This window comes from Dryas octopetala, chromosome 8 (genome assembly GCF_963921425.1).
Source record: "Dryas octopetala chromosome 8, drDryOcto1.1, whole genome shotgun sequence".
In the NCBI taxonomy this organism is placed as follows: domain Eukaryota; kingdom Viridiplantae; phylum Streptophyta; class Magnoliopsida; order Rosales; family Rosaceae; genus Dryas; species Dryas octopetala.
In genome coordinates, this window is record NC_141373.1 from 18,630,608 (window position 1) to 18,737,693 (window position 107,086).

General features: G+C 35.3%; 3 protein-coding genes, 2 long non-coding RNA genes and 1 pseudogene across 8 annotated transcripts; 1 reads left to right on the forward strand and 5 right to left on the reverse strand.

The window, feature by feature from the left end:
- Positions 1-4,468: 4,468 nt before the first annotated feature.
- Positions 4,469-27,635, forward strand: LOC147277774 (serine/threonine-protein kinase STY8-like). Of its 2 annotated transcripts, none has more exons than XM_086252977.1 (16): positions 4,469-4,915; positions 5,403-5,517; positions 6,296-6,405; positions 6,552-6,662; positions 15,389-15,461; positions 16,924-17,034; positions 17,577-17,627; positions 19,638-19,777; positions 19,859-19,966; positions 22,148-22,221; positions 22,931-23,106; positions 25,203-25,298; positions 25,959-26,039; positions 26,180-26,230; positions 27,022-27,162; positions 27,250-27,635. In XM_086252977.1, exons 1-16 carry the CDS (start codon positions 4,572-4,574, stop codon positions 27,292-27,294), a joined length of 1,827 nt encoding a protein of 608 aa, XP_086109103.1. In that variant the 5' UTR covers positions 4,469-4,571; the 3' UTR covers positions 27,295-27,635. The 2 variants fall into 2 exon arrangements, with proteins under 2 accessions (XP_086109103.1, XP_086109104.1); XM_086252978.1 differs by having other exon boundaries at positions 25,212-25,298.
- A 4,865-nt stretch (positions 27,636-32,500) lies between these two features.
- On the reverse strand, positions 32,501-33,334 carry LOC147277775 (uncharacterized). Its single transcript, XR_015124046.1, has 3 exons — positions 33,135-33,334; positions 33,002-33,047; positions 32,501-32,548 (listed from the first exon to the last, which is right to left on the reverse strand). It is a non-coding gene; the product is annotated as an uncharacterized LOC147277775 (long non-coding RNA).
- Positions 33,335-39,862: 6,528 nt separating this feature from the next.
- LOC147277776 (uncharacterized) lies at positions 39,863-40,696 on the reverse strand. The gene is made up of 3 exons (XR_015124045.1): positions 40,497-40,696; positions 40,364-40,409; positions 39,863-39,910 (listed from the first exon to the last, which is right to left on the reverse strand). It is a non-coding gene; the product is annotated as an uncharacterized LOC147277776 (long non-coding RNA).
- Positions 40,697-54,908: 14,212 nt separating this feature from the next.
- EXT3 (extensin 3) lies at positions 54,909-57,114 on the reverse strand. 2 transcript variants are annotated; one of them, XM_086253331.1, is made up of 2 exons: positions 55,563-57,114; positions 54,909-55,244 (listed from the first exon to the last, which is right to left on the reverse strand). In XM_086253331.1, exon 1 carries the CDS (start codon positions 57,081-57,083, stop codon positions 55,593-55,595), a length of 1,491 nt encoding a protein of 496 aa, XP_086109457.1. In that variant the 5' UTR covers positions 57,084-57,114; the 3' UTR covers positions 54,909-55,244; positions 55,563-55,592. The 2 variants fall into 2 exon arrangements, with proteins under 2 accessions (XP_086109457.1, XP_086109458.1); XM_086253332.1 differs by lacking the exon at positions 54,909-55,244 and having other exon boundaries at positions 55,559-55,680; positions 55,780-57,114.
- A 16,186-nt stretch (positions 57,115-73,300) lies between these two features.
- LOC147277778 (RNA-binding protein 2-like) lies at positions 73,301-93,768 on the reverse strand. Its single transcript, XM_086253010.1, has 6 exons — positions 93,634-93,768; positions 75,232-75,317; positions 74,125-74,261; positions 73,724-74,017; positions 73,558-73,619; positions 73,301-73,446 (listed from the first exon to the last, which is right to left on the reverse strand). The coding sequence occupies exons 4-6, from the start codon at positions 73,914-73,916 to the stop codon at positions 73,309-73,311; spliced, it is 393 nt and encodes a 130-aa protein (XP_086109136.1). The 5' UTR covers positions 73,917-74,017; positions 74,125-74,261; positions 75,232-75,317; positions 93,634-93,768; the 3' UTR covers positions 73,301-73,308.
- On the reverse strand, positions 76,456-93,768 carry LOC147277779 (uncharacterized; annotated as a pseudogene). Its single transcript, XR_015124099.1, has 2 exons — positions 93,634-93,768; positions 76,456-77,874 (listed from the first exon to the last, which is right to left on the reverse strand). The product of XR_015124099.1 is annotated as an uncharacterized LOC147277779 (transcript).
- Positions 93,769-107,086: the final 13,318 nt, after the last annotated feature.

Below are 107,086 nucleotides of genomic sequence, written 5' to 3' on the forward strand. Positions count from 1 at the left end.
TAAAAAAAAAAAGTGATGGAATAAGCAAAGGGTAACATTTGCTATAATAGGAAAACAAATTTGTGCTATAATAAGCTACTTGCTAATAATAAGAAACTTGGGTTGCTACATTGATTTATTTATTGTATCTAGCTTTAAGAAAAACTATATATGTTCAATATAAGTTATCTTTAGGGCATAATGAATCATGTATTTTTTTTTTCCCTAAGAATAAAAGCACTCAGTAAGCATCTATGGAGCACTCGGTGAGAATTGCAGAGCGCTCGGCGATTGCAGATGCAACCTGCATCTGCAACCTAAAACCTGCATTTACAATCTAAAATATGTTATTTGCAACCTAAAAAGATATATCTGCAACCTAAAAAAGGCATCTGCAACCTAAAAAGATGCATATGCAACCTAAAAATGTGCAAGTGCAAATGCAGATACACCGAGCACTAGGCCTGTCAAGCCCTCAATAGTGTATTTTTCCAGCCCACGCGCGCGTACATAGACAGATTGGGCTGAAACTTAATTTTTTATTTGGCTGAGTTTCCAATTAAAAATCTTTCAAAAACTAGGTTTATAAGTAATTCATTAATATAAATTCTGCATTTTATTACTTTTATAAAAGCATCTTAGCCATTTATTAGTAATATTAATTATCAAATCTTAGCCATTACATATTATAGTACAACCCAATCCAATCTTTTATTTATATATATATTTTTTATTGAAACCAATCCAATCTGTAATGATGCACCAACTCTGCCCTAAATTTTTCTCAAAAATTGAGTTGCACATAAATTTTGTGTCGTAATCCTATGTGGCAAAGTCAAATAATACACATCATTCTTTTGTTTTTTTGGTGATTATACACATCACCATCTATTTTTAATATGAAATTAATATTATAATTATTGAAATACCATCTTGTGAGTCATTTTGTTTTATTGAAAGACCATCTTGTGAGTCATTTTGTTTTAATAATATTATATTTATATTAATGATATTTTTTTGAAAGATCCTATATTTAAATTCCCCTCTTTTAAGATTACAAAATAAAAATTGCCTTTACTTTAGATATCACAAACTAATTGCTACTATGTGCGCAGTGACACATTGGGAGCAATGGGATCGTACGACCCTAATAACCTGATTTTTATTCTAAACTCTTGACCCTAATTCACTTAAGAAAGGAAAAGACGATCCTATATTATGATGTTCTTCGTTTTTTTTTAAGCGAATTAGCTCAAAACGAGGTCGTTTTGAGCAATTTCAATTAAAAACAAAAAACAAAACTTCAGTCTTCAACCTAATTTCCCAACATGAAGTGAACGCAACACTTGATCATGAAAGCTTCGCTTTCATTCTTCCTCTTCGTAATAGAAGGTATATCAATGGATAAATGAAAATTTGGTTATAACGCATTGAGAAACATATATCTAATCTATTGGTAATGATATTGTAATACAGTGTTTTTAAAATTTGAGACTTCATCATGGATAATATAAATGAAAATATTATAATGAATACTTTGTAGTTTTTTTCTTTTATCATGTTTCCATTATAATCAAATTTTCACCCCACCATCAGCTATGACATTTACGTTGAAAATAAAAGTGAACTGTGTTGTCCAGCTTTTGAATAACTAAAGATATTTCTTATTTGGACATATCATTTTATGCCAATAATAATCCAATCCGTATTTATACAGTTTGTCCAATTTCTTAAGACTGAATAGTACTAAATTCAATTCAGTTCAACTTGAAAAAAATATAGTAATATTTGGTCGGTCTAGTTGGCTCTAAAATTAGTAAAATTAGATCGCTTTTTTACATTTTACCCAAGTGATCTTTAGGCTCAATTTCACTTCATTGCCTAAAAAAAAAATTGTCTCAATTTACCACTTGAATTAAAAATTTGTTGCAATGTACCACCTCTGGCTAATTTTGTCTAAATTTTTGTTAAAAATAAGAGTGTTTTGGTCTTTTTCAAGTTCCTATTGTTAGAAAAAATGATTTTTTTACATTTTACCTACTTTGACACAATAAAAAACTGACTTGAAAAGACCGAAACACCATTATTTTTAACAAAAGTTTAGACAAAATGAGCCAGCCAAATTAGAATTAGGGGTGACAAATTTTGACACAACACGATAACACGATTTGAACTTGACACGAAGTTAGTGGTTTTGGTTGATCATTTCTTGACACGAATACGAATATGACACGACCCATTAAACATGAATAATAAACGAGCAGGTTAGTGTCAAGCAGTGTAACATGATTGTGACATGCTAAACACGTTTCTCTAGTATTATATTACGAAAATGAATAATATTTCTCCTTTTTTAATATGTATTATATAACCTTTAATATGTATTATATAACCTATTGTATAATTATGACTTATTTGTATATAGTCAAGAAATAAAATTTCAGGTTTCGAGGAAATTTTGATGGAAATTTCGAAGATTTTTAAATTTCGACAAAAATTAGACGGAAATGACGGAAATTGCTATCAAAATACGAAAATTTTGACTAAAACTTTACCATATGTTTATTTAACATATTATCTACTAAATTGATAAAAAACATTGAATAAACCAAATTATATAGTAGGTTTCATGTGATATAAGATGAATATAATGCACGCTGGAGACAAATACTGTTAAATAAAATTAGTATAATGAATAAATGAAATTAGTATATTATTTATACTCTATAATCTCTACATTAAACCCTATATATTTTATAATTTATATTCTATATTGTTTAGGATATGATATATGATATTAGGGTTTAGACCCTTTAGGGTATTTTAAATTATTTTTTATATAGAAATATATTAGAGTTTACTAGTTTAGGGTTTAAAAACAACTAAACGAAACTCCAAAACGGCCAAACGAAACCCCAAACCATTTTTTAACTTTTCAATTGCCTAAAGGCCCCAAACCCCAATCAACCCTAAACCTTTTAATTTTTTTCTTTTTTTTTTTTTCTTCTTTTTCTTTCCTTTCTTTTCCCTCGAGTCTCCAACTCTCCACTGTTCTCTCTTCTTCTTCATCCTCTCTCTCTCTCTCTCTCTCTCTCTCTCTCATCTCCCCCTGCCGCCCAAACCATTTTTTAACTTTTCAATTGCCCAAAGGCCCCAAATCCCAATCAACCCTAAACCTTTTAATTTTTTTTTTCTTTCCTTTCTTTTCCCTCGAGTCTCCAACTCTCCACTGTTCTCTCTTCTTCTTCATCCTCTCTCTCTCTCTCTCTCACTCTCATCTCCCCCTGCCGTCGCCTCTTTCTCCCTCGATCTTCCCCCTGCCGCTGCCCTGCCGCCACCCCCTCTTTCTCCCTCGATCTCCCCCCTACTGCTGCCCTGCTGCCGCTCCATTTTTCTCCAAAAACTCAGCCTTCCAAAACCCAAAACCAAATCTCACCGCTGAAAATTTCGATGAAATTTCGAGGATTTCAGCGAAATTTCGATAATTTCTACAATTTTGACGAAATTATCCCGAAAATTTAACAAATATGAGTTTCGATTTCAACACCCCAAAAAATCGAAATTTTCGGTGAAAATTTCGAAATTTAACACCTTGTATATAGTTTTGTTAATATTATGATAAAATATGTTTTTTTTAAAGGTAATGCATAAGTAACTTATTTGGTATAAAAATAAAAGAAATTATGTTTAAGTTTTAGTTTACGAGATATATGGGTCAACCCAAACACAACACGATTATAAACAAGTTGGGTTAACGTTAAATCACTTGACACAATTAATTAAACAAGTGTAGTTATGGTTAAATAGTATCTACATAAAATTAGGCTTTAGTTCTTCTTATGAATGACTTTAGACTAAAACTTTGTGGGTATTTTTTATTTTCTAAATAAAGCCCTTTGACCATTGCTACATCTTTTTTTTTTTTTTAATATCCAACACTGGCAATGTTCCCGAGCACTCAGCAGTATTTTTTTTTTATAACAATCGAGTGCTGCAACAAGCGCTCGCCGTTGATTTCTCTGCCTCTTTTTGAGGGTATAAAATACGGGTTCACTACATGACTCATATCCTTTTAATGTATAAAATGAGACTTATAAAAGCTGCTTGTTAGAATTTAATTCGGAGAGTTCAAAATTTCAGAGTTTAAACCTGACAAGACATGACGCATTGCTGGTCCTAATTGGAATGATGTACAACAGCCCGTGAGCTTATCATAACCCATCCCAAACACCTAAAGCGTGAGCCCCATCATAATTATGGTGTGATCGAGCCTTTTCGCGTCACCTTAATTGTTCCCAAAATGCAGGGCATTTTCTCAACTCTCATTAAACACCTTTTTTATATTATTGTTTTTGCCCCACAATTTTCAACCCTATCCACTCCACCAAATATTAATATTATAATAAAAACAATAAAACAAAAAATAAATAAAAAATAAAAAACAACAAAAGGCTTTTGTCTATCTGAGGACGGTAGACGGAGTCTCACTCTTTTCTATCTCTCATATAGAAAACCTGACATTCTCTCATTCTCTCTGAAGTTCACACTGTTATAGGCTCTTTCTTCTCTTCTCTGCTACAGTAGTAATTTGTATGACAAAATTGCCCTCCACTTCTTCGTCAAATTCCCAACGAGTCCTCTTCTTCTCCTCGGATTCTACCAACAGTCAAAGATCCTCTGCTGCTGGTGATCAACAACTTTCTCCTCCTCCTCCTCTATGTTTTCCATGGAAAACTTGCAGACTTGAGCTCCCTATGGATTTGACCGAAGGCGTCGGAGAGAGCTCGTCGCCGCCGAGAAGCTTCGTCAGCTTCAGCAACTACGATGTCCGTAACGATGTGTACAATCGCTTGCTGGAGAGCGGTCACGAAGAGGCTTTGAGTCAACCTGAGTTTCGTGACCACTTGGACGCTCACTTCAATCGCTTGCCTGCTAGGTATTGCAATTCGATCGCTCAACAATGTTTGATTTGCTTCTTTTTTATTTTTTTTAAATATTATTTTTGTGATGAATTCGATTACTGTTTAATTCGTGAAATTTGTTCTCTAACGTGTGATTATAATATGCATTCCGAGCAGTTTCTGAAATTTTTTTGAAATGTTTGAGCACACAAATTAGAGCATATATACGTTTCAAACTGTCCATTAGCGTCTATGCTCTAATGTTTTTTTTTTTTTTTACTGTACGCATATGATTTCATTTTTGAGCTTTAATTTTTGAGCTGGAATTGTTGTGTATGTTGTTGTTTCCTTCTCTATATTGTTTTTGTAAGAGTAGCCATTTGACTACGTGAGTAGGGTAAGAGTTTACATTTAACATATGCTTAGTATGTTTGGACGGAATTGGAAAACTTTTCTGATGCTTAATTGAACGAATTTATTTCTATTATAGTCTGATTTATTTCCAATTTGTTACTTGCACAGTTATGGGCTTGATGTTAACATGGACAGAGTGGAAGATGTTTTGTTGCATCAAAAGCTTCTTGCATTGGCAAAAGACCCAGAGAAGCAGCCTGTTTATAACATCCGTTTCTTGGAGGTATTACCTATCATTTGAGTCAATATTTTATATTTGCAATTTTGTCAACTAGAATTTTTTTGAGTTCTAGTGCAAAACCAAGTAATAGTTTGTGGCCAGTTAGGGAAAATCAAGTGTTAGATTGCGTGCGTTGAATGGCCAAAAAAATAGGATGATTGAGAGATGTTTAATCTGAAGTGAACTAATGTTAAAAAGAATTCTCTGCCGGTGTTGGATCATTTATACAGTATCAATTGAAAGCACAGTCAAAAAGAATATGAGACTATTACTGTCTATTTGAACTTCAAAATTCCAATTTATTTTGGTTTGTCAGTCTCCTTTGAAAAAAATTGCATTTGCGGGCTTCACATGATAAAGAATGAAAGATTGATCCTTAGGGATTGTGCAAAGAATGGAAAAAAAGAAGATATAGATATGGTGGGATTATGCATACGTCTGCGTGCATGGGCAGGAGAGCATGAAGATTGGCAGAGGAAATAATTTAGTGATTTTCTGCCAATCACATGAAAGAACTAGAACTTAGATTTTATATCTCAGCACTTAGTGTAGGGGATTTGTTTTTGTTTGTTTGTCTAGCTATACTTGAGTAATGCTAGAGGGACTACATTCCACATGATGTGCTAGTTGATGTGTTAATTTTGGCCATAAGTACACATCAATTGTCACATCATGTGGTCAACTAATGTGGTTAGAAAATGTTGTCTTTCCTTTATTTTTTCTCTTCTGTTTTTTCTTTTTATTTTTATTGTTTTATACTCCTGTGTGTCTTTCTGGCCAGAATATTTCTACTAGAACAGATGATAATGATGGCCAACAATGTACTAGTATTGTTTCCACCCCAAGACCATGTGATGAAGCTAATGAAGAAGCTGCACTGTCACATGATAGGTATTTTATCTGTGCTATCCTCTGAAAGCTTAAATTTCATGCCATACTTATTCCTGTTTAGGGTTTAAGTCAGTGTATTTTGGATGATGATTTGTGGCTGTCATTTCTTTGTTTCATACTTATTTCATTTATGTTAATTGATCTAGAAATTGTGCGATCGACTTTGAACCTTGCTCTAAGCTTGGGGACCTGAACTTGGATAGAAAGAATTCTAAGGACATGGATGAAAGATATTTGAAGGAGAATTTTTCCAGAAGGTACTCAACAAAATTTTGTTGGCATTTTTTCTGTTTCCCTGTTATTCTTAAAGTCTACAAGTGATGCAGGAGCATCTCCTAGGGTTCCAAGAAATGGTATTTTTTTTAGTAGCTTTCTGATTTTTGTTTCCTAGCTGGATTTAGAGCCTAGTTTCTTGATTTCATTAGGTCTTTAAGGTAATTTTACTTTAAGTTTTCTTAGTTAGTTAAGGTTTACTGTTTTCCTAGTGAGTTGAGGAATATGTTTTCCCTATATAAGCTTAAGGCTTAGGTTGTAATAGACAGTTTTTTATCAAATTTTTTTTTTTTTTTTCGGAGAATTCAGATTCTAGAGTTTCTCTTGGGTTCCTAATCCTAGAACTTATCTATCTATGTTCCAAATTCAAATTCTCTCTCTTTTCTACTGTTATTGCTGGATTTTCCTTTCTACTATGGTTTTGCCCTATTACTGAAGCAAGACAGCAGCCCTATGCTTCTTTCCCGCATTAAAAAGACTCTAATATTATTCATTAAAACAATGATTTGTTTATTTCAAGCTCCATAGTTTATCATGTGAGAGTTCAAATGTCGCCAATCTGTTGGGCTTGTGGTATTTTTTTATTGGTTTGTATATTTTTTTGTTGAGTTGGAATCAATCTTTTGTCTATGACCAATATTAACTAAAATGAAAGGGCACAATGGAAGCATATTAGGTAGTAGCAGCAACTGGTTATTTGTATAACAATGGTTGTATCAAATATACACCTGCAAAAAATTTAGTGCATCTACAGAACTCATGCAGTCCTGCATAGTTGAACAGAAGACCTCAAGTTTACCTTTGAAAGGGATCATGTGCTTACATGGTCCCCCAAGTGGTCATGTGGAGTAACTTTGTAGACCTGTTTATCTTTCCAGCAGTAGTGTGAATCAACTCTGTGTGTTAGCTGTTCTCTATGTATGGCAGGATCACCAGCAAAACTGTAGAAATTTAGAAATAATTTTCTGAATACTTTATTCTTCTCTTAGAGAGGTATATAGTATAATATTATGTTGAACAAAAAGCCCTAAAGAAAAAGGGCAGTTCCGCGTCCTTACCTTTCAATTGAGCAACTGTGTTTCTAGCGTACAATAACATCCAAGATAGGAAAGTACTAAATCCTAATTAATTTAGAGAAAGGTCAACTATACAACTAATAAGAGAAATGTCAACTATAAAATAAATAACCAGCTAATCTACAGCTAAACATTCCAATAATCCCCCTCAAGCTGGTGCGAAGATATCACAAATGCCCAACTTGTCGAGTGAGGAATAGAAAGCTCTACTTGAGACAACCTTTGTAAGAATGTCAGCCAATTGTTCCTCTGTCTTCACAAATGGAAAGCTAATAATTCTTGCTTCCAATTTCTCCTTGATGAAGTGTCTATCCACTTCAACATGTTTAGTACGATAATGTTGAACTAGATTATATGCAATGTTGATCGCAGACTTATTATCACAATACAAATTCTTGTCTTTTTTGGGTTTGAAGCCCAACTCTCCCAGTAGTTTCCTTAGCCATAATAGCTCACGCACACCATGTGACATGCCTCTGAATTCAGCTTCAGCATTGGACCTAGCAACAACATTTTGTTTCTTGCTATGCCAAGTGACTAAGTTCCCTCCAACAAAGGTGAAGTATCCGGAAGTCGATTGTCTATCAGTAGAGCCTACCCAATCAGCATCAGTGTACCTTTCAACGTCTAGGTGGCCATGCCTTGAGAACATTATACCTTTACCAAGAGTAGATTTCAATTAACTAAGGATCCGGGTGACAACATTCATATGATCCTCACTTGGTGCATGCATGTATTGGCTTACCACACTCACGACATAGGCAATATCAGGCCGTGTGTGTGACAAGTAGATTAGCTTTCCAACCAATCTTTGATACCTCTATTGGCAGGAACTTGCTTTGAATACCCCCTTAACTTATGGTTCTGTTTTGTGGGAGTGTCAGCAAGTTTGCAAGCAAGCTTCCCTGTTGCATTTAATAAGTCCATGACATACTTTCTCTGACACAGAAAAATGCCATGTTTTGATGCTAGTGACTTCAATCCCCAAAAAATATTTTAAAGAACCAAGATATGTCATTTCAAATTCAATGGCTAAGTAGCTCTGAAGTTCCCTAATTTCTTCTTCATCGTTACCTGTAACCACCATATCATCCACATAAATTATTAAGGTAGTCACTTTACCTTTTTTATGTTTTAGGAAGAGTGTGTGATCAAAATTGCTTTGTTTTTACTCAAATCTTTTCATTGACTGCTAAATCTTCCAAACCAAGCTCTTAGGGATTGTTTTAAACCATATAGAGATTTTTTCAGCTTACAAACCTTACCAACATCTGAAGCGGTTGTAAACCTTGGTGGAAGATCCATGCACACCTCCTCTGTTAAGTCGCCATGCAAAAAATCATTTTTCACATCGAATTGCTGCAAAGTCCAATCCAAGTTGGCAGCTAGGGATAGAAGAACACAAATAGTATTCATCTTTGCTACTGGTGCAAAAGTTTCCTGGTAATCAATCCCATAAGTTTGTGTATAACCCTTGGCCACCAATCTGACCATCAACCTTATGTTTCACAGTGAATTTCCAACTATAGCTAACAGTTTTCTTGCCCTTAGGTAAGTCGACCAACTCCCAGGTAGAATTCTTTTGGAGTGCTTGCATTTCCTCAACCATAGCAGTGGTCCATTTTGGATCAGCTAGAGCATCCTGCACCTTACTTGGAATATATACAAAGCATAATTGCAGTGCCAAAGATTTATGACTTAGACAACCTATGAGAAATCATAAATTTGAAATAGGGTATTTAACTTTAGTAGGAAAGCCATACCGATCTGGAGGATTATGGGTTCTACTGGGATTACCTTTTCCCTTGCACTTCACTAGGAGTTGGTTCATGCAGTTCATGTGACTCATTATTTTCAAACAAGTTATGAAGGTTAAACACTATATCATCAAGATTAGAAGTAGTAGAGACACTAGGATTATCAAAAGAAGAATTAGGAGAAGAATTCTAAGTTACCTCCGGAATATCCTCTAAGTTAGGAGTTGATTGGTCCACCAATAAGTTAGAGGGGGCCATTGCTTCTTGTTTCCCATTCTTATCATTTTCCACTTATTTTTTTCCTTGTTTCTCTTGTACACCTTCCACCCTTTCACTTGATCTGGTGGTTCTCCAGGTTGAATGGAAGAACTTTTATCTCTTTCTCCCGTATTCTCTTCATTTTTTCCCTCATTTTGTTCTTCCAATGACACTACAATAGTATTTTCCAACTTCTTACTTCCATACACTCACTTGCCCCCTTCTGAAGAGAAGGATTAGACACTCCCCTTGAAAAATAAGCGTCATCTTCCCAAAAAACAACATCCATAGACACATACATTTTCCTTGAAGGGGGATGATAGCATTTGTATCCCTTTTGAGAAGCCGAATAGCCAACAAAGACACATTTAAGAGTACAAGGATCAAGTTTACCACGCTGATTTTTATGGATGTGAACATATGCAACACACCCAAAAACCCAAGGAAAATTTTTAAGAATAGATCGTAAAGGGGGCAGACAAAACCTGGAGTGGTGTTTGGAAGTTAAGGACACGAGATGGTATTCGGTTGATAAGGTAACTAGCAGACAAAGTTGCCTCTCCCCAAAATAACTTTGGCATATGTGTAGCAAAACGTAACGATCGAGCAACTCCAAGAAGATGACGTTTTTTACGTTCCGCTACACCATTTTGTTGGGGAGAGTACAAGCATGTCGTTTTGATGAAGAATGCCATGGGTACCAAAAAAAATCCCCAACCCCTGGTTCAGATACTCGCCACCGTTATCAGACCGAACAACCTGTATTTTAGCATGAGATTGTGTTTGCACTAGGGCATGGAAAGACTGGAAAATAGATAACACATCAATTTTGTTTTTCATGAGATATATCCAAGACATACAAGTACAATCATCTATGAAGGAAACAAACCATCGTTAGCCAGAGGAAGTAGGAATCCGAGATAGACTCCACACATCAGAATGTAGATGAGAAAATGGGACATTACTTTTATTAAAATCAGAAGAAAATGTTACATGATGGTTTTTTTGCCAACACACAGGTTTCACATCTAAAATCAGAAGCACTAAATTTCGAAAACAATAATGGAAATAACTGTTTAAGATAAAGAAATGACTACTAATATTCCAAACGTTTGTGCCATAGCCAAATCTGATTCTTGATATCCAAACCAACTCGCCCTACTTGATGAACTTGGCTCACTGACTTCTCACTCACACCTGTCAATTCCAAGTAGTACAGCCCCCCTCGTTCCCTACCATGACCAATCATCTCCTTCGTAGAGATATCCTGAAATAGACAATGAGATGGAAAGAAAGTGACACAACAGTTTAAAGATTTAGTAATTTGACTACTAAAAAGAAGATTATTAGACAAAGTAGGAACACAAAGTACATAAGACAAAGATAAAGATGAAGCTAGGGACACTGACCCCGCTCTTGAAACAGAAGGAACTCCATTGGCAGACTTGGATCAAAAGTCATGTGATATGTGGCATCATAATCAATTATCCAACATGTATTATTACAAGCAGAAGAGAAAACATTGAAAGCAGAACCAAAGTTACCTCCGCTGGCCAAGGAAGTAGAAGCACCCATAGAATCATGGGTACTGGAATAATCTACCTGCTTAGAGAGAGTAAGTTGTTGTTACTACATGTGAGGCTATAACAGCGTTGCCCCCCTTTTTTGAATTATTCCTTTTTTCTAAAAACCAAGTTGGATAACCAATGAGTCAATGACCTTCCAACAATTTTCACTAACATGGTTATCATGACCGCAATTATTGCACTTCCAAGGTGCAACAACCCTAGTGCCTAAAGGAGAGGTCCGAGGAGCGATATTAGGAAGTGTTGGTGCAGGTGGGGTGCGTTTGACCACCATTGCGAGGCACAACGAATACGGGCATAAGCGTCTTCGACTCCCGAAAAAGGTTCCATCCTCAAAACTTCACTTCTAACTTTCAGAATCTAGACCAACCAAGAACACATACACCCGTTGAGTATCAGTTTGTTTCTTCCAAGTAGCAGCATCTGCTGCACATATCATTTTACTTGGACAGCGTTGATCGAGTTCTTGCCAAACACCATGAAGTTCTGAATAGTAGACATGGATAGGTCTCCTATTTTGGTGCATCTGAAAAGTCTTACAAGTTAGTTCATAAATTTGCGACATATCTAACCCATCATAATATGTCTTAGCAACAGCGTCCCAAACGGCTTGGGTAGTCGGAAGACAAATAAAGTTTGTCATCACATGCGGAGTCATTGAATTGATGAGCCAAGACTTGACCAAAGCATTCTCAGCATGCCACTTATTACAGGTAGGGTGTTTAGAGTCTGGTGGAGAAATCTCACTAGTCAAATACCCAAATTTTTCTTTCCGAGCAACAAACACCTCAGCAACTTGGGAGCAGAGTGAGTAATTGGTGTCATCCAGCTTGATCCCAATTTGAGAGGATGGATTATCACTCTGCACAGTCACAATTTTGGTAGTTGAACCAGATGGAGAATCAGAGGCAGTAACAATCGCACTTTCATCATTCATCTTGGATGACGATAGTAGTAGCAATCAAAGATAATGAAGAACAAGAAATTGTAGGGGGGTAGAGACTTGGCTGGGCAGATATGGGAACCCTAAGTAATTCTAGGGTTTGTTTGGGCAGAGGTAGCAGTGGAACACAGTAGAGAAACCCTAGGGTTTTTTCCTAAAGCTCTGATACCATGTAGAAATTTAGAGAATAATTTTCTGAATACTTTATGCTTCTCTTAGAGAGGTATACATAGCTGTACAATAATATCCAAGATAGGAAAGTACTAAATCCTAATGAATTTAGAGAAAGGTCAACTATAAAATAAATAACCAGCTAATCTACAGATAAACATTCCAATAAAAACATTTTTCTTGAGAAATATGTCTGCAAGATTTAATAAATCTATTGCAACCAGTTCAATTACCATACCCTGTTATGGATTGTAAATCAATTGACGAACTTTTCCAATTAGCTTCTCGATTCCCTATACAAATCCATATTCTATATGGCCTTAAGATGGGGCCTTCATTTGATTCCCTCAAAAGATCTATATTTCTATAATGCTTTGAAAGTAAGCCTTCCTTTGGAGCATTTTTGTTTGTGTTGGATCCCTATGTGGCTGTTTGGGAGAACACATTGAAGTGTTTCACAACCTTCACAGCTATCATAACTTGGTGACATCACTGTTTAATGCTTTGCTTTTGCATACCTACCAATATTATGTATTAGCTAGGCTTCATTAAAAGTCATGAGTAACTTTACACTTGAATTTTAGGCTTAGAAGGAAATGAGATTTTCACTTTTTTTATTATTTATAGGAATGCATTAAATTTTCCTGATAGAGAAACATGGTTTGTATTTTTAAGAACACCTGCAACATAAAATCTGCAAAAAGTATTTTGGTTAACTGAAAATAATCAGTTCATTTGACTGAATGAGAAATAAGAATAGCAATTGGTATTGCAAATGTGACATCTGGAGCACGTGAAGGGACTGCTAAGAGTCTTTCTTAGTCATATATTAAATTATAAAGTTGAAACATTTTGGATGCAGTTACTACAGAACTTTTGGTTATTACTCCTGGATCCTGGGTGTAATTATTATAAACTCAGGAAAATATGGGGGATGTATAGTTAATATACCAATGAGCAGTAGTCATGTGTTATGCAAGATGACTTTTGAGCAAATTGAACAATATATATCGTTGCATTTATTAACTAAGCTGGGAAAATATGTGGTCTGATTGGTGCTGTAAATACATCCGTCATGTATGAATATAAGCCGAACGGAAAATAAGCATGAGGAATGAACCATATGATATTTTTATTTCTTGAAACGATTAAACTTTATTTTTTAATTGAAATCATAGATGGAGAACTTGGACTATGGGCTGTTTGGGTTTGGTTAAGTTTTCTGTTTTAATTAATCAGAAATCAATTTGGCGTTTTAAAGCCTCTTGTGGGTTAAGACAAGGTATTCCTTTATCACCTTTTCTATTCACTTTTTCTGTGGATGTATAGTAAATTGCTTGAGAGTTCATAAACAATGTTGATCTAATTAGAGGGTTTCAGGTGGGTAGAGATAGAGTGAGGGTGTCTCATTTTCAATTTGCTGAAATGACTATATACGTATATTGTCGAGAGATATCACATCGTAAAGCCTTGCATAATAAAGTATAAGGTCTTGGCTTCCTCCACCTTTGGGTTGGATGCTCCATTTTCTCTATATATAAAAATGTGTTTTTCATCAGTTTTCATCAGGGGATGAAGAGCAACTGAAAATTATGGTTCTTTTGATTAGGGATTTTAAGGCTTTATCGGGCTTAAAACTTAATGTAGGGAAGAGCTAATTTTCAGGAACAAATATTTGATAGGAAATTGCAAATCTTGTCAACTAGGTTTGGTGTGTGGTGAAAGATTGGCTACAAACTTATTTGGGGTTTACCCTAAAATTGATAGATTTTAGGTTCTAGTGCTCGAGAGTCTTAGTAAAATATTGGATGGATGGGGGAGGCTAACTGTGATTGGAGTTCTGGAAAGGATTCCTATTTATCATGTGTCTTTGTTTCAATCTCAAAGAATGTGGCTGGGTGAATTGAAAAAACTATGAGAGAGTCTTTGGAAGCGGAGTGGGGAAGGGAAAGAGGAGGGATTACTTGGTGAAGTGGAAGATTGTTTCTCAACCTAAACCTAAAAGGGGTGTTGGCCTTTAGTTACACTTGATGTGAGGTGTATTTATTGGAAAGTTGATTGATTGGAGAAGGATAAATGGTCTTGATCCTTTAATTCTTTCAAGGATCTTTTGTAGTAAATCTTTATTGGAAAAGTTGATTGATTGCATAAAAGAAAGAATTTGATTGATTGGCACTCTTATCAGCTTTCCATGCTAAAGCTTTTATTTGGAATTTTCTGGTTTCCCAAGAAGGTTAAATTTTTGCTTGGACTTTGGCTTTGAAATGTGATTTGCTTCAAAGGATACAGCCAAAATTTTCTTTATCTCCTCAGTGGTGCATTCTTTGTAAAAAGAAAGGGGATTCAATGCTTCAATTGTTTTTGGATTTTGATTTGGTTGAGTTATGAAGTAGATTGTTATGTTGGGCGAAGGTGGTTTGGTTTTTCCTCATTCGACTTCTCATATTTTAGTATAGATTTTTGAAAACTTGGGAAAATGAAAAGTAAATTTTGTATGAAAATGTGCACTGAAAGCATTGCTATGGGCCATTTTGAGTGAAATAAATCGTAGAATTTTTTAAGAATGTGATGAAGGATTCAAAGTAAACTGGAGTAGAATAACGTAGTTTGCCTCATTATGGGCTTCAATATAAACTGTTCTTTAAGGAATTTCTAGAAGCTCTCTTTTTAGAGAATGGAAGAGTGTTATTCAGGACTGTTTTTCTTCTTGTTTTTATGTGTAACATTTTCTTTAATAATTTATTGTTAGCACAGGATGGTTATGACTTATGATACGAGGGTTGTGTATTGTATTATTTAATAATGCAATTAATTTTCTATAATCATTATTCAGTGAACATTTGCCTTATAATTGAGACCTTACATTTACAGTTATCCCCTATGCCAAAAATAATTTGACCATTGGGATGTATAATGCAGGCAAGATATATCACATGTGGGAATTTATGAAGTAATATTTTCAACCATTGACAAGCCTAAGCTTCTTAGCCAGGTATGATTGAGAAGGGGTCATTTATTTGTTTGTTCTAAGTTCTGTGTTACCACCTGGAGTTTTACATGCATTTCATTTCCAAAATATTCTTAGAATTTTATAAGAAGCTTTGAATCAGAATTTTAATTTTAAAACTATGCTTATTGTTTCTTTGTATATTTGCAAATTTATTTAATGTGAAAGAGTTATTTAATCATTTGAGTCTCCACTTAAGCAGTTCTCTTGGTAGTCACTAATAAGACCTAATGTTTATAACTTAAATCACTGTCTGATTGATTTTTTTTTTTTTGGAATGGAGACCCTAACGTGCTGTGAAAGAATTTTCTATCGAATTGGATGCATACGAGTCTTTTTACTTTCTTTTATATATATATATTTTTGTATTCCTTGTGCTTATGATCTTTTGAGTATACAGCTTCTGTAGAAGGGTTGTGTCGGGACCTTTCTAATGAGTTTATTACTTGCTGGGAGAAAATACGATGTCAATGGGAGGGTCTTTTACATAGTGGCATTCATGGCTCATGGTTGTCCTTCAGATATTTTTGTTTTACTCTAAACACCTGGCTACCTCAATACAAAACCCTTGGATATTGATTATAATTTGAAATGCCTTTGCATCAGAAAGTTCTTTATCAATATTAAAACCTGGCAGGAAGCTTCACATGATTACTTCTTATTAATATAAATATATAGCTTTTAGAGGAAATTAAAAATTTGGTCAACTTATTTTGTATCTAATTCAATTTTGGTCCACGATCTTTTTTAAGTTCAATTTTGGTCCACTTATTTTATATCTAGTTTAATTTTGGTCCACAATCTTTTTTAAGTTATGATTTTAAATCATTTTGGTTGTGTTTTCTTCAGTTATAATTGAAGGATGAGTTATATTTCATCATTTCTTAGTCCTAGGAACCAATTTGGAGTATTAGAATTAAAGAGAATTGAAGTTTGGTAAAGTTTGACAAATCTGAAAATTTTCTAGGAAAAATTGGTAGTTTTGGGTACCCTACTTTGGGGCCAATTATCTTGAGTTTTAGAACTCCGATTTGAATGATCTTTATATGGTTGTAAAGAGATGTATAGCTTTAAAACAAGTATGTGTTTGCTGAATTTGGTTGAGATTTTATAGGGTAAAAGCGGCATAAATTTGAAAAAACAAATTTGGACCTTTATTGATCAAGTAGAACAATTAGTGGACTAAAACAAAACTTAAAAAAGATCGTGGACTAAAATTGAACTAGGTATAAAATAAGTGGATCAAATCTGTAATTTTCTCTAGCTTTTAAAATGTTGAAAAACTTACAACTGACGTTAAGGGTTGAATACTTCCTTTTTGAGAGAATAACTCAGCACCTTTACTCAAACTATATATATATTGACTATGTTCGAAAAGCCAAGAGAACTGCAAAAGTGGAACCATATTATGACCAACATCTTTCTAACAGGTATCATTTTCCTCTAGCTTTCTGCTTTGCTTTCTGATATAGGACTTAACATCCGTGAAGCACATGTCTTCTCAACGACTGATAACTACTCCTTAGATGTATTTGTGGTGGATGGATGGCCTGCTGAGGTACTTTTTTACTGTATAATGTGTTCATCATCATTCAATATGTCCTTTCTACTCTCAGGGTTTGTATCTTGAAATTTTTGCATATTATTATTTTATTCATTTTAAATTGCTATTACAATTGAGAAAGGTCTAATGAATGAAGCATGTACTCCTATAGTTGGCATTCCTTAAGTTGTTGTTGCTGCTGCCAATTCCACTTTTTGTTGTGCTGCAGTTATTCTTTGATGTTTTATAAGCTATTGTTGTGTTGTCTTTTTATTTGCAAGCATGGGAAACACTTTTTAGTCAGTGTTTATTTCTATGCTTGAAGCTGCATTTCCAACATGATGTTGGCTTTATGATAGAGTTATTGCATCTGATGTATCCACCAATATTTGTGTTATAAATATTGAGTTTTTTCAAATCGGTTAATTTAAACAAACTGCAGTTTATCCAAGGAAAATGTCTTCCTAATATATTAAGGGGCATTGCGATTATATTTCTTTTATGACAGGGATCTGTGCTGAGTCCGAATGTTGCTGACTTTGCAATGTTGTGGTCAGGATACAGATGGTTTATATGAAGCTATGGATAAAGCAGTTGCTAGAAGTGAGGTAAACTGCGTCACATTGTAAAACTATTGAATACTGTTTGGTTTCTTGTATAGGTGTTTCAAGTATCCTTAGAAGGATTTTGCACTGAAGAAAGTGTTTCATCTTAGAGGAGTGAAAGTATTGTTTTTTACTGTTGTACATTCCCTAGCACTACAATTTTCTTTCACGATACCTATTAAATATTCCTAAAAAGCTAATATCCTCTTTAGTAACTATTTTCTCCATGCCTTTTGGTTATCGGTCCTCTTTCTTAAATGTTATCCTTGTAAATTTTTGGAGTATATCCATAGGAATGAGTGTATATTGAGTGTCAGATGTTTGTCCTAACTCCTAAGTAGTGCATTTTTCAAATTCAAATTAGCTGATGAAATTATCTCAACATAGTAATGTGTTTGATGAAGATTTTCGAGCAGGCTATAAAACACTTTGATATGTTACTTGAGATAATTTTATCAGCTAATTTTAATTTCTAAAATGCAGTACTTAGGAGTTCTGTTTTGTTTTTTTTTTTACCATGGTTTATAGTATGGAGTTTTATCCTTACAATAGTTTCTTTTGGGGCTGTTAAAGATACTTGTATCTGCCTGCTTTTGATGGAAACATGTTGTTTTAAGGCACTTAGGCCCTTGTTCAGTCTGTAATAATCTATTATGTTGAAGCAACATCTTCTCCCAATTCGTAAATTTTTGTCTTTTCAACTGCAGCTATTAAGGGATATTTATAAACAAAAGAAAGAAAGAAAAAATCCACTTTTGAGGTATAATGACTGTGTACGTTATCTTGGTCTGGGCCTGATGCATCAGATGAAAAGCTTACTGTCATTAATGATTAATGACCTAGTTATTTAGTGAGTTCTGTTAGTAGTGAGTTGTAATATGATGAATTAGGGCATATGGTCCTTGGTTTTCTGCATCTAAAATTCTCTCTTTTTCTGCATTACTTAGGGATAAGGGTTGTGTATATGTTGTCTTGGTCTGCGCTTGATGCTTCAGATGACAAACATGCTCTATGATTTTTGGCTTAGCCATGCACTGAGTTCCCTGAGTAGAGAAGTGTAATATGATGAGTTAAAAAAATGTCCTTGGTTTTCTGCATCCCATGCTGTCTTTTCTGTTGCCCTTCACACTTTAATCGTGAACCCCAATTCTGTGTTCAGAACTGTGGTTCAGTTTAATGTGATGATACCTTTTTCCACTGTCTTGTACTTGGATTTTCTAGGTGATCTTACACTAGACTATGGACTTCAAGGCTGTGAAATAAACTTTAATGTTTTGATTGAATGCTCTACAGTTGCAGCCCTTTCCCTACCTTCCTCCTTCCTGATCTCTCTCTCTCTCTCTCTCTCTCTCTCTCTCTCTCTCTCTCTCTCTCTCTCTCTCTCTCTCTCTCTCATACATTCCTTTCTTAACTTTCTCTCTTTTGAGAAGAATTTACTTCATCATCTTTCCATACTCCTCCAGAATTTTCTTCTATGCTTCATGTTCATTTCATTATTGAAGTATATCCTGTTTTTGTTGTGAAATCAATCAGTTGTTATGTTTTTTTTTTTTGTAAATTATACACAACCCTCTTCAGTTTATTTATTTCTAAGAATATAGACACAGATTATGAAAATTCTGTTGTTCATGATATTATCTTATTGGAAAATGCTTTAGAACCAACTCTTTTCCCAAGTCTCTCAAATGAGGTGGGACCCATGTAGGACCTACCCCATGTGAGAGTTGGTTTGTCTGGTGGAAAAAGTTGGGTTCCATAGCATCTTCCTATCCTAATACATTAGACCCAGTCATAGGAGCCTTGATGGAGCCATTCTGTGCTTTAACATTTCCTATCTCTATCTAAAACTAGAATCATGTCTGTTCCTGTGTTTAGCACTTCATTCGGATGGATTTTCTGACTCCATTAGAGTACATTAAATAGGTATTCTGTGTAATCTTCTTCTGTTTGTTTAAGTTGACAACAGAAGACCAATGCAACATTAATGTATATATCTTTTGTTTGATAATCTAGGGTTCATGGTCTAGATCTACAAATTCTAATTCAGCAGTGGAGAAAGCATTAGCAGCACAAGCAAAACCTGGAGACTGGGAAATAGACAGAAGATTATTGAAGAGAGGAGAAAGAATTGCATCTGGATCATGTGGAGATTTGTAAGTTAGGTTAAGCTGGCAATCAATTATTTTTTTAAGGTCCTCTATGTTGCTCAACTTTCTATTTCTGTTCATCCTAAGGTACCATGGAATTTTTCTTGGTCAAGATGTTGCTGTTAAGATTCTGAGATCTGAGCATTTGAATGATGCTCTAGAGGATGAGTTTGCTCAAGAAGTGGCAATTCTAAGGTGAATAATTTTCCAGCTTTGGTTGTTATTCTGATATACCCTGTTAGGAAATTCACATGAAATCACTCTTATAAGATTTGTTGTGATATTTTTTCACTTCTAAATTTTGAAATATTTTCCTATTATTTTCCAAAACCCTCCTGGTGAATTTATATTATAATGGAAAGAGAGTAAACATTTTTGAAAGTCGCTCTCCCAATTCTGGCAAAAAGTTTGTGGTTCAAGTGGAAAAGGGGTTGGAAGGGATTTCAGAGGGTTGTGGTTCAGTTCTTACCAATCAATAAAAAATTGAAGTCCTGGAAGTAGGTTCCTGGCTGATTTGGCTGCATTTTCAAGCCCAAAGAAATCATGTTTTTTGCAAACTCTATTTTTTAGCCTATGTATCTACGTAGTGACTGATGATATCATTCCCCATTGAATTGGCGCGTCATGTTCACACCTATTAATTAATATTGTTTGTTAAACACCAATTAGTGGATGAAGACAAACCTCCATGCATGTTCTCAAGTTACTTTGATTTACTTTCCTTTACATGAACCTACACGCCCAGCACATATTGTTTTTGTAGGGCATAAAGTTGTTCATTGCAAAGTAAATGACATGTGACGCGAAAGATGCCAAATCCTTTGACAGATACTTGTATAAGACCATATATGAGAAGAGAAACCCAATCATAATAAAAGACATGAATATATAGCACCAATTTTAATAGCCTAATTGAAGCCTTAAAAGTAGGTGATTTTTACCATCTCTAGTTTTATATTTTGCATGGTGTGCTAAACTGTGGACAAATACAATTCCCATATTCTCTGGGTGTTTTTTCCCCTTTCTACACCCCTGTAAACAATTTCACACTATAATCGATTATAGAGTTTGCAAAGGCTTTCTTGGTTTGAGGATAATATTTCCCTTACAACATAAGTAAATCTGAATAGTAAATTTCCTAAAATCACCTTACAAATGGAATGACCAAGTTGTGATAGTTCCCTACAAATATTAAATAGACATCCTTTTGTGCCCAACATTCAGTATCTTACTTTAAAATATCCTCTTTTTTTCGTTGGCACATCATGCGGAAACATCTGACAAAATGCACATGCTTTTTACTCTGCATATCATTTTTTTTTCACCTTGATCCCCAATAAGTCATGCATCTATTATGGATCTTCTGAGTACAAATGTCTTGTACTACATGCTAATGAGGATTTGTTGACAGCGGAGTCAATAACCAAAATCAGCTCAGATACAATTTGTTGGGGCAGCAGAGGTGCCTTCGCACCAAGATCCATGGGACAAAACCCTATTACCCTCTTTGTGTTTGCAACTCCTTACACTTCATCTATATCTCTTAGTCTAATGTAGGGAGACCACATAAATTTCCGGAGTTATTAAAATCATTTGCCTGTTGGACAATGAAATAAGTTCCTTTGGGTCCTTGTAAGATCTGATCTGAAAGCACAGTGACCAGGCCAAAGTAAAAAATTTGAGACAGATACGACCTGATTTATGTGGAAGTTTTCCGTCTTTGGACAGTAATTTTTTGCCTATCCAGTGAATTAAGATATATCATATAGGTAAGGTACTTTGGAAGCCCAGCTGAGAGTGTAAATATATATAAATATACCTGGACTTTAGAAGCAACAGGTTGGGAAACCAAGGGAATTTTGGGTTTTCTGCAGTTAAGAGGGTAGTAAATATACCTGGCCGAATAACAAAGAGGGTGGGGTCTTTGTTTTGGTGAGGTTTTGGAAGAATATCCCAAGTGTACTAACAGCATTATACCAAAAAGCTTGTTTTATTGAGTCATCCAGCAAATCACTTGTAATGCTACTAGTCTTGCATTTTTTACAAATTGGAGCTATTACTATTTTCCAAACCTATAGTGCCAATTAATAATCCAGAGAGTTAATTATAATGCTTCCAGTCCATGACTGCATTTCACACGTCTTGTCAGTTATAATCTTGAAATCAATAATAATGTATTATTCATAAAGTAATTATAGTGTTGTGGTCCCTGTAAATCTATATTTTATGCCCAGAATTGTTTTAAAATGCTTCTAGTTTGTCATAGTCTGTTATTCTATTTTAGGTTTAGCTATGAAGTCAGTTTAATGTAAATGTCAAAATAATGTTTATTATTCATTCTTAATATACTGATATATATTCCTCTTCTGATTGCAGAGAGGTACATCATAAAAATGTTGTGCGTTTTATCGGTGCATGTACAAAATCTCCACATTTGTGCATAGTGACAGGTATGGAATCCTCCAATTGGTTTCCCCCACCTTTTACATCATATTTTTAAGTTAACTCACAGTTAGCTCCTTTCACTTGTTTTTTTTTTTTTTTTTAAATCATGTAGAACAAAAAGCCACTTCAGTAAGAATGTAACGAGCTTAGCAGTCCATTTAAGGGAGTATAAACTAATAAATTCTAAATCTGAAGAGAGGTTGGGGAATTTCACACCCCCTTGCTCTCCCCCCCCCCCCCCCCCCCCCCCTCTCTTCTCCCTTCTCCAATTGCGAATGCAAAAAGGTTCAGTGGGTGACTTTAGGTCTGCAATATTGTTATCTTCTTTTGAGAAAGTTGGTCCAATTATCAAGTTGAAAATTGGTCGTTCATTACCAGATTAAGTTAGAATGGTACCAAGGCTGGGGATTCTGTTGGGTTATTTGGAGTAGAAGATTTTCCAACTTCGTTAACTCTGCTTGTTTGAAGTGATTCCCGCTGTACGCCTAATCACACTGAAACTTATATTTCTTATGTGAATAAACCTATGTTTTAGGAGTTGTCTGATATTTCCAGACTACGTGTTCTAAGTTATTGACTCTTTGCTTCAAACTATTGAAACTTTTTAAAACTCCACACATTCTTACTTTCCATTTTCCAATCTTCTGTTCGTTCTTTTTTTCTTTTTTATGAAATTATGGAAATTCATTTATTGTTACTGGTTTTTTCTTGCAGAGTATATGCCCGGTGGAAGCCTCTATGATTATTTGCACAAGAATCGTAATGTCTTGAAGCTCTCAGAACTGCTAAAGTTTGCAATTGATGTCTGTAAAGGAATGGAGTATTTGCATCATAGTGACATAATTCATAGGGATCTGAAGACAGCAAATCTGCTAATGGACATGAACAATGTAAGAATTAAAGGTTATTGTTTTGCTTGATTTGTAGCTTCTCTTTACACATAAATGCACAATGGTTAAAGTTTTTCTGATAAGCAAATAGTTTTGATTGTCTTGGTGTTTGGCAAGGTGTTAAATTTCGATTTCGATTTTTTGGGGTGTTGAAATCGAAACCCATATTTGTTAAATTTTCGGGATAATTTCATCAAAATTGTTGTAATTATCGAAATTTCGCCGAAATCCTCGAAATTTCGGCGAAATTTTCAGCGGTGAGATCTGGTTTTGGGTTTTGGAAGGCTGGGTTTTTGGAGAAAAATGGAGCGGTGGCAGGGGGCGGCAGGGGGGAGATCGAGGGAGAAAGAGGGGGTGGTGGCAGGGCGGCGGCAGGGAGAAAGAGGTGACAGCAGGGGGGCGACGGGACGAGGGCAGGGGGGCGACGGCAGGGGGAGATGGAGAGAGAGAGAGAGAGAGAGAGAGAGAGAGAGAGAGAGAGAGGATGAAGAAGAACTGAAGAAGAAAAAACAATGGATCTGCTAGAGCCTCGGGGGAAAAGAAAGAAAAGGAAAGGAAGGAAAGAAAAAGAAGAAAAAAAAAAAGAAAAAAAAAAAAGAAAAGGAAGGAAAGAGAAAGAAGAAAAGAAAAAAAAGGAAAAAAAAATTAAAAAGTTTAGGATTGATTGGGGTTTAGGGTCTTTGAGCAATTGTAAAGAAAAAAAATCGTATGGGGTTTCGTTTGGCCGTTTTGGAGTTTCGTTTAGTTGTTTTTAAACTCTAATATATTTTTATATAAAAAATAATTTAAAATACACTAAAGGGTCTAAACCCTAATATCATATATTATATCCTAAACAATATAGAATATAGATTATAAAATATATAGGGTTTAGTGTACATATTATAGAGTATAGATAATATACTAATTTCATTTATTCATTATACTAATTTCATTTAACAGTATTTGTCTCCAACGTGCATTATATTTATCTTATATTACATGAAACCTACTATATAATTTGGTTTCTTTAATATTTTTTATCAATTGAGTAGATAATATGATAAATAAACATATGGTAAAGTTTCATTTAAAATTTTCGTATTTTGATTGCAATTTCTGTCATTTCCGTTTAAATTTTTATCGAAATTTAAAAATCTTCGAAATTTCTGTCGAAATTTTCTCAAAACCCGAAATTTTATTCCTTGGTTTTTGGCAAATGGTAGCAGCTTAACTTGTAAACCAGAACCATAGTGTTTTGAAGAATTGGTTTTCCCATGTACGAATTCTTAGCAATGCTATAATGCTCCTAGTACTTACACTGATTTAAAAGTCACTTATATAATAATCTAGTGCTCTGAATACAGTGGGTGGTCCTTTGATTTCCCTCTCCCCATGTTACTCTTAGCAAATTAAAGAAGAAAAAAAAAAGAGAAAAGAAAGAAATATCCAAATAGTTTGGGACATACAATATCAGATAGGAGCAGGTGTTAGAGAGTATTTAGGTAGGGTTTTACACTTTTAGATGTTGTGCTGTGGATATTGGCATGTTTTTTAGTCTTCTGTATTGCTTCATTACCTCTTATTCAGTCATATCAATGTATGGCCTTCTGACTTTCTCCTCCCATCCTTAGAGAGGGAAAAAAACTCTAGGGCTTTGAATTAGTAAAGGGGCTAAGTAATCATTATATTTTCACCTTTTCATTTTTGCATTACCATATCAGATAGGACTTTGGAGTTGGTGTTAGAAGTGGTATTTAAGTAGGGTTTTACACCTTTAAAAGTCCCCTTGGCTCTCGGGAGTGCGGTGACTGTGTTAGTCTTCTGTTTCCTTCATAAGATCTTCTGTTTCCTTCTGACTTCCTCCTCCCCATCCTTAGGAAGGACAAAAAACATACTCTAGGGTTTGAATTACTTAAGGGGCTAAGAAATCATTGTATTTTTGTCTTTTCAGTTTTGCATTTCAGCTTTTGGTACTTAGAAGGAATAAGAAATCATTCTAAGCATAAATAGTTGAAATCTCTGCTCTAATATCCTAGCAGTTTTGTCATTCAGTATAGAAAGAGAAAAACTGTGCTTTAACAGTTGAAATCATTTTCTAAATTTCTTGCCTTTAGGTTGTAAAGGTGGCAGATTTTGGCGTTGCTCGGTTCCAAAATCAAGGGGGAGTAATGACAGCAGAGACCGGAACGTACAGATGGATGGCACCGGAGGTCTGTTTCTGCCGGTTTATTTTCTCTTCTTTCTGTTTTTTTTTTTTTTTCCAGATTTTAATCCATAGGACATCAGGGCTTTTATGTAAGCTCCTGACAGTATCTTCTTGAAAATTCTGATTGTCAACTCCTAAATCATTGACTTGGTTGAAAACAACTCCATCCCCATTTTTTAATTTATTTCCTAAATGAATTCTGTGTTGTGATTTGCAGATAATTAGTTCATCATTAATGATTACCAGCTACCAGCCATTCTTTACCTCCTTTGGTTTTTTAAGCAAGTTACTTGTGGTTATAATTTTTCCATTTTTTCATCTCATGTGCGTATTTTGGTCTTCTCATATTCTACAAGCATCCTGTTCTATTATCATGCCTCCGGATACAATGAAATTTTATGATTAAACCTTTTAGGTCTTGGGATGGTAACATGCTGTTTTTTTTTTTTTTTTCTCATTACATTGTACTCTTAGTGCTTCATTAATTTAGCTAATGCAACATAGTTCCACAACTTGATTTACTTTTTCCTTGACATAATTTTGTGCCAAAATAAATAGAAACTCTAATATTTATGATTCAAGATTTTATAAATCCATTATATACAACAAAATCTGGATAATTTACATTCTTATTTCAACTTATTGCTTTGTTACATTTTGCAAGGTTATCAACCATCAACCATATGATCAGAAAGCAGATGTGTTCAGTTTTTCTATTGTACTTTGGGAGCTAGTGACAGCCAAAGTATGACCTAAAGTTACACAAAAGCTCTACATATTTTTCTCTGTGTGTGTGTGTGTGTGCGTGTGTGAGAGAGAGAGAGAGAGGGAGGATATGGGAGTTATGGGAAAAAATTTCTTACTCGTGTGTGTTTTGTATTGCAGGTTCCATATGATACCATGACTCCGTTGCAAGCTGCCTTAGGAGTTAGACAGGTTTATGGTTTTTTCATATATGTATATATATTTGTTTGTTCGTGTGTGTGTGTGCGCATGCACACATATTTTGAGACATGGCATGAATGTTGACTCTGCATTCTTTCAGTTTTGAATATCTGACTATGAACTTATGAACCTTGAATTGAATAAGGTTATGTAGAAACGTAGTACATGGTTATCCTTTCCTTTTTGTTTTTCCTCCATCTTAATTTTTTGATATGCTATGCTATGCTTAGTGGACTCATGAATTGAATAAGTTGCAATTAAGTGTCTCAATTCTCACTGTCTGGGGCTTAAATCCTGCATGGGCTCTATAAAGAAATGCCCATATCGTGTTTGCTGCTTCAGAAATCTTTTTAATCCTTTGCTTACGGCTCTGGAAATTCAATTTTAATTCTGAATATTGTTCTGCAGTGTTTTTGTCCTGTTGTTGGCCATGCATGCATATTACAGATATCATAGGTTCTGAACCCTAGGGTCTGAATTTCCTCCTTTACAAACTTTACAAAATGTTATAAAACTTGTAACAGATTTTAGAAACATAAGAAAATTAGAAGAAAAACAAAAAAAAACAAGGAACTAAGAAACAGGGTAAGAATCAGAGTATGAAATTTCTGTTAATATTAGTTGTAAGTTTGTAACTTTTTGTAACTTATTTAGAGTAGGCATATGATAGTTTCTTTGAAAATCTTTGCAACGGTACATTACCAGGGTTGGGCTGTTGGCTCTACAAAATAGTTTATCTGAATTTATTTGTACCTAATATTGTTTGACATTCTATTTCCCAGGGACTGCGTCCGGAACTTCCTAATGATGCACACCCAAAACTGTTAGAATTAATGCAGAGATGTTGGGATGCAGTTCCTTCCAACCGGCCTTCCTTCTCTGAGATAATAGCTGAACTTGAAAATCTACTCGAAGAAGTCCAGGTAGTTCCTCCCTCTCTTCTTCCTCTCTCAGGTCTCATTGTCCTACATTCTAGTCCCACACTGAACTAAAATTAAATGAAACCTCAGGGAGTTTCGGAAGCTGCAAATGGCGCACTTGAGACACCGCTTTAAGATTATGTGCATCTTAGGAAATTTCTGAAATCGCCAACTTCTCTTTTTGTGACATTCCAACTGGCTCATTTTTAGGCGTTTGGGATTTGGATTAGGATTTTTCAGATAAATATAGAGGTATATTGTACAACCGAGGGAAAGAAAGAGAAAAATACAGAGACTGCCTAACACAATATCAAGTAGTGCATGATATAATCTATATCGCGGTCTGTTGTAAAACTCATCTTTGAGCAAACACCCTGTTGTATGTCATTGTAAAATATTATTTGCTCGAGTAATGAGATGTATACTTTCCACTTGATATATCTATACCTATACATGAAAAAATAGTTGACAGTTGATTTGGGGTTATTAGACTTATTTTTGTATGGTACATGTAGGCAACAAATTACATTTCGGATTTCGAGAAAATTTCAATAGAAATTTTGAAGATTTTTTAATTTTGACAAAAATTAGACAGAAATTGTTATTAAAATACGGACATTTTTAATAAAACTTTATCATATATTTATTTAATATATTATTTATTAAATTGATAAAAAACATTAAAGAAATCAAATTATATAGTAAGTTTCATATGATATAAGGTGAATATAATGCACGTTGGAGCAAATACTGTTAAATAAAATTAGTATAAAGAATAAATAAAATTAGTATATTTTTTATACTGTATAATTTAATTATACGTTAAAATTTAAACCTTAATATTCTATATATTTTATATATCGTAATACTTTTTATACTCTATAATCTATACATTAAATTTTATATATTTTATATTTTTTAGGATATTAGGATATTAGGTTTTAGGTCTTTTAAGATATTTTTAATTATTTTTTTATATAAAAATGTATTAGAGTTTATAATTTAAAATAACTAAACAAAATCCCAAATTTTTTTTTTCTTTCCAATTGCCCAAAGGCCCCAAACCCCCTCTCATTTTTTTTTTTTTTTCTTTCCTTACTTTTTTTCCCTGTGCCTTTCTTTTCAGTCCTTTCTCTTTTTTTTTTTTTTTAATCTTTCCTTCCTTTTTTTCCGTGTCTCTCATCCACCCAAGCTTTGTCTTCATTGAGCGTAACAATCCAAATTTTGGCTTATGGTAATTTTGTTACTTAAATTTTTCAAACTTGTTTTAAGGTTTGTTTAAAGGAATTAGAAATTTTCTTAAATTTATTTTAACTAACTTAGACCTTTAGTTATGGTTCTAAAACTTAGTTGTGTGTAAATGAATTTTAAAAAATGAAAATTCAAGAATTTGGCGATTATTATTTTTTTCATGATTAAATTATGAGAATAGGATTTTTCATAATTTTTTTGAAAGCAATTTGACTATTTTGAGGTCATAGAAAATTAGTGCTCATCAATACGAGTTCGTAGAATTTTTCGGTGAATTATTTGGAGTCTCGAGCTATATTTTGGTGAATTTATGAAATTGGAGAAAATAGAAAAATTTCGATAAATTTTGATAAATACTTGTAAATTTCGCCGAAATTTTTGAAATTTCGGCGAAATCTTCACAAAAAATTGTTAAATATATGTTTCGATTTCCTAAAAAAGTAAAATATAATACCTTTCATCATGTGGGTAATATTAGACTTATTAGTGTGTGTGTGGGCCAAATATGGGGTTATTCTATTAATTTTAAATTTTCATAAACTACAAAAAATATATATATATATTCTTGGATATTTGACTTTAGTTTTTTCTATGATTAGCCTAGTCCAGTTTTTTTTTTTTATAAATACATGATCTAGTTGATGGAATGATCAATTTGACCTTCATATTTTAGATGGTTGTGCTTGTGGCATTTTGATCTTTTACTTCTCTCTTTTTTTTCTGACACGTTTTAGTTTGTCTTGGTCGAAAACAATTGTAACAAATTTTAGTTTGGAAGAAAAACCAAAATCACAATTGGAATTTCCGTTTTACATTTCCAAATTCCAAGAAGCTCTGAACTTGGCAAGAGCTTAACTGATCATTGCAGATGTGATGTCGCTTAATACAATATGAGAGTAATCTAGAACGTGATGGGCATATGGTGGTGACAGAGGGACAATTTGTCTTGTGGTGGTGAGCTTCGCTGTGATATGACAATTTGAGTGATGAATCTGCATCAACCTGCAAACAAGTTGTTGAGTTAATAAAAAACCAACCATCATTTGAAGATCCTTAAGTGGGACAACAAAGAAATTAAGAATATGAATGGAAACTGTTTCGCGGATTATGTTTGTTGTAACAGTTTTTCATAAACCATCCTCTGCTTTGATCATATTTTTTGTGCTAATATCATGTTTATAGTATGTTTGTGCCATATTGGGTCTATTTGACATTTGCTCCTCAAATTAAAAATTTTGACACTTTATATATCCTCTAAACTCAATTACGTTAAACAATTTATCCCAAAATCGTTAAAAAATCAATTTCTTCTTTAATTTTGTAAATGTGGCACCATGTATGAAAATTACATATTTGTATGTATCTTTATTTGAGAAAATATTCGTATCTACTTGAAAATTCCTCTATAAAAATATCTAGACCATACAACAGCATTATGACAATAAAGGACAATGCTGTGGAAAAAACAGAAAGAAGATAAAAACTTCTTTTTCATTTGAAAAAATAGTTCACCTTAAGATTAGGACAAATATTCGACTTTAAAAATGTGTTAATAAATTAATAAGTGAAGAATTAACTGGTTAGTAGTCTGGTAGTATTTATTTTTCCAATATTAAAAAATGTTAGAAATTCCAAATCTCTACTCCTTTAGATATAAAAATTAGGCTTAATTGTAGTAATGGTCCATAAACTTTTTTTCTTATTTTTTTTCTGAATCTCAATTTGATTTAGAAACTAAATTTTGTACCAAAATGGTCTACGGTTGTAAAATCTGCTTGATTTTATATTTATGCATAGACACAAACACTTATAGCTAAAATAGATGGAAACCAAACGAAGTTGACATTTTGGACCAAACTAGGATCCAACTGATACTTCATAGATTATTTTGCTACAAAATTTAGTTGGCAAACCAAATTGAAATTCAATAAAGAATTTATTGACCGTTATTGCATTTAAGCCAAAAATAAAATATTAACAAGTGGAGGAAAACACCCAATTTAAGTTAGGGAATATATATTTTTCCCCATTTTCCGATGAGTAGCAAACATGCATTAATGGATTTGCTTGTTGGTTCACTATCTCCTCGGAGCCCTGGGTTTCCGATTTCTTGTTTGCTTCCTTGTTGTCCGGGAATCCACCCACTTTGTACTTTTATCATTAATCAATTACTCCACATATTGCGTTTGTTTCTAGTGCAATTTCGACCATTGACTTATTAGCATCACAATTTTACATTAAAAAAAAAAAAAAAGAACAAAAGAAAATTTGAATTTGAATTTGTCCCTCCATGCATGTGGAGGGTAAGATTATCAAATGGCTGGTTGCCGACAAGTTTTACTCAAATCATTCACAATTTACATGCAGGCTAGCTATGCAGCACATCAAAAATTTCAAAAGAAAACAAAGAAAAATGGAGGACAAAGTTACATGGCACGAGGTAGGACAAATTAAAATGATGAAAAAAAAGTACAACGTTTACTTTGTGGTTCACACTTAAAATACTCAATTATGCTGTCCCTTCTTTAGGGTTAAATGTCAAATTAATCTCCTTTTTTAAAGAAAAATATTTTTTTTTTCTGTCTTTTTCTTGTGGCACGTCCTAGTGTACAGTGCAAAAGAGCCTATAGGCTATACTAATATTAGGGATCATATCATAATCTTAGTCTAACTATTCATATTTGAAAAGTCACATGTGAGTAGATAAAAGGGCATGTATAATATTGTAGACTTTTCTTTTATTATTTACTCTTAAATTATAGGGCAACAAAAAAAGAAGTGTTAGAATTTTCAACATGAGCTTGAGTTTGATCTTGACTCGAGTGTATCCTTACCAATAGGCAATCCAGATTCGTTTCAATTATTTCATATGAATAGTCAAATTTTTGGCATGAAAAAGAAATAAAAAACAGTTAGTTTGTGTGACGCCCCGAAACTGGGAACACCACAGCGGCACCCGTCTTAAAGATCCTGAGACTATAATACCCCTTACCCCGAGTATTATATTCCCAAGCTCTCTAAAACGAGTTAAGCCCTTTTTATTGGAGAACCCGGGTTGGATCAGAGTAGTAAAAATACAGCGAAAGAAATTACTGAAAATACCTCATATTATAAATAATAGTAAAGAGTACCAACCCGTGAGGGTTATATGTTTCAAATACACTAACCCTAATGCTACATAGTAAACAGTAGATAAACAGATATGTCAGGATAGTCCAACCCACGCCAGAGTGATTCAGTCTTCAACAAAGTGGTGCAACAAATTGGACTCATGGATAGCCATTGGGATATGCCACCTACGAGGATGAAAGAGAAACACCACCACGGATCCAAAGAAAGGATCTAAACCAGATAGCAAGACTGAAAACTGACAAGCTGCAAGTGCCACACCCACGACCTCAATCTTGGTCTCCAACAACTGGATTATCTGCACTCACAAGAGTACAGTAGGGGGTAAGCGTCACATACGTTCATCGCTTCCCCTCGAGGGAAAATCCTGGTTAGGTTTGAAGCAATACTCGAAAATATAGGATTTCAAGGAAAACAGTTTAAAAGCAATGCACACCCAAAAACAGGGTATCAATATCAATAATACTGTAACCAAAACTAGTAATGATAAAGATAGTTATGCCATTAATCAGTGAGTAAAGCCTTTGCATGCTCATACATCTTTTTCAGTGAAAATCCTTCCTGTCACGTGACATAGTTCAGAAACATACCTGCGACCGATCACATACAGGCCAACCGCCAGTATCGGAAATTCAACCACCACCTCGATACTGTGGTGAGAGTATCCATTTACCTGGTAATACCACATTGGTTAGCCTCCCCAGAAGGACATTCGACTAACCAGTCCGTACTTACCCCTCCGGAGGTTTAGGGGATCGAAACCCAAGGTCACAACACGTGCCCGTTACTCTCAGGTCGTTCAAGGTATCACACAGAAAATCACACAAATATGCCATACAAAAATCATGCACATTCTCTGTGAAAGACATTTTCATATACATATAGTACGAAAATAGGCAGGAAATCCAATAACCGGGATATGGTACTTTCCCCCTACCTGCTTTACCAAAGTGTGTCCTTTGCCTGATCCCTTTCCTGTGTCTGGGTCCCACTTGTACCTGTTGGGAAACTGGAGATCCGAATCCGACGACAGCTATTAGGAACGTACTAAACGTACTCTCGACCTTGTCTGTTAAGACCAGGTAAAATTTAGAGGTTTGGCACTAGCGTAACTTGCTAGGCTTCTCTAAATTCTTGATCCGGCATGACCCTGCTCCCCGAGGCAGACAGTCATGTCAGACCGTGTGGTTTCTAAGTTTATTTTAATTTATTGTCGAGGAGGTTGATTAGATATGAACCTTACAACGTGACCAGGTCAGTGCATGGGGAAACTGAGGGAGCTCTGGCTCAGTACCCAACGCATGTATGCTCATGGACTGACCTTAGTCATCACGTTATTTGGTTACCACTGATATGGCCTCAATATTTATTAAGTTCATTTAATAACAACAGTTAAACGGCGTTTCGTCTATAACTACCACTTAAACAACAGCAGATTAAATAAGCTGGGTTAAGGGTATACCTGTTGAAGACTTCCCACGAGCAGAGTCTCGGTACTACTAGACTTGCTAAATAATAAGATTAAAATAGCCTAATTAACAAGAGATTTATTTAACAAAATTTTAGCAGAAATTCGACAGGGATCAAGAAATTACCTATGGAGCTCAGAAATGATTTTTTTTAAAACTTCACCAAAACATAGCCTTCACACTACTAGAATTGAAGAGCTCGTCGCCACGATCGCGTAGGCGAAATCGGATCGTCGATCGGAGCTCCAGAACTCAAGATAAACTCAAAACAAGATTGAAGAAGAGAGAGAAAGGAGGAGAGAGGAGAGAGAAGCTCTCTCTTGGGAAGCGTGCGGCTGAATTGGTGAGGGATCAGCTGGGGTTCACGCCACTATTTATAGGAAGAGTGAGTGAGTCAACTCGGTTGACTCATCCGAGTTGACTGGGTTGACTCAAGTCAACCGTCATAACTTTGACCAATGAGAAATTGACACGTGGCGAAGGCTTTGACACTTGGCTGCACATGCAGCCATCAGATCTTGCTGCCATGCAGCGATGGACGCTCCAGATCGTGCCACGTGGCGCGATCTGGTGTTTTTCCTATTTTATTTTCTTTTTCCTATATTCCCCAACTTCAAAAATTGATTAAAAATAGCTCGGGACTCAGAAAAATACCCCGAAAAATACTACGGACTCGTATCGACTAGTACTAATTAACTATGAGATCAAATTACCAATTTGCCCTTTAGAAAAATTTTGAAAATTTCAAGCTCCACAAACTAAGATAAAATGCTTTTAAAAATGAAATTTTGGGAAATTCATAAAATAATCTCCCGGACTCGGAATAATACGAGACTTGCTCCGTTGGGTTCGTGAGTAAAAGTACCACCTTTTAAAGGTCTAACTTGGGTCAAAACCCTAGTCAAAGTTGGTCAAACAATTAAAGCTTAAGGTGAAAAATACGATTTTCCGCCCAACAATTTCTAGAACAATTCTAGAAATTAAAGAAAAATCTCAAAATAAATTTGAAAAATTTTGGGTCTCACATCCTCCCCTACTTAGAAAAAATCTCGTCCTCGAGATTACCTGAGTTCATTGAAGAGATGTGGGTATCTCTTCCTCATGTCGGATTCCAGTTCCCATGTCGCTTCCTCGACTCCATGGCGCTGCCACTGAACTTTTACAAGTGGTACCTCCCTATTCCTGAGTTGTTTCGTCTCGTAAGCTAAAATAGAAACAGGTCCTTCCACATAAGACACGTTTGGTTCGAGCGGTAAACCAATCCAAGGCATCACTTGAGGGATGTCAGGCACACTCTTTTTCAACTGGGACACATGGAATACGTTATGTATGTATGCTAACTGAGGCGGCAACTCCAACCTGTAAGCAACTTTCCCGACACGTTCCAAAACCTTGAACGGTCCAATATACCTGGGTGCCAACTTGCCTCGCATACCAAACCGAAATGTACCCTTCAAAGGGCTAACTTTCAGAAACACCAAGTTCTCAACTTGAAATTCCAAAGGCTTCCGCCTTCGATCAGCGTACGATTTCTGCCTACTCTGGGCGGTTTCTAGTCGTTTCTTGACTATCTTGACCTTTTCGGTCGTTTCTTTAATCACTTCAGGACCCAGAACAACTCGGTCCTCAACATCGGCCCAACAGAGTGGCGAACGACACGGCCTTCCGTAAAGTGCTTCGTACGGTGCCATCTTGATACTGCTTTGATAACTGTTGTTATATACGAACTCGGCGAGCGGTAAGTACTCACTCCACTTACCTCTGAAATCTAGAACACAAGCTCGCAACATATCTTCCAGTATCTGAATAACTCTTTCAGATTGCCCATCCGTCTGCGGATGATAGGCACTGCTAAGATTCAACTGAGTACCTAATTCAAGTTGTAACTTCCGCCACAATCGAGACGTAAATCGGGGATCTCGATCGGAAACAATCGTCTTCGGAATACCATGCAATCGAACAATCCATTCAACATAGAGATCAGCAAAATAATCAACGGCTGAGTTCATCTTGACCGGCAAGAAATGAGCTGACTTCGTGAGTCTGTCCACGATAACCCAAATACCATTGTGCCCTTTTGTATTTCTCGGCAGATCGGTGATGAAATCCATAGTAACACAATCCTACTTCCACTCTGGAGTAGGTAACGGTTGTAACAATCCAGACGGCTTCTGGTGTTCGGCTTTCACTTGTTGGCAGGTCACACAGTGATTAACAAAATCAGCCACGTCTCTTTTCATACCTTTCCACCAGTATCTTCGTTTCAAATCTTGATACATTTTCGTTCCTCCAGGGTGCATAGCAAAACTGGTAGAATGAGCTTCGTTCAGAATCCGTTGTCTTGTTTCTTTCCTGTTCGGCACAACTATTCGGCCTCTGTATCTCAAACTTCCATCAGGATGTACCTTCCATTCCCCAGGTGCATCTCCTGAGTATACCTCCTTCTTTTTCTGTTGTATCTCTAGATCCCCTTCTTGTTCTTGAACTAATTCTTGCTCCAATTGGGGCTCAATCTGCATACTTGCAATCCTTCCATCATGGAGTACGTTGACTTTGTACTGATCCAAAGTCTGTAGGATCTCCCGTTCAGCCATCATTAAACTGGCTAGAGTGTTTTTCTTTCTGCTCAGTGCATCAGCTACTTTGTTGGCTTTTCCTGGATGATATTGTAATTCAAAATCATAATCTTTAAGATACTCCATCCAACGTCGTTGTCGCAAATTCAGATCTCTCTGAGTGAATATATGCTTGAGGCTCTTGTGATCTGAGAAAACAGTGAATCGACCTCCATACAAGTAGCATCTCCAGATTTTTAGAGCGTGTACAACAGCGGCTAACTCCAAATCATGAGTTGGATAATTCTTTTCATATTCCTTCAACTGTCTTGAGGCATAGGCTATCACTCGCCCATTCTGCATCAGTACACATCCGACTCCTATTATGGACGCGTCGGTGTAGACTTCATAAGGATCTTCATTGTTGGGTAAGACTAACACTGGGGCAGTTGTCAGTCGTTTCTTGAGCTCTTGGAATGCTTCTTCACACTTCTCGTTCCATTCAAACTTGAATCCTTTTCTGAGTAATCGAGTCATCGGGGTAGCAATCTTGGAAAAACCTTCTACGAACCTTCTGTAATAACCCGCTAATCCAAGAAAACTACGGACTTCTGTCATGCTCTTCGGTTGTTCCCAATTCAGAACTGCTTCGATCTTCTTGGGATCAGGAGATAATCCTTTTTCTGAGATGATGTGGCCAAGGAACTGTACCTCTTTCAGCCAAAATTCACATTTTGACTTCTTGGCGTAAAGTTGCTTTTGAAGTAATGTCTGTAGAACAATTCTCAGATGCTCTTCATGCTCTTCCTTACTCTTGGAGTAAATCAAGATGTCGTCGATGAAGACAATAACAAATTTGTCCAAGTATGGACGGAATGCTCGGTTCATCAGGTCCATGAATGCGGCAGGTGCATTTGTCAATCCAAACGGCATCACAACGAACTCATAATGTCCGTATCTGGTACGAAAAGCAGTCTTTGGGATGTCTTCGTCTCGAACTCTGAGTTGATGGTAGCCGGATCTGAGATCAATCTTTGAGAAGTACTTCGCTCCACTAAGTTGATCAAACAGCTCGTCAATTCTAGGCAATGGATACTTGTTCTTGATTGTGACTTGGTTCAGCTTCCGGTAGTCTATGCAGAGTCGCAATGTTCCATCATGCTTTTTGGCAAATAGAACAGGGGCTCCCCATGGTGATATACTTTCTCTGATAAAGCCCTTCTCCTTCAAGTCGTCTAATTGCTTCTTCAGCTCCACCATCTCGGCTGGTGCCATGCGGTAGGGCGGGATTGAAATAGGTTGAGTGCCTGGTACAAGTTCAATCTTGAATTCTACTTCTCTTGTTGGTGGGATTCCGGGCAGATCTTCTGGAAAAACGTCTGGGTATTCGTCTACCACTGGTATTGGTTTATCTTCCTTCTGCTTGGCTTGTGTGGAAATGATGAGTGAATAGCATAGCATAACTTTCTTGCTTTTGAAACAAACTCTCAGCAATGGGTTGATGGGTTGTAGCGGTTTGTGCAATCGGATGATCACCTCTTCTCTGTTACTCGTGACTACCTTCACCTTTCTTTTCTCACAATCGATATGTGCCTGATTTTCTTGTAACCAATCCATTCCTAGAATAAGGTCGTAGTAATCCATGTTCAAAGGGTATAGGTTTGCTGTCAAGACTCGGTTTTGGACTACTAGTTGGCAAGATTGGTAAATTCTATCTACTTCGGTTGTTGTTCCAATGGGTGTACTCATGTGGATGGTTTCAGCTAAAGGTTCAGCATGCAATTCTAATTTCTCAGTAAAGCTAACAGAGACAAATGAATGTGAAGCACCCGTATCAAACAAAATTCTAACTTCAGTATTAAAGAGCAGCATAGTACCGTCAAGTGGGGCTTCTTCCTGGTTAGCTCTTACAGCAAAAACTCGTCCTCCTCTAGCTGGTTGTGGTCTTCCTCCGCCACCTCTTCCTTGTCCTCCACGATTTTTGGGTTGTGGTGGTGCATGTTGCAATGGTTGAGCTCTAAATGGTTGTGGTACAGCCTGTATCTGTGGTTGTGGCCTGGGGGCATTCTGCTGTGTTCTAGTAGGACAATCATTTCTGTAGTGGCCTTCACCTCCACACTGGAAACAAATTTGAAGTCTAGTCTTCTTCCAGTTTCTTTGGTTTCGGGAGGGTCCTCCCCTCTGAAAATTTCTTCTTTTTCCTAGTCTTGTTCCCTCAGACCTCGCAATTTCCCCTTTCTGTCTAGTTGCAAGGAAATCCTGCTCCTGAGCATAAGCAGCATTGACCACATCTTTGAAAACTGTAAACCTTTGACTTGCCAAGTATTGGCGAATCCCGTTCTTCAGACCTTGCAGAAATCTGACAGTCTTTGCCTTCTCATCATTCATGGTAGATGGGACGAAACGTCCAAGTTCAGTAAACTTTCCCACGTATTCAGAAACAGTCATGTAAACTTTCCCACGTATTCAGAAACTGTCGTAGAACAATTCCCTAAATCCTTCCCAAGTCATAGTGTTAATATTTTCTCGGTGCCTAATGCATCTCCACCATCCGTCAGCTTCGCCTTCAAACACATGTGTAGCTAGCCAGATCTTGTACTCATCTGGTGCGTTAATCGACTCGAGCTTCTTCTCGATGTGCGTAACCCAACTCTCAGCTAAATCGGGTTCAGAACTTCCGTGAAACTTCATCGGCTTAGTCCTAAGGAAACGATCTAAGTACTCGCCTCGTCGCTTATATTCACGTTCAGCGGGAGTGAGACGGTTACCAGCTTGTTGAGCAAAGAAAGCCTGCATAAATTCAGCCATTTGTTGTGGGTCGAACCGATTATTGGCATTACTGTTAGTTCGATCGAAACGGGGCGGCATCTTGTCAGCAAGACTGAAAACAAATAAGGGAATGATTGACACAAATAATACAAGGAACAAAAGTGTTTCAAGGGAAAGACTTATCGAAGAATGTGTTTGGTTGGAAACTTCGAAGGAATCTGCTGAATCGGCTCTGGGTTGGCATATCCTGCATATTAGTAAAATAATCTACTAACAATCTTACAAAGTTATCTATTTATTTATTATTATTATTATTATTATTTTTTTTTTTAGGTCGTACCGCTCTGATACCACTTTTTCTGTGACGCCCCGAAACTGGGAACACCACAGCGGCACCCGTCTTAAAGATCCTGAGACTATAATACCCCTTACCCCGAGTATTATATTCCCAAGCTCTCTAAAACGAGTTAAGCCCTTTTTATTGGAGAACCCGGGTTGGATCAGAGTAGTAAAAATACAGCGAAAGAAATTACTGAAAATACCTCATATTATAAATAATAGTAAAGAGTACCAACCCGTGAGGGTTATATGTTTCAAATACACTAACCCTAATGCTACATAGTAAACAGTAGATAAACAGATATGTCAGGATAGTCCAACCCACGCCAGAGTGATTCAGTCTTCAACAAAGTGGTGCAACAAATTGGACTCATGGATAGCCATTGGGATATGCCACCTACGAGGATGAAAGAGAAACACCACCACGGATCCAAAGAAAGGATCTAAACCAGATAGCAAGACTGAAAACTGACAAGCTGCAAGTGCCACACCCACGACCTCAATCTTGGTCTCCAACAACTGGATTATCTGCACTCACAAGAGTACAGTAGGGGGTAAGCGTCACATACGTTCATCGCTTCCCCTCGAGGGAAAATCCTGGTTAGGTTTGAAGCAATACTCGAAAATATAGGATTTCAAGGAAAACAGTTTAAAAGCAATGCACACCCAAAAACAGGGTATCAATATCAATAATACTGTAACCAAAACTAGTAATGATAAAGATAGTTATGCCATTAATCAGTGAGTAAAGCCTTTGCATGCTCATACATCTTTTTCAGTGAAAATCCTTCCTGTCACGTGACATAGTTCAGAAACATACCTGCGACCGATCACATACAGGCCAACCGCCAGTATCGGAAATTCAACCACCACCTCGATACTGTGGTGAGAGTATCCATTTACCTGGTAATACCACATTGGTTAGCCTCCCCAGAAGGACATTCGACTAACCAGTCCGTACTTACCCCTCCGGAGGTTTAGGGGATCGAAACCCAAGGTCACAACACGTGCCCGTTACTCTCAGGTCGTTCAAGGTATCACACAGAAAATCACACAAATATGCCATACAAAAATCATGCACATTCTCTGTGAAAGACATTTTCATATACATATAGTACGAAAATAGGCAGGAAATCCAATAACCGGGATATGGTACTTTCCCCCTACCTGCTTTACCAAAGTGTGTCCTTTGCCTGATCCCTTTCCTGTGTCTGGGTCCCACTTGTACCTGTTGGGAAACTGGAGATCCGAATCCGACGACAGCTATTAGGAACGTACTAAACGTACTCTCGACCTTGTCTGTTAAGACCAGGTAAAATTTAGAGGTTTGGCACTAGCGTAACTTGCTAGGCTTCTCTAAATTCTTGATCCGGCATGACCCTGCTCCCCGAGGCAGACAGTCATGTCAGACCGTGTGGTTTCTAAGTTTATTTTAATTTATTGTCGAGGAGGTTGATTAGATATGAACCTTACAACGTGACCAGGTCAGTGCATGGGGAAACTGAGGGAGCTCTGGCTCAGTACCCAACGCATGTATGCTCATGGACTGACCTTAGTCATCACGTTATTTGGTTACCACTGATATGGCCTCAATATTTATTAAGTTCATTTAATAACAACAGTTAAACGGCGTTTCGTCTATAACTACCACTTAAACAACAGCAGATTAAATAAGCTGGGTTAAGGGTATACCTGTTGAAGACTTCCCACGAGCAGAGTCTCGGTACTACTAGACTTGCTAAATAATAAGATTAAAATAGCCTAATTAACAAGAGATTTATTTAACAAAATTTTAGCAGAAATTCGACAGGGATCAAGAAATTACCTATGGAGCTCAGAAATGATTTTTTTTAAAACTTCACCAAAACATAGCCTTCACACTACTAGAATTGAAGAGCTCGTCGCCACGATCGCGTAGGCGAAATCGGATCGTCGATCGGAGCTCCAGAACTCAAGATAAACTCAAAACAAGATTGAAGAAGAGAGAGAAAGGAGGAGAGAGGAGAGAGAAGCTCTCTCTTGGGAAGCGTGCGGCTGAATTGGTGAGGGATCAGCTGGGGTTCACGCCACTATTTATAGGAAGAGTGAGTGAGTCAACTCGGTTGACTCATCCGAGTTGACTGGGTTGACTCAAGTCAACCGTCATAACTTTGACCAATGAGAAATTGACACGTGGCGAAGGCTTTGACACTTGGCTGCACATGCAGCCATCAGATCTTGCTGCCATGCAGCGATGGACGCTCCAGATCGTGCCACGTGGCGCGATCTGGTGTTTTTCCTATTTTATTTTCTTTTTCCTATATTCCCCAACTTCAAAAATTGATTAAAAATAGCTCGGGACTCAGAAAAATACCCCGAAAAATACTACGGACTCGTATCGACTAGTACTAATTAACTATGAGATCAAATTACCAATTTGCCCTTTAGAAAAATTTTGAAAATTTCAAGCTCCACAAACTAAGATAAAATGCTTTTAAAAATGAAATTTTGGGAAATTCATAAAATAATCTCCCGGACTCGGAATAATACGAGACTTGCTCCGTTGGGTTCGTGAGTAAAAGTACCACCTTTTAAAGGTCTAACTTGGGTCAAAACCCTAGTCAAAGTTGGTCAAACAATTAAAGCTTAAGGTGAAAAATACGATTTTCCGCCCAACAATTTCTAGAACAATTCTAGAAATTAAAGAAAAATCTCAAAATAAATTTGAAAAATTTTGGGTCTCACAGTTTGTGGGGTTGTAATTTCATATATAAGTCCTTTTTTGGTAGGAGAGGGGGCCAAACGGCCCCATATATTAATTAAGTCTTTTCAATCTTGAGCTTTGAGATTGGCATAAAATATATGAAATTTGTACTGAATCTGGCTTGAATGTTGATAGCATACATTTTCTTTTTGTTTTTCCCTAAGCAAAATTGTACCATTAATTGCCAATATTCGAGCCAGATTCAATTCAGATTTCATATATTTTACTTGAGAAAAAACAAAAAAAACAAAAAAAAACAGAAGTACAGAACATATATACTTCTTTAACTAGTCAAACAAAATCATAAATCTGGGCACGATAGTCTCCTTTTACAGATGGATTCACATGTATTACGTGCCATATATGCATGATGTTATCAAGGTCGCATAGTTAATTAGCCGACATTAATGACAATAACTTGAAGATCTAATAAAAATCAGAAGCCACCAAATCCACATGTACATTGATTAATTAAGGTCATAATATATTTATTAGTTTATAGTTAACAATATGGTATTGGGTAAACTACATGCTGAATACGACAGATCAGAAGAGGTTTTTTGACCTTTTTTTTTTTTTTTTTTTGTTGAAATAGAGGTTGTTAGAAATTATAATAGAAAATCCAATTGCTTTTCATTAAGGACACAAGGTGATTTGTGAGTGGCCAAATTTTAATTACTTGTCTTGAGTTTTATAATTAGGATATGAGTAGGAACTTGACCATGCATATTATATATATATATATATATGTGTGCATAGTCGATCTATGAAGGCAGTACAGCACATGAATAGAACATGTCGATTCAATTATGAAGAATTTCATCATATCTAGGGATGTGGCAGTGATGACCTGGCCTGCATGCATGCATATTGGTTGTGCAAAGTAACATTTTTTAATTAAAACTAGAGACATTACACACATGCCATGCATGTCCAGTATATGGAAGTTAATGCAGTGTAAGAGAGAAAAGATGTTAGTGGTAAAAAAAAAAAAAAAAAAAAAAAAAAAAAACAGAGAGAAAAGATGTTTTGGACCTTTGGTAAAATTAAAGTATATTTACGTTAGTTTTAAATTTATTATTAAACTTGCTACAGTATATTACAAGAATATTGGGTTGGTGCATTTGCAAGAATTCTAACTCAATATCTTCTACTATGATAACGTCCATGATAAATGTTATTAATTTGCCACTATTCATTTTTTGTTTAATGAATAATTTACCAATATTTTTGAAAGTTTAAATTGTTCGAATGCAGGCTAATAATTATATTTCTATACTGTAACGTAGCATATATAATACTGTTGAGTATTCATGAGGTCATCTTCTTCTTGCCCTACATTAAAATAGGCATTTATTTTGATTAAAAAAAAACAAAAAAACAAAAAACAACATGAATTTCAGCAAATACAAAGAACTACACAGATTCAAATGCATTTTTCTTTCTTGATTTCTAATGTCTAACCAAGTAACCAGTGACATAAAGACATTGAAATAGTTAAAAACGGTAGAAGAAATTTTAAAAAAAAAATACTATGTCATGAAAACAAGATTCATTTTGGTACATATGACATCGAAAAATAATTTATTAATTAAAGAAAAATAATTTTGGTGCATACTCTCTTTCTGTAAGTGAAGAAAAAGAAAAAGAGAGTATTATTCATTTATTTGCTTCTGATCCAACTTGGAGACCCCGTTTCCCAATACAGTACGTACTGTCTTTAATTCACTGCAAGCTGGGGAAGAATTTGTCCCATGCAATATGTCTTTATTATTTATATATTTTACTGCAAGTAGATGAAAATGACAATATCCAATTAATTGAGAATCTTTCAATGCAAGGTAGATTAACAATATAATCTGACAAAGAATGAGACAATTAAAAAGAATCCAATGCCATGAAAATTAACTAATTCTATGGAAATTATTCAGCATGCAGCAGATATACATGTGGATTTCTTAATTAACTCAATAAACTCATAGTAACAAACGCACTCAAGAATTGAAGCATATGCATGCCTAATTAGGAACTTAATTTAAATTAATGAAGCATTTTGATGAGCAATTATATATATAGGGTCAATTACATTTTACACCCCTATTATTTGGGTGAAATAACACTTTCGTCCCTCACTTTCAAAATGTATCAATCTCAAACTCAAACTTTTAAATCTTTGCAATTTTGTCCCTCCGTTAAGTTGACCGTTGGGTCAACCGTTAAGTGCTTACGTGGAGAGTGTGGGTCCACCATTTTTCCTGACATGGCCTTTCACTGCAGATTTTCACTATAGGGCAATTTGGGAATTCAACAAATCAAAAATCTTATTCAATTAAAAGGAATAGAAATGTAGCTACAAGAAGAGTCAAACTCCAGACCACCCAAGTGAAGCTGAGGCACTCTCCCACCTGAACTGCCTTTGCTGGTTGTACTACCTCAAGTGGGAGAGTTCCTCAGCTTCACTTGGGTGGTCATAGGTTCGACTCTTCTTTTAGCTACATTTCTATTTTTTTTAATTGAATAAGATTTTTGTTGAATACCCAAATTGCCCTGTAGTGGAAATCTGCAGTGAAAGGTTATGTCAGCAAAAATGGTGGACCCACACCCTTCACGTAAGCAATTAATTAACGGTTGACCCAACGGTCAATTTAACGGAAGGACAAAATTGAAAGATTTTAAAGTTTGGGGTTTGAGATTGGTACGTTTTGAAGGTAAGGATGGACCAAAGTGTTATTTCACCCAAACAATAGAGATGCAAACTGTAATTGACCCATATATATATATATATATTAGGAGATAATTGCAAATTTCAACAAATTTCAACGCAATTCATTAGGAGATAATTGCTATATATATATATATTAACAAAGAGCCTAAACTAATTAAAGATATTATATAGCAATTATCTCTAATGAATTGCATTGAAATTTGTTGATGCAAAATATATTTCTCTAAGAAAGAAAAATTAGTCAACGATACCAAAAATATTTGACTTGGATTGAGTGAAACAAGATTCCGTCTTCTACGAACTTGATCTTCTCTTTAAAAAATGGGGGAGGGAGGGACCAACAATAACTCTCTGATGCTTAAGCTAGCCAAAGTTTCAAGTATATGCATGTATAATTCAAAAAAATTGCATACTTTGGCATGAAATTGATCGTAGTATTTATAACCTATGAAGTCTTGGGCTCCAAGTTTCAAATTGCCTACCTTGCCCCCATTCTGCACGTTATCCACCTTAGGTTGTGTGACTATCCTTTAGCACAACTTAGTAAAAAATGCTTAATTAAAAAGCCCCTAAATCTCAAAAACCCAAGTTGTCATATGTTTTATGTTGACAGAAAATCTCCCAATGAGCATAATGGTGCCCTTCTCATTTTTAGCCTTTGCCCACCATAATTTGCCAATAAAATGTTAATTTCCTAACAAGTCCCTTTTGGCATTCAAAAACAGCTTGAGATATAAGTAGGTATACAAGACTGCTTTAATTAAATATTTTATTGCCAGCATGGGACAAAAGTTTCTCCTTCCACCCATTTAACCACATAATTAGTTATATTTACAACATATATGTATATGTGCACCATGTATCACCATATAGGGGATATTTTGGTATAAGATGGACATCATGTATGTATAGAAACATTCTGGTATAGAATGAGCATCATGTATCGCAGTATACTATCTGGATTCGGATCAAGTCCTCACAACCCAGGTTTGCATGAGAGAATGGCTGTGGATATACAGAAATTCTCGCATCAGGAAATATATGATACCCGTCTTATACGAAAATGTCTTCATGCAGGAAAACTTTCGGGTATAGGGTCTAGGATGGGGACCATGTACCATCGTATAAGGGACATTCTAGTACATGATGGGCATCATGTATCGTCTTATAGGGACATCCAAATATAGGATGAGAATCATGTATCGCCATATAGCATCTGGGTCTGGACTAGGTCTTCATGACCTGGGTTTTCATGAAAGAATAATTGTATATATATAAATTTAGATTTTCATCTTTAGAAAATGATCTTATTTTCATTAAATTTGGTAGAATTTGATTAATCTTTTGGATAATATTCATGAGATTTATTTGAAGTCCGTTGACTTTAGATACCAAATTACAATGTTTTTTCATATTAACTATTACAACTTTATACTATTTTAGTTTAGGTAGAAACTTTCTGGTTTAGCAAAACATTTCGTTCTACTAATCAATTGACCAAAATAAATATTACTTTTATTTACAATTCAAGTGTAACTGCAGGATAGTCACTGGAAGGTAACATCAACAAAAACTAAGGTAACCACTATATATATATATATATATCAGGTTTTACAAACCTAATAAAAGGCCCTGGAAAAGCCTATATTACATTACCCAATGGAATCAACTTTTCATTAGCAATGCTCTATACTCATGCAGATTCAACTTAGTTTTAAAGATATTTGTTTGAATGAATATCACATTGAAACCACAACTAATTAAGCATAATGCTGAATATCTTTGCATTACCTCCAATATTTAGAGCCAGAAACGTATATTGGAGAAACTCCCCGCTTGCTTATCTGGGTTGTATTATACAACTATAAAATTTATTGAGGCCCATACTGTCATGAATCCAAAGTTCATTGACCCAAATATTTTCATGCTTTGACATGACTGGTTGGGTCATCCTGGATCCACCAGGATGCGTATGATTATTTCAAATTCATATGGGCATCCATTAATGGTTCAACATATGGTTGTGTCTAACAACAATCTTTGAGCAGCTTTCTCTCAAAGAAAGTTGGTTATTAGACCATCTCCATTAAATCTTGATAGATAATCTCCATCATTTTTTAAAAGAATTCAATAGGACATTTTCAACCATCATGTGGCCCATTTCGTTACTTTATGGTTCCAGTTGATGCATCCAGTAGATGGTCACTTGTTTGCCTTTTGTCAATTCGTAATGTTGTATTTGCTCGGCTATTGGCTCGGATTATTAAATTACGAGCTCATTTCCTAGATAATCCTATCAAATCGATTCAACTTGACAATGCTGGTGAATATATGTCTAAAGTTTTTAATGACTATTGCATGTCAATTGGAATTGATGTTGAACATCATGTTCCTCATGTTTATACCCATAAAGGTTTGGCAGAAGGTTTTATCAAGTGCCTTCAACTGATTGCTCGAACTATGCTTATGCAATCAAAATTTCCAGTTTTTGTATGAGGACATGCTATTTTACATGTTCGTCGTTAGTTCGATTGAGACCGATGAATATTTATCAATACTCTCCTTTACAATTGGCTTTTGGGAGCCAGCCAAATATTTCACGTTTATGGACTTTTGGGTGTGTGTATATACATCCATTGCACCTCCACAACGCACTAAAATGAGTCTTTAATAGACAGATATATTTTGGTTTTGATTCACCTTCTATCATTCGATATCTTGAACCCCTAACGGGTGATATCTTTACCGCACATTTTTCAAATTGTCACTTTGATGAGACAATTTTCCCGCTATTAAGGGGAGAAAAGACTGTTCTTGAAGTACAATTATTGGGAACTGTATTCACTATGTCTCATCTTGATCCTTGTACTACGCAATTTGATAATGAAGTACAACGAATAATTTATCGACAAAATATTGCTAATCAAATGCCAGATGCATTTACTGATATAGAAAAACTGACAAAATCACATATATCAGCTACAAATACACTTGTAGGATTGATGTCCTAGTCGGACAGGCAAATGCCAGGAAATTATTCTTCTATTGCACGCATGAAGCGTGGCAGACCCATAGGTTCGAAAGATTCTATTCCCCGAAAGAAGAAATCAAAAGTAAGTAAAAGTTTCAGCAATAATAGCAGACTCACACTTAATGATTGTTCAGTTTTAGAACAAAAAAATGTTTATGATGAGACCCAAGCCCCAGAAGAAACACAGGTACCTAACAATAAAGAAATTTCTATAAATTTTGCATGCAATGATGAATTGTGGGATCACGATGAAATGATCATTGATGATTGTACGGTCAGAAGTTCAATAAGTGGAAAAGGGCCTTAGACCTGATTTTAGGAGGGCAGTGGAGGTGCTTGAGCTGCGAACGTATGCAGAGGTGTTATGTAAAGCTCAAGTCCTGGATAAGGATGGCAAGCTAAAGGCTCGCACTGAAGCCAAGGATAAAGGCCAAAGGTCATCATAAAAGAAGTCCTGGAGTAAGAACAATAAGAAATGATTTGATAACAAGAAGGGGGCAACAAAAGGCAAAGGAATTTATGCCTTTATCCTCCACTAACCCACATGACCTCACGATACCTATTACATTTATAATTCCTTTTTCATATTAATAATAATATTATCCTTAAATAAATCCTTTACTCAAATGACATATTATCACAACAACAAAAGAAACAGCTATAGGGTTCTGATATTACAATTTCACCCATTTAAAAAAATTTCGTCCTCAAAATTTAATGTACCTTGAGTCTCAAAAAGTCAGGGTACCTCGCTCTAATTCACGTTCCCAGCTTGCTTCCTCGACATAATGATTTTTCAACAGTACCTTTATGAAAGGTATCCTCTTGTGTTGTAACACATGGAACACATTATGACCTTAGACATCAAAGGTGGAAGAACGAGTTTATAAGCCAACTCACCAATCCTTTCCAAAATTTCAAATGGACCAATGAACCTCGGCCTCAACTTCCCTTTCTTCCCAAAACACACTACACTTTTCATCGGGGCAACTTTGAGAAAAACCTTGTCCCCAACAACAAATTCTCGATCATTTCTCTTTTGGTCCGCATAACTCTTATGTTGGCTTTAGGCAACCTTCATCCTTTCTCTTATAGTCCCTATAGCTTCACTAGTTTTTTGGACAATCTCAGGATCAAGAATCTTCCTCTCACCAACCTCGTCCTAATGAACTAGAGACCTACATTTTGGCCCATACAATGCCTCATAAGGAGCATGTTAATGGTTGTATGGTAACTGTTATTATAGGAGAACTCTATTAACGACACATACTTATCCCAACTGCCTTTAAAATTCAACACACATGCGCACGACATATCCTCCAATGTTTGTATGGTTCTTTCCGACTGGCCATCGAACTGAGGGTGAAAAGCAGTTGTGAAGTTAAGCTTCGTGCCTAATGCCTTATGTATGCATAGGTAAACCTTGGATCTCTATCTGACACAATTGACATAGGACCCCCATGCAATCTTACTATCTTATCCACACACAATTGTGCATACCGAGCCATAGTATAAGAATTTTAATATATACAATCTTACTATCTACCATTGGGTGGGAATGAAGTGAATTTTTTTAATGCTTTTAATATATATTTAGCTTATAAAAGGATCATATATAAAAGCAGATACACACAGTAGTAGTGCCTATATATATCGGTCCTTGTATATATATAAGCAGGTGAATAACTTTTTATTTCCAGAGAAGAGACTGAGTCTCCCAAATGGACAAAACATGATGAGAGCAATATCAACATCGCAGAGAACAGAGAGTTCATAAGCTTGAAGGCGTGAATAGCCCACCTACTGATAGAGAGTTCATAAGCTTGGAAATCGCTTAATCTTTCAAACTTTTGTTTGAAATATGTATGAGCTATTCACGCCTTCAAGCTTACAAGATTACAGATTCTGTAGACTTAGGAAGAGTGAAAAGAAATTAGTGGGAACCAATCAACTGCCAAGTCAATAGGATATGTTGACTATGATAATTATGTAAATTTGTTGTGCATGGTAATTTTTGTGATTAATGTTATGTTTTGAGGCTTTTTGTCACTGTTAACTTCTCTGGCATACTCGGTTTTATGTATTAGAATCTTTGAACGGCTCATGTAAAGTTACTCAAACACTATGAAATTTTACTATGTTGTTCTCATATATGTTAATTTTTAACTTGGAGAATTTGGGATTGTTCTAATGTGTAAATAATTTTTAAAAATTTGAAGAAGGCCTATAGGTCGATGATAGTATCTCATTGATTTTTGGGTTATGGCTGGTTAAAGGCAAGGAGTAAAATTTCGGTTTCAAGGAATTTTCGATGAAAATTTCGACGGAAATTTTCGCGGAAATTTCGATTAAAATTTCGATTTCGATAAAATTGGACAAAAATGACGAAAATTGTTATCAAAATATGGAAATTTTGAATAAAACTTGACCATATGTTTATTTAACATATTATCTACTACATTGATAAAAAAACATTGAATAAATCAAATAATATAATAGATTTCATGTGATATGTGATGAATATAATGCGCGCTGGAGACAATACTGTTAAAAAAATATTTCACTAATTAATAATTCAGTAGTGCTAGACATCCCACATTTTTATACCACAATTTCATACCACCTTATGTGGCAATTTACATGGCATTCATACATTGGATACTAAAAAATAAAAACCAAAATCCAAAAAGAAAAAGAAAAATCTTGTCCAGTAAAATAATGACACGTAAGATGGTACAAAAATGTGGTATAAAAATATGGTATATATAGCATTATTCTTAATAATTACATAATAAAATTACATGAATAAATCACCAATGTGGCAACGGAAAGTAGCAAGCTTACTCAAAGAGACTTGGAAATTGTCTTCGATAGTTAAATTAAGCCGAATTAGGTTAAAATAGAACCAATCTGATGGCTGCAGCGACGATAACAGTTTACCTAAAATTTCAATTTTACAAATTATCGAAATTGGAAAACCAAACAGTAAGGAAATGAAACTTCATGATAAGGGGATAAATTTCTTTTTCATAATTTATGTTTACAACTAAACGAAACACCAAAATGACCAAATCAAACTCTAAATAAAATCTCAAACCTTTTTTTTTCTTTTCAATTGCCTAAAGACTCCAAATCTCAATTTACCTTAAAAAAAAAAAAATTTCTTTCCTTTTTTTTTCTCTTCTTTTTTTTTTCTTTTCTCTTCTTTTTTTTTTCCTTTTCTTTTCTTTTCTTTTTTTTTTCCTTTTCCTTTTCCTTTCTTTTCTCTTTTTTTTTTCTTTCCTTTTCTTTTCTTTTTTTTTTTTCCTTTTCCTTTATTTTCTCTTCGTTTTTTTTCTTTCCTTTTCCTCTTCTTCCCATGTGACTTCCTCCTTTTTTTCTTTCCTTTTCCTCTTCTTCCTCCGGTGGCCTTCGTCTTCGTCTTCTTCCTGTTCCAGTGGGCAATGGCCTTGCTCTTTTTTTTTCTCCAGTTTTTCTTTTCTTCTCCCTTCATAATCTCTCTTCCCTCTCCCTCCTCCCTTCCTAATCTCTTTCTTCCCTCTCCCTCCGACGACGGCGCGGCTCTGCAACACCCTCTCCGATCTCTTCTCTCCCTCCGGCGACGGTGCTCTCCTCCCCTCTCCCTCCGGTCTCTGCCTCCTCTCTCTCACTCCGGCCTCTACATCGAAAATTTCGCCGAAATTTCGGCGAAATTTTTCGAAATTTATTTGGTATGGTGTTAAAATTTTCATACCCCTTAAAAACGAAATTTTACTCCTTGATTAAAGGGCGTGTTTAAGTAATCAATTAATTTTGTAATGACTTGGAAATTTTATGATGTGTTTTTCTCGAAGACTAGTGTGTGTCCATTGAATTTCAGAATTTTTGAGAGCTTGATTTGTTTTCGGAGAATTTTGGACTAGCTGCTATCTGGGAAGTGGCTCCATGCGAAACCAATGCAATATAAAACACACAATTCAAGTTTCTGAAGTCACATCCACCCGTATTATAGTATAAAAATGACTGTCATTAATTGCTACTGTATGCAATTGACCCAATAAAAAAAAAAGTCCAACGGAGCGCTCGGCACCAAAAGTAAGGAAGATTAAGACATGGGCTTATCTGTCACAAAGTATATCTATTTGATATTGCAACATTTTAAGTAGGTTTAGTTATCATTAAAAATCTAAAAATGAACTTTAGAATCATTATTTGTAAATATTATTATATAGGCCCCATTAAATATATATATACGTGTATGTGTGTGTATATACGTGTATGTGTGTGTGTATATAATCGAACTTAGGCAATTAGAATTCCCCGATTTTCCGCTTACAAATTTCAAAAGATCATTAAATTCTTAATGTTCCCCACCATTGGATTAAAGAATCTAGACGCACTCCACTTCATGTGTCCCACTATATCAGATCATGGTCCCACTGAATTCTTGTCGATACCAAACCATTTGTTTCATAGCATTTAAAATAACCAAAAGGAAAAGAAAAAGGACAATTATTGAACTAATTTTAACTTTACACAATCATTTTTTTTTTTTTCTGCTGCCAAATTTATGCTTCTAGTACAATATGAAAGTAATGATGTAATTATTTGAAAAAAAGTTAATAATAAATTTAAATGCATGTTTAGTATGATAATTTCCAACCCTCCTACTTTTTCTAATTGTTTTCTCTATATTGTAATTGTTTTCCGCTTTTAGTGAAACAAGGATGAAAATTATAAATTCGACTTTGTCCCGTCAAATTGCCATTCCTTGTGTGAAAGCTTTAACTACATGATAACCAAAATTCTGACCAAAATTACAACCAAATTTGAAGGTAACTGTGCACTAGCTGCAGAGAATAAAAACTTAAGCCTTTTATTACGTAGTGTCCAAACTCCAAGGACCAGAAAATAACAAGACAAACTGACTCATGCCAGAGCACAGTTGTTATTTGCAGCCTTTTATTTTTGGTCAGTTTTTTGCAGCCTTTCACTACCAAAAATTTACTCCCTTCTGACCTGTAAGTAGAAATATCTAGGATTCTAATTTACTCCTTTTTGTCGTATTCATTTGAGAATTATTTGTAATAGGAATATGATTTTTTTTTTTTTTGGCCACGTAATAGGAATATGATTAACTTAATGACACATGTATTTTTATATTTTATTATATAATTTTTTTTAATTTTAAGCTTCTATCATGTTCCTATGTTAAATGGTCGTTTCTACATAACTAGACTAAATACAAGTTATTTTTGTCACGGCAAAAATTTAGCCTAAATTTTGCTATTCTCATTTGCAAAGTCAAGACAAGGTGGAGCCCAGCTGAGAAAAGCAACTGCCGCAGAGCCCACATGGCAAAAATTGAGTCGACAAGGCAGAGCCCACCTTGCTGCAGAGCCCAGATTTTATATTTTTTTATAAAAGCCCCAGCCTATGGGCTACCGACACATGGCGGCATGGGTCACAAATTTGACCACTGCTTCTTCCCGTTGCAATATTAATAGGGGCAAAAATTTCACCAGCCAATGGCTGCACACCATGTGGCCCTCCAATGGCTAAAAGAGTTAATTTTGCTTCTTTTTTTTTTCTTTAATTCGATTTTTGTTATTTTTTTTTCAATTTAAATATATTTAATATTATACTCATATTAAAAATTTTCTTAAAATAATCATTAAACTATATTAATTTGTAAATTTTAATTTACAAAAGTATATAAATAAATGAGTTTTAGGCTTTTAGCCTTTAACCTTTAGCAATGTAGCATTTGGCTAAAAGCAAAAGTTAAATATTGCCTTTAGTCTTGTCTTTTGCTTTAACAATGTACATGCACACGTAAATTTTTTCCTACATGATTAGATATATAATATATAACTCTTTTTTTATGGATTATATTTTCACTGCCAAGATTTAAATTTTCCACTAATAAATCTAGTGATATGTCCTGCAATCACTCTATTAAAAATACACTCAGATTAAAGATGGGAGAGCACTAAGAAGTGTTTTTATAATAAAAAATTTAAAATATTTTTGCCAAACACTAACTTTTGGTCAACCTAAAAGCTAGCGTTTTTAGGTGCTCTCTCAGGTCTCAACCCACATACGGAAACAAATTGCTTTCATTAACATTCGAGGTATTGATTTCCATGCTACTAATAGTACTATTGCAGACTTAAAAAATGTAGCCCTAGTGTCGAATTATATTTTTGTTTAACTTGATATCCGACACAAAACTGATGTAGCTCATTAACTTTCTATATGATAACATTAAATAATTGTGGATGCATAATTGGTACTGTATGGTTAGGTTTCATACCTATTAAACTATTAAGTATGGCTATAATTATCAAATGTGGGATCTTTCTTTTAAGATAACTTAACATGAGGAATTCATACTTTGGGTGATGTAGAAGTGCATGTGGGCATTGGGCCTAATGCGTGTATAAACTAGTTTAATATCATGAAAAAAATTGAAGTATCGAACTCAAAATCAATTGATAATAAATAAAAAGACCGAACATCATAAATCACCAATACTATATTCTTCTAATATATGTATGATCTTTTTCTCTCAAGGGCGAGAATTCATGTCATGCAAATAGATTTAAGAGTAGATTTATATAGAGAAATGAGGAATCCATCAAAATCTAAGAGTAAAAATAGGTGCATAATAGATTTCTCATTATATAAATTCCTGTAATAGTCAAGGAATTAAATTTTGAATTTCGAAAAAAAATTTTAGTTTCGTTGAAAATTTAAACTAAAACAAATGAAAATTTTAAAATTTTTTTGATAATTTCGTTTCTATAATATTTCAAAATCTCAAAAAATAGAAATTTCTTCAAAATAAAGAAATTTTTGAAATTTAACCATGATGAAGATTTTTAATTAAATAAGGAAAAGGAAAAGCAGAAAACATGCATGATACAGATTCTCCATGTTGGTTCTTTTCGTGACACGTTTTCCATTTCACATTTTCAATTGCATTTCCTGTACGTACTTCTAGTTCTGACACACATTTGATCATGACCTTTTATTTGTTTATTTATTTACATTATAGAGCAGGAATTTATTTCTTATTGTATTGGTGGGTGTAGGCATAAGTGTTTGAAGCTTTAAATTCCAACAACCTATATATAATCTAATTAAATCGATATTGAAAAAACTTTCTTTGCCATTGGGAATGGAAAAAATTAAGCGTGATGGAGAGATTAGGTACTAATCACTCTATGGTCATTGACTACGTCCAATAAATTTGATAATATATTTAAAATCAAGATCATAGAGCATTAAACTCCACTAAACAATATACGTGTTTATTTTTCTTGGTTAGCTTTATAAGATACTCATTTAATGAGCCATTTACAATAGGATTTCGTTATCCAAAGAGTTAAGAAGGTAGAGATTAACGTCGAATTGACTGAGCTGGTCGAAAACGATGGTGGAGCTGATGGTAATACTATGAAGTTTAATTTTTTACTTTATAATGTAATTCTATCACATCGTACACATGCCATACATTATTCACAAAAAGTGGCAATTTTTACTTTTTCTCTTTTACTTTTTTGATAAAAGGGATGGCCAAATAATTAGGTTGTCACACTCATGGGAAAAAGAAAAAAGGAATAGAGCCAAAAATTAATTCATGCAAAGACAGATAAAAAAACAAAAAAAGACATTGGTTAATGGGATGGAGGAGCTCTTCCATAGGAGAATAGAGGCAAGCATTTCCTTTAAAAAAAAAAATGAGAAAGGAGCATTTGGGAAATGTATTTATTCTATTATTATAATGATGATCTCACCTCTAGCTCCATTGGCAATTGAGGTTGGAATAAACACATACATATATTCTTGTTTAACAAACATAAATTAAATACATGGAACCCAAAGTGCACTACAACTGTCAAATACAAGGAAAACATTAAAACCCCTAAATAACGCGTAAAATCAACGTTGCATCCAAACGCGGAGACTCGCTACCTTTTCTTGTTCTTCTTCTCCTCCTGTCTTTCTCTATCACTCTGTCTGAGTCATCATGACAAGCCTCTTCGACTTGGATAACCCCTTCTTTATTTCGACATATTCTTCATTTTCCCTGCAAAATCCACGTAAATATTGTTTGTTAAGTCTGTGTCAATGGTCAATTTTCTACACACTACGTACGATGTATCAACAACTCATAACAACTCCTAATCACAATCAATTGGAAATAAATATAAATATATATATATATATAAGAAATCTCTTTTTTTGGGTCTATAAACAGCAGTAAATTACTATATATAGAAATTGTGCTATTGATAAGATATAAGAAAAGATTGTTAATCTAGACAATTGATTATACGGACTTTTATTTAAAGATGCAGTTCAGCCTAACTGTCAGATAATATTTAACATGAACAGAAAATCTTACCAGCTAGATGCAATTAAATAAACAGCTTATCTAGTAGTGGTGAGGAGGAGGGGGTGATGCATAGATGTAAGGGTGTGGTGGTGCGGTGTGAACTGGAGGAGTGGGTGGCTTGTAAGGTTTCTTGGGTGGTGGTGGTGGTGGGGGAGACTTGTAGTGGTAGGGCTTCTTTGGTGGATGTGGTGATGGGGGTGGTGGTGGAGACTTGTAGTGGTAGGGCTTCTTGGGTGGGGGTGGTGGTGGTGGAGGAGATTTGTAGTGGTATGGCTTCTTAGGTGGTGGTGGTGAGTGGACTGGGTGGTAGGGCTTCTTGTGTGGAGGAGGTGGTGGGGGAGACTTGTAGTGGTAAGGCTCCTTTGGTGGTGGAGGTGATGGTGGAGGAGGAGACTTGTAATGATAAGGCTTCTTGGGTGGTGGTGGAGGAGACTTGTAGTGGTAAGGCTCCTTTGGTGGTGGAGGTGATGGTGGAGGAGGAGACTTGTAGTGATAAGGCTTCTTGGGTGGTGGTGGAGGAGACTTGTAGTGGTATGGCTTCTTAGGTGGTGGTGGTGAGTGGACTGGGTGGTAGGGCTTCTTGTGTGGAGGAGGTGGTGGGGGAGACTTGTAGTGGTAAGGCTCCTTTGGTGGTGGAGGTGATGGTGGAGGAGGAGACTTGTAGTGATAAGGCTTCTTGGGTGGTGGTGGAGGAGACTTGTAGTGGTATGGCTTCTTAGGTGGTGGTGGTGAGTGGACTGGGTGGTAGGGCTTCTTGTGTGGAGGAGGTGGTGGGGGAGACTTGTAGTGGTAAGGCTCCTTTGGTGGTGGAGGTGATGGTGGAGGAGGAGACTTGTAGTGATAAGGCTTCTTGGGTGGTGGTGGAGGAGACTTGTAGTGGTATGGCTTCTTAGGTGGTGGTGGTGAGTGGACTGGGTGGTAGGGCTTCTTGTGTGGAGGAGGTGGTGGGGGAGACTTGTAGTGGTAAGGCTCCTTTGGTGGTGGAGGTGATGGTGGAGGTGGAGACTTATAATGATAAGGCTTCTTGGGTGGTGGTGGAGGACTCTTGTAGTGGTAAGGTTCCTTTGGTGGTGGAGGTGATGGTGGAGGTGGTGATGGGGGAGGAGGAGACTTGTAATGATAAGGCTTCTTGGGTGGTGGTGGAGGAGACTTGTAGTGGTAAGGCTCCTTTGGTGGTGGTGGTGATGGTGGTGGTGGTGATTTGTAGTGGTAAGGCTTCTTGGGTGGTGTGGGTGCTGGTAGTGGTGGCTTGGGATGCCAGGGGTGCTTAGGTGGTGAGTAGTGCACTGGTGGAGGAGGAGGAGGTGGTGACTTGTAGTGGTAAGGATGCTTGGGTGGTGAGTAGTGCACTGGTGGTGGTGGTGAGGGTGGTGGTGGTGATTTGTAGTGGTAAGGAGGAGAGGCTGGTGGTGGTGGAGGAGATGAGTAAGGGTAGTTTGCTGTGGATTCTGAAGGCAAAGTGAGAGAGACTATTGCCACAAGGAGAGTGATAGCAAGAGAGGCCACTGATGATGACCCCATTTTCCCCATCTTGAGTTAAGAATGGGTTTTTGGTTTTCTGCCTCTTAAGCTGAGCCCTCCCACCCTTTATATAGCTTTGGTCTTTTACCCATTAACACTAGGCCACTAGGGTAATCATGGGGCAAATTACTTGGCAATTATTAATTATCTTAGTAAGAAACAAGGTTACTGATAAAATAATACAAATGGATCATGGCTAGGTTTGAATAGTATACCAATTAATGTTTGGACTTTGGACCAATGAGTCCATTGACTAGATTTTGTTTAGGCCTTTTTATTTTTTTATTTTGGGTGATCGAATAGATACTTCAAGGTAATACTATAGAGAGAGGAATAAACTTATCACCTATATATGAAGCTCTCATTGTGTTATTGGTGTGACCCTTTTTACTTTATGCTAATTTATTGCATGACAGAACACGTAGTGACAATGCTATACAGATCAAGCTTTTCCAGTGCAATAATTTAAACAGCAAGTACTCTCCTTTTGTTATGTATTTTTCATGATAGAGATTAAAGAGCTTTGAAAGCGCGTGTTTGTTGCCTAACTTTAATTCTATGAATTTTGCTTGGCATAGGGACCAGGCGGCTGTGCTAGCTGTGACTCTCTCTCAATTTTAGTAGTCTGTCACGTTCAAACTTGCATGCCTTTATTTTAAATTATAAATTAAGAGCCCATTTGCCTTAATCATTCATTTTTTATGACTAATTAAACATTTATAAATTCCAATAAGATTTCATTATTGCAATGAATACAAACTATATTTGTCTTACTAGTTGTTCCAATTACAATTAATATAGTAGAATTTCAGTATCCATTAATAATTTAAAAAACTTAAAAAAGAAAAGTAAAAATTGCTTAATTAAGGAAGTTTAGTTAACATTATTAGATTATTCTTATCACCGCAAGAATGAGAAAGTACTTCTCCAAATGCCAACTCCCAACTAGACAACTAAGCTAGATAGCTAGTGCTTCAATCAACATGGTGAGCTGTTGAGTTCAATGTTAATTATAATTTCTGGAATAATTAATAATGGCATAATTTTCCAATTAACAAAGGGGTTGATTGCTCATGTCCCCCAGTCCAATTATTTCAACTAAGTCTGCATCTTTTGCACATTCGCGTCCCCATACAAATGTACAATCATTAAATTAAGAAGAAAAATACTAATTGTCTCAACATTTTTTCTTAATTTTTGTTTTTTAATATACGTGGTATCAATTCATTGGATATAGTTTATCATTTTCTCTTTTATTTTTTTTATATTTTTTTTATAGAGTTCAGTGTATAAATATCATATAAATTGAGAAAAACTAATTGAGAAAAAATGTCGAAAGAAGAATCAGTATTACTATGATAATGATACATAACCATTTTTAAAGACAATTAATTATTTTTGCGTGGAGAAAGACTATCAAGTCCTTTTTGCATAAGTTGACATATGGGGTGATATACAGTGGAGATGAAGTATAATAGTTCTTTCATCTTCTGAGAAAATGAATCAATTTTGCATACTGATTTTCATTTTGGGTCATTTCCACATAAAGCCCATACAACATGGCCACTATTAAAGCATTGCTTCTAAAAACAATTAGGAATCAAACTAGCGTTCAGATAGATCCGGAGTGCATGAGACAGAGAAAAACCTAAAGTTTTCTCAAATTTAGCAGAAGTTAATTAAAGATTTTGAACACGAGTTTAAATAGTAGGCTTTTTTACTCAAATACCACCTGAACTATAAAGGGTGTGCTCAAATACCACCCAAACTTTTTTTCTTGCCAATTTACCACCTGAACTTTCACATATTGGCTAATTTACCACCTACCGTCATTTTAGTTAAATTTTCTGTTTATTTCAAGGGTATTTTCGTCATTTATATAAAAAAAGCATTTTAAATATTAAAAAAAAAATCTAATTAAACCCCCTAAAAAAAAGGATATTTCCATTTTCTATTTTTTTAGTTTTTAATTTTTTTTCTAATTATATTTTAAAAAAAGTTTTTAAAATAATAATTTTTTTTTATTGTATTCAAGGGTAAAATGGGAAGTTTAAGAAATTTTTTGATGATTTAACAGAAAAATGGATGTTAGGTGGCAAATTAGCACATATTAATAATTTCAGATGGTAAATTGGCAAGAAAAAAAGTTTGGGTGGTATTTGAGCACACCCCCTGTAGTTCAGGTGCTATTTGGGTAAAACGCCTAAATAGTAAATACACAACAAATTACGAAATTGCCTAAAACAACCAAACTTCCAGCACAATTTTGGACTTTCAAACTGCCTTGTTTAGCTAGAATTTGGTTTATGTCATGGACTTTCGATGATACTTGTACATCTCTATAAAATGACTAGATTTGGTACTACACTTTACCTAAAAGTTCAACTCGATCTCGCTTCACCACTTAAAAAAAATTCTATCAATTTATCACTTGACTTAAAAAAAATTTACAATGTACCAACTCGAGTTCATTTCATCTAAACTTCTGTTAAAAATAAGGAAATTTTGACCTTTTCAAGTCAGTTTTTAATTGTGTCAAAATATATAAGGTGTAAAAAAAAAAAAAAAAACCATTTCTAACCATAATAATTTGAAAAAGATCAAAATAACCTTATTTTTAATAAAAGTTTAGAAAAAATGAGATAGAGGTGGTATATTGTAACAAATTTTTAATTTAGATAGTAAATTTGAATAATTTTTTTTTTTTAAGTGGTAAAATGAGATTGAATCCAAAATTTAAATGACTAAAATATAAAAAATATAACCGTGAGTAAAATATAAAAAATTTGGTCATAGAATCCAAACAAAACAAGAGGACCATTATTACGATGATAAGGATAGCCAAATATGTTCTCTCTTTTTCACTTTCATTTCTTTTAATTTTTTATAGAGAGTAGTACACAAAACTTTATCTTTTGTACACCAAAAGATAAATCAACATTACATGGATCGACAATAAAGTTAAAGCCGGCCACAGCCTTCTAGACAATGATAGGAAACTCTAGCTAGTGGGCCTTTGGCACGTGACCTATCACGTGCTATTAGTCAAAACTGTTGTTACGTACGAGCCACGCACTGCTAATTGGAGGAGTAGGTGACTGAAACCTACGTAATCTCTTTTAGTCCAGAAATGAAAGAATCATCATTTGCCTTTTGACTGCTTCTTCAGCTTTCTGTACGTAATTCAGTAAACTTAGCCTACTGTTAGGGTTTTTCACACCGACACCGACACCGACACCTTCCAAATTTTAGAGATCGTCTCACATTGTCTTCTAAAAAACAAATCATACTACGTACATTGTTATCTGAATTAAAAATTTACTATAATTTGCTATAATGTGAGACTCCAACTTAATTTTGTCAAGATTTTTATATTTAAAAAAGTAACATGCACAATATCCTTTAAAAAGGAATCACGTGCGCAACATGCACAATATTTTAGATAGAAATTTTAACAGAGTTAAATTTAAATCCCACATCATAACAAATATTAAATTCAAGTGACAATGTGGTTGAATTTTTTTCTTTTCTGTGTAGAAAAATGAGACGATTCTCTAAATTTAGGGGATATAGGTGTAAAAAAAAAAAGAAAAAAATCCTTCAGTTTTCTTAACGATTTTTAATCTTTTGCTTGGTTTCAAAATATAATTTCTGCTTATAATCAACCTTGAGAACTCTTGAGGGGTTTCAAGTATTACTGGACAGACTTTAAACACTACTCTGACATTCGAACAATTAATACTGGCGATAATTACTTAAAAAAAAGGGCTGACTATATCAAGTGTCCAAATTTCTCTATAATAAACAGGTAAACTATGCAGTAAGCAGTACATAATAATAATATAAAAAGATCTTTTTTTTTTTTGGGCCACTTAATATAAAAAGATCTAGCTAAGAACATGAATAGAAGATCTCAAACAGTACTTACCTATATATTATATTTTTTTTCTAAAAAACAACTATATATTATATTTTTATATCACATATGGATAACTCAGTGAACTGTGAACCCATTTGCATTAGAAAAATTGACTGTCAGCTTTCATGGTAGCTAGCTAGCTAGCTGGACTGTACAAATTAACCTTTATGCATGCAATGTGGTCAAACGACTCAAACCCATTTAAAATATTAATCATTTTTTGTCTTTTACTGAATTTTTTTCCGCATCACAAAGTCTTTCCAATCTTGACAATCTTTGGGTACACTGGTACAGATGTGTAAAGTTCCAATTATACACGATAATTGATGGGGTTAGTAATTAAGATTAATAAAAAAGCAAATTATAGTAGCAGAAATAGTACTAATGGAATTTGAAAAATCAAAATTGGGCTGGGTAAGGTAGTTGGCATGTGATCTAAGACAAATCCAAATCTAGAAGCTAGTACGAATGCTAGAGGTGGAGAGCTGAGAACCAAGCAAGTGGAGCTTTCTAATATGATAGAAAAATTCTAGTATGAATATAAGGCACACTTTGGTCAATTATGCAACACATTTTTAATTTTCTAATATTTTAATATTCCTGAACATATATATACATGTGCATCGTATTAACTCCTTGAGACTTGGTTTCAGTATTTTATTGCTTAATTTTTTCTTTTTGCCGAACTTTCTTTGTTTTTATTGTTTATTTTTGTTTTCTTGTAGTATTGCTTTGTTTGCCAAGTTGCTATAGAATACATATATTGAATCATTTATCATTAATTGGTTCTTCAAAGCCAAGCAGAAAAATCTCTACTTCTTTGGGGTTGGTTTTCGAAGAAAGAATAATACAATATTTTGCCCCCCTCTCCTTGATTTTTTTGTTTCTTTGTATTTTTTTCTCTTCATTCTTTATGAAGAAAAAAATAAAAAACCCTTCCCCTATTAATTAGGGACCTTATTTATTCTTATTGGAGAAAATATGCTGCATTAATTCAGTCAGTTCTTATATAGGCTTGATTATAAAAGAAAATACCTTGACTATAGATAGCTATTATATACTTAAATATAAGGCCAAATGACACTTTTAGTCCATGTATTTTCACGAGATTTCCAATTTGGTCCTATACTTTTATTTTTGGCGATTTTGGTTCTGTACTTTCTATACGATATCAATTAAGTCCAAGTAGTTTACATCGATTAAATTGCTGATTGAAAATTCGACGTGGTTGCACGTGCTTTGCACATAAGTGACATTTCAAATATTTTAGTCCACATAGATGCATTTTAAGCCCCTACTCTTCATTTAACATATTCAGTTTGACGTTGAAATTTTTTATTTTTTTTCATACTTATTGCATATAAGAGCGGGTATGAGATTATATTAGCTAGGTGGAGTAAAATGTCTAAAATGTCACTTACGTTCAATGCTACGTCTAATTTTCCATCATAAATCTAAACGAGACAAATGATTTAGACTTAATTACTATCGTATTGGAAAAAAATAAGAATGAAATTACCAAAATTAAAAGAACAAGACCAAAGTGGAAATTTCATAAAAGTATAGGGATTGAAAGTATCATTTGGCCTGAATATATTAGTAAACTTAAATTATATATATATTAGGGATTAATGCCAATTATAAGGAGCGTGTAGGAGTTTCAAGTAAGAATGTTCTCACTTTAAGAAAAATGAGAACATTCTCTATGGAGAACACCCGACAATAAAATTCAATGATCGAAACTATCCATTTTTTAGGTTCCTTCTTAAGGGTCGTATATGCAAAAAATCAACCAAATTGATAATTGTTTAACCAGTTATCTAAACTTTGCCGACAAACATAGTCCACCAGATAAATTGAAATGAAGTTGATGCTAATAAATAGGTTAAACAGTTTTTTATTTAGCTAATTTTTTCTGCAAAGATGATTTTTAAATTAATTCTTAAAACATGTACAATTTCAATAATTAAATTGTAAGCTCGAGATAAAATGTCCTCATTTTTCTTAACCGAGGACATTTTTACTTGAATCTTTCTCATATTACAACAACGTCCAATTTGAACCAATTAATAGTTTAAACTGTAAATATAACAACACAAAATAATAGACTGTATGACAAGATGATATTTTAATATAAAGTTTTTTTATATACCGCCGTACGATATTTTAATTGGCTGAAAAAATGCCAATATTATGCATATGTATGATCCATATATATACCAAGACCAGCCGGCTTCGTAATGAGTTTAAGTGTGAGTTTAATAACTATTAGTCTAAAGTCCAGTATATCAACAAGTCATTTTATATTATTTCATTTTGGTACAAGAAAAATATTATCTTAAGACACCACCGACATGAAAGGGAAATTAGCATGAAAATGAAACTTTCTGGTTCATAAGGTCAGAAAAATTATAAATATATTACCTTTATTAGTAGACTAGATGAGCTAGATGGCCCTTGAAGTCAAGAGAGAGCCAAGTTGTCTTGAATTCATGTGAGAAACTTTTCTAAAATAGAATATGAATAATTTGGTTTCCTAATTTAATAACACGATGACACATATATTTTATACTTTATCACATAACATTTTTTTTAATTTTAAAACATAATTTATCTCTTGTGATGTCAAGTAAGCTTATATCCTTGTTATAAGTAAGTTTTTCTCTGAACTCATAGTACAAATGAATGAGAAATTATTCTGTGTATCTAATATACCGCTACGTGTTATAACCAATTTAACGTGTCATAATATGAGTTGATGTTATTAATACTATACCATACTAATATAAATATACCGTTCAATAATACCTTTACACGTTGAATTGGTTACACCATATAGCGGTGTATTAGATACACCCTATAGCGGTGTATTAGATACACACTATAGCGGTGTATTAGATACACCCAATAATTTTTCCAATAAACAAAGGGCTACAATTCAATTAGATAATACGCAATTATATATATATATATATTAGATGTATCTTGTATGATTAATTTTTTTTTTGTCAGTCTTGTGTTTATGTCTAATTTTAGGTTGCTTTAGATTTCTACATAAATTTTAAGTACTAAATTCTTTTTCAAAATACTAATTAGCTATTAGTATAAAGTATTTTTCTTTACTTTAAAAGAAAAAGTTTCAATTCTCCTTCTCAAATAATAATGAAAAAATTTTAACCTAAAATGTTATATTATTTTGAATATAAATTTACGATCAGCATCAAAAAATTATTTTATGCAATCAATCCAACTCATATGAAGTACTTAATATGAGAAAAAAAAAACACAAAGAGTTGGATTTTAAATTATTGATTTTAATTCGTTTTATATTAAATTATTAAATGTATTATTTCTTATATTAAGTCCTCGTTGTCAATTCATGTTCATTTAGTTGAGTACGTGTCTGGTCTGCGTGTGGTTGTTTTGTGAAATATTTTTGGGTTCGGAGTTCGGACAGTTGTCAAACATTATCCACACTTTATTAAATGTGATAGAGGAATTGATTGGAACTCTGATTTTCTTATTTTCAAACGAGGGGATGCAGCCTTCTGTTGGCAGCCAAAGCCTCCCTCTGTCTCTCACTTCCTAGAATGTTATAGCTAACAATGATAAAGTAAAGTAAATATGACTGTTAATTTTAGACAATTTAATATTAAAGTAGAATTATTTGAAGACAAGATCTTATTTGATAGTTTTGACAATGTAACATAAAATAAATCTAGTATTAAGAGTACACACTTCACAATGAAAATATAAAGTATTATATTACAAAAATATAATGTTATGAATTTCTCCATTCATTATTAATTACATTATGTTTAATTGGATACTCTAATTTTTATATCTAGTAAAAGAGTATTACCCATACTAAAGTTATCAAGTAAGACTTTTCTTGGACATAAGTCAACAGATGATAGAGGAGGTGAAGGTGACAATGTGACACAACAATATCTTTTTTTTTTTTTGGCCAAGAACACAACAATATCTTTAATTGTTAGAAATTAGGATGCTTTAATTTGCAAGCCAAAACTACTCTGAATCCTTAACCTCAAAAAATACCAAGCTCAAATGTTAAGTTGTAGACCAAAATTTCAAAAGGCCCACTTCATACCCTTTTTTTTTTTTTTAACCGCCGCGGCACAGTTTACTGCATCAACTGCATCTGCAGCTGCATCTCAATAATATAGTCTTAATAGACTTACAGTTGTTCTCTCATTAAATTTTAAGTTAGCTGTATTTCCTGTTAAATTTATTAGCTTTTTAGAAATTAGAGAAAATGATGAGGTTCATAATAAACCCTTTTATAAACTAATGAAATGTGAACACATTATTTGAAATTTAGAACCATCATTATTACTAATAATAATAATAAAAAAAAGGTTTAGAGTCAGTCTAGAATACAACTTTATCATATACAACTACATTCAACAATGAGCATCAATCGATATCCTAAAGGAAAAAAATTGAATTCATATCACATCTGAAGATTAAAAAAGCAATGGTAGGACATTATATTGTAAACTTTTTGAAATCTAAAATTTTAAAATTTGTTTATGTATATGAAGCAGTACTAATAATGCAGTAGTCCAATAATGTTAGGCAATTCTTTTTCTTTTTGGCTTACAAAAATGTTAAATGCGGGGCATATTTCAAAGATGTTAGGCATATGCTAGATGTTAGGCATATGCTATGGAAGATGCCATGAAAAGATTGAAAGCTGGATGTAATAGTACTACTGTGACACGTGCCCTCCAAGACCGAGATGAGCGAGCCCATGCATGAACAAAGTATCCAAAGTTAGACATAATTAAAAGAGTATTTAAAAAGCAATACTTTTGTTGGGAATCAGTGAGCGGGACCCCCATTACATGAACTCTTCAATCTTGTTTCCGTGGTGAAGGACATCCCACATTTTAATTTTTGCACCCTAGCTAAAGAATTGGCTTTTCAAGTTCAAGTTGACATTCATAAATATATAGAAAAATCCATAAACGTTAGAAACCTAAGCCAAATTCATGTATTTGAATCTTCATGTTGTTTCTTTTTTTTCGTTTATATAACTTATCTATAACCTTTTATATTTGGTAAGGAGCGGAAAATTTTATGACATTTTATATCGTAAAACAAGAATTAAAATTTCCGATTCAAAGTTTGTAGCCTTAATATGCTATTTCATATGTTGTGAAATTTTGAATTGAATAAAGAGATGATTTATATTAGATGACATGGACTATGTGTAACCTAACAGTTAATATTAGGGCAATGCTAGAGTGGCCTAATCTTGTGCCAAATTTTTGTGCCCTAATGACATGAAATTTCATGTCATTTTAAATATTTAATTTAATTAAATACATGTCCTAATTTATTTACCACATCATTTTTTTACAAAGACCATTTTAACCTTTTATATAATTTTTATGACATTTAAATTTTAATAAATAAAAGAATTAACTCTCCCCTCCCAGTCAAAATCCACCATATCTCTTTCTTTGCAACATATATGTCTTCACCTAGCTGCCCAGCCCCACCATTAACATTTTTCTACCCTTCATCCCACCATCACCGCTCCCCCTCATCAAACAATGTCCTTCACTCTTGCAAAAGGAGTAATTGTGCAAATCTTTCCAATTTTGCACCAATAAGAAAGGCACCAATTTTGCTCATTGATGCATGAGTATGCCATAAATGAAGTGGTGCGATAAAGTATCAATGAAAACTACCTCTATGAAAATAATTGCCATACACCCATTGTATCCAAATGTTTGATGTTGATTAATTTAGTTTTTTTAATGAGAAAATTTGGTTAGAGAAAACGAAGAAAGAAAATAAATAATGACAATTCCCCCACCCCACCGTTTCTTCCTCCCTGCCTCCACCCTTCTTCTTTTCCTTCTTATTCTTCAAGTGCAGTGGTAGGTAAGATATAATGATATAATAAAAAAGTTTGTGATAAAAATATAAAGTAAACAAATTAAAAATTGAAGAAATTGAAAGATGAATAAAGAGGAGGGATTGGAAGGGTTGGGGAGAAGAAATTAAAAAAGAAATCAATGAATTAGAGCCATTGGATTTTGGAGGAGTAATTTCGTAATTTACGAAAAAATGATGTGGCAACTAAATAATTAAGTTAATGTGACAAATAATTCATGATGTGTATAAATTAAATTTGCCACATCATATTAGGGCACATAATAGCACATAGAATAGGGCACAAAATCATTTCCCTTAAAATTAAAATTAAAATATTCAATTCAAATTCAATTGACAATCGTAGAAATCTCAAAGAAAATGAATAGATTAATCAAAGCAAACACACCCACACACAAAGATCAAATAAATCCAAGAGAGAGAGGTATAGAAGAGAGAGAAAATGGAGCAGCTTGGTGGCTCGCTTTCTATTAGCTTCTCATAATAAAACCCTAATACAAACATCAGCTGTCTTAATAGGCTTTAGAAAACAAACGACACACTTTGGAAAAGTCTAGAAAATAGAAACTCAAAAGAGAGCAAAATGGCTCGAGCCAACTTTTACAGCGAGCAGTAAGCTTGAGCTGATTTTAACAGAGGCAATGCAAATAGGCTCGAGCTGCATGTTTTGGACAGAGAGCACAAAATAACAAAAGAGGTTGGTTTAAATCTCAACAACGATGATGAAAAATTTCATAACATTATACATCATAACATAAGACTTATCATTTTCAAAATGCTTGTATTAGGATATAGATTAATATTGTTGGAGAGATATGTAAAGTTCTTATTTGATCCAAGAGGAATACTCGATCTATCAATAAATTTGATTTTGTTATGGTTGCTATTGGTCGAGAATCCAAATTAAAATTTATTATCTTTTTCACCTAAAAGAGTTATTAAGAATTTTAAAGGCTTATAAATTTGGAGTAAATAAAAAATGTCCTCATCCTACTATCATAAGTTACAAGAGGCCATGATTTGGGAAAATACTTATACATCAATTATTTTTTCTCAACTCTTTTTTTTAAGGGAAACCTATGAAATTGAATTAGTAAGACGTGTCATTGTACACAGCTTTGGATAGCCACATCGGCACATCCTCAAACAAAAAATTAACACCAATATTAGATCGACAATGCAAACTTGGCAATCAAATGAACGAATCTATTGCTTTCTCTACCTCGAAATTAATAGTGCGCTTTATCAAACACGACCAAGAGCTGTTTAAAGTTCTCTACCAAGAGTTGCTTTCTCAACTTACGTGGAATCAAGTTCAATATATATTTTTTAGAGTCCAATGTATGAATCCAAAGTAATTCTCGACAGGGTTCATATTTTTCTTTCTCAATTTTTTATTATTTTTTGTAGAGTATGATGTTTGAATGCAATGTATGCTAATAAAAATATTTGAGAGAAAAAGTTGGGGCAAGTAGTAGCTCAAATGTTCATGAACATATAGAGGTATATATGCTCATGAATGAGTATAGAAAATATTTTAAAATAATAATTACATGCTTAAATGTTTCATACAATAGCAATTAACTATTAGTTTGATGATATTTATCTTCACTTTATTAGAAGAGATCACAAGTTCCAATTAATTTGTTGTATTTTTTGGCTCGCATGTTTTTTGGGTCTATATATGGGAGTTTTCGTGGAGCGGCGGGACAAAATTAGGAGGTAAACCAGGCATAGGAAGGTCACAAAAGATCTCAACAATATGAGAGGATCGATCTCAGAGTGCAAAGTTGCATTGGAAGTGAAGTTTGTCTTTGGCTAATTGGTTGACCCTTACAGGCGATTGATTACTTCGCGTTATTCTGCCAGATCAATCGTGTGAGGTAGAGATTGATCATGTGAAGAAACTTTGTCCGGTCGATCGACGATTGCCGATTGCTGAATTTGATCATGACACTAGATTTTTGTGATATGTAAGTCAATTTTAGCGTGCTTTCACATATTTTAGTGTTTATTGGAGTATTTCAACTCGAATTATAACCTAATGCTTGTAAACTATAAATATGCCCTTAATTAGTCTTGAAAAAAAATTTAAGATTGACAAAAAAAGTGTTAGTCAAAAGTGAAAGAAATGGCCAGATGCATTTTGATTAAAAAAAACAAAAAAGAGTGTTAGTCAAATGGTGAGAGAGAGAGAGAGAGAGAGAGAGAGAGAGAGAGAGAGAGATTGAGACTATACTTTCAAAGTTAGTAAAATCTCTGAGGATAATCTTTGAAGACGAGGACGTCGTAGGCACTCCCAACCTTGTCAAATTTGATGTTTTTTGTTTTGCTTTTACTTTCCATTCTTTATTCTTTTGTTTGTGATGATCATCATAGTCCATTGATAATAAAATCTTGAAGGAAAATTAAACCACACATGGTCATTTAGCAGTACACAATTCTCCTCTCTAAATAATAAAAGAAAAAAGGCTCAAGTTTAATAAACACTTAATTATGGGGTTAATTTCATCCAGATCCACAAATTAAAAAATCTTAAAAAACATCACAAATTAACATCTAAATTAGAAAATTGACTTTTGTTTGGTGAATTGTTAGTGTTGTGGTTAAATGCTAGTGTGGCCAACCATGACGCGGCCGCGACACGTTTAATTGTTAGTGGGTTGGATCATCTTCTAGGAATAGTATTGATAGTATTTTTAAGGTGGAAGTACTAGTGATTGAGTTTGAAGATGATGAAGGGAACATGTGCTCAGATGCAGATTATCGAAGTGTACATGGCTCTGATGATAAGGATAATAGAGATAATGTCATTAAATCGGTCGGGTCATGGTTGGCCACATTGACATTTTACCCAACACTAATAGTTCACCAAATGAAAGTGAATTTTTTCAATTTAGATATTAATTTGTAAATGTTTTTGAAAGATTTTTTAATTCATGTACCTGGATGAAATTCACCCCATAATTGAGTGTTTAAAAAAAAACAAAAAAAATTGAGCCAAGAAAAAAAACACAAAAAAACTTCAAGCAAGTGAAGAAATCGTGGATTTTATCGAAGAGGGAGAAGAGTACAGTGAGTATACATTAGAGGGCTAATGGATGGACCAGGGCCACGGGTGGATTTGGATACATGTACTGGAATGTATGAAAGTGATTTGAATCAAGTGGCCAAAAAAAAAAAAAGGTGGAGTTGATCAAATCTGCTTTCTTGCTTTTTGGAATGAGTTGATGAAATCTCTGTGTTTTTCTTTCCTCTTTTCTCTAAAACATGAGAGTTAGTCCTCTTTCAGCTTCATTTTTTACTAACCGGATTTTCAATTATGAATCTTGAATTTTTTATCCTTAGGAGTAGTTTATTAAAAAAAAAAAATGGTAACCACTTATTTTTGTTAGCTGTAGAACTTTTTTTTTTGTACAACTTGGTACCATTGACTGATTCACCTCCTTTTCCCTATCTCCAATCCCACGACTTAGCAGAGCATTAAATACCCTACCGTATAAGAAGAAAGACCAAAGACGACTTGGCAATTTGGCATTATTCTAAACACAGGCCATGCATATATCTATCCATCCAACATCAAGTTCCATGTAACCACTTAAATGCTGTGGGCATTGGGCAAGTTGTGGGACAAGTTACACATTGCCACAATAATTCTTTTTAGTGACCATTTTTATCTTTATCTTTTTCTTTGTCCTTTTCACCACTCTATATTTAGCTAACATACATATTGCTACCAATAAAAAAATACTAATACATTGCTTTGACATTTGTCTGCTATATAGACTTAATACTATCCTTATTGCAACAAGCCACCTTTTTCTCTCATTCCCTTAATTATATCCCAATTTGAAAAGGAAATGGGAACTGAAAAGGGATAATAGCACCAAATTAAACCCACCAGGACACATGGTACCAAACCAAGCCTATTTCCTCTCATTTAGGGTGTAAGATCAATGTTAAGGAGATGAGATGATCTATGAACCAGATTCAATTTTTTGCCAAATTGATAATAATTGACAACCCATTCATCACCCGGCCACAATCCATGGAAAATGTCCCATACACAACCGTTGTATACAACCCTTCTCTCACATTCAACCCCTAATATACGAGTTGTGTCATCATTCTATTAAAAAAAAGTATGCAATGGATGTATACACGAATTTCTCCAAAAGGGATACAGCCAAAAAAAAAAAAAAAAAGCTAATGCCAAGGGGATGGGAGGGTCTACAAGGATAGGATTATGGGTCAGAAGACTCAGAACCTTTATTGAAGTGGTTATGTTTTTTAAATAATAGAGAGAGATTAAGCCCATGTGAGCAGTAAAGTGGCACAGACTAGTTAGCCCATTGACCACTATTTAGAATTGGGAGGATATAAACATAAGATCAACCCCTACTACAAAGGAATAACTATCAACATACTGTTGGCACCACTAATACTAGTATCAAAAAGGGAAGACAAGATTAAATTTCTCACACACAAATTGATCATGCATTGTCTTTTCTCTTCCACAAAGACCTTGATCTATGAGCTCTTCTCCAGACAATTAAGTTACAGTAAAAGGCAAAAGTTCATGGTCTCTGTAACATTCAGCAGAATAAATACAAGTTCTTAGACATAATTTCTTCTTCAAGGTCACACAAAACATATACCAACACACAAATCCTTATGAAAATCTGGGGGTTTTCACAGTGGTGGTGCTCACAAGCCAGATACAATCAAGACACATTGTAACTCCTCAGCAAGACCCAGCCACTTCGATCTTGGACAGAGATTCGGAAGTGCATGCATCCCAACTTCTTAAAACCAACTTTTGGCCCATTGGGCTTTCAGCATCCAAACTGCTTCTCACAACTCTTTGTGGAAGCAGTTCCCTGTTGCACACTTGCATAGCTCAAGTCACCTAATTTCCTGTATCAGATTTCTCTCCCCCCCCCCCCCAATTTTATGTGGGCTCCACTCTTAATATGTATCTCCACCAAAAAAAAAGACAGAATCCTCTTTCAGAATATGCAAAACCATGATTGTTCAATCATGCGTCTCTGCACTGTAGTTGCAGTTAGTCATCCATGGTATATAAAGGAAAAACATATTCAGCATCATATCTGAAACTTTAAATGCATTCACTCGAATATCCAAACGAAATGTGAAATGCAATAACTCAAACATCCAAGCTTTAGGACTCAAATGCCAGTGTCATAAAACGAAAAAGAAAGAAAAAAACGTACATTCAAAATTCTTGATCTCCAATAATAATACAGTGCTTCAAGAAATTGGGTAGACATGGACATGCAAAATCAGAAATCTGTGTTTAATTGCATTACTATGAAATTTTTCTTCATTTCACTGCCTAGTTACAACAATGAGCATCTCAAGTACTTACAATTAGTGTGTGCCCAATCCTGAGCAATTGAAATTGCATATTTTGGGTAGAATTTGGTGACCACTCCATAAAGGAGCATATATGAAACGTATAAAAGCTAATGTAATCTTTGTTACTTCAATAAAGATGTCTCTCACTAACTAAAGCCTATTCACCTCTTACTAGACCTTGGGCCAGGGAACCGGGAAAACTGCAGCCGCAAGTAATTAGAATCAGGATTGTTGTTCATCCATTTTATAACCTGTGAATCCAACAATAACGTACGTCAGCAACTCCAAGAATTTCAGAAGCTAGCCACAAGCATGGGAAGATATGATGAGAAATGCATTTAGTTCTACAGGTTCTGGAGTGTAAGAGCTATATATCATAACTCATAATTGTAATCTTAAATCACAAAAATCCATCTATAACATTTTTTGTGAAGAGCCTCAACTTTACACCTATTATGCCTGGAAAAATGATGCAGGAGCATCTGCTAGGGTTTCCAAGATTTAGTAGGTTTTTAGTAACTTTCTAATTTTTGTTTCCTAGTTGGATTTAGAGCCTAGTTTCTTGATTTCATTAGGTACTTAAGGTAATTTTACTTTAAGTTTTTCTAGTTAGCTAAGGTTTATTGTTTTCCTAGTGAGATGAGGAATATGTTTTCCCTATATAAGCTTAAGGCTTAGGTTGTAATAGACAGTTTTTGATCAATATATTTTCTGAGAATTCAGATTCTAGAGTTTCTCTTGGGTTCCTAAACCCTAGAACTCATCTATCTATGTTCCAACTTTGATTCTATAGCTTTATTCTCTCTCTTTTCTACTGTTATTGCTGGATTTCCCAATCTATTGTGGTTTTTTCCCTAATATAGATAGCAGCAAGACAGCAGCCTGTGCTCCTGTCCTGCATCAAAAAGTTTTAGAATAAATTTATTATGTACATGATTGAATAAGGTACTTATACCAATTAGCACATATAAAGTCATAAAGAAAAAAGGAAAAAAAGAAACATGAGGATTAAATTTCTTTGACACGGATAACCACCAAGGTTGAAGACAAGCAAAAACAATCACCTTGCAAAGCACTCATAGCAGTTGCTGCACAGGCTGGGTTTACAAAATCCACAAAACAAAGGATAAGAGGATCCCCACCACGCTGCATTACGAATAAATCAGACAATGAGAGAGGTCAAAGCAGGTAATACAATGAGAAAGCCAAGTCCAAACAAATATAACAAGCGTTTAGAATGATCCCCCGTCCACATACAAGTTTGGACTCTTTTCTTACGAGCCTCACTTCTTTATATCCCACAAAAGGACGAAAGATATCTTAAAGAGATGTAAGATGAACAAGTCAGGGAAGAACATTAAAAAGTTAGATGACTTAAACAATAAGATGGGAATAGGTAGCATGGAAACCTAAAAAAGGATACGAGCTACTTCCCTCATTTTGCTGTCAGGAGGAAGTCCTTCAACATATAAAGTGTTGGAAGCATCTGGAGGTGAAGGAGCTGTTTCACGTCCAGGTCCAGGCCTAGCCATTGTATCCACTGGGTGATGATTAGCAAGACTAATATTTCGACCATTTGTTAGTGGATCAGAAGCAATGGCTCCAGGACGACCCATCGATCACAGAATGCATGATCAGCCATTCCACCACCAACAGCCCTCCCCAATCCAACTCTACCAAAAGTACTGGCTTCTCCAGGAGTATATGAAGACATTTGCTTCAATGGAAAATAGGATAAATGTTTTAGTAAAAAAAAAAAAAAAAACAGAGAGATGTGTCACAAAGGATAATAAGCATAATTCAAATGCTTAAGAAAGTCACTACACTCTGAAGATAGTGGTCATATGCTGATCCAATTGATTTTGTGTCCTTTACAGTCCTAGGATCACCAAGATCATCTTCTCGTGCTAAATAGCCATGCATCTCATGACCTGAAGACAGGTGAGAAGCTGGGAGGTCGGCTTGACAAAGTTGAAAATACACAGAAAATTAGTCCTTAATTTAGTGGCAAGATTTACAACTAATCATGAACAAGGAAAGAAGCATCTAAAATAGAAGATGGAAGAGATATAAATCAAGAACATATATTTTATAGATAGTTTTCATCTTGTAATACATCAATTCGTATTATATTAATATCACTATAACTGCATATATCATAAAATATCTACGTACCATCTCATCATCATCATTAATTGAAGGATAGAAACACTTGAAAGAAAACATGATCTACTTGATGCCATTACAATCGTGGAGTAAAAAAAAAAAAACCATTCTTAAGTGCCTTCTAACTTAAATAGGAACTTCAAGCGAATCGTGTACTTTATATTATCAAATAGCTCTGAATAGAATAAGTTACAAAAAGTATCAGCACAATGAACCAGTTTTTTCTTCTTGGTGAGTTGCAGATCTTTTGTGTGTTTTAATTTTTTTTTTGTTTTTTTTTTTTAAAATTTAATTATTGGGGTTTTGAATTTTTTTATAATAATTTCATTTTTTATTATTATTTTGGTCTACGTGGCATTTTTTTAAAAGCCACGTCAATGTGCCACGTAGGCGATTAACGGCCTGGCAGACTAAAAAGTTGACGGAGATACCTAAGTGTCAAAAAATGGTAATTGAGGTACATCTATATATGCAACTTTTTTTAATTAGGGTACCTAAATAAAAAATGGTGTAAACTTGAGGTGTGCGCCGGCCTTGTGTTGTGCGCTTGAGAATGTATATATATATTGAGATGTGGTTGTAATATTCAACGCGGCGAGTAGAATAGTCAGTACTCGATCAGTATATCGTCCATATAATATAATGCTCTTGCCTCTCATTCAAAAGATGCGATTAGGATATACTTTTTGGCCCCTCATTAGAACATAATCTATATGCAGCTTTGAGTATATATATGCAATTAGTGGCGGAGCCAGGTAAACATACCTGTGGGGGCACCAATGCACTATCGTTTATTTATTGAGGCATTTCCAATTCATTATTGCACACCTAATTTCAACTTGCTTCAAAACCTTTTAATCAAAACAGAAAATAGCTTTAATTTAAATAGAAGTTGTTGCCTTTGAATCAACAAGAAAGAAACTTATATAATATTACAACTAGGGGTGGGCACGGGACGAGGGGGGGGGATGGGACTGACCTCATCCCGTTCCCAATACCGGAATTTGTATTCGGGATGGGATCGGGATGGGATGACCATGGTACCGATCAAAACCAAACAATGTGGTATGGGATGGGTTCGGGATGGGTTCGGGACGGGTTCGGGATCGTGGAAGGCCAGCAGTGGGGGAGCTTCTCCAAGCTATTCTCGTGACTGTGAGGTTATGGGAGGTCCTGCGCCGGCGAGGGAAGCTCGCCAGTGGTCTGGGTCGCCGGATTCAAGGCTGAGGGAAGCTCGCCGGAATCTGGCTGTTGCTGTGATGCACACGCAGATGGGTGGCTCAGTGGCTGGCTTCTGCGCAGCGCCTGGGAAGAGAGAGGGAGAATCACTAAGAGCCTAGGAGGGGAAGAGAGTTGAGAGAAGAGAGAATTTGAGAGAATATGGGAGGGGGGAAGACAGAACAAAGAAGAAAAAAAATTGAAAGTGCACAGGGAGGGGAGAAGTCGAGAAGAGAGTTGAGAGAAGAAAATGGGGAGGGGGGGGGGGGAGAAGATGACAGAACAAAGAGAAAAAAGAAAAAGAAATAATTGAAAGTGGGCCCAGCCTGTCAAATTTTATGGGGGAAAAAAATGGAATGGTATAAAATAAAAAAAAATAATAAAATTAATTATATACGGGATGGGACGGGACGGGATGGGATTGAAATGTTGGTACCGTTCCCATCCCATTGTATTCGGGATCGGTACGGGATCATCCCGAAAATTACGGGACTTAAACGGTACGGGACATAACCGAGATGGGACGAGATGGAATTGATATGGTTTCGGTATCCCGGTATTAATGCCCACCCCTAATTACAACATAGAAACATAAGAGACAAAAACATAGAGTTTTATATATATGTCCTTGTAAATCAATACACTTTTCTTTCCATTACCATATGTCAGGAGTCAAGAGCACAAAATTATCTAGCATCACTACTATATGTCAGCGGACCCCAAAAATTTTAGTATCACAAAATATTATATTTCTGTTCATTACAATTATAGCTACCCCCTACAAGTTTTCATATTTTGGAACCATTGGCATAATAACTTCAGTATTAATACTAAGAAAAATGTCTTTCTCAATGTATGCAATCAAGCAATCGTTCATCCATTCATCTCCCATTCGATTGTGTAATCGATTCTTCACAATATTCATGCTGAAAATACTCTCTCTACACTTGCAGTGGCAACAGGTAGAATTAATGCAAGTGTCAAAAGCAAGTAAACTAAAGGGTAAACTTGATCGATCTTTCTTTGTTTCAACCATTTTTTGTGCAAGATCAATAAGCCCTTTCAAACATGAAAATCCTGTATTAGAGCGCATGTCCATGATGTAGTTCTCAAGTTGATCTTCAAGCATTACAAGCTCAACTATAGAAAAATCATTTGGATAGAATTTGGCAAGACATATCAACTTCTGATTGTCAAAATCAGCAAATGAGTCACTTGGATTTAGACATGCCAAATTAATAAGCAACTTAGTAGTCCTCTCAGTGAAACAATTATTTAACTCTTGGAGCTGCATATCTATTACATTGTAGAATAACTCAACAAGATAATGATGCAAGTTCGTGATAACTTAAGTTTTACGCCTTGGTTGCCCTTGAGTTAGAAACCTATCATCCATATTATAAATTTCAATATGATGTTTGCCACAAAAAGAAGAAACTTCACTGAGCAAAGAATCCCAACCATTCTCCCTCATCAGTTGAAGTCGTTCTTTGCATATTTGAACTAAGTTCATGGCATTCAGTACTATATCTTGATCTTTCCTTTGTAATGCCTGTGACAAATTATTTGTGATACCTAAGATATTTTTCATAAGGTGCAAGTTGAAAACAAAATCAAATGACTGGATGGAAGTCAATAGAAGCTTTGATTGAAATTTTTGCTCAAACGTTGATCCATCCTCTGTTATGGTCTCAAGGACATCTATCATAGATGAGAACATGTTGTGCAAGCTAATTGAAGTTGCCAAATGTGAGCCCCATCGAGTATCACAAGATCGTTTAATAGTAGTTTCCTAATTGAGGCCTTGTCCAGTTAAAAGCTCACCATTATTGATTGCTTTAAAAACTTTCACAGCATGTTTATCTCAAAGAATATCACGCCGTTTAGCAGATGCTCCTACCACATTGACCACAGTAGTCACAAAAGTAAAGAGACATGTGATGTCAGGGTCTTTCTTTGCCACAGCTACAAGAGATAATTGAAGTTGGTGAGCAAAGCAATGAACATAGAAGGCACACTCATTCTCCTTCATAATAAGTGTTTTAAGACCATTGAATTTGCCTTTCATGTTACTAGCCCCATCATAACCTTGTCCCCGAAGCCTAGACATGCTTAATCTATGTATAGAAAAAAAGCCATCAATTGCAGCCTTGAGTGAAAGAGCAGTAGTATCTGTGACATGCTCAATAGCTACAAAATGTTCAATTACACAACCCTTATCACATAACATAATACAATAGTCATTTGCTCATTTGAAGACGAGATCATCAATAAGAATGGAAAAAGGTGAGTCACCAATTTCTTTAATAATTTCAATTACGATTTCAATTGAAATAGCACTTACAATATCCTTTTGAATATCCATAGATGTCAACTTCAAATTTTCAGGAGCATTTTTCATCGAGACAGCTCTTATATCCTCATTATTATAACCTAGGCATTCCAAAAACACAAGAAAATTCCCTTGGTTGTTTAAGTTTTCAGATTCATCATGGCCACGAAATGAAAGCCCTTGTCGAAGAAGAACCTTAATACAAGTACGTGATGCAGCCAAACGAGTTCGATAGTGGTTTCGATCTTGATTTGATAGCTTTGATAAAACTATTTGAATGTGTTTCTTTTGGTTTAATAGATCCTCACAATTTTCATGGTTATGAGCACTATTGGGTCCTCCAACATGAACTTGTAATCTTGAAAACCCCTTACCAACAAAAGTGTCACCACCTGATTGGTCTCCATTCCTTGGTTTACAGAGATAACAACATAGACAAAATGCTTCATCTTTGGCTATACTATACTCTAGCCAAGTAGAATAGCTACTAAACCAACTAGGAATAAACCTTCTTTCCTTTTGACCAAAATTATTTAAGGAAAATACATGGTTTCTAGGCTGACAAGGACCTTTATGAAGATATGCTCTCCTAACTTGGTCTCGCACATTTGGATGATAATTCCAAATTTGAGTACGAAGTCTTGGATCAGCAGGGAGATCTGCCACATTGATCTCAACACAAGTTTTTCTTGGGCTATTATCAATTTTCTTTGAAGGAGAAGCCTCCGACAACTCAGACTGGGTTTTTCTTTTAAAAAATATTTCCATCTGTTTTAACGTTTAGCAAGTTTATTTAGTTTTTATATGAAATGAGCATTCAAACAAAGCAATCATCATTCATCAAGTACATAAATACCATTTTGCCTTTATATAACTAAGTCTATATGCATACAAAACTTTGTTGGGGAGTTAGGGAGGGGAGCTAACACATAAAATCAGATAATCTTTGCAACTCTTTTGCAATCTTGAAAATTAACAAAAATATCCAAACATAAAAAAATTAAAACAGAGCATAAGTTGTCAGTTTTTTGAAAGGGTTTTTTTTTTTTTTTTTTTTTTTTTTTTTTTTTCCAAATTTGGTACCTCAACTTTAACCTATGTCTCAATGTGGTACCTAAACTTTAATTTGTCTCAATTTGGTACTTTAACTAGAATTTTGTCTCTAATAAGTACCAAGTTCTAATTTTGTCAATAAACTTAACAGAAGTATGTGTAATTTAGTCTTTTCATGAATAAAACAATAATAAAATTAATGAACAAAAGGAAATGAACAACATAATTAAAAAGAAGAAGAAAAGAAGGGGGTGGGTGTGGTGTGGGAGAGATCAGACACGTGGTGGGTGTGTGTAGTGATGCTTTGTTTTGTTTATTTATTTATTATTTTACATTTGAAGATCTATAGACCAAAAAGAAGAATGAGGGAAGAAGAAGAAGAAGAAGAGGGTGGGGGGATCTGTAGACATAGGAAGGGGTTGAAATGGAGTTCCTAGCTTTTTTTGTTATTTTGTGTTTATAAATGTGCAGCAGGAAAGAAAATAGAAGAAGAAGGAGGGGCTGCTATGAATCTAGAGAATTCTGGGTTTTTTTTCAGACGTGGAGATGGAAGGTGAGAAGACAGAGAGAGAGAGAGAGAGAAGATTAGAGGCGGCGTCGTGGGTGGGCTGGGACTGTCGGTGTGGTGGGGCGCTGGCTAGAGGCGGAGGCAAATGTGAGCAGCCCACTGGGAGGTTGGATGGGGTTTGGGGTTTGGGTGAGAGGAGAGAGAGAGTGTGTTATGAAGGATAGAGAAAAAAAGAGGGTTTAGGAAGGAGATGAAGATAGGCAAACAAATTGGACAAAAATGGCCCCACTTCTGTTAATTTATTTAACAGAAGTTTGGTTAATTTGATATCAATTAGAGACAAAATAATAGTTAAGGTACCAAATTGAGACAAATTAAAGTTTAGGGACCACATTAAGACATAGGTCAAAGTTTAGGTATCAAATATGAAAAAAAACCCTTTTTGAAATTACCAAATGCAGTAGCTTTCCCTTCTCGTCTTCTCAATACCAAATCATGCAACTTCAAGTTCAAATAAGTAAATCTTAAATCAAATTCTTGCAATAAAATAGCTTAGCCTTAGTAATTATTTTAAGTTTTTCATGTATAAAAACCCATATGGGTTGAAAAGTAGAGAACTTTATATGAAGAGAAAGACAATTTTGCAAGAACGACAAAAAATAGAGATTGACATTCAAAGTCTCAAAGGCACAAATAAATCAAGGCTACAAGAGGAAAACGAAGAGAGAAATCATTTACCTATTTCAGTAGACCATTGCTCATTTACCAATTTTGTAGAGCTTGCTGTAATGTTATCCATGGAGAATAGGAGAAGACGCGGGAGGGATTAGATGAAGAATCAGGACTGGCTCATATTTTAGTAAACAAATCATGAAATTTTTTAATTTTTTTTTTTGGGTATCAATAGGCCATTTTTTTCCCCCAAAAGTTGAGTGGGGGCCTATGTCCCCCCTAGTCCTCACGTGGCTCCGCCACTATATTCAATGCAATGCAATCACAGCAATTCAGCAATTCAACATCATCCATATTTAACTTAGTATATGGCCACGCTTTGTAGGGTTGTCATTCTTTGACTAGTGATTGCCCTTTTTGCTCTAAATATCTTTTTGTGGAATGGTACCCTTATTGATTTGTCTAATATGGTAACCTTTTTTTTTAATTTTTTTATTTTTATTTTATGGGTATACACCACAAAAAGGCAAGAAGGAAAAATAAAAGTGTAATTTTGTTTTTTTCGTGAATTGGAGATGAGTCCCTAATTAATAATTTATTCCTATTTAATTTAGAGTACAATATTTCTAACAAAGTCTCGGGGATTGACAGAATGCCTGCCTTCTTTTATCAAAATTATTGGCATGTTGTCAAGGATAAGGGTGACTATTGTTTGTAGGTTATTAATTGGCAAGAGAGTGTGGGCAGCACCAACCACAATTTTGAAGGAAAAGTTTATAGGTAGATACAATCAGTGACGGATCCAGAAATTTTATCCTGGCGGATCATAGTGTAAAACACAACGAGAGGCGGCAGGTCGCAGGCCGGTGGGGACTGGCTTGCGACGATTTGCAGGCAGGTGGAGTGGCAGCATATGGGGCTGAGTAAGGGGATCATGGTTTGAGAAAATGTGAATTGAGAATAAATGGTGAACACCCATTGGGCTCCTTTTGTATTTTTACTTGGTCTTTTTTTTTAAATTCCTGGCTCCAAAACGTCGTTTTGGGCCAGGGTTAAAAAAAAAAGTGAAGAATGCCTCACAACCATTCAAACATTTCTTCGAACAGGTTATAGGCGTGCTTGCAAGTGGTCATTCCAGGGCGTCAACCTGGCAAGTTTGGCAAGGTTTTTTTGGTGGGCGAGTGGTCAGACTTTTCCCCAACCTGGAGAAGAAAGTTGAAATCATCAACATGTCATACCATATTGATTTTCTTAACCAAAGTGAGCAACCAATTCATTTAACCTATAGCTAACTGGTCATTCAAGCAACAAAATAAGGCTTAATCTCATGCTCAACTACTGGGGTAATTTTCATCATTGTAGACAAGAAAAACACTCAAAGCATCTTATCTCATTTCGATTCCAAGTTTTAACACAAGAAAATCAATCACAAACACATATAGGTATAATTATAAATACAAGAAAGACATAACGTTTAAGTGGACTAACTTTTCCTGCCTGATATGTAGTCCTTGTCCTTGCTGCACTTCCAAGCAAATTGATATCCTAGGTTTAGGCATAATGAAATTAGAATTAGCCTTTGCAAATTAGACTTACGGTTTTCTAGGGTTTAATTAATAACTTATTGGCTAAGTCAAGTTGCATTCGAGTTCCTAAACCCATGTATCACTATCCTATGACCTTATACAAGTTCTGAATTATGTATTAAAAACTTTTTCAAATTTAAAACCAAAATGAAAGTCAAAAGAATAAAAGAGGTATTCTGCATAAACAAGTTTTCAAGTTTCTAGTTCAAAAGTAATGGGTTTGACAACCCAAATTTCGATTTCCTTGCAAATGGGCTCCCCTTTGTTTTTAAAACATCCTTAGGAATGAAATGTGACTTGCTCATCCTAAGAGTATGGGTCAAAAAGGTTTAAAACAAAATATTTCAGTTTTGTACCAAATAAGCTTTTCAAAAACGCCAAAAGAGCAGTGCTTGCTCTGCCATTTTTATAAAATCATACAAAAATCATTTGACCAAGATTTTTCACAGAAAGCTAGTTTGCATGTTAACATATATGTAATAAAATTTTCAAAGCAATTGGAGTTGTGCAAATACAGTTTTTGAAAAGTTGAAACTAGAAAACTAAATTTTGGTGTAACTTGTAAAATTCACCATAAATATATAAAAAGTTGGACTTAGGTGTTTCTTGACTCAAAATAAATATTAGGATGTCTAGTTTCAACCCCTAAAATATCAAAACCAAATCTTTTCTAAATCAATATATAATTCGAAAACAAGCAAGTGTGGTCAGAAAATAGAAAAGTTTGGAAAACATAAATTTTATGAAATTGTATAAACCTTTGGACTTCTCAGAATGCCATTAACCCTAGCCAATTATCCTACACTGGATTTCCAGAATCTAAACTCCTGATGTACTTTAGAGAATAGGTTGAGTTTCTTACTGAAGTCGTTGTTGAAGAATTATGCAGGCTGCACTCTTCTTTCCTTCTCCAGAAATCTTGGTCTTTCTTGAATCTCCTTTAAGTCTCTCTCTCTCTCTTCTTTCTTTCTCGTTTGTTTTTGAATCAATGTGTGAGAGGTTTGTCTGAAATAGGGTTGGTTTATAAAGAGAAGAGATATGGCTGTTGGAGGGAAAATGAAGAGTTACCTCTTCAGTTTTTCTATTTAATTTGGCGTGGGAAAGGATTTATGAGATGGCTGTCAAATTTTTAGTTTCCCAAGAGGGCTTCAATTGGCTTAACCAATCCCTTAAAAGGCCTACTAAAGTGGATAATTAACCTATTGGACTAGGTTTAACAACCCATTAGTCAATCCAAGGCTTTTCCTTACTTAATCCTCTTAATTAAAACTTATCATTCGATTTTTCTTTTCTTTCTCAAACCCAAAACCAATGCACACTCAACCTAAGTCATGATTACCATCCTATGCCAAGGTCATCTTCCTTATCTAAAATGCAGTTTGTCCATACTATATATTGTTTTAAGGGACCTAAACCTATGTTTCCCTAAGATTAATTAACCCCCAAGATTTTTAAAACAATCTTTTAGCCCCCTATTGTATTGAATTTCTTTGCATCCACCCCTTAATCAGTCAAACGTTTCTAGGCGTTTTGTCTTTTCTGAACAAAAATGTCCTTATTGTCCCTGGCCTTAAAATTTCTAGATCACTTACTAATGCCACGTGAGTTAAATGGCCAAAATAAATTTTGCACTTTAGAATCAAATATTAATATTGCAAACTAATAGGCATAGGTACCATTGCTTCAACATATGCATGTAAGCGTGTTGTAGATGATCTGTGACCGTCTCAGACCAGTTATCTATACAGAGAATATACAAAGAGTAACTATGTTTTTTTGGAACCGCGGGAGAACCACTCAGTTTCATGGTCTTCATTATAGAAGAGTATATGGACCTACGCTACTTGTACTTTTCCAGGGCTAAAATTAATAAATTTAACTGAAAATAAAAAAACAAAATGAACAGAAAAAAATATTCTGAACCCCTCACCTACCCGCATAAGCAAAACCCTCACTTATTTCCTATCTCTCCCTCTTTCTCATTCTCTCCCAACCCACCCAGAGAAAACACCCACATCTAAAAAAAAAGGCAGCTTGTAGAATTCGTGCTTCTTCTATCATAATTAAGATAAAGAAAGACCTTAGTTGTTTTTGCAAAACACAAATATTTAAGTTTTGGTAAGTATACCTTAGCCTTTCTTGTACATATATACATGCTCTTTGGACATGAAGAATGTAGAAACCTAGGAGCTTTCTTTGTTGTTTCCCAATTTTTCATTGATTGCAGATCTAGGTATGTGTTTACTCCAGGTGGGTTAATGAAAGAGGAGGGAGAGGGGTAGAAGAGAGAGAGAGAGAGAGAGAGAGAGAGAGAGAGAGAGAGGAGATTAGGGGGTCTATGGTTGCAGAGGGAGGTGGAGCCAGCTGGCAGGGAAGTGGCGGGCAAGAGGGGAGAGTGATGGCCCTGGGTTGGTTCTGCGGGTGGGGGAGGGGTTAATTTGGGTTTTTCCTTTTGGGTTAAATACAAAAATGGTCCACGAATTGTATAGTGATTCTCAATTTGGTTCATTAACTATAAAAAATGTCAATTTAGTCCACAAATTTTTCAAGTTGTGCTAAATGAGTACAAACGTTAACTTCCATTAAAAAAGTTAACGGAAACTGGTCATGTGCATAGCATGTGACCACATTTTCAGGGTTATTTTAGTCTGTTCATCACATTTTCATGTGACCAGTTCCGTTAATTTTTTGGATGAAAGTTAACGTTTGTATTGCTTTGATACAACTTAGAAAATTCGTGGACCAAATTGACACTTTTTATAGTTAGTGGACCAAATTAAGAATAAGTGTAAAGTTCGTAGACCATTTTTGTATTTAACCGCTTCTTTTTTTATTGTTCATGCCTTTCATTTTTTCAGTTTTTTTATTTAATTTGTTTTGGATTTTTTTTTTTTCCGTAGAAAAGTGATCATGTGTTTTAAATGTGATCATTTTTTGACAGAATTTCTAATAGAGTTGATGGATGGGGCAAATTGGTGTCAAAACTAAAGTCTAAGGGGCAAATTAACACAAGTCAGTTCATATCCCTAACTAACATAAGGGTCAAAGTTCAAGGCCTTTTTGAAAAATATTTCCTAACTTAAATCCTCACCCATACCCATTTTATTACCCAATAACTCATTTTAAATTACTAACCCTTTTAAAAATTTAAAAAAATTCACCAAAACTCATTTTATTTCTTGTCCCGTTTTTTACCCCATCTACCGATGGGTTCACCCCATACCCTCCTTGTTAATGTAAGTTTATGTAATTGGCTATTTCCTAAGACAAAACAATCAATATGTAAGCATTAAGTTAGGTTAAAGTGTTTGAGTCAAGGTTCGTCAAGTGTGTGAAGTTTGGTAAATGATCGAGGCAAGATTGAAGTGTCCAAGTGTTCAAGCTCAGTTGATGGTGTTCGAGTTCATCTTGATCTTAGAAAAAGTAAATTATCATTCATGCATTCGTCTTAGATCATAAGTGCTTTTAATTGTTTGGTGGCACGAGTAATTGGTTCTTAAAATGGTTTTGATTTTGAGAAGTTGTAAAATTGAGTTTTTGTTAGATTGATTGTTTGAAGGTGTTTTTTCCTAGAGGACCGACCATCTCTTTCGAGGACCGGTCCTCTAGAGAGGTCTTTTGTTGTGTTTTACACTGCAGGACCGGTCCTCCACTATTCATTGAATTATATACTCTATGCAGGACCGATCCTGTCATTAGGACCGTTCCTCCACTATTCACCCACGTTTTATTGTTTTATTTTTCCGTTTTTAATTAGGTTTTAAATCTTATTTCAATCCTAATCTTTCCTAACAAGCCTTGTGCCTTATTTCCTACTTCTATAGGGCTTTATTATCTTATAAATATGTGGTTTTCTCAAAAACTTAGCTTGCTCATGCATATTATACAATTTGAGATATTGTACATTCTAGGGTTTAGTGTGTGAAAATTTATTGATTTAATGAACATCCTTATTTCATAAACACTCATCATATAGGATAGTTCATCGTGCACAAGCATAGATAGGTTGAATAGATTTTTCCTTGTGAATCTATTCAATCTATCACATTCATTCATACATCCTCTATCATTGGTTGAACTCAAGTATCAAGATTGAAGCTGGGTTTGTGAGCTTGTCTCTAGGACATTGGCAAGAAAGTCTCTACTCAATTCAAGTGATAGAAGAGTTGTAAGTGGCATGAGGTCAGTTTTACTTTTGTAGGAAGGAATCTAGATTAGTTAATTTGGATCGAGTCAATGGTTGTAACTTGTAACTTTTCAAGCATCATAGTGGATAGATTTTCTCTGGACTAGGTCCCGCTGTTTATCCCAGTTGAGGGTTTTCCGGGTAAAATTTTTTTGTGTGTTCTTTGTGTGATTGCTTTATTGAGTTGGGTGTTTCACATCTAATTAATCTACTATATATATAATCAACTTGGTAAATTTAAAATTGGGATATTTTTTGTTTAAGCCTATCCACCCCCTTTAAGCTTTGTTTAGTGACCACCTTGGGAATTTCACTCTTAAGGTGTAGAATGGAACTTGTGAAGACTGCATGTTAGGTTTTAACTCTGGAAGTCCGAAATCTCAGAGTTAAAACTAAATATGAAGCCGACAAACTAGTTGTCATTTGATTAATCTAAGAGCTATTATAAAACAGTCCCTGGATTTCGGAGAGAAAAAACCATTACTGTTTATGTGGGTAAGGTCTTAAATTTCAAAGAGGCTATTTGCAGCATAATTTTTCACCCCATTGACGTGGCTAAGGTCTTAAATTTCTGTCCAAGGGAAATATCGGTGGTCCAAAACACGGAAATATGGATGGAAATTCTGATAAAATTTTGAAAAATTACTGATATCAATAAAAACTAGACCAAAATCGTGAAAATTGTGAGAAAAATAAGGAAATTTTGAATGAAAATTTAAAAGCTCTTTATTTAATCAATTATCTATTACTTTGACAAAAAAAATGAAGAAAAATATAATGGGTTTAATAATGCTTGTTGGAAGACATTGTTACTTAGAAAATATTCACTAAATACTAAAATTTAATTTTACACACCTTAATTTTATTTATACTACAACGTACTTTTGACACTTTAATTTATACATTGCAAGGTGAATTATATGAGTAACTTAGGTTCCTATTGTTCACTCGTTTTTAGCCAAGGTTGGCCAAAAGCAACACTTTGGTCCGTTTTCATGTAAGTGCGGGGCGTGCCACCGTCAAGCCAAGTTTTGGCTCGATCGGAATGTGATAGTGATTGGGTTGAGTAACTGCGCCTAAATTGATTCTTATCAAACGATTGATCGGCCAAGCTAGGAACCACTATTGGCCTAGGTTCTTTTCTAGCCTCGGGGACAAGGCTCTTAAAGGCCTAGTCGGAATCGGAATCCGACCCACTAGTTGGCCTACTTAAAATTACGTGATTGAACTCGTGCACAAAGTGGTGCAAGTGCCCAAGCAAAACAAAGAAACTATGGATAACAAAAATATAATGAAACTCAATGCGATCTTGATCAACCAAGTTAACTTCAAGATTCAAAGAAACAATGAAAATAGCAGGCATTAGATTGAGGGCGAATGAAAGGAAAATTGCATTAAAATTGAAATCAAGACAAACAAAGTTGCATGAAAAGTAAAAAACGAAACTAAATCGATACCACAAGCCTTTGGGAAAGATGATGGCAGAGCTACAAACGTAGTGAACTAGAACTATTGAAAACCTAAAAGCGCCTTGAACGGTAGCAACTAAGTAAAATCGAAAGCAAAAGAACTTTGAGTGATTCTTGAAAGCTTGAGAAATTTGTGAGTTGATTGCTGTGTGTTGAATGTCCTTTTCTCTCTTCTGAATGCGTCTATATAAAAGGGTTAGGATAGCAATGGGCCATTACTTGGCCCAGAATTCCCCCTAGACTCCTTGTACGGATGAGATTTGAACTCTCTTGAATTTAGGATTTGATCAGATTCTTCCTTGATACCCACGTGATCTTGAGCATTGATGGTTGATGGGAATCCTTTCCAAATTTGAACTATTTACTTGGACGGAATTCTAGCTTAAGTAGAACTTCTTGGTGGATGAGAAATCCTTATGTGGTTTGGGCAGAGCCATTATTGGCTAAGAAATTTCATCAAGAAGCTTTCGGGCTTGATCAAACTCTTTGAGGCTTTAAGCTTAATAAAAATTCGGCCCAAATATTGAGACCCAAACTTAATTAAAAAAAAATGAAACATCCCAGCCTCAAAACTAGGCTGGAACCACCTCTTTTTATTTTTATACCCAATAATAAAACTGCCCAGCCCATTTTTATCTTCGATTGGACCGATTTCGTTATTTTAAATACATAACCCGGCCTCAAACTAGCAAACTGCATTTAGTTGGGCCAACTCATCTTATAAAAACATGAGAAAGAGATGACCCGGCCTCTCAATAGGCCGGAATCACTCTTTTATTTGATACGACATAGTGGATTGAGCCACTCAATAAATATTTTGGCCTTTCACTCACACAAATCGAGCCACTTTCATGATCCCTCGCCAAAATCCGGCCTTCACTAGGCCTTTGAAGCCACTTCACAAAATATTTTCGCCCAGCCGCTCGTAGGCATTTTCTCCCGGCCTCATATAAGCCATTTCTCTTGGCCTCATGTAGTGGGCGAACAACACTTTTGAAACCAAGGGCGGGGTAGCCTGGATAGATTTTTAATTGATCACTTTCATCATGCTCACAAGGTTGGGTGATCAACATAGTTGATATTTGGGCGAAATAATCAAGAAAAAAAATTGGGCGATCAAATCATTGAAAACCAAATAAAGTTGCCCGGGCTATGTAGATGGTATTTGGGTGTGAAAAATGATAGAGTAGTTGGGTGGATGGAAATAATGGGAAAAAGTAATCCAGGCTAATCATAGGATATTTTCTGGGTGGAAGTAGCCTGGATAGCCTAGAAGAAATTTTAGTAGAAAAGGAGAGGAGAGAGGCTGGACAAAATAAGGAGAAGGAGGCCGGACAAAACAAAAAGAATGAGACTGGACAAAATATTTATAGGCTTTGGGTGGCCAACTTCCATGTCTCTTTTTCAAAATAGTATGGGCCCACTTAAAAATAAAACCACTTTTTGGTCTTTAAAAATATGTATTTGGCTAGGCAAAATATATATATATACATATACTTTTAAGCTAAATATCTAACCATATATACTAAAATATATATATGTATGTATATTATATATATGTATAATATATATACTAGTGCATGAACATAAAAGCCACTTACTGCAGTATATATACAATGTGATTAATTGCATGTATATATATTCAATTGCCACTACAAACTCAGCCAACTAGACAAAAGGCCATGCCACTTACTGCAGTATATACTACCTCACTTTGCGTATATATATGTGTGGTTAATGCCACTTTGCTGGCTATCTTCCTCTTTGACCTCTAGTATATATATATATATATATATAATATAATATAAGCGACCCAAATTTTTACTAGAAATTTAAATTTTTATTTAACTATGTTTTTAAGAGATTTTTTTTTTTTTTTTTAAGGATGTTGGATTGTATTTTAAAGATTTTGATATTTATTTGGAAAATAAAAAGGGTTTTGATTTAAAGTTTTGATTTATTTATTTTTGTTTTCATTTAAGCTTGACCCAAAATTGACTTTAAAAAAAAATGGGCTTTTGGTTTTGACTTTGGGTCTGTTAGATAGGTTTCGATCCCACGATTTCATAGACACGTAGCACGCGTTGATCCGAGTTACGGTTTGAGAGATATGGACGTTTGAAGCGAGGGGCAATTTCGTAAAATTGACAAATTGGGTTTAAAAATCAGATTTTTAAGAGGATCTCTCTCTCTCTCTCTAGAATATTCTACACACTCTCTCTCCCTCTATTTCTTCTCTCTCCCCGCACTCTCTCCTTCTCCACTCCGGCACCCTTCCTCTGTGCCCACAACCCAGCTCACCGTCGACCACCCCTCGCCGACCCAGCCTCTGCCTCTGGCGAGCACACCCTCCAGGCGCCGACCACCCTCCCGAGCCCACTCTCTCTCTCCTCATTCTCTTTCCCCGAGTTCCCTCTCTCCCCCTTTTCTCTGTACGCGACCAACCCAGCCACCCAGCCACTTTCGGCGACTTTTCCATCGACCCCGACCACCGGCGACCTCCCCCGTTGGCCGATCAGCATAGCACAGCGCTCCTCCAGCCAGCCCAGCCACCTCTGCGCGCGAATCGAGCTCGGAAAGGGCAGTCTTGACAGCCGGCTTCTCCTCCCTTCTCCGACCAGTTTTCCGGCGCCAATCACCTCCATCTTAGGTGGGTTTTGTTCCTCTTTCTTTGGGCTTTCATTTCTTCTGGTTTTGTAGCTCAGAAATCTTGAAATTTTGAAACTTGAATTTATGGGATTTAAGGCTATTTTCGGGTTTGTTTTGAAATCTGGTTTTGGGGATTATTTTTGGAGAATTTTTGGACATTATCCACCCCTATGAACTCCAATTGAAGATTTTAAGTTAAAGTTTGTGAAATTATGAGTTTTTGGGGAAGTTGGAGTTGGGGGTTTGATGCCATTTTGGGTTAGCTTGGGTTTTTGGATTTGGGGGCTATTGTGTTGTCGTCTAGGACAAATTCCTTCCCTAGGAAACTCAATAGTTGTTTAGGACTGAGAAAATTAATGGGTTTGGTTGAAATTAAATAAAATTGGTTGAATTTGGAGTTGGGGCAGCCACTTTGGACGGCTCCTGCAGTGAGTCCGAATCCCCGCTGCCATTCGTGAATAAAGGATTAATTTTGGGCAATGGTGGAGTAAGTTATTGATCTTGGTTAGGACGTTTTTGGTTAGGCTGAGCCGGGGAGCTTCCGGAGTGTTTATAGAGGTTTGGGGTCTATGAGTGGAGGTTGGGAATCGTCGAGCTAGAATGGGAGGCGGGTGTGACGTTAAGTTAAGCACACATTTACATTTAAGTGCCTTGAGTCGGAACTAATTATATTTCATTGATTGTTTATCCTATAGGCGACACGGCTGTGACTCGTGACGATCCCTCGGAGGATCGAAGCTAGGGCTATCTTTGTGAGTGGACTCTTGTCTCTTTAAATGATTTATGAAATTCGTGATTTATTCTAGTTATATAAATTTTAATTGTGAAATTGAAGTTTGAATGGGCTTTTGGTTTTCTAAAGAATTCATGAAAATTTCATCAATCATTTCACACTAAATACTTTGGGAATTTTATCTCGGGATTTGATCATTGGTATTAAATGTCGGATTTCGATCTTTCATTTTCCCTCGTATATAAATTTTAAAATATGGTTTTACTTGATGGATTATTGGAGTTGATAAATTTCTTTTGGAAAGGACTTCAGCTTCTTACTCTATACATATGGTTTATTTTATTATTTCAGTTTTTGGTCGAAAAGAGTGATTTGATTTATGTATTTTGAAATTAAGTTGGAATTATGCAATAAGTTTTTATGGAAATTAAAGTTTCTTGGAAAAGTACAATTATTCTATTCTTGGTGGAAAAAAGATTTATTTGGGGTTATGTAAAAATGGTTTTCAAACCACCCTTTGCAGTACCCTCCAGGTTATCAGATACATAGGTCTTTGGGACCCATCACGGCACACATATAGGCTTTGGGCCGTGTGTCGGGATGCTTCACCCTTTGGGGGCTGCTCTGCGTGCACGTATGACCAGGATTGCCTACACGTGCTGATTTTATTCACACGTGTGTATGGCCAGGATATTGCCTGCACGTGTTGGATTTCATTCCACGCGTGTGTATGGCCAGGATATTGCCTACATGTGCGATGCAGGAATTCCGCCCAGGTGTATGGCCAGGATTATTCAGGGTATATAGCATGGTGGAAAATGAAATTGGTATCTTCAGAGTTTAAGTATGGATTTTAAGTGAGAATTATCTTTCGAGTTTTATAATGATTTCGATTTTATTATTATTTTTATGACTTTGTTAATTTAAATGGTTGGTTATTGAGAAATGTGTTTTGAGTTATCTTTTCCTTGAGTTCCATGAGTTTTATAACATTCTTAAAGCTTGGAAATGGTTTTAAAACTGGGGGATTTCAAAGAGTGACGTGAGGTTTTAGAGCTAAACGTAGTTTTTGAAGGATTTTCTGAAACATGAATTTTACTTATGTTTTCGTTTTTATTAAACTGTCCACTCACTGAGTTATCTCATGGTTTTTCTTGTTTGTCTTAAATTGTCCCCCCAGGTAGTAGCTTTGGTGGAGGTCGAACCAATAACGTCGAGGCATTTACGTCCATCTCCCTAGTCGGACCCTGTAGGCGCCATTTTATTCTTGTAAAAATTCATTGTAATAGAATAGCAGCTCTGATAACCACTCACAAATTTTAAGTTGGATTTCTATGAAATTGTTGGGTCTGAGACCCTATTTGGTTGTGGTAGAGGCGGTTGATGATTTAGATCGAAGTGCTTTTTAACAGGTTTGAAATTTCTGGGTTAGTCCATTTTCAGGGGAGGTTCTGCCGAATTTTCGGTAGGATTTTCCTTGATTTTGGATTCCCGCAGGACCTCTCCGGGTTTCAGGGTGGAATCCGGGGGCGGTCCTGTCAACATGCATAACTAATCATTCACACGTATATATATATAAGTGCATTTACACCTGCAGAAGGCATATATGCACACGCCACTGCCTTCATTTCTTTGACTTCTATTGTATAGATATATATATATATATTATAATCCTTCCATCCCAGAAAACCACATATACATATATATATATATAGGCCTTCTAATAACACCCATAAGCATCCAAAATCAATGCCACTCAATGGCATGCTTTTTGTCTTCTTTGAAATTCAAACCGCCTGTGCAACAGACATTCTATTGCTTATGCCCATTTGATTATTTAGTTGTTCCCAACTATCCTTTTATTTTCTCACTTCAAACCAAACGCCCAACTGTTATTTGATTGTCCTCTTGAGATTTTGGGATCCCATTGCAGCCCCTTTGAGCTTTCTTAGTTCAAAGACAACAACGCCCGCCAAGTGTTTGATTTTATTCCTCACCTAGGCCTCCTTGCCGAAAACTCAATTAAAAGATGTAGGCCGGCTTCTCTATTTTACCCATTCTCTTTTCCAATCATCTTGCCATGGTAAATGCCAATTTATGGCCCAAGCACCTATGAGGTTCAAAATGTTCACTCTCTTCATCATCCATGTGTGTAGAGTAGCTATTCTGGAAAGAATAATCATCAAATGATAAATCCCAAAAATAATTTTGAATGTAATTGTTAACATGATAATGATATGGATTTGGGACTAGTTATGGCTGTTGGTGCTGATTGTTATTGTATGGGTTCCATATTGGCTGATTTTGCGCATAACTATAATTAATCATTTGAAGAATGTGCCTCTTGGCCTATGAGAGACTTATATATATAGGACCTTCCAAGGAGTAAGTGGCTTAGGTAGATGTTGTATTCATGCTAGTTGGGTTTATAGGGCTAGCTTGTAGGGTTAGTTGATGCGGGTAGATAGTGACATACATAAACTTACCATTCATCACATATGAAAATTCCATAAAAAAGTAAATAAATATAAAACACATGAGTTACTTAACACAAAGAAGTTGTAGTTCAGTTGGTGAAGGTCTTAATGAAAGGAAATCCATTCATAGCTAGGGTTGAAATATCTAAAACAAGATTTAAGTGTACGTGGAAGCTTAAAGTTCAAAACTTTTTCAAGATTTCCTTTAGAAACCCTCATATCTAGTTGGTTAATATGGAAGATAAACTACAGAAATCATAAATAAGTGAAGATCAGGGCATTACCCTTGAAGAATCCACTCATGGAGTTGATATCCAAGTTACCATTCCAAGCTCCACCTCCACCAAATTTTTGGCCACCAATATGTTCTTCTAGAATTACAAGTGTGATCCCTCTAAGGTATTCACACTAGGTTTGTGACGAGAGGAAGGTCTAGAATATAAACCTTGATAAAAGGGCCTTTGATTCTAGAACTAGAGAAGGTTGGGCTTAAGCTTGCTTTTCTCTCTTGGTTTATCTCAACTCATGAGCAAGAGAGAGCACAAAGTGGAAAAACGGTTTCTCTATATTCTCCAAGAAGTTGATAGATCGACTTGGATGCATATGGTCTGTGTGATGAATGAGTGAATGGAAATGAGAGGATGTGGTTTAACCCCTATTCCACAAGCTTACTCTCATTCACTCAATCAAATCTATATATTGGTCCTTTGATCATTTTAATCCTAGCTCTTGATTAATTTGAATTTAAAATGCCCTTTTAGTCTCATTTGTAGGATCAAAAGGCATCTTCACTTTCCACCATTTATCTTCACCTACATTTTTTTTCTTGTAGTGAAGATGTTTTTCTACATTTTTTCAGTTTTCCCTTACTTTCTTTTATCTGCATAATAGACTCGTGTCTTTGACCTAGTCAGAGATTCTTCTCACTGTGCATGTGCTAAGTGGATTTAATTAATCTTGAATAAATTCCACTTGCACTAATCAAGTAATTAATTAATCATATTAATATATTACTCAAGGGTCAAGAAAGTATCAGTTAATTATCTCCTCAATTAACCTTGATTAATGATTCTTCTCTAGAAATTTTGATCAAATGGCTTGACCTAGATTAATTAACTATTAAATTAATCGTACTTCCTTCTCCAATCCAACACATTAACCTATGTGTGTGACCTGGCTTTTAGGTTCCATTTAATTTGGCAGAGAATAATTAAAGCGTCGTTTAATTTTTCTTGTAAGAATAAATTCCTTAGACCCAAATTTACTTTCAGGGTTTCCACAAGCCTCGAGTGCTACTTAGCTATGTATCAGGCTACACAAATTAAATAGATGTTGGATAAGATATTCAATTGTACGTAGTTCCAATATTCGATACAGTCATTTATCTCTTATGACTTGATCACATTTATGAGGTATGAAGTGTTTTAGAAGTCAAAACCTCTAATGTGATTCTATGACCATATGTCACAACATATGAGTCCTATGACATATAATTAGAAACACATTTCTAATTATTGATCATCTCACTCATTTGCTTAGACTGAAGTCTTGACTCATATTAGATCAATCACATAAGACATTATCCTTCCTCTAAGGTAAGGTGATAGATTCCTTGTTGATCACTCATGTTTTGTATCATTTTCGATTATGCCCAGCAATACGCATCATTGTACCTCAACACACGTGCATTATATTACCAAAGCATAATGACCAATTAACGTACAAAACAGTCAAGGTGTTTCAAATCTAAGGATCAATTCAGATCTACTACAACCTTATGAAATCTTGATTGTCATTTGATTGCTGAATAAGATTCTCATTTAGTTGGGTTCGGTGAACCAATGCCCAATAGGTACCCATACTCTTTCTATGGTGCCTTTACAGGCACAGTCTGAGACTAATTGTCCCCTCAATCGAACAGGCTTAAAAGCTATGTTGATCTCTCTTGAATTCATTGTTTCCTAGTCAATGTTTTGTTCGCTCAGGAACCTATTTAAGAACTATGAACACATATCTATAGGTCTCGCGGCTAATGCAACTTTAGTCCATTATATGTACTCTCCTCTAAATTTTTTTAGGGATTCATTCATCCATAACGAGCATGTTAATGAATGATTGCTCGAAATGTCAACCTACAATCCAATCTAAAAGTTTGTATTAGGTGATTTATCTACCTAATTAATTTGATTAAAACTACAGTCAGTAATCGGACCCCCAATTTTTGTTTACGTGATGACTCAGGGACTAATCAACCAGACTTAAATCTGAAGTCACAGATTGACACTTGTAAATCAAAATACAATTTTTGTAACCAACATAAATCAAAACACACCAAAGGATCAAGTGACAACCTATACACTCAGAGGACCCATCACAGTAGACATCCCAGTGTTATCCACAACTGCAGTTGTGCGTGATTAACAAGACAGTTCCATATGACACATAACAATATCAATCATATATATTCAATGCAGATTTGTGTTTAAAAGTTGAGTGAGTCAGTAAACATAACAACACAAAATAAAGACGAAAGCACTCAAGATGTTCACCCAGAAAAACCACAAAAGGTAAAAACTGGGTTCTTTTTTTCAGCTGACCAGACAATCCACTATATAGGAGGTTCAATACAAAAGGAGCATACAACACACAAGCTCAATCACTAAGTCCTAAACTAAGTGCCAACTTCTTACCCCTTTGTGCAACTCCCAAAAGCATGGTAATCAGTCAATCATGAAGAAGGCAGCTCAATCTCCAAGCTCATCAACCCATGGCACCGATTCATTTAGTTTTCAATTTCAAAAAACCATAAACTTACTTGAAAAGATGAGCACTCACACAAATAACCCAAGCAAAAACTCAGCAATAATACCTAAAGAAAAATGCTCATCAACCCACAAAGAAAAGAAAGATCATTACACCCATATACCTCGTACAACACACACACGCACCAACCATGTCTGCCCGTGCCACATGAAAGCCAATCAATGGCTGTCTGCAAGAGATAAATAAAGGGCATATTTTTTTGTCCTAGAAAGGTTTCCTAGTACAACTGTGGATAAGAATGTGGAGCTGAAAAATTAATTATTTCTTTATTTTGCAAAATTCATAAAAGAGGAAGAAGATGAATAGTGCTGAGGAGTGTGTGAGTGCGTGAAGACTAGCTGAAATGATAAAGCACATGTCCTGAACAGATTGATTCAATGAAAGAACCAGTTCATGTGCTGTGCACATGCATGTTTAGAAAACAGGAAATGAGCTTTAAATAACAAATCACGAAATGACCCACTGAAGTGACACAATCATTTAAGTGTTAAGACTGCATGTGCAGTGCACGTGTGAAGAAAATTGTCCTTATAATCAGTGAGTGACTAGTCAAATAGACACAAAACTATTTTTCGTGAAGTGCATGAAATGCATTATACCTTAGAGCCTTTTGCATTGCACTTTCAGTTTTGATTTCTTCAACACAAGTGATCTTAACCTTAGTTCTAGCCTAGAGCTTGTGAGTGAATAATTAAAAAAAAAATATAATGATTTTGACAAGGAACAGCCAATTCAGAATCCTAGAAACTAACAATCTCCTCTTTTGGCTTTCCTTGACAAAACAACAACTCATTCACCTCACAAGACTCTCAACACTCAGCCCAACACTTTGGTATAAGCTTCAAAAAGTGTACCTGCAAGAAGAAGTACTAGCACAACACAAACATGATAGTACAACAACCAATGCAGTTTAAACAAATACATTCTCCCCATTTTTGTCATAGAAAGACAAAAGTGCACAAAAGGAATAAGGGTGAAGTTCGATCAAGAGTACATAAAATTAGAAAACATGCAAGAAAAATCAATGGCAACATGGTCAAAAAAGAAACTGAAGTAAATGTCATATCTTCCTTGTAAGTTGAACTCCCCCTAAATGCTAACTCCCCCTAAATTGTGACTTTCCCTTTGTTTCATGGAAAGACAAAAGGAGACAAGTGAGTAACATGCATAAAATCTCGCCAAAGGATGTAACAAAATATGCAGCAAGCTAGAAAAAGAGAGCAATGAGGCAATAAAATGTTTTCAAGGAGAAATAGGCAGCCATGATATCAAGTTAATACAACTCAAGCCAAATCAACAAATCAACCAAATGATCAAAAGAGAAAGAGAGAAAAGTAGATAATACAGAATAAAAGCCAAAATGAATTGAACAACAGTTTTGAAAGTTTAAGAGACCACTCCCCCATAATAAGAACTCCCCCTAAAAAAGAAGATCTTTTTTTTTTTTGTCCAAGTTCCAGATGGTGCGCGATATAAAAAGGAATAGAAGACCGTGCAAAAGGAAGGCTCCTTAACAGACAATGAACCCTCTTTTCAGACATAGGAGAGAGTGAGAAACTCAAAAAAAAAAAATATGGGTAAAAGAGAACACGTGACCTGGCAAGTATTGGGCAGACAAAATATCCACAAAGCAACAAATACCGGTTCTATCCTTAATGAAACCGAGTCAACCAAAATTACTCTTGTATGACCAGTTACTGAAGCAATCAAAACATACAAAATTTTGACAGAAGGCTTAGAGACACTCACAAGGAAGGCTTAGAGACACTCACATTTTGACAGAAGGCTTGCACATATAAGATGATCTTCTAGAGAGTATTTAAAAAAATGCACCTCAGTTTATAAAAAAACAAATTTCAAAGAAACAATTGACTCATATAGAGAACATAGGAATCAAAGATCTTACTTCCAAACACTTGTGCTTCATTGTTTTATTGAAATTTAGAACTAAAACTTGACAATTTAATTGAAACCAAAGGACACTAAATGCATGAAATTTTCATGAAAGGATTTGAAACACATCTATCCCACTCCAACTGATATGAAAAAGGGAAATTTGCAAGATTTTACGATCAAATGAGCACATTTGGGATATAGGGAGGTCATGGTAAGCAATCAAGACTCTTCCTAGGAGAAAAACAATGACAATGAAAGTCAACATATATTAATGTTGAGCAAGTTTATTCAATAAAGTGAGTGCACAAGCTGATCAGTCAAGTTAATTTCTGATTTGATATCAAAACTTACGCACACATTTTTTAAATTTTTTTTTTCAATTTTGAGCACATTCCCAAATTTAGTGCAATTTTTTGTCCAATTTTGCGACTCTTTACCCTAGAACTCCATAAGGATACCTTATCACTCCATAGGGACGTGACTTCTTTGGTCATACTTCTTGAAATTTGATTTTAGAACATTTTGTTCGTGACTTCATTGGCCACCCTTCTTAAAAAAAAAAAAATTGTGAGTTTAAGAAATGACACAAATGAAGAACTAACCCAATAGATCAAAGCTCATATTCAATCAAATTATCTTTGAAAGTTACCTAACAATTTGAACTTAACTTGTTCAAGTTTCTAAGAAAAAAAGACTTCAAGGCTTACATTAGACAAGAAGAAGGGATTATGCTCACTGACATATTAACCTTTTATGTACAAAGATCCCTTTTTGAAATTAAGTAGAGTGTGAGTGTAGTGTTGAGACCCTCCAATTATTATGCAAAATGCAAAATGCAAACTTAGGCATAAAATAAAATTGACATTGAAGCACAAATTTTGGAAGATAGATCAATCATTGGGTACACTAAGAATATGGATCACTCCTTTACCACTCACATAAGACTTTTCACCACCCCCGAAAGTAACACTACCACCATCATAAGGTGCTAGTGAAGTGAATACTTCCTTAACACCTACCATTTTTCTTTTTGTGGCTGAAAATGCAGTCATGGGTACAAAACATTTAGTGATATTTTTCTCAACCCATTTTTGCTTTGGACTTGACTTTTGTTTGGGTATTGGGGTTACAAGCATAACAATCTTGGTTACCTCTTTGAGTAGGTGGTTCACTTGCTCTTGAAGTGAAATGTTTCTCTCAACTCAAATTGGTTTTTTCCCTCTAAGTTGGTTACAATTTGATCTAATGTGACCCTTGACATTATAATGATGACACACTGGGACAAACCTTGGTTTCCTAAGTGAGGTGAGGCCATTGTTTGGTACGGCACTTGTTGTAGCTTGACTGAACTTAGAATGAGATGCAACTAGACCGATATTTATGAAACCTAGACCTTTCTTGTCACTATGGTCAGATTTTGACTTGACAAAATTGGTCTTTGTGTAAGACAAACTAGGACTATTTTCACTAAACCCAAACCGGTTTTGTCCCCATGATGTTTTCCCACCCTAAGCATCCTATCAATTTTTTCAGCTCCAATAGTGAGCTCAACAATGCTCTCATTTGCAGCATTCGCTTCTTTTTGAAGTTTTTCATTCGAAAATTTGAAGAAAATGTTGCTCTCCTTGAGCACTTTGACTTGACTTTTTAGATCTTGTTTCAAGATAGCCAATCCCTCTAATTCACTCTCTAATGACTCAATCTTCTCACTCAATTTCAATTTAGCATTCTTAAGTTTCAAATTTTCTTCCTTTATGCTAAGGATTTCGGTGAAAAGCAAGTCATACTTTTTACATAGTGCAGTGTAAGACTCGTCATCTAGAACAAATTCTAAGTCAGACACACCTTCAACATGATCAATCTCCTTGATTGATGCAACAAATGCAACTTCATCACCCTCATTGTCGAATGAAGACTCACAATTATTTGAGTGTTCACTCTCACTATTACTCTAAGTGATCTTAATAGCTTTATTCTTGCCTGAGGAGTAATTCTTTCTATTACTAGCACATTCAACCGTCATGTGACCTACCCACCACAAGTATAGCATTTCACATTTCTCTTGGAAGTTCTACCTTCTCTAACGTTAAGCTTCCTCTTTTGTTTTCTCTCAAATGAATTCTCTCATTGAGGCTTGAACTTGTAGTCCTTGGAGTTGTTACCACTAGTCCTACCTTCTCTCCCTTTATTCCTAAAAATCCACCTAAACTTTTTGACAAACAAGTCAACCTCATCATCGGACGTTGATGATTCTTCAATCATTTTTTCATTAACCTCTTTTACACTATGTAAGACAATATCCTTAGATTTCTTGCTGTTCATCTCATCCATTTCGAGCTCCATCTCAAAAATCTTGAGTTTTTTAACCAATTTTTCAATTGTAAGTTCATCTAAGTTTTGGACTTCTTGAATTGCATGTTTCTTAGATTGAAATATTTTTGGGTAAGAACCTAAGGAGTTTTTGGACAATTGTAGACTCATCATAAGGTTTCCCTAACGACATGGCTTCATTTGTAAGGGCTTCCAACCTTTCATAGAATTCAGAAAAGGACTTGGACTCTTTCATCCTAATTTCTTCAAATTTGGCATGAACCATTTGAAGCTTAAGTGACGTAACTTGTTTGTCCCCTTCATGAACAACCCAAAACTTGTTCCAAGCTTTCCTAGCCGTGACACAATGTTGGATGTGTGCAAATTGTGAGGAAGATAGTGCAATGACAATAGCATTTCTAGCCTTCTTGTTGGAGTTAGAGGCCGTGACTTCGGCTACAGACCATTCGGACCTAAGCTTAGGTGTTTCAATCCCAACAACAGTTCGAGTGGGAGGAATCCACTCAACAGTGAGATACTCATAAGCCAATTCATCATACATATGCGTCTAAAAAAATTTCAAATTTCTCTCTCCAAGCAGCATGATTGTTGCCATCAAAGAAAAGAAGGGAGTTACAAGACCCTGCAACTCGATCTCTTTCCATCTAGACTCACCTAAAAACAAACGACACCCTAGGATTTCTCTATTTACTTTTGGAGTAGTGCTCTGATACCAACTGAAAGTTTGTATTAGGTGATTTATCTACCTAATTAACTTGATTAAAACCACAGTCAGTAATCGAACCCCAATTTTTGTTTACTTAATCTTAATGACTCTGAGACTAATCAAACAGACTTAAATATGAAGTCATAGATTGACAATTGTAAATCAAAATACAACTTTTGTAACCAACACAAATCAAAACACACCAAAGGATCAAGTGACAACTTATACACTCAAAAGACCCATCACTAGGCATCCCAGTGTTATGCACAACTATAGTGGTGTGTGATTAACAAGACAGTTCCATATGACATATAACAATATCAATCATATATATTCAATGCATATTTGTGTCTAAAAGTTGAGTGAGTTAGTAAACATATCTACACAAAATAGAGATGAAGGCACTCAAGATGTTCACCCAGAAAAACCACAAAGGGTAAAAACTGAGGTTTTTTTTCAGCAGATCGGGCAATCCACTATATAGGAAGTTCAATACAAAGGGAGCATACAACACACAAGCTCAATCACTAAGTCCTAAACTAAGTGGCAGCTTCTTACCCCTTTGTGAAACTTCCAAAAACATGGTAATCAGTCAATCATAAAGAAGACAACTCAATCTCCAAGCTCATTAACCCATGACACCAATTCATACCAAGCACAGCAGATTCTTTAATGTATGAACATGATATGCAGATTTAGATTCTTTAAAAATCAACATTCTCAAGCAAGAGATATGAAAAGGCTAATGGAGAATCCTATATTTAAAATCTAAATGATAGTGTTTATAAATTTGTGAAAAATTTTAGAACACAGTTAAACACATTCAAATTTTAGATGATGAAAATAAGTTAAGAAAATCATTTAGTTTTCAATTTCAAAAAACTATTTTCTTACTTGAAAAGATGAGCACTCACACAAATAACCCAAGCAAAAACTCAGCAAGAATACCCAAGGAAAAATGCTCATCAACCAACAAAGAAAAGCAAGATCATTACACCCATATACCTCGTACAACACACACACGCACCAACCATATCTGCCCGTGCCACATGGAAGCCAATAAATGGCTGTCCGCAAGAGACAAATAAAGGGCATATTCTTTTTGTCCTAGAAAAGTATCATAGTACAACTGTGGATAAGAATGTGGAGCTGAAAAATCAATTATTTCTTTATTTTGCAAAATTCAGAAAAGATGAAGAAGATGAATAGTGCTAAGGAGTGTGAGTGCGTGAAGACTAGCTGAAATGATAAAGCACATGTCATGAACAGATTGATTCAATGAAAGAACCAGTTCATGTGCTGTGCACATGCATGTTCAGAAAATAGGAAATGAGCTTTAAATAACAATTTACGAAATGGCCCACTGAAGTGACACAATCATTTAAGTGTTAAGACTGCATGTGTGAAGAAAATTGTCCTTATAATCAGTGAGTGACTAGTCAAATAGACACAAAATTGTTTTTCGTGAAATGCATTATACCTTAGAGCCTTTTGCATTGCACTTTCAGTCTTGATTTCTTCAACACAATTGATCTTAACCTTAGTTCTAGCCTAGAGCCTGTGAATGAATAATTAAAAAAATAAATATAATGATTTTAACAAGGAACAGCCAATTCAGAATCCTAGAAACTAACACAATCTCGATTGGCCTTAGGGCACATTTCCTACACTTAACATCTGTTGTTGCACAGGGAAAGGGTTCAAACCCTCCTTGCCTCCAAATTGTCCAAATTTTGTACTAATTTAAGCATTAGCACGTGGGCAATAAATTGAAGAGAAATTGTGATAGTTCCTCTTTATTTCAACGAGAAATTGATCATTTGGTATTAATAATGGGCCGAAACCGAAAATATCATTTTGATAAATTAAAGTTAAAATAGAAAATATCAACGAAAAAATCATGATAAAAAGGTGGAAGTATGCCAAAATATCCATTCATGAAAAAACCAAAATTTTCTGCGAAATTATCATTGGAAGTTAGAATTTTAATACTAAGGACGTGGCAATTGACAACGAAAGGGAGCAACTCATACTCTCCATATCAACACAACGCGAAGGATACTTATGAATTTGGACCTAATTGATGTATTGACTTGAGTAGTGAATAGGTCAATTGGTCGATCTGTTGTTCTGCTCTCACATGGAAAAATTGAGGATACATATTCAAACGATTGTTGATGTTTTTATACATATCTTGAATCTCTTAAAGGGCTCTAGTGCCATCCTTGGTGAGGGCCTTTGGGGAAATGATATCATGTTGGTGGTGATGGGTGGGGTATGTAAGATTTTGGGCGTTTTTTTTGACTTTCTGGATGATGGTGAGTGTTGCAAACATACATGACTTGCCATTTTTCATTATAAACAAACTGAAACTCCAACACAATTGCATTCTTAACCAACTTCTCATGAAATTTTCTTGCACCACCTTCAAACTTCTAACCAACTCCACAGATATAACCCTTCAAATCACTAGATATATACCTTCCAATTCCACTTGTGACAGGACCGCCCCCAGATTCCACCCTGAAACCCGGAGAGGTCCTGCGGGAATCCAAATTCAAGGAAAATCCTACCGAAAATTCGGCAGAACCTCCCCTAAAAATGGACTAACCCAGAAACTTCTAAACCTGTTAAAAAGCACTTCTAAGTCTTTCAGCCACCTCTACCACAAGCAAATAAAGGGTCTCGGACCCACTTAAACCTTAGGAGTTGTTATCAGAGCCACTAATCATTTACAATAAGTTTTTACAAAAATAAACATAGCGCCTATAGGGACCAGGAATAAAAAATGGATGCTTTGCCTCGACGCGTTTGGCTCGACCTCCACCAACACTACTACCTGGGGGGACAATTTAAGACAAAACAAGAAAACGGTGAGATAGGCTCAGTGAGTGGACAGTTAAATGGAGATGAAAATCAAAGATTTAAATATCTTTTCAGAAAAACCTTTTTTCACATGTTTAACTCTAAAACCTTAGAATGTTCTTTGAAATCCCCAAGTTTTTAAAACCATTTCTCAGTGAAATAATAAAATATGAAGTTGAAAATCAAACTTTGAAATCCAAGTTCTCAAACTGAAATCGATATTGTCAATTTATAAATAAATAACTTGAGCTGAAAACTTTCTTTTCAAACATTCTCAATATATTGAAATTCAATAAAACTGTTCAACTGAAACCGTCTTACTTAAAACCTTTTTGCTGCCATAAACTCATCACTTAAAATACTTAACAGTTAAAAACACACACCAGTCAGATACCCATAGAATCTGTCATACATGCGCAGAGCCGAGGATCTGTCATACGCATGCAGAGCCATAAATAATCTGTCATACATGCGCAGAGCCGAGAATCTGTCATACGCATGCAGAGCCACAAATAATCTGTCATACATGCGCAGAGCCGAGAATCTGTCATACGCATGCAGAGCCACAAATTCTGTCTTACGTGCACGCAGAGCGGCCCCCAAAGGGCGAAGCATCCCGACACACGGCCCAAAGCCTATATGTGCATCGTGATGGGTCCCAAAGACCTTTTAAATCTGAAACCTGGAGGGTACTGTAAAGGTGGTTTGAAAACCATTTTTTTATATCTCAATGCCACGCAAAATAATTTCTTAAAAAATGAAAAGTCCCAATGAGATTCTCACACCTTTTGCTATCAACTCAAGGCTTTCTCAAAACTTTGAAATCAATTTCCTTTCAATAAATTATTGTATAAATCACTTTTGAAATCGTACATCTCTATCGACTCTTAAAACCACATTTATTCGTCAATCTCGTATGAAAAATCATTTAATAAAACTTAAAGTAAGAACATTAGTCAAACTAACGGAAATGTAAACTTTGGAAATCATAATCACTTATAACAAATTCAACCCCAAAATATTTTACTCAATCCATACTCAAATAAAACTCGGGATAAGCAAATAAATTCAACCATAAAATAAACAAAATGTTTTTAAAACAAAAGTCCACTCACAGTGAGGAAATCTAACTTCGATCCTCCTCCGGATCGTCACGAGCCCCGGTCGTCTCACCTATAAAATAAACAAATAAAAATACTATTAGTCCCGCCACAAAGACATCAAAGTGGGTGCTAAACCTAATGTCTCACTCGATTCTCGTTCAATGACCACGAATTTTAACATGCCCAAATTAAAATCCGTAAACGCCTCCTCATATCCCAAAAGCTTCGCGGCTCAACCCAACGTCACATACACTTCTAGAATCAAACCGGAAATTAAGAGGACTAGCATAAGACTTATATCGGTCGAAAGCTCATCTTAGAGAAATTTCGACAACAACAAAGTCTCACTTTTTGCGCCCCAAACAAATTTCGACTTCTCCAACCACACTCGACGCAGCCATGATTAAACCCACTCAACAATCGCCTTAAAAATAAATTTACAACCACGAAATGACAACGGGTTTTCGAAATCACAGCGGGTGCCACCCAAAGTGGCTGCCCCAAATCCAAATTTTAACTAAAATACCAAATTCATCAAATCTACTCCAACCTTCAATTCTAAACAATAATTGGGGTTCCTAGGGATGAAATTTATCCAAAACCAACACCAATTAACAACCCCCAATTCAGAACTCAAAGAAATTCGAAATGCCCCTATAATCCAAAAATTTAAGTTCCCAAATTTAAAGTCTTGAACCACAAAACCAGAAGAAATTGAAAGCCCAGAGGAAAAGGAAGAAGACCCACTTACAAGGGAGGTGATTGGCGCCGGAGTTCAACCCAAAATTTGGCGAAACAGAGGGGAGCCAATTGCTGGGTTTTTTGTGCGCACGGGCTGGGCTAGCTGGAGGCGGAGCTGGCGAGCTAGCAGGCGTTGGGGAGGCACGCCGGTGACCTCAGGTGGCTGAAGATGGCTGGGCGAAGAGATGGGCGGCGGCTGAGTGATGGACGTTGGCTGATGTGCAGGGCTTGGTGGCGCACAGAGAAAGTGAAGAGAGAGAGAACACGGGGAGAGAGAGAGAGTAGGCTCGGGGGGTGGTGGTCGGCGCCTGGGGGGCGTTTGCCGGAGCCAGGGGCTGGCCGGTGATGGTGAGTGGGGGTGGCTGGGTGGTGCGCGCAGGGGAGAGGGTGCGGAGGAGAGGGAAAACCGAGAGAGAGAGAGTGCGGGGAGAGAGAATAAATAGAGGGAGAGAGAAAGTTCTAGAGAGAGAGAGAGAAAGTTGTGGAAAAATCTAGAGAGAGAGAGAGAGGAAATCTGATTTTTAAAACCCACTTTTATAAATTTACAACATTGCCCCCCACTTTAAACGCCTATATATTTCAAACCGTAACTCGGATTGGCGCGTGCCGCGTGTCTATGAAATCGTGAGATCGAAACCTATCTACCGGACCCAAAGTCAAAATCGAAAACCCATTCATTTTAAAAGTCAACTTTTGGTCATGCTTAAATTAAAACAAAAATAAATAAATCAAAACTTTAAATCAAAACTCTTTTTATTTTCCAAATAAATCTCAAAATCTTTAAAATACAATCCAACATCTTTTATAAACCTCTTAAAAACATAATTAAATAAAAATTTAAATTTCTAGTGAAAATTTGGGTCGGGTTGTTACAACCTTCCCCCCTTAAAAAAATTTCGTCCTCGAAATTTAGTAGAAAATTTTAATTTAAGTGAATTGTAGTTGCAACTTTTTATTGCCCAAAAATCAAACCTCCTTTCAGCAACCATATATTAAAATATGCGTGAATTTAGTAAGGATATTTAAACTTAGGAAATCGCTCCACAACGAACCTAAATAAATTTAGTAAGCCTCAAAAACAAAAACTTGAAAATTTGGTGGAAACGCCAAACTCTAGATAAAGTTTTCAAGAATAAAACCATTACGAAATAAATCCATTTAAAACCTTTAAATCATTTGAAAACCACTCTAACCCACCAATCGAGAAAGTTTATCTCTTATCGACATTCAAAACGAGAATACGTGCCAAACTAGAGTGTGTGTGTGTGTCCT

What these genes read in the sequence shown, in the direction of transcription:
- LOC147277774 (XM_086252977.1), top strand. Translation starts at nt 4,572, where the DNA reads ATGACAAAATTGCCCTCCACTTCTTCGTCAAATTCCCAACGAGTCCTC. An exon ending in GCTGCACTGTCACATGATAG is followed by an intron (nt 6,406 to 6,551) that starts GTATTTTATCTG and finishes TAATTGATCTAG; the next exon opens with AAATTGTGCGATCGACTTTG. An exon ending in GGGAGCTAGTGACAGCCAAA is followed by an intron (nt 26,040 to 26,179) that starts GTATGACCTAAA and finishes TTTGTATTGCAG; the next exon opens with GTTCCATATGATACCATGAC.
- EXT3 (XM_086253331.1), bottom strand. Translation starts at nt 57,083, where the DNA reads ATGGGGAAAATGGGGTCATCATCAGTGGCCTCTCTTGCTATCACTCTC.
- LOC147277778 (XM_086253010.1), bottom strand. Translation starts at nt 73,916, where the DNA reads ATGGGTCGTCCTGGAGCCATTGCTTCTGATCCACTAACAAATGGTCGA. An exon ending in CAAAATGAGGGAAGTAGCTC is followed by an intron (nt 73,620 to 73,723) that starts GTATCCTTTTTT and finishes CATCTCTTTAAG; the next exon opens with ATATCTTTCGTCCTTTTGTG. An exon ending in TAAGAAAAGAGTCCAAACTT is followed by an intron (nt 73,447 to 73,557) that starts GTATGTGGACGG and finishes TTCGTAATGCAG; the next exon opens with CGTGGTGGGGATCCTCTTAT.